The 126,492-nt window shown below is 44.8% G+C and overlaps 2 protein-coding genes across 2 annotated transcripts; both read left to right on the forward strand.

Annotated features, from left to right (window-relative positions):
* The first annotated feature begins 19,302 nt into the window (after positions 1-19,302).
* On the forward strand, positions 19,303-54,160 carry LOC130360465 (vomeronasal type-2 receptor 26-like). The gene is made up of 4 exons (XM_056562954.1): positions 19,303-19,595; positions 36,110-36,218; positions 51,249-51,372; positions 53,026-54,160. Exons 1-4 carry the CDS (start codon positions 19,303-19,305, stop codon positions 53,901-53,903), a joined length of 1,404 nt encoding a protein of 467 aa, XP_056418929.1. The 3' UTR covers positions 53,904-54,160.
* Positions 54,161-66,088: 11,928 nt separating this feature from the next.
* LOC130360466 (vomeronasal type-2 receptor 26-like) lies at positions 66,089-109,862 on the forward strand. The gene is made up of 5 exons (XM_056562955.1): positions 66,089-66,391; positions 68,999-69,787; positions 74,928-75,155; positions 106,512-106,635; positions 108,993-109,862. The coding sequence occupies exons 1-5, from the start codon at positions 66,089-66,091 to the stop codon at positions 109,856-109,858; spliced, it is 2,310 nt and encodes a 769-aa protein (XP_056418930.1). The 3' UTR covers positions 109,859-109,862.
* The last annotated feature ends 16,630 nt before the right edge of the window (positions 109,863-126,492 follow it).

Below are 126,492 nucleotides of genomic sequence, written 5' to 3' on the forward strand. Positions count from 1 at the left end.
ATTTTAATTTTTTACTCTTGCATGTTCTTGTAGACCCAATTTTTGAATTTTTACAAGGGGTAAAAGGAGAAAATGTATACTTATATTTGTAGCCCAATTTCTCTCGAGTAAGCACATACCTCATATGTCTATGTAAAGTGTTCAGCGGGCGCAGTAGAGGGCTCGGAAGGGAAAGAGCGACAAGGGGATTTTGGGGAGTACGTTTTTCTGAAATGGTTTTTGGGGAGCATGTTGCATTTAGGAAGCCCCTATGGTGCCAGAACAGCAAAAAAAAAAAAAACACGTGGCATACTATTTTGGAAACTAGACCCCTTGATGAACGTAACAAGGAATAAAGTGAGCCTTAATACCCCACAGGGGTTTCACGACTTTTGCATACGTAAAAAAAAACATTTTTTTTCACTAAAATGTGTGTTTTCCCCCAAATTTCACTTTTTTGCAAGGGTTAATAGCAGAAAATACCCCCCAAAATTTGTAACCCCATCTCTTCTGAGTATGGAGGTAACCCATAAGTTGACCTGAAGTGCACTATGGGAAAACTACAATGCTCAGAAGAGAAGGAGTCATATTTGGCTTTTTGAGAGCAAATTTTGCTCGGGGGGCATGTCGCATTTAGGAAGCCCCTATGGTGCAAGGACAGCAAAATAACCCCCACAGGGCATACCATTTTAGAAACTAGACCCTTTGAGGAATGTAACAAGGGGTACAGTGAGCATTTACCCCTCACTGGTGTCTTCCAGATCTTTGGAACAGTGGGCTGTACGAAATTTTTAATTTGCACAGCCCACTGTCCCAAAGATCTGTCAGACACCAGTGGGGTGTAAATTCTCACTGCACCCCTCATTACAGTCCGAAATGGGGTCACATGTGGGGTTTTGTTTTTATTGCGTTTGTCAAAAACGCTTTAACAATCAGCCACCCCTGTGCAAATCACCTCAAATGTACATGGTGCACTCTTCCTTCTGGGCCTTGTTGTGCGCCAACTTCCCCTTTTCATAAGGGGTGAAAGGAGAAAAAGCCCACCAAAATTTGTTAGACAATTTCTCCCGATTATGGCGATACCCCATATGTGGCCCTAAAAGGTTGCCTTGAAATACGACAGGGCTCAGAAGTGAGAGCGCCATGTGCATTTGAGGCCTGAATTAGAGATTTGCATAGGGGTGGACATAGGGGTATTCTACGCCAGTGATTCCCAAACAGCTGTGCCTCCAGCTGTTGCAAAACTCCCAGCATGCTTGGACAGCCAACGGCTGTCCGGCAATACTGGGAGTTGCTGTTTTGCAACAGCTGGAGGCTCCATTTTGGAAACAGTGGCGTACCAGACGTTTTTCATTTTTATTGGGGAGGGGAGGGGGGCTGTGTAGGGGTATGTGTATATGTAGTGTTTTTTTACTTTTTATTTTATTTTGTGTTAGTGTAGTGTAGTGTTTTTAGGGTACAGTCAGACGGGCGGGGGATTACAGCGAGTTTCCCGCTGCGAGTTTGAACTGCTGCACAAAATTTGCTGCATCGCAAACTTGCAGCCTGATACTCACTGTAAGCCCCCTGCCCATGTGAATGTACCCTGTACATTCACAGGGGGGGGGACCTCCTGCTGTTGCAAAACTACAACTCCCAGCATGCACGGTCCATCAGTGCATGCTGGTAGTTATAGTTTTGCCACAGCTGGAGGCACACGGGTTGGGAAACACTGAGTTAGGAAACAGACAATGTTTCCCAACCAGTGTGCCTCCAGTTGTTGCAAAACCACAACTCCCAAACATTCTCAGGCATGCTGGAAGTAGTAGTTCGGCAACATCTTTAGAGCCAGATGTTGCCGAACTACAACTCCCAGCATGCTTGGAGTTGTAGTTTTGCAACATCTGGAGGACTAAAGTTTGCAGGCCACTAATACAGTGGTTCCCAATCTGTGCCCTTCCAGATGTTGCAAAACTACAACTCCCAGTATGCCAAAACTGTCCAGGCATGCTGGGAGTTGTAGTTCTGTAACATCTGAAGGGCCAGATGTTACAGAACTACAACTCCCAGCATGCCTGGACAGTAAGGGCAAGCTGAGGATGTGTAGTTTTGCAACATCTGGAAGGGCACAGTGGTCTCCAAACTGTGGACCTCCAGATGTTGCAAAACTGCAACCCCCAGCATGCCCAGACGCCAAGGGCTGTCTGGGCATGCTGGGAGTTGTAGTGTAAGGGGACCAGATGGAGCAGTCCAGATCACTTTACGGCGGTCTGGACTGCTGCAAAGGTCCCGCAACGCCGCCGAAGATCCACTCACCTGTCGCCACCGCCGGCGTAATCCGGGTCTTCAGGGACGAGGTAAGTACCGGGGCCGGTCCCCAGCACTCCCCTGTCCCCCGCCGCTTCCTCCGGTCTTCCTCTCGTTCTCTCCGGATTGCACACCCCCCCCCCCCCGCGCGATTGGTCGGTTAGCTAACCAAGGAATTACAGGGGATAGCTCCTCGCTCCTATACTTCGCCATGGTCCTGGCTGTCTGTGACAACCGGGATCATGCATAATTAGGGTCCCAGAGACCCGATCAGCCCGGTAACGCCACAGATCGCAGGGGCGATTTCCCTCGCGATCTGTGACGATCGCCAACATGGCGTTTGCCATGGATGCCTGCTGAAGCATTTCAGCAGGCATCCTCTTCGGATCTCTGCCCGGCGAGCAGCAGGGACCGGAAAGCGCCAGGACGTCCGGGGACGTCCTGGGTCCTTAAAGCCCAGGGTGCCAGGACGTCCCTGGACATCCTGGGTCCTTAAGGGGTTAATGACAACTCCTCCTCAATTATTTATATATCCAGGATGCACCCCTTGTGGGAAAAATAGATGTTTATGTTGTGGTATGATGGATCCCTTTACGAATTAGTTTTCTTCCACATATACAAAAAAATTCTTCAATATTAATCAAGTTTTAAATTGTAACCCCCAGTATGCAATATATCTTCTTTCTTGTAGTTGCAAGCTTCAATATGTTGGACGCACCATTCAGACCATGTGGTGCCGTATGTCTAAACACTGTTCTAATATTAAGAACCAATTCACATTACACAGTTTATCGCGGCATTTTACTATAGTTCACAATAACGATATTTCATCTCTACGTTTAATAATCCATGAATCCATTCCAGTCGATAAACCCAATCGGTTCCAATATTTAATCAATCAATCGTACTGGATTTTTACACTTTCAACTTTAACACCGCATGGTCTGAATGAGACCATAGAGGATGCTTGTAAATTTTTCCGACCATTCTCTCTGGCCGCATTCCCTTCTCTCCCCTTCCTTCTCCTCGTTCCCCTCTCTTGATCCTTTCCCCTCTTTTTTTGCTACAGATTTTTGTGTTGCATTTTTTATATATATATATATATATATATATATATATATATAAATTTTTATTGCATATACATATATTTATATATCTATTATTATTTTATATATCCTTATTTGTTATCTTATAAGTTTTGTGGTTCGAATACATTTGAAAAAATTTTTAGAAACCATGTAACCAAATATATGGTCGACATTTGTAAATGCATTCTCTACAGCACTCATTGGTCCGCGGTGATTAACCCGTCCCTGCTGTGACTAATTGGTGCTAGGATAAAAGGCACCATTGTAATGTTCTTACCTATGCCTGATGAAGCTGCTTAGGCAGTGAAACGCGTTGCATTCTGGGAAATAAAATACCTTGGCTTTTACCTACCTGCTGCCTGTGTCCTGCACCACGTTGAGCCGGCTTCTCTCTTGAAGCTTTTCTCTCCCGAATACCTCTTGCAGGAACTGCTGACACACTCCAGCCACATGAGGTCTAGCATTGTCTTGCATCAGGAGGAACCCAGGGCCAACCGCACCAGCATATGGTCTCATAAGGGGTCTGAGGATCTCATCTCGGTACCTAATGGCAGTGAGGCTACCTCTGGCAAGCACATGGAGGGCAGTGCGGCCTCCAAAGAAATGCCACCACACACCATTACTGACCCGCTGCCAAACCAGTCATGCTGGGGAATGTTGCAGGCAGCAGAATGTTCTCAAACAACAACAAAAAACGTGGTCTCAAATGGCTGGAGGTGCTCAACCCCAAATGCGGTTGTGCATTTATACTGGGGGAGCAGATCCTGCCCTTGTAGTCTGTTGCTAGGGGCGATCCCCAGCATAAAAATGCATACAATGGAGGATGCCTGCAGCGGACTACTGTTACGCCTAGCGCTCCGGGTCCCCGCTCCTCCCCGGAGCGCGTACGGCGTCTCTCTCTCCGCAGCGCCCCGGTCGGTCCCGCTGACCGGGAGCGCTGCACTGTCATGGCCGTCGGGGATGCGATTCGCACAGCGGGACGCGCCCGCTCGCGAATCGCATCCCAGGTCACTTACCCGTTCCCGTCCCCTGCTGTCATGTGCTGACGCGCGCGGCTCCGCTCTCTAGGGCGCGCGCGCGCCAGCTCCCTGAGACTTAAAGGGCCAGTGCACCAATGATTGGTGCCTGGCCCAATTAGCGTAATTGGCTTCCACCTGCTCCCAGACTATATCTGATCTCTGCCCCTGCACTCCCCTGCCGGATCTTGTTGCCTTTGAGCCTAGTGAAAGCGTTACTGTGTTTGTCCATACTGTGTACTTGACCTCCTGCTATTACCTTTGACTACGATCCTTGCTGCCTGCCCCGACCTTCTGCTACGTCCGACCTTGCTTCTGTCTACTCCCTTGTACCGCGCCTATCTTCAGCAGTCAGAGAGGTTGAGCCGTTGCTAGTGGATACGACCTGGTCACTACCGCCGCAGCAAGACCATCCCGCTTTGCGGCGGGCTCTGGTGAAAACCAGTAGTGACTTAGAACCGGTCCACTAGCACGGTCCACGCCAATCCCTCTCTGGCACAGAGGATCCACCTCCTGCCAGCCGGCATCGTGACAGTAGATCCGGCCATGGATCCCGCTGAGGTTCCCCTGCCTTATATCTCTGATCTCACCACGGTGGTCGCCCAGCAATCCCGACAGATCGCCCATCTAACCCACCAGCTGTCGGAAGTGTCCACCATTGTGCAGCAACTTCAGTCGCAACTTCAGCAGCAACCATCTCCTCCGCCAGCTCCTGCACCCCTTCCGCAGCGAGTGGCCACTCCTAGCCTCCGCTTGTCCTTGCCGGACAAATTTAATGGGGACTCTAAGTTTTGCCGTGGCTTTCTTTCGCAATGCTCCCTGCACTTGGAGATGATGTCGGACCAGTTTCCTACTGAAAGGTCTAAGGTGGCTTTCGTAGTCAGCCTTCTGTCTGGAAAAGCTCTGTCATGGGCCACACCGCTCTGGGACCGCAATGACCCCGTCACTGCCTCTGTACACTCCTTCTTCTCGGAAATTCGAAGTGTCTTTGAGGAACCTGCCCGAGCCTCTTCTGCTGAGACTGCCCTGCTGAACCTGGTCCAGGGTAATTCTTCCGTTGGCGAGTACGCCATACAATTCCGTACTCTTGCTTCTGAACTTTCCTGGAATAATGAGGCCCTCTGCGCGACCTTTAAAAAAGGCCTATCCAGCAACATTAAAGATGTTCTGGCCGCACGAGAAACTCCTGCTAACCTGCATGAACTCATTCATCTAGCCACTCGCATTGACATGCGTTTTTCTGAGAGGCATCAAGAGCTCCGCCAGGAAAAAGACTTAGATCTCTGGACACCTCTCCCACAGTCTCCATTGCAATCTGCGCCTAGGCCTCCCGCCGAGGAGGCCATGCAAGTGGATCGGTCTCGCCTGACCCTGGAAGAGAGGAATCGCCGTAGGGAAGAGAATCTTTGTCTGTACTGTGCCAGTACCGAACATTTTTTGGTGGATTGCCCTATCCGTCCTCCACGTCTGGGAAACGCACGCTCGCACCCAGCTCTCGTGGGTGTGGCGTCTCTTGATGCTAAGTCGGCTTCTCCACGTCTCACGGTGCCTGTACGGATTTCTCCTTCAGCCAACTCTTCCCTCTCAGCCGTGGCCTGCCTGGACTCTGGTGCTTCTGGGAATTTTATTCGGGAGTCCTTGGTGAATAAATTCCGCATCCCGGTGACCCGTCTCGTCAAGCCACTCCACATTTCCGCGGTCAACGGAGTCAGGTTGGATTGCACCGTGCGTTACCGCACAGAGCCCCTCCTAATGTGCATCGGAACTCATCACGAAAAAATTGAGTTTTTGGTCCTCTCCAATTGCACTTCCGAAATTCTCCTTGGACTACCCTGGCTTCAACACCATTCCCCAACCCTGGATTGGTCCACAGGGGAGATCAAGAGCTGGGGTACCTCTTGCTTCAAGGACTGCCTTAAACCGGTTCCCAGTACTCCCTGCCGTGACCCTGTGGTTCCCCCTGTATCCGGTCTCCCTAAGGTCTTTATGGACTCTGCCTGCCATAAGAAGTGCCTCTCCCCCCCTCCCAGTCCAGTCAGGCAAGCCTCGGTGCCTCCTCATGGCCCTCGTCCTGGTGTCACACTGCCCCGTGCCAGGCCTCGCCCTCTGCCCTCCCTCCCCATTCCCACTCCTGCTGTACTGCCTGCCGTTGAGGAATCCCTCCATTCTTTCCCGGTGTCCTCATCCCAGGGGAGGCAGTTACCGGACAAAGAGAAGGGGAGACCTAAGGGGGGGGGTACTGTTACGCCTAGCGCTCCGGGTCCCCGCTCCTCCCCGGAGCGCGTACGGCGTCTCTCTCTCCGCAGCGCCCCGGTCGGTCCCGCTGACCGGGAGCGCTGCACTGTCATGGCCGTCGGGGATGCGATTCGCACAGCGGGACGCGCCCGCTCGCGAATCGCATCCCAGGTCACTTACCCGTTCCCGTCCCCTGCTGTCATGTGCTGGCGCGCGCGGCTCCGCTCTCTAGGGCGCGCGCGCGCCAGCTCCCTGAGACTTAAAGGGCCAGTGCACCAATGATTGGTGCCTGGCCCAATTAACGTAATTGGCTTCCACCTGCTCCCAGACTATATCTGATCTCTGCCCCTTCACTCCCCTGCCGGATCTTGTTGCCTTTGAGCCTAGTGAAAGCGTTACTGTGTTTGTCCATACTGTGTACTTGACCTCCTGCTATTACCTTTGACTACGATCCTTGCTGCCTGCCCCGACCTTCTGCTACGTCCGACCTTGCTTCTGTCTACTCCCTTGTACCGCGCCTATCTTCAGCAGTCAGAGAGGTTGAGCCGTTGCTAGTGGATACGACCTGGTCACTACCGCCGCAGCAAGACCATCCCGCTTTGCGGCGGGCTCTGGTGAAAACCAGTAGTGACTTAGAACCGGTCCACTAGCACGGTCCACGCCAATCCCTCTCTGGCACAGAGGATCCACCTCCTGCCAGCCGGCATCGTGACAACTACAAGTGCCACAATAGAATCCTACACCAGTTAAACGGTGTGGATGTGTAACAATTATGTAACAATAATACAATACAGAAATTTAGGTGCACTACTGTGGTAGATGTATACAATGACATTGGCTAATCCCTCAACACTGATGTTAAAATTAAGACATTCTCCAGTGTATCCTTATTTTAAGGACACACCAGAGCCCGCACACCAACGCCAAGGTTTCTCAGATGGCACGGGACCTAACGCTAACCTACCTGTGCGTTATAAGCAAAAACCAGGGGCCAGTGGGCAATTACAGCAGCACTAGGCCGACATGCAGCCCGCTCCCAGTTCCCTCCAGCGTGACTAAGCACACACACAATGGGAGGAGGGAGAGAGGCTACAAGCCCCACCCAAGTTGGCTGATATAGGTGCATGGCCTCACAGGTGCAACCCTAATGCTGCCTGGAAAATGTTCAAGGCGCGGGCTGCATGTCGGCCTAGTGCTGCTGTAATTGCCCACTGGTACCTGGTTTTTGCTTATAACGCACAGGTAGGTTAGCGTTAGGTCCCGTGCCATCTGAGAAACCTTGGCGTTGGTGTTCGGGCTCTGGTGTGTCCTTAATATAAGGATACACTGGCGAATGTCTCAATTTTAACATCAGTGTTGAGGGATTAGCCAATGTCATTGTATACATCTACCACAGTAGTGCACCTAAATTTCTGTATTGTATTAGCAGAATGTTCTCCACAGAGTCTCCAGACTCTATCACGTCGGTCTCATTGTGAACCTGCTTTCATCTGTGATGAGCACAGGTTGCCAGTGGCGAATTTGCCATTCTTGGTGTTCTCTGCTTAATGCCAAACATCCTGCATGGTTTTGGGCTGTAAGCACAACCCCCACTTGTGGACGTCGGGCTCATGAAGTCTGTTTCTGACCGTTTGAGTGGACACATGCACATTTGTGGCCTGCTGGAGGTTATTTTGCAGGGCTCTGGCAGTGCTCCTCCTGATCCTCCTTGCACAAAGGCGGAAGTAGCGGTCCTGCTGCTGGGTTATTGCCCTCCTACGGCCTCCTCCACGTCTCCTGATGTTCTGGCCTGTCTCCTGGTAGTGCCTCTATGCTCTGGACACTACGCTGACCGACACAGAAAACCTTCTTGCCACAGCTCGCATTGATGTGCCATCCTGGATGAGCTGCACTACTTGAGCCACTTGTGTGGGTTGTACACTCCGTCTCCTGCTACCACTAGAGTGAAAGCACTGCCAGCATTCAGAAGTGACCAAAACATCAGCCAGGAAGCATAGGAACTGAGATGTGGTCTGTGGTCACCACCTGCAGAACCACTCCTTTATTAGGGGTGTCTTGCTAATTCCCTATACTTTCCACCTGTTGTCGGTTCCATGTGAAAATGATTGTCAATCAGTGTTCTTCCTGAGTGGACAGTGGGATTTCACACAAGTGTTATTGACTTGGAGTTACATTGTGTTGTTTGTGTTCCCTTTATATTTTGAGCAGTGTAATATACTCCTATTATCATACACCTGGGCCCTAGGGGGTTGCCGAACTCTGGCGCTGCTCCTCAGTTCTTGCTGTGGAAGAGCGTCTTGAAACTGTGACTGTGAATCTTCGGCTCCTGCCTTGAAGTCAGAACACCAGTAACTTGATGTCCCAGCTCTGCTCTGGAACTAGAGTCTCTAAGTTGAATTAAAGGCACAAAACACAGGACTTTCTGGGTTCAAACATAAGCGACACAGGAGGTTCTAACGCTTTGAGAAACCACAGAAGTTACAGGAGGCAATTGCTGTATTTCCTCAGCAGGAGATCACTGATCCTCTATACTGGGTGTTTCTGGCATCTCTTCTGCTCTATTTTCAGAACTCTCTGTTGCACTTTTCTCCAATTGTTCACTGTTACTTCTTCTTCTTCATCAGTGTACGCGACTGGTAGCAGATGATTTTTATGCCTTGCCTTTATTCATCCCTCTGGGCTCTTCATACACTGGTACACTGGCAGTTCTTTCAGCTTAGACCCATATTGGATAGGATATATTTCCATATGTCAGCCAGTTTGTGTTTTCCAGGCACTCCTACATTCCAGGGAAGAACTTTATCTCCTGCTCGGATCTCCCAATGTCTCACTTTAGCAACATACCTTCTTTTGTTCTATTCCTCCAATTTTTACTGCAGATTGTGTGGCCAACTCATAGGCCCGATGAATGTTTTATTTGAGAGTCCTCACATACTGTATTGAAAGTGTGAGTTTGAATCTGTTCCATCAGGAGACCCAAACGAACATCTATGGGTAGTTGCGACTCTATTCCAAACATAAGGTGTTGTTCTGCACCTTCAACAGTTCCTTGATTAACTTGCTCTATAATTCTCTACCTTGGTCAGAGTGTATCTGATTGGGTAGTCATTGGTGTATGACATTCTTCTGTGAAAGGACCTTGGCTACAGTCACAGCTGTAAGATTCACGGCAGTAGGCTGTAGCACTCAGAGAAGTAGTCGATCCGCTGGACCTGTGTGGTAGATGAAGTGGGCCATGCCAGGGAGTGGAGTCTAAGGTGCCACTAGTTTTCACCAGAGCCCGTCGCTAAGCAGGATGGTCTTGCTGCGGCAGGCGGCATCCAGGTCGCTACCCCTGGCACGACTCGACCACACAGGCAGCTAGAGAGGCACGAGGCACAGGAGGGATATGGCAAGTCGTGGTCTGGAAAGCAGAAGGCCAGGGCTGACGGCACATGTGAGGAGTCAGAAATGTAGCAGAAGATCAAAAGGCAGGTAGCAAGGAGCAAGGTCAGGTCACGGAACAAAGGGGTCAGGAACACATCAAGGCAAGACACAGGATGGCTTTCTCTAGGGCACAATGGCAACAAAGATCCGGCAGAGGTTAGTGGGAGGTGCAGATACTTGTAGACAGGGTGAAGGTGATGGTGATAATTACTGGCGCACTAGCCCTTTAAATCTTAAAGCACCGACGTGCGCACACCCTAGGAGGCAGAGGCTTGCGCACCAGAGCTGCGAGAGGACCAGAGGGACAACAGAGAGCGAAGGTGAGTGATGGGTTGGGATTCACATGCGGGCGCGTCCCGTGATGCGAATCCTGGCCCGGCCGACTGAGGAGGAGAGGGAAGGAAAGCGCCGCAGCACTGGCCGCAGCACTGACGTAACAACAGCCTTGATCTTCAGTAAGGAAGTTTGAACATAAAGTGGTCGGTTATTACTAGCATATTCCCGATCCCGCTGTATCATCTTCAATGCAGAGATAATCCATGCACACAAGATACAGGGGTCCTGTACTTTTCAGATGACCCATAGATGACCCATAGGAGCAGCTCTCACTGACAGGGTCTTCCTCTACATACACCTTTTGCAAATGTTTACTGTTTTTTGTTGTTCGACATGTTTCCTTATGCAATGCCAAAATAACCTATTTTGTACTAGGTCATAATATTTCACAATTCTATAGAGGATTCCGCCTTCCAGATATAATCAACTCCCTTTTCTTCTGTTTAACTCTCTATGACTCACAGGGAGAAAAGTCAACAATTTTGGGTTCTTGGTCTTCATGGCCCTTAGAACTGTCCCAATTTACCAGTCCTGTGCCTGGGCCTCTTGGTTATACTGGACCACTGTTGAAGCATGACTGGAGTGTGGCATATCTCTGGCACTGCTTATAGGGAGTAACTACTGGAGTCTATACCTCTTAGTTCAGAAAATTCCTCTTGGTTTTGAGCAGTTACATTCATTTGACACTGGGCTCCCACCCCCCCCGGTCCAGGAATTTCTTCCCACTCCTCTTTCTTTTGGTGAGAAGGAAGTCCAGGTCTGTGGAACAGGGCATCCACACTGACATGCAGGAGCTTCTGTAAGTTTTCTTGTCTTCTTCAATGTCAGAAAAGCCTCTTCACAAGTCCATTTTTCGCCAAAGAGATATTTAGGACATGGCACTTTAACACCCTCTACGTCAGAGGTAGTCTTCAGCAGGTCATGTAATTCCCAAGCAATCTTCAAGAAGTCTTTCCACAAACCTTTGGAAGTAACCACAGTATACAATGAAGGACCGCAACTCATTTTCTCAGCCAGTTCAACACCACTTTAATCTTAGCGGGGTCAGAGGCTATTCCTTCTATAACAGAACTCTAAGCAAATAGACATTTGTCTATTCACACCTTCAGACCCTCTCCGACATCTCCACAATGAGATCGTCCAGATACACCAGGCTCTCTTTGGGATTTATATCCCCCACAGTTTTCTCCATCAGCCTCTGAATTGTAACAGGAGCCCCTCTGACTCCTTGTGGTATTCTGGTAAACTGGTAGAACCCCAAGGACAGATGAAGGCTGTCTTCTCTTGATCCTCCTTTTTCATGAGGACCTGATAATACCCAGACCTCAGGTCAAGAACACTGAACCACTGGCTGCCAGAAAGAGCATTTAGCAAATTCTCTGGGGAACATGTACTGATCTAGCACAGTCCTCCTGTTCATATAGCCAGACTGCACCATTCTTTTTTCTCACTACCATGATGGGTGAGGCATAGGGACTCCTGGACTCTGTGATGATGCCAGCTTCATCCATCTGTTGGAGTACATCTCGGACATCCTCCACCTCAAGGAGGTATTATTCTTAATCTTTCTCTGAAAGGAGTAGGATCAGAAAGTCTTACAGCATGATTGGCACTCTTAGAACACGCCATGTCCTTTTCTTCACTGAATAACATTCCCTTTCGGGTAGCTAGTTGAGAACAAATACTGTCTTTCTATTGCTATGGAAGAGGACAATCTTCCGAGTCAAAATCTAACGGTGTCTTAACATGATCCTTCTGTTCAGCACTCACCGACATGGTGGACGAAACTTGGCCAAACAAGCAAATCACACCAATCTTCACATGACGATCAATCTGGACTGCTATGGGTGTTAGATTCTGTACCATCACAATTATTTTGTCAATCTTTCACGCCTCTTCTGATCCTCTTCAGGTGGAGACTCACTAAGGTATTGTCCGGTTCCCCCTAGTGTTTCACTGTACAGGGAGCCTGTGGCTGGTAGGGTTTTGGTTTCGGAAAAACTGGTTCTTTCACTGAACAGTGGCATGACCCTGGCTTTTCTTCTAGGACTTGTCGATGGCACTCTTTCCTTAGAGCAGGGCTGAGCTCCATCAGTCGAGCTAAAGATACATCTCTCACTTCTTTCAGGTAGGCCCTAAATATATCCTCTACCATCCTTGCATTGATACTCAAGATTATTGGGGCACACACTTTCTTTGCTGCAGGTCATATGAGGGCTTCCAGTTCCATAGGACAAGTCATTTTGCTGGGGAATGGGTATTGTCACTCTCATGTATCCCTCCACAGGCTGAGGGATGATTCTTTCTGCATTGTTCCCCATTTCAAAGAGAAGGATTTGTCCTCTCTGCCGATGGTGTGCACAATAGCTCTTACTCTTCTTCTTAAGGGCTGATAGTCCCATATCTTCTTTCTCTTTCCTTGGAGGAGGTGGACACATCTGGTCTTCCAATTTCCTTGTTGTATCCATCAATGTAGAATAGGACAGAACTTTATCATCCCACTTGGCTGAGTAGCTTTCTCATGTTCCCTCTGCTTGGTGGCTAAGAACTTAACTACAAATCATCCAAATCTTCAGATTTTTCATAAGTATCCTGTCAAACTTGCAGGTACTCTTGTGCAGTATCTTGTCCATTCGCTCCCTTGCCCAGTCATATAATGTCTATAGCTGGAAAATGAAGACTCTTCACTAACCGTTGCTTCTTGATGGTATCCATACAGGACTATTCTTCCAACAATTGGATGGCATTATTCTTCCAGACCTCAAATGTCTCTTTTCCTGCAAGAAAAGACTGATTCACAGAAAACACCTTCAGCTTACAAAAACTAGGGATGGGATTTGCCATCACTATGGCTTCCGAGAGTTATTGTAACATGTAAGATATATCACTACTTCCTGCATTTACAGTACTCAACAGAAATGTCTTGTTTCAGTAATACTGGAGATGTGGGGGACTCGGTCTTAAGGGTAATCATCCCCTGTTCTCTAGTAGAGCGAGCAGCTCCTATAGGAATGGTTCCTGCCTCTCTGGATGTGGGAGTCAGAAACTGGGAATAATTTATTGGGCTATGGTCTCCTAGCCCCCTTTTCCTCTTTAGTAATGGCATACATTAAGAGGCATCCTTCAGGTGGGACAGCAATCAGGTGAAGGTTTGTATGCCTCCGATGGCCTCTCAAGTCTGTATGGCAATATATTAGCATATAAATTTGACCATCATAATCCTGAAGGATATCCCTGACTATCGCGATTTCTAGGCCCAGACTGGTTTCTAAATTTTTAGGGACATGATTGATTTCACAGTAGGGATACATGACATACCATCACAGCATGCTATAATGGTACCTTCTGTTGCTGGGCCCACTGTGATGCAGCAGAGCCTCTATCTGTAACAGTGTTTATAAGAGAAGAAATAGACAGAGCAGACATGGTGCTATAAAGTACCCTTAACCTTTGTACAGTAATATATTTTAGAGGGTAAAAGGAGATGAAAGGTGCTAATACTGTGCTGGCAGGCACAACACTGTAAAGCACTTAGAGTCTGGTATCGTCTGTTGCAGGAGTAGCTGACCGTTGGGACCGATTCCGTAGGGGAGGGGTATGCAACCTTGGATAGTGGAGAGATATAGGGATAATCCTGGCAGAGAATCCCACTAAAATCTGACTTAAAGAGGTACTTCACTGGCTAGATATATATACATTTTCATATTTGTTTTAATACAGATTTACAAAACCAAACATTTTACCTCTCCTCTGATCTCCCCTAAATCTCTGTTCCACTTTTCTTTACTTTTAAATGTAGTCTTTTCTGTTGTCTTTACTACCAGTTGTTTATATAAATTTACTCCTATTTTTTTCTTTCCTATTTAGTTATTAACAATTTTTTCCAGTAGACCCCTAAGAGTCTCTACACTAAAGATCTCTTTCTATTTGGTGGCCAAGAATGAATATCAAATTTTAGCATATTTGTACCATGCTTTTTCTTCCAAATCAAACTTTTCTTTTAGATCCTCCCATCTATTCTGCTTACCCTCTTTTATCAAGTCAGAAATGTTCCAAATTCCCAGAAATGCCATCAAGCAATCAATTCCATCAGATTTTACCTGAATACAAATAAATCTACCCTCCTTATCAATTCTAAATTCCCTCTCTTCCCATTTAACCCCCCTGTGTACAAGCAGTGAATACGACGAATATGTCGCATGATATTGATACCCCCACCTATTATTATACGCTAGCCATGGCATGCGTTTCTTAATATAGCTCATTACCACTACTCTTTTTGCCCTCTCCCCTAATCCACGTACATTCCATGTTATTATTCTTTTAACCATTCCCTTTTGTGTATTTTATTAGTGTCTTCTCACAACTTGTATTACATATTTATAGTGTGTCGGACCAATTATCTGTGTCTCTAAATACTATGTTAAGTGCCCCAAAAGTAACTAATGTGTAAAAAAAAGAGAAAAATAAATAAATAAACATTCAAAAGAAGGTAAGGGAGAGAAAAAAAACACACAAACCAAGAATAAAAAAAAAAAAAAAAAAAAAAAAAACAGCACATATACAGTATATATTTTCCCCATGATGCCCTCCCTACTGCAGCCCCCATTCCCATCCCCCATAGTGGTTTGAGTCTTTTTTTTATTAGGACCTGAACCTCTAACCTACCTCTACCCCCCCCCCCCCCCCCAACGCCTCCACCACTTTGTTATCTAAGTCCCTCGTTGTCCATCCAATCCAAAGCATCTTTTGGGGTATCGAAAAACCAGGCCTTCTCTTTGTGCATCACCCGAAGTTTAGCAGGGAACATTAATCCGTACTTAATTCCATTATTTTGAAGTGTCTTTTTAACCTCTTTTTTTTTTTGTCTCCACTGCATAATCCGGATAAATAGAAACCTTTGCATTATTAAATTGCAGACTCCCCATAGTCCTTGTTTTCCTAAGTATACTGTCCCTGTCTTTGTAGCTCAGTGTTTTAATAATGATGGGCCTTGGAGTAGCTCCAGTTACGGCCTGTGTTGTTGGTATTCTGTGGGCTCTTTCCACGTTACAGAAAGGGGACAGAAGTTCTTTCCCCACTGTCTCGGTTATCCAAGTTTGAATAAGACCCCTCAGGAATACCGAAGATCCTCAAATTACACCGTCTTGACCAGTCTGTTACTTTATTTATCAGCCACTGATTTTCTGTTTGCATTATTTTCATCTCTTTCTTAAGATTTGCTACCTCATCCTCCACTGCACTTATTCTCTCCTCTGTTTCTAGTGGGATTTCTTTTAGGGGCCATTATTTTTCTCTTCCTCCCAACTATAGATCTTTATCTGTAAAATAAATCTCAAATGTGTAGTTTCACAGACAGCTACACTGATAGAGTCTTTGTAGAAAGTACTTTCAGTCCTTATATGTTGCCTCGCTCTGTCTTCCAGTGCTTTTATATCCTTTTATAGGGTAGTCAGTGGGCTGGGGGTAGGCTTTTAAGTCAAGGTAGCTGGGTAGCAGGTAAGGATGGATGGCTTTTTTATATTGATAATTGTTGCTACTATAAATTCCATGCTCCACAGCTAGAAAGTCTTTCCCAGAAGATATTAATTCTCATTTAAGAAAGTGCGTTTTCCCTTGTTTTGGACCCTCTTTAGCCCATCAGTACTTCAATGGGATATAATGTAGTGGACCTGGACTGGGCTGGGAGTTTTGCTAGTTCATACATGGCTCTATATTGCTTTAACTGGTCAGCTGATGGAGGATTTGAAAATTTTCATTTAGTTATATACTGTAGAGATGTTAGTAACAACACTTTTCAATCTCCAATAAATATTACTACTATGAGCTCCCCAGACAGTAGTTATTTACAATCTCTCTAGAGAATTATATATCTCGAATACCGGCCAGTTCAAATATGGGACCCACAAGGGCCCTCATTTACTAAGAGTGTTGTGTAGGTTTCTTTGTGGGTTTTAATTCCCTACAATTTATTTTCCACGGTATTTACTAAGGTTTCCCTACATTTTCCACTTTCCCTCCATTTTGCTTCTTTTTTTTTTTTACACATGTTCTGATCTGTCGGGTTTTCCTCAGCTCAAATCCACCACATTTTATGTGGAAACCTTAGTAAATATGTTGGGCTTTTGTGAAAATGTCGGGAACATGCCCCTTTTGGATACCACACCCCATTTTCCCGGCAGCCACTCCCTTTTTTCAGGTTTTCTTAGCAAAATGGAGGTTTAGTCGAGGTTTTTTCAATTCTGGCGCAAATTCTGGCGCAAAATCTGTTGTAGACAGAATTTCTGTCGCAATGCGAGAGAATCTGGTGCATAACCCGACAAAACATGTTGGGTTTGCAATAGTAAATGAGGGCTAAGGTAATTAAATTTCTCGTAAATTTCTCGTACAGCTTCAAGTCAAGTATACAGACCAGTGGGTGGAGTTAATTTAACTTATTCGGGCAGGCTTTAGCTCCCAGCGTTTTTAGTGTCCACCCAACAACTTTGCTATAAAGCTCCACCATCCGCAGCAGGGATTTTTCCCAAATGTGTGCGTTTTTCTTTTCTTGATTTAACCTTCTGTGTCCCAGTAACTCCCAGCAAACAATTCCCAGATACAGGCTCACCACCAGTTAGTATATCACACGCCACAGGTGTGTCTCCTACTACTGGGCAACTTCTCAAGCTCTATCTTTTCAAATTTATATGCTATACAGGCGTTGAGTCAAAACACTCTTTAGCATAAGATGTTGCTAATCAGAAACTCCTCAAGTCACATTAAAAGATTCCCCCCCCCCAATTTTTTTGTTTTGTTTACAGACTGCCCAGTAGGTAGAATATCCCACACCACCAATATATCAGCTGCTGTTGGATAATTCATCAGACTCCGCTCATTCAAATTCCAGTGCAGCAAGTCTGGGCTACACAGTGTATTTCATATGCTCCTGTAGAGCTATATATCAAGTAAGCAGGTCAGCAAATGAGAAGACACTTTAACTTGTTTAGGGATATACTGTGCAGACATTCAATTCAGACACTTTTGAGCCACCATTGTATATCACTACTGCAAACAGTCCACATTTAGGAGTTTTTCCATAAGCTCCCATCAAACAACTACTGAGCTCTGCACATTCAGATTCCAATGAAGCAAATCTGGAAAGCACAAGATACCTTTAAAGAGGTACTCCGGCCCTGAGACATCTTATCCCCTATTCAAAGGATAGGGGATAAGATGTCTCACCGCGGGGATCCCGTCACTAGGGACCCCCGCAATCTTGTATTCGCCAACCACCAATCTTGTATTCACCACCCATGGCCTTCACTCCCCCTCCCATAGACTTGCATAGCAGGGGCGGGGGGTGACGTCACACGGGGGGCGGAGTTGTGACGTCACAATACTCCGGCCTCGTGGTCGCCACCCGGCTGTTTCTGAGCTGGCACCACAGCGTGCAGTTCAAACTGGTGGGTAGCGAATACAAGATTGCGGGGGTCCCCAGCGGCGGGACCCCTGCGGTGAGACATCTTATCCCCTATCCTTTGGATAGGGGATAAGATGTCTCGGGGCCAGAGTACCTCTTTAATTATTCATCCATAGCTGCTTAACAAGTGAGAAATATCAGAGGGCATATCAGTGCTATGGGATGTAATATCCCCATTCCCAACTTTACCTTCTTCCGTCAGCGCTTTCCCCCCAGAGCCTCTCACACTCCGGGACTTCCACTTCAGTACAAACCCCCTCTACATGACTCTTGCTCTACAGCTCCACCCCTCCACCTCTTCCAGCAGCTCCAGCTCCAATTCTGGTCTCAGTCACAGCACCTGCTCCCACTCTAGTCCTCTCTTGTGCACATCCGACACCGGGGCTCTGAAGTTATTCCACGCGGCGGTCGCAGCCTCCTTGGGCTTACTGGACCGGCCCCATCAGCTCCAGACAAGCCAGCAGGTTAGCATCGATGATGGCGTGGGGGAGAAGAGGAGGCTCCTCATGACATCACTTCCTCTCACCCAGCATTCAGAACATTTAGTTAGACTTGCATTGAGGAGGCCTGGCCTGACGTCACGATCAGGCGTGGACGAGTCGCAGTGTGCACATATCGTTCGGAACTAAATGTTACAAATACTGGCCAGGGGAGTACTCCTTTAAGGCTCATGCTTTCCCACGAAAACTTATTCAAATGTCCTCATGGTGGAAGCATCCCTAGGAATATACAACCCCTTTAAGGGAAAAGGTCTATCGGTGAGGTCAGAAGGAGGAGACTACATTGGGTAGACCTACTGGTGTGCGGCCATTAAATTTTATTGTTGCATTTTTTTATGGTTCTTTGCATTTTTTCTACAAAAGCTAAAATATCAACAGGTAACACAAAATAATAATTTCTGTGTTTTGTACAGAGTGATTTGAGCCATATCCAGCAGTGGATAATTATGATAATGCCTGGCTTCTATTCTGCACATGTCAGGGTTATTATTCTCACTCCTCCATCTTCTTAAATAACCATTTCTAGGCTTATAAAGGCTCCGCACCACTCACAGTCCTCACACAGAGGAACAGCTGCCTTGTGGTTGCCATCTGCTCTGTCCTTTGTCTCTGATGGTGCCGGCCCCCTGCCCAGACCCTCCAGACGCCTCATCCGAGCTCCGAGCCACAGTCCAAAGCTTACTAGTCACAATTCTTCTCTACAGACCTAAGATGCTTCTCTTACTCTTCATATTACTACAGAATCTCCCAGTGACTTCTTCTTCTGAAGCGTGCATGCTGGGAAGAAATATTTTAGCCACTTACTACAAGGACGGAGACTTGATGATCGGTGGGATTATACAAGTCAACACTTTATATATACCATGGCATTTTAACTTTACTTCGCAACCAAGACTCCCTAGATGTGCTCGGTAAGTGGATAAAATTGTGACTTATTATTTGACTGCTCTCCAAGATGTTCTGAAGCAGCAATCTCTATGAATTTCAGGCCTTCTCTGCAGTTCTATCGCCACCTTCTTGTTTTCTTCTTTACCCTTGAAGAGATTAATAAGAACCTGCAGTTTCTTCCCAATATCTCTCTGGGTTACCAGATATTTGACTCTTGCGCCAATGTCCATAAGTCGGTGTACAGCACGTTCCGGATAATGTCAGGGGGTCGGCAGATCATCCCAAACTACAGCTGCTGGAACCAGAGAAAGATGGTGGGATTCATAGGAGAGGTGACCGCCGCCTCATCGTATGTCATATCACAGCTGGCCGGGATATACAGGTACCCGCAGGTTTGTACGTACACTCTGCTGCTACAGGATATGTTTTATACACAATATAGATGATTGTAGAGAGAGCTAACTTATATATGATGTGGTCATTGTTACCGAGCTAAGTGATAATCTACAGGAAATAGAACCCTGTACATAAGTGCTCACTCTACAGGAGAGAGGAACCTGTATAAAAGAGATTACACTCTACAGGAGAGATGACCCTGTATAAAAGAGATTACACTCTACAGGAGAGAGGACCCTGTACATAAAAGATTACACTCTACAGGATAGAGGACCCTGTACATAAGAGCTTACACTCTACAGGAGAGAGGACCCTGTACATAAGAGCTTACACTCTACAGGAGAGAGGACCCTGTACATAAGAGCTTACACTCTACAGGAGAGAGGAACCTGTATAAAAGAGATTACACTCTACAGGAGAGATGACCCTGTACATAAAAGATTACACTCTACAGGATAGAGGATCCTGTACATAAGAGCTTACACTCTACAGGACAGAGGACCCTGTACATAAGAGCTTACACTCTACAGGAGAGAGGACCCTGTACATAAGAGCTTACACTCTGCAGGTGAGAGATCCCTATACATAAGAGATTACACTCTACAGGAGAGCGGACCCTGTCCATAGGAGCTTACACTCTACAGGAGAGAGGACCCTGTACATAAGAGCTTACACTCTACAGGAGAGAGGACCCTGTACATAAGGGATCACACTCTACAGGAGAGAGGACCCTGTACATAAGAGATTACACTATGCAGGAGAGAGGACCCTGTACATAAGAGATTACACTCTACAGGAGAGAGGACCCTGTACATAAGAGATTACATTCTACAGGAGAGAGGACCCTCTGCATAAGAGCTTACACTCTACAGGAGAGAGGACCCTGTACATAAGAGATTACATTCTACAGGAGAGAGGACCCTCTACATAAGAGCTTACACTCTACAGGAGAGAGGACCCTGTACATAAGAGCTTACACTCTACAGGAGAGAGGACCCTGTACATAAGAGATTACACTCTACAGGAGAGAGGACCCTGTACATAAGAGATTAAACTCTACAGGAGAGAGGACCCTGTATGTAAGAGCTTACACGCTACAGGAGAGAGTACCCTGTCCATAAGAATGTACACTCTACAGGAGAGAGGACCCTGTACATAAGAGCTTATACTCTACAGGAGAGAGGACCCTGTACATATTTTTTGAAAAATTCGATTCGGCAGATTCGCCAAAATTTCCCAAAAAATGTGTTGTGGTCCGAATTTATTCGCGGTGAATCACAACTAAAAACGGCTAATTCTGGCCTAGAAAGAGCTTCAATAGGGGGGTATAACACTTTGCCTTGCTTTAATAAGCATAGAGTTTGTGCTGTGTTAGTGAAATAATACTGTTATTCAGCATGACATGCAGATCAGAGGCGTCACTATTAGAATCATTGCCGCAGAGCTGCACAATGATAGAGCCTGGAGGTGGCATCAGTGTCAGGAGACCATATAGTGGCTGAATGACACAGTGTGGAGGTGGCGGCAGCATGAGGAGACATATAGTGGCTGAATGACATAGCGTGGAGGTGGCGGCAGCATGAGGAGACCATATAGTAGCTGAATGACACAGTGTGGAGGTGGCGGCAGCATGAGGAGACCATATAGTGGCTGAATGACACAGCTTGGATGAGGCTGAAGCATGAGGAGACCATATAGTGCCGACCAATGCCCGGGAGGTGGTGCTGGGGTATTAATCAACAAAAAAGTTTCAAAACCCCACACCTGGAAATAATCCCAGGTTTGGGTACAAAACCCCTTTTATAGTGTACCCTGCCTTTTAAAACTTCGCTTGTATTGATTTTTAAAAAAAAAATTATTATAAATCTTGTGAGGGAAAAAGAAAATAATGGTTTAAACACCCACACAAAGGTCTTCCCACACACTTTCCGTCATAAATGAACCTCCAGCCGGAGGTCTAAATTGAACCCTGTGCCTGCAGTGCTACAGGGTCACTAAATGAGGGTACTGCTGCTGTTTAAAACATATACAAACTGCCTCCCCTACATGTTTCGTTACATCAGTCACATCTTCAAGGGTGTTTGAGGCATATGCCGTGGGGCCCGCAGTTACTATTTACATGGGCCACGGGAGGACCCTCCCACCATGGATGCTCCAATCAGTCCATTACTTCTTTCCCTTTGTTCATATGTATCCAATAGACTATGGAAATCTACGATATACATGCTTACATCATCAATTCAGCGATGCTCCTCTGCCGCGTATTTCCTGTTTTCTGCGAGCCAGTATCTTGACGAGGCCGGTACTTCCTGAAGTGTCACATGACTCCAGTCACGTGATCCCCTCTGTGACGTTCTGCAAGATAATTGGGCAAATCTGTCATGTGACCGCCTCAGTCTATTCTTCCTCTGTCAGACAAGAACACGTCACAGTGTCTGAATCTTTAGTTGGCTCAAGCATGCGCGAGACATCAGGAGTCCTGAAAGTGACCCGGTGACAGAGTGGTGCAGTGGGTGGCAATACCAGTACCCGATGACGAAGGTGGGTGAAAAAAGGAGAACTTGGCATCAGATGTGTGGCATCAGGCAGGTGGCAAGATCAGAATAGGAGCGGAGGTAGGCAGGCAGTAGCAAAAAGTCTCTTTTGTAAAAGTGTTAGTGTGCACAAGTATTGAGGATATGCATTATGTAAAAGTTAACTTTTAATAATATGCTTAGGATAAAATACATGGACCCAATTTATTTTTATCAAACAAAAGGAAAGTTGTGCAAAGAATACCATGTGGCACCTACACGACCAAGTATTGATATGAAGAAAAGACCTCTAAAGGGTGGAAGGAAATGACGTATGGTCCATTGTAACCGGTGGGGATAAAAACTTCTCCTGTAAGGCCCTACCTACTCTCGCATTTTTAATTTCCTTCTTGGCAAGTGTTACTCACCCTAAATATGGCAGCCCCACACAGAAACCTCTCCCTATTTCCACCTACAAACACGGCCATTTCTCAGGGTTTTTAGATGGAAATAGGGATTGGTTATGAAAGGTGCAGAGTCCACTAGTGATGAGCGGCATAGGCCATATTCGAATTTGCGATATTTGGCGAATATATGGACAAATATTCTTCATATATTCGCGAAATTCGCATATTCGTTATATTGTTTTTTTTTTTCGCATATGCAAAAATATATTCGCATATTCCCGAGTATTGAGCCCTCCCTTCTTTAATGGTATAGGGAACTGTGACTAGTGCATTAACTCTGTGATTTTTCGCCCATTGTGGTCCATGGGGATCTCACGGCATTTAAAACAGTAAGCTAAGCAGGACCGTCTTGGCAGCACAGTGGATGGGAGACCACCACTGGTTCGAGTCCCGGGGTGGGACAGGGTTTTACAGTGTTGTGGTTTAACTTTACTTTCCTGGAAAAGTTGCCCATAGCAACCAATCAGATCGCTTCTTTCATTTTTCACAAGGCCTCTGCAAAATGAAGGAAGCGATCTGATTGGTTGCTTTGGGCAACTCAGAAACTTTTCCTCTGGACAGGTTTTGATTAATCTCCCTCTATGGGGGAGATTCATCAAAACTAGTGTAGAGGAAGAGTTGTGCTGTTACCCATAGCAACCAATCAGATTGCTTCCTTCATGTTTAAAAAGGCCTCTGAAAAATGAAGGAAGCAATCTGGTTGCTATGGGCAACTCAGCAGCTTTTCCAGGAAAGTAAAGTTAAACCACAACACTGTAAAAACTCTGTCCCACCCCGGGACTCGAACCAGTGGTGGTCTCCCATCCACTGTGCTGCCAAAACAGTCCTGCTTAGCTTTCTGTTTTACATGCCGTGAGATCCCCATAGAACACAATGGGCAAAAAAATCACAGAGTTAATCCACTAGTCACAGTTCCCTATACCATTAAATAAGGGAGGGCTCAATATTTGCGAATATGCGCATATATTTTCGCATATGCGAAAAAAAGAATATTCGTCATTACGAATATATAGTGCTTTATTCGCATTATTCGCGAATTCGCGAATATGCGATGTTCGCGAATAAAATTTGAATTGCGAATATTCGCGAGCAACACTAGAGTCCACCACTTGAAAAGGAAGGGACTGCAGCATCAGCAACTTCTGCGCTGTTGGATGAGTGGGCGCATACTGTTGTCTCTTGGACATGGCTTCGCCGATGGATTGTTGCCAGAATGACTGACTCAAAGTAGGAGAAGCAGGAGCATTTGGAGCAACAGAAGATTGGTATGACACACAGATCACTTTGGCTGAGGTGGTTTAACCTTGGCTGGCTGAAGGAGGGAGCGGCGTGCAGGCTGGACCACCACATCGTAGCCACGGTTTTCCCAGGTCGCTTTATGGTGACACTGCATATGTTGATGCAGGGCCATGGTGCCTACATTGGGACCCTGGCCACGCTTCACCTTCTGCCAACACATCTTGCATGTGGCTTTGTTAACCTCCTCCGGATGCTGATTTTCCCACCAACAGTCCGCACTGATTGACTGCTATTGCCGCCGACTCCATGAACCCATGTTCCACTACCTCCCGGGAAAGTAGCCTGATGCAAGGCAGGTGGTCTACACCGGGCATGTTTGGCTCCAGACTTTCCCTTCTGCCACCATGCTGACTGCCAACCATGCTGCCACCTTGCTGGCTCAGCTGCTGCCTCATGGGCAACCTGCAACTCTCTTCTCCTGATGATGATGAAGCCCCTCCCCTTCTTGGCTGGGCAGTAGCTGCTGACTGTCCTCTATTAGATCGTCCTCAGTAAATAGTGGAGCTGAACCCACAGCATAAGATACTTCTCTAATAGAGGGAACAGCATAGGACAAAGGCAATGGGAGGACGGGGACTGCTCCCGGGTCATGCCAACTGAGGGTTGTGTCTGAGGAACCCACTGACTGTTGACTGGGGGGTATAAGATGTCACTTGTGATGAAGTGGATGACCGTGTTAACCAATCGATGATGGCAGATGTGTTGCTGGTTGAGATGCGACCGCTAGCTGATACCGGGAGCTCAGGCCTCTCGCTGTGACTCCTGCTGCCACTCGCCCCTTGTCTGCTGCGACCTCTGCCTGAGGAATTTAGGCTTCTGCCACTCCTCTGTGCACGTCCTGGCACTTCTCTACTGACATACTTAGTGCGCAAATGAGGGGAGCATAATACGCTTCACTACCCTTAAAACAGCATTTGTGTACAACACCAGCCAATGTGTACTTTTGGCTGGCCTTTCACAGTATGTAGGCCCTTAAGACTTTAACAGGAACAAAAAAGTACATCACTTAGATGTATGTATGTGGTATGCACTTATGAGGAGAGTACGATGCGCTCCAGTACGCTTAAAACAGTATTTGTGCATAACACCAGCAGGTGTATACTTTTGGCTGGCCTTTCACAGTATATAGGCCCTTAAAGGGATACTCTGGTGGAAAACTTTTTATTTTTTTTAAAGAATTGATGCCAGAAAGTTAAACAGATTTGTAAATTACTTCTTTTAAAAAATCTTTCCCTTCCAGTATTTTTTAGCAGCTGTATGCTATAGAGGAAATTATATTCTTTTTTAATTTCTTTTTTCGTCTTGTCCACAGTGCTCTATGCTGACACCTCTCTCCATGTCAGGAACTGTCCAGAGCAGCATAGGTTTGCTATGGGGATTTTCTTCTGCTTTGGACAGTTCCTGATACGGGCAATAGGTGTAGGCAGAGAGCACTGTGGACAAGACAAAAAAGAAATTCAAAAAGAAAATAATTTCCTCTGTAGCATACCGCTGCTAAAAAGTACTGGAAGCATAAATATTTTTTAATACAATTAATTTACAAATCTGTTTGCCTTTCTGGCACCAGTTGCTTTAAAAAAATAATGTTTTCCACTCGAGTACCCCTTTAAGAGTTTAACAGGAACAAAAATAGTACATTACTGAGATATACGTATGTGGTTTGCACTTATGAGGGGAGGACAATGTGCTGCAGTACACTTAAAACAGTATTTGTGTACAACACCAGCAGTACACACCAGAGCTGCATCACACAGTTGCTGTGTACTACACCCAAAATTGCACTCTCTCTCTCTCTCTCAATCTCACTCCCTTCCCTATCAGTGCTTCTAGGCAGGATTTGTGCTTGAGGTGAATCACTGCTGTTCTGTTCAACACACTGTGCAACACACTGCTCTCTGTCCCTTTGTGCAACAGAACGCTGATGTGACCAGGAGGGGAATCGCTGCTGGAAAAATGCTTTTCTGTGCAATACACACTGCTTTCTGTCCCTCTCTATCTCTCTGCAATAAAAGGCTGAAGTGATTGGCCACAAGATGGCTGTGACATCACAGTGTTTACTGGCTATTGATAGGCTGCATGCTGCATGAGATTCATGGTCATCCCACCTACCCTTGTTACCGCCTTCCCAGGATTCCTCGCCCCATGTCCTCATAAGTGGATCTGCCATTTTAGATACCCTGGAGCCTGGATCGCACTAAATGGAGTTTAATGAAGCTTTTCATACAATCAAATCGTGATGATATTCGCATTCATTGCGAATCAAAATTTTCCTGAAATTCCTAAAGAATTCGGATTTGTCAGATTCAATTCGCTCATCCCTAGGCAGTATACATCTGTTATTATATTATTCTTATTTGTACAGTAATTGTATTATCATGAAGTGTATAGAAGCCTTTGTGTTAGAGGAGAGTGACTCTACATTATTGGTTCTCAACCTTTTTTGCGACTGTACCCCCAAAGGGTGAAAGTATGTCTGCTGGTACCCCCCGCGTGGAACTTATGTGCAAGGGTTACCCGCAGGCAAAATAAGTCATAAATGTAATTTCATAATGGTGTGTGCTTACCTTTATGGTAAAAATGACATGTTTTCTTTATTCTATGGGTCAATAAGATTAAAATGACACCCATGATAAAAAAAATTCTATTACTTTGCTGCTTTTAAAAAAAAAACTTTTTTTTTTTTTACATAAAAAGTATGTTTAAAATTGCTCTATTTTGACCACCTATAACATCCTTATTTTTTTGTATGCGTGATTAAAAAAAAAGCAGCAATTTGTACTTTTTTTTTTTGTTACGTTTATACCATTCACTGTACGGTATCATTTTTGGGGGTAAAATGGGAAAAAGGGACTGTTTACATTTTTATTAACCCCTTCCCGCAGAATGTCATATATAAACGCCGGGTTGTGCAGTGCGTTCGCGCATCCCGGCGTTTATAAATAACATGCAGTTAACCCGGCGATGCGCAGCATCGCACGGGTTAACTGGCAGAAGTCCCGCTGTTTCCAGCAGGGGACAACTTCTGCTTCACCCCCAGGACCATCAATTGATGGTCCTGGTCAGCGATCACTGTGATTGGTCCCTGTGGACCAATCACAGTGATCTGGGGTGAAAGTTCAGATCCCCCGCACTGCCCGCCCCTGGAAGTCGGGCAGAACGGGGGACAAAGGCTGCAGGGGCTCGCGGGGACCTGCGGCATTCGGGGGGAACACGTGGGGACCGGCGGACTTACCTGATCCAGCGGCGGGACCGAGGAGCAGCGCGGGACCGGCCACGTGGACGAGCAGCGACGGGTAAGTATGTAGTCCTCAGAGGCAGCAGTGAAGATCTTCACTGCTGCTTCTAGGAGTCTGAAAACTACAACTCCCAGCATGCCTAGACAGCCTTTGGCTGTCTGGGCATGCTGGGAGTTGTAGTTTTGCAACATCTGGAGGGCCTCAGTTTGGAGACCATTGTATAATGGTCTCCAATCTGTGCTCTTCCAGCTGTTGCAAAACTACAACTCCCAGCATGCACTGACTGTCCAGGCATGCTGGGAGTTTTAGTTAAGCAACATCTGGCCCTTCAGATGTTGCCGAACTACAACTCCCAGCATGCCCTTCAGCTGTCTGGGCATGCTGGGAGTTGTAGTTTTGCAACAGCTGGAGACACACTGGTTGGGAAACATTGTTTCTAACTCAGTGTTTCCTAACCTGTGTGCCTCCAGCTGTTGCAAAACTATAACTCCCAGCATGCACTAAAAGACCATGCATGCTGGGAGTTGTAGTTTTGCAACATCTGGAGGGCCCCAGTTTGGAGACCATTGTATAATGGTCTCCAATCTGTGCTCTTCCAGCTGTTGCAAAACTACAACTCCCAGTATGCACTGACTGTCCAGGCATGCTGGGAGTTTTAGTTCAGCAACATCTGGCCCTTCAGATGTTGCCGTACTACAACTCCCAGCATGCCCTTCAGCTGTCTGGGCATGCTGGGAGTTGTAGTTTTGCAACAACTGGAGACACACTGGTTGGGAAACATTGTCTGTTTCTAACTCAGTGTTTCCTAACCTGTGTGCCTCCAGCTGTTGCAAAACTATGACTCCCAGCATGCACTAACAGACCATGCATGCTGGGAGTTGTGGTTTTGCAACAGCTGATGCAAGCCCCCCCCCCCCCGCCCCGCCACCCCCGTGAATGTACAGGGTACATTCACATGGGCGAGGCTTTTACAGTGGGTTTCTCGCATCTTGAGATGCAGCAAATTTTGCGCTGGGAAACTCGCTGTAATCCCCCGCCCATGTGACTGTACCCTAAAAACACTACACTACACTAACACAAAATAAAATAAAAAGTTAAAAACACTACATATACACATACCCCTACACAGCCCCCCTCCCCCAATAAGAACGTCCGGTACACCACTGTTTCCAAAGCAGAGCCTCCAGCTGTTGAAAAACAACAACTCCCAGTATTGTCGGACAGCCGTTGACTGTCCAGGCATGCTGGGAGTTTTGCAACAGCTGGAGGCACCCTGTTTGGGAATCACTGGCGTAGAATACCCCTATGTCCACCCCTATGCAAATCCCTAATTTAGGCCTCAAATGCACATGGCGCTCTCACTTTGGAGCCCTGTCGTATTTCAGGGCAACAGTTTAGGGCGACATATGGGGTATCGCCGTACTCGGGAGAAATTGCGTTACAAGGTTTGGCGGGCTTTTTCTTCTTTAACCCTTCATAAAAAGGAAATGTTGGGGTCTACACCAGAATGTTAGTGTAAAATTTTTTTATTTTTTACACTAACATGCTGATGTTGCCCCATACTTTACATTTTCACAAGAGGTAAAAGGGAAAAAAGCCCCCCAAAATTTGTAACATAATTTCTCCCGACTACAGAGATACCCCATATGTGAGCGCAAAGTGCTCTGGGGGCGCACAACAAGGCCCAGAAGGGAGAGCGCACCATGTACATTTGAGGTGATTTGCACAGGGGTGGCTGATTGTTACAGCGGTTTTGACAAACGCAAAAAAAAAACAAAACCCCACATGTGACCCCATTTCGGAAACGACACCCCTCACGGAATGTAATGAGGGGTGCAGTGAGAATTTACCCCCCACAGGTGTCTGACGGATCTTTGGAACAGTGGTCCATGAAAATGAAAACTTGTACAGCCCACTGTTCCAAAGATCTGTCAGACACCAGTGGGGGGCAAATGCTCACTGTACCCCTTGTTACGTTCCTCAAGGGGTCTAGTTTCCAAAATGGTATGACATGTGTTTTTTTTTTTGCTGTTCTGGCACCATAGGGGCTTCCTAAATGCGACATGCTCCCCGAGCAAAATTTGCTCTCAAAAAGCCAAATATGACTCCTTCTCTTCTGAGCATTGTAGTTCGCCCATAGTGCACTTCAGGTCAACTTATGGGGTACCTCCATACTCAGAAGAGATGGGGTTACAAATTTTGGGGAGTATTTTGTGCTATTAACCCTTGCAAAAAGGTGAAATTAGGGGGGAAACACACATTTTAGTGGAATTTTTTTTTTTTTTTTTACATATGCAAAAGTCATGAAACACCTGTGGGGTAATAAGGCTCACTTTATTCCTTATTACATTCCTCAAGGGGTCTAGTTTCCAAAATGGTATGCCATGTGGGTATTTTTTGCTGTTCTGGCACCATAGGGGCTTCCTAAATGCGACATGCCCCCCGAGCAAAATTTGCTCTCAAAAAGCCAAATATGACTCCTTCTCTTCTGAGCATTGTAGTTCACCCATAGTGCACTTCAGGTCAACTTATGGGGTACCTCCATACTCAGAAGAGAAGGGGTTACAAATATTGGGGGGTATTTCCTGCTATTAACCCTTGGAAAAATGTGAAATTTGGGGGGAAACACACATTTTAGTGAAAAAAAAATATTTTTTTTTACATATGCAAAAGTCGTGAAACACCTGTGGGGTATTAAGGCTCACTTTATTCCTTGTTACGTACCTCAAGGGGTCTAGTTTCCAAAATGGTATGCCATGTGAGGGTTTTTTGCTGTTCTGGCACCATAAGGGCTTCCTAAATGCAACATGCCCCCAAAAACCATTTCAGAAAAACGTTCTCTCCAAAATCCCCTTATCGCTCTTTCCCTTCTGAGCCCTCTACTGCGCCCGCCGAACACTTTACATAGACATATGAGGTATGTGCTTACTCGAGAGAAATTGGGCTACAAATATAAGTATACATTTTCTCCTTTTACCCCTTGTAAAAATAAAAAAATTGGGTCTACAAGAACATGCGAGTGTAAAAAATGAAGATTGTGAATTTTCTCCTTCACTTTGCTTCTATTCCTGTGAAACACCTAAAGGGTTAAAATGATGACTGAATGTCATTTTGAATACTTTGGGGGGTGCAGTTTTTATAATGGGGTCTTTTGTGGGGTATTTCTAATAAGAAGACCCTTCAAATCCACTTCAAACCTGAACTGGTCCCTGAAAAATAGTGAGTTTGAAAATTTTGTGAAAAATTGGAAAATTGCTGCTGAACTATGAAGCCCTCTGGTGTCTTCCAAAAGTAAAAACTCGTCACTTTTATGATGCAAACATAAAGTAGACATATTGTATATGTGAATAATTTTTTTTTTATTTGTAATATACATTTTCCTTACAAGCAGAGAGCTTCAAAGTTAGAAAAATGCAAAATTTTCAAATTTTTCATCAAATTTTAGGATTTTTCACAAGGAAAGGATGCAAGTTACCACAAAAAATTACCACCATGTTAAAGTAGAATATGTCACGAAAAAACAATCTCGGAATCAGAATGATAACTAAAAGCATTCCAGAGTTATTAATGTTTAAAGTGACAGTGGTCAGATGTGCAAAAAACGCTCTGGTCCTTAAGGCCAAAATGGGCTTGGTCCTGAAGGGGTTAAGGGAGGGAGTTTTTGCAAATTTTTTAAACTTTTTTTTTCTTTTCTTTTTTTTTACACTTTTTATGTCCCCATAGGGAACTAAATATAGCAATCATTAGATTGCTAATACTGTTCAGTGCTATGCGTAGGGATCGATCTCAGACCAGAGCAGAAGACCCCTGGAGATGGACAGTGGCAGGTAAGAGAGCCTCCATCCACCATTATGAATGATCCAATCTGATCATCCATTTTAATGCCTGCACTGCCGTAGATGACGTGATCTGTATTGATCACGGCATCTGAGGGGTTAATGGCGGACATCAGCGCGATCGCTGATGTCCGTCATTACTGGCGGGTCCCTGGCTGCTAATAGCAGCCGGGACCTGACACACATGATGCGAGCACCGTTCCAGTGTTCGAGTCATTTATAGGACTTAATTGTACGTCCTGGTGCATTAAGAACCAGGACGTACATTTATGCTCTAATGTCGTTAAGGGGAAGGTAGGCTGCCGCAAAGCAGGTGGTCTCCGGGCACATTTGGCTCCAGAATTTCCACTTCTGCCACCATGCTGACTGCCAACCATCCTACCACCTTGCTGGCTCAGCTGCTGCCTCTTCTCCTGATGATGATGAAGCCCCTTCTGCAACCGGCTCCCAAGTGTGATTGGCTTCATCATAATCAACACATTTCTGCTTGTCACTGATGTCCTCCTCAGGTTCCTCAACAGTGTCTGCTTCAGGACCATGAATGCTGGCAACAACACCTCCCACGTCACTTTCCTCATCACTACTTCCCCACCTAGCGGAGGAAGCGGCGGATGTCTCCCCCACTTCTTGGCTGGGCAGTAGCTGCTGACTGTCCTCTATTAGATGGTCCTCACTGAATGGTGGAGCTGAACCCACAGCATAAGATACTTCTGTAGGAGAGGTAACAACATAGGAAAGAGACAATGGGAGGACAGGGACTGCTTCCAGGCCATGCCAACTGAGGGTTGTGTCTGAGGAACCCACCGACTGTTGACTGGGGATGTCAGATGTCACTTGTGATGAAGTGTATGAGCGTGTTATCCAATCCATGACAGCAGAAGGGTTGCTGGTCGAGACACGACCGCTAGCAGATACCTGGAGATCAGGCCTCTCGCTGCGACTCCTGTTGCCACTCACCCCTAGTCTGCTGCGACCTCTGCCTGATGAATTTAGGCCTCTGCCACTTCTCTGTGCACGTCCTGGCACTTCTCTGCCTGACATAGTTAGTGCGTATATGAGGGGAGTACAATACGCTTCCCTACGCTTAAAACAGTATTTGTCTAGAACACCAGCCGGTGAGTACTTTTGGCTGGCCTTTTACAGTATCTAGGCCCTTGAGACTTTATCGGGAACAAAATGGTACAACACTTAGATGCACGTATGTGGTATGCACTTATGAGGGGAGAAAAATGCAGTACAGTACGCTTAAAAAAGTATTTGTGCACAACACCAGCAGTACATATCAGTGCTGCAGCACACAGTCATTGTGTACTACACCCAAAATTGCACTTTCTTTCTCAATCCCACACTGCGCTCTGTAATAGAACGCTGTAGACGGTGATTGGGAGGTAAATCGTTGCAGTAAGAAAGCTTTTCTGTGAAACACACACTGCTCTCTGACCCTATCTATCTCTCTGCAATGAAAGGCTGAAGTGACTGGCCGCAACATGGCTGCCGATTATATAGGGCCGTGACATCACAGGGTGACTGGCTGCTGATAGGCTGCATGCTGCGTGTGATTCAGGGTCATCCCACCTACCCTTGTTCCCCCCCTTCCCAGTATTCCTTTCCCCATGTCCTCACATGTGGATCCACCATTTTAGATGCCCTGGAGCCTTGACCGCACTAAATATAGTTTAATGAAGCAATTTGCGTGATAGAATCGCGGCGAAATTCACATTAGTTACGAATCGAGTTTTTCCTGAAATTCGTGAAGAATTCAGATTTGTCAGATTCGATTTGCTCATCCCTACCTGACATCACTGATCCCAGTGATGCACGGCATTAACCCCTTAGACGTCGCAAACAAAGTTGATTGCAGCATTGAAAATAGAGAAAAATCTATCCAGACAGCTCAGCGGAGCTGATTGGGACAACCATGGTGAAACCGCGGTGTCTCAATCAGCTTAGAGGATGGCGGTAGGGCCCTTATGTGCCTCCTCGACGTCCGATCATTGATAGGTTGCTCCAGGCAATCTCAGCAGCCTGGAGCAATTGAGAATCGATAAAATTGATCAATGCTATGTTATGGCATAGCATTGAACAGTGTATGCAATCAGAAGATTACATGTTATAGTCCCCTATGTGTTTTACAATCTTTTTATTGGGTTTTTCAAAACATAAACATAACAGATATTTATAACATAGAGTTAAACAGTCATGACATCTCTTACATGGGGGGAACCATCACATGATATAATATACATGCATATTACAAGAATATTATTGCAAGATTATGCGTATGCGACAATCAACCCTTCAATAGTAAGTTATGTAGAACAACAAGGAACTATTGAGTCCAAGGTAGGACTAGAGTAACGATGGAGACATAGTAATCAAAACAAGTAAAGATAAAATAAAGGACTTGTGTGCAACTAGCACTGTTACTTCAGGTTTAATCACTCTGTAGATCTCATTCTCATGGGTGCGTCTGAGTAGTCGGACTTCATCTTCTCCTTATAGGGATGTGTGGCTTTCATCATCTATACTGTTTGTTGTTTAATTGTAGCTATCTGTTGAACAGCATTTCACTGTGTCATGGAGGTTTGTAGAGAGTTAACCATGTTTCCCAAGATGAGGCATATTCTTCCCTTTTGCCTCTCTGACCCGCTAAAACCAGTTCATGGGTGTAGAGGATTAATAAAGTGGATTAATAAAGTATTTATTAGACTATAAAATTGTGTAAAAAAAAAGTACAAAAAAAAGTTGATCAATGTGAATCAACTTCATAAATGTTTGAATTACCACCCTTTTCCTATAAAATAAAATATGTAAACAAAAATAAACATAAACACATGTGGTACAAGTAAAAAAAATACCAAAGTCCAAAATTGCATATTTTTTGTCACTTTGTATACCCTATAAAAATAAATAAAAAACAATATAAAAGTCCCATCAAAACAAAAATAACACCAATAAAAACTACAGACCACGGCTCAAAAACTGAGCTCTCAGACATTCCTGTATACGTAAAAATAAAAATGTATAGGGGTCAGAAGTTGACAATTTTAAACATGCTAATTTTGGTGCATGTAATTATAATTTTAGTTGGCAAGTAGTAAAATAAAATAAAACCTATATAAATTGGGTATTGTTGCAACCGTATGGACCTACGGATTAAAGATTTGTAATTTTTACCGAAAAGTGCACTGTGCAGAATCGGAAGCCCCCAAAATTTGCAAAGGAAAATTAGTGGTTCAAAACACAAGCCCTCATATGGGTCTGTAGGTGGAAAACCACAATTTTGCATCTTAAGGGTTTAATTTTTACGCTGTACACTTTACGGTTAGACTGACATGTTTTCTTTATTCTGTGGGTCAATACGATTAAAATGATCCTCATCCTCACGCTTTTCTATTATTTTTCTGCTATTTAAAAAACTCAACCTCTATAGTTTTACAATTGCCCTATTCAGACTTTATCTTTCAGTATACAGGGCTGTGTGACGGCTCATTTTTTGCACCATAGTTTTTCTATGTACCCTTTTTGTTTGGATGGAACTTTTTGGTCACTGTTTATTTTTTTTGCTGACATAAGATGTGACAAAAATCTGCAATTCTGAAGATTGGTATTCTTTTATGTTTACGCCATACATTGTGCGAGAGAATAAACCATATATTTTAATAGATTGGATATTCACTCACATGGCAACACCAGATATGTTCTGGAGATTTTTTTTTTATATTTTTTTTGTACATTTTTATACATTTTATTTTTAAGTTTATTTTTATTTTTTATTTTTACAAATGTTTACACTTTTTAAGTCCTAGGGGACTATTTATAGCAATCATTAGATTGTACTGTTCAGTGTAATGTTATAACATAGTACTGATCAGAACCATCGGCGATCTTCTTGTACAGTCTGGATCTCCAGGTGCACAAGAAGCTTGGTCATGCTGAAGCTGGAGGGAGGTAAGGAGACCCCCCCCCCCTGCAGCCACCTTCACTTACCAGACCCCCACAATTCACAGCGGGGGTCCATTAAGCCCACTGGAACCTCCGTTTATCCTAAAGATGCTGTGATCGGTATTGATCATGGCATCTATGTGTTTAATGGTGGACATCAGCGGGATTGCTGATGTTGGTGATTATCTGTGAGTCCCTGGCTGCTATGAGCTACTCCTGTGCTCGCTTTATAGCTGCACTGTAAATGTACAGCACTGTGTGCAAAAATACATGATGGAGTACCATACATTTCCAGCACTTAATGAGTTCAAACACTTTATCACAGTGATCAATTATCCATTTTTCTGGTTGAGAAGTGTTAACATTCCAAGGTATAAAAAAGTGCACTTTAATGGGAGGTGGTTTAATGTCTAGAGCAGGAATAGGGCTACACATGTGTCCAGTTCAGCCTTAAGTTATGTGTGTCCCTGTAATGGTTTGTCATTGTGATCCAGATATAATGAATTGTCCTCTTGTGCCGGCAGATAAGTTACGGCACCATGACCTCAGTATTTACAGCAACCAATCAGTTTCCATCATTCTACCAGGCAGCAGCCAATGAATTATCGGAAATCGATGCCATTGTGCAGTTGGTGAAACATTTGGGCTGGAAATGGGTTGGAATCCTTGTATCAGATGACGACAGTGGACAGATCGCCGGAGAAATGTTTAAGAAGGAGATTGTAAGCTCGGGGGGCTGTGTGGCCTTCTTCATTATATATAAGGAAAATTCCCCTATCTATTCCCATATAAAGATCCTTGACACGATTAATAAAAGCTCAGCGAACGTGACTGTGGCGTTCTTAAGTGTACGCCTTGCAGATGCTTTTGTTCAATTGTTTGCCAGAAAAAAACTAAAACTAAAATTTTGGATCACATCTTCTTTCTTCTCCCGGGTCTCAGAATTACAACGGCTACAGATAAGAAGAACGTTTAATGGAACGTTGTCCCTTTCTTCTCCTCAGGGAGAGATTCTGGGGTTCAGGGAATATTTCTATAGCATAAAACCCATAAAATATCCAGATGACAAATCGCTGTGGGAGATCTGGCAATACTTAGCATTTTGTACCCACTCAAAAACTGGAGATTATTATAATCCTAAATGCATCGGAAATGAGACTCTGAATGATAAATTGTTATCAATGTCTCATGTCTTTGTCTTCAGGATCTGTTATTCTGTCTACACTGCAGTCTATGCCATGGCACATTCTCTTCATGACATGTATGCCACCAGCAAATCCAACAATCTGCTGACATCTTTCGCACCTTGGCGGGTAAGCTGACTCCTGATTGCAATAGTATCCATTGTTAAAATTGTTGTCCAGAATTAGAAAAATATGTCTTATTTCTTCCAGAAACTCTTCTTTTAATAGGTTCATTGTATCTGCGTTACCATAAACTACCTGCAGACAAGTGTGGCACTGTTTGTAGTCTAAAGTTGCAATGTTACTATAACCCTATTTAAACTATTTAAGAATATTTTTTTTATTCTAAGCGGTCCACTAGGGGCAGACTGACTGGTCAGGCATTTGGGCACTGCCAGCCGCCATCACACTTTTTATTTTATTATCATTACTGGGGCCCGGACTGTCTATGGGGGGCTGGCACACACAGAAGGGGGTGGGGAGATGTTGTGTGTTATACAGTGAATAATACAGCACTGGCTGCTAGTATGAGATGTGCCCGCCTGTGGCATATTAGTTGGGGGCTGTGTATGTGTATATATGGGCTGTGAATATAGGGCAGTGCATGTGTGTATGGGGGTTGTGTATGTGTTTATGGGGGCTGTACATGTATGGGGGCTGTGTATGTATGTATGGGGGCTGTGTATGTGTATATGGGGGCTGTGTATGTGTGTATGGGGGCTGTGTGTGTGTATGGGGGCTGTGTATGTGTATATGGGGGCTGTGTATGTGTATATGGGGGCTGTGTATGGGGGCTGTGTGTGCGTATATGGGGGCTATGGGGGCACGTCAAAACCGTGTGGTTACCTACCCTTGGTAAATAGTATGAATTCAAATTTGGGGGTCAGAATATATTATAATATATGGCGCATGGGGCCCCATGATCCTCTATTGCCCAGTGACCCCAAGAGATGTCAGTCCACTCCTGCAATCAATTCTGGCTAGCTATATGAGATGATCTTGACAAGAGGCTTTTCGGCCGGCCCATTTTCTCTGTTTTTTTTACATTCAGTTTTTTCTTGCAATATACCTTAAACTTGAGCGAGTTGTCTTGGTGTACATTGGAGGAGACTTTAGAAAAGTTAACACATTAAAGTGTTGGATGTCTGAGAATGACTGATCTATCACTGCAAAATATATGATACTGATAACCAAAAGGGAATAGAACTGCCCTGACCTACAGTATTCTCCATCACCAACTGCAAGTTATCTGTCACCATTGTCATTGTTAGAGATAGTTTGGCCTTATGTTGGATAATACTCTGCCCAGAACCTTCAGTTGGTGGCTTCTCCCTCGTATAATGTGCTGCCATACAGGGTACAAATAACAATAACATTAAGCATAGTGCCAGAATAACTTCCAAAACAGTTTACTAAATTTCCCTTTAGCACACGTGACAGTGTACTGCGGTACCTGTCTTCACCGGATTGTGAGGCTGAGGAATCTCATTCTAAATGTCTAAATCTGTATCTGGGTGTCGTGAGTTAACATGTATAACTGTTACTTTGTACTGGTTATCACACTGCTACTTCAGCATAAACTGAGGCACTCTTTGCTGCCACCAATGGGGATTACATTTTGTACACAATGAGTGGATCATTGGTCACGTGGTTTCTCACAGAAGCCTGTGCTAGGCTTTAGGGGTGGAGTCTTTCCCAGGATCAGCCCTTTTTCCCAGGTTGAAACCAATCTCTGAAAACCTTAGTCCAACCCTCTCTTGGATTGGAATCTGAGAAACCAGTGTAGTCTTGCTCAGACCAGACAAGTGTGCACATCTAGTCAGAATATATTCTTCTAGACCAAGTCAGGAAAGTTAACACCTAGACAGCAACCTATGCAAGCTAAAGCCTTGTTTGCACCAGAGAATTCCAGTTACTAGAATATTCTATCATGAGGCAGATCTGGGTTGGGATTGGGGTGATCACAGCACTTTGTTGAGTTTTGGGAGTTTTCACACATGACTGTCTCCAGTCAATGCTGAGAGGGTAATATTCTTCAAGTATCCTATTTGCTGTTATGAGAAGGATAATCTACAAGTCAGAATTGGAGAGACAGCTGAGCAAGGACCCTTCTGCTATGGCTAACCTCTCTGTTGGTTTCCAGATGGAGTTTAAGGGATGTGAATACCATGTCATGAAATACCCTGCAATAACATTGTGCAAAAACAGTAAACGAGTCTTTGAGTATTTGTACCACGGTAAAAAAAAACCTGTGTAGGCCTCCACTGCAGAGTTTTAATTAATTGGTCTACACATGTTTCTGTAACTGCATCTGCTCATCAACATTCACAACAACCTCAATGCACTCTTAGTTGTTTGCAAGTTACCTGAGTGTCTTGAGTCTTATTACTGCATTCAACACCACAGGTACATCCCCAGACACTACGCCATGTGTGCCCCTTGATCAGGGGCTGTGTAAACCGTGTGAGACACCCAGCTACAATAGTTGCTCAGGACTCACCAGAATTGTAAGACCAACCTGCTACATGTGGCACAAATATATATTTTTCCAAACGGACCCCAAACCTCAGCAAGGCTGGGCTACTCCAACTATAATCCTCATGGGCACCACAGCTGAATCAGATACAACCACAATGGTTGCACACTTCTTATGTGTATTTTTCCAATACAAATTTGATCGGTTTGTAACATAAACGGGCTACTGATTAATAATAGGGGTTTGGCTATGCTTAGGCCCAGCTTAGTATTGGACAATGTCTACGATACTGGGTTCACTACTAAGCTAAAAATAAATATGAAAAAAAGACACAAAACTTTTAAATACTTTGTGGGGGGGGGGGGGATGCCCACCGTTTCCTCATTAACCCTTATATTGAGTTTAAAAAATATATAGATCTTTTCTCCCCTTTTTGTCCTGAAATGGTCCTGGTCTTTTTTCAGGTAAATAAATAAACAAGTTAGTAAAAAGAAAAAAAACACAGAAGAATTGTAATAAGCAACCGTAGTAACTTCTCCAGCATCTGCCAGCAGAAACAGAAAGTTTCTGGTGCACAGCTAGATAAGATTTCTGCTTCTGGGTGGGAAACCCGGTAGCAGTTGACAATTGGCAGCAATTAAATGCTGTGAACAGCAGTGTTGGCTTGCTGTATGAGAAATCCTGGCCAGGGTGGATTTATTAAAAGTAATATAAAGTAAAAATAATATCTGACTCTAAACCAAACTTTTTTTTAAGGTTCAGCCATAGCAGATAACCCTATTGTTTGAAGATTTTGCTCATCTGTACTACTATGTTTGCTCAATACTTCTAAAGAGTCCTGTGGGTGATCCTATCCTTGAGTGAAACTGTCACTGGACTCCTTAAAGGGGTTATCCACCATAAGGTGACTTTAGTTCATACCTGTCAGCCAGTAATGGACATGCTCACCAAGAATCTGTGCTAGTGTTGGTGGTAAATAGTCTTTTCCTGTATCCCCAATCATGCAGCTGGCTTGTTTGTGTGAACTGGCTATTTACTGTTGCTGTGCTGCTCTTCCTTCAACTACAATTCCCAGGATCCTTTTTTTCTAGGTGGGAGGTAACTTATCTCCCTCCCACACATCAACCATCACACCCATTGTAGCACAGCTAGGCTCCAATGTGTGCTCTGCTTGAAACTACTCCCTGCAGCCCTGTGGAGAATGATCTCCCCCCTACCCAGCGGACGCTCCAGACATTGAAGCACAGCCATGCTTCCTTTTAACACCTGACTAGTGGTGCATAGTCTTGGGTCGCACTGCAACCTGGGAAAGGAACGAGACTGTCAGGATTCGGCAAGCTGGAGGTGGATCCTCTGTGTCAGAGAGGGATTGGCGTGGACCGCGCCGGTGGACCAGTTCTAAGTTGCTACTGGTATTCACCAGAGCCCGCCGCAAAACAGGATGGTCTTGCAGCGGCGGTAGCAACCAGGTCGTATCCACCGGCAACGGCTCAACCTCTCTGACTGCTGAGATAGGCGCGGTACAAGGGATTAGGCAAGAGCAAGGTCGGATGTAGCAGAAGGTCAGGGCAGGCAGCAAGGATCGTAGTCAGGGGCAACGGCAAGAGGTCTGGAACACTGGCTTGGGACATACAAAGAACGCTTTCACTGGCACAATGGCAACAAGATCCGGCAAGGAAGGGAAGGGGAAGTGAGGTTATATAGGGAAGTGCACAGGTGAACATACTAATTAGAACCAGGCGCCAATCAGTGGCGCACCGGCCCTTTAAATCGCAGAGAGCCGGCGCGCACGCCCTAGGGAGCGGTGCCGCGCGCGCCGGGACAGAACAGACGGGGAACGAGTCTGGTAAGCGGGCCGGGATGCGAATCGCAAGCGGGCGCGTCCCGCATCGCGGATCGCATCCCGGCTAGGGACATTATCGCAGCGCTCCCGGTCAGTGGGTCTGACCGGGGCGCTGCGAACAGGAAAACGCTGCGAGCGCTCCGGGGAGGAGCGGGGACCCGGAGCGCTTGGCGTAACAGAGATTACATAAGAATTGTGAGACCAGCTATCAAAAACAGGTACAGACACTTTATAATGAACTACATTAACTTTACAGCTCTTGTAGCACAAGTCAAATAAAGAAAAAGATCCCGGAATAACTCCCATTAAAATAGAAGGATCAGAGATTTCAATCAATAAGTTACACATTATACCGATTTTATTTTCCACAAAGATATATCTCAGTCTGTTCAGTTCCTTTTGCTCTATTCCATTATGCAGATGAAGAGGATACATTTTCATGGGGACAGGTTTTCTTTAAAGTAGACACTGAGCTGTGGCTTTGTTCCCCTGGGGCAGATGTGTAGCTGGTGCAGCCCTATAAGAGACGACCTATGATTTGCAGGGATTCAAGTATTATAAAAAAAAAAAATAGCATTTCTGGATTTTCTTCTCTTTCTGTATCTTCACCAGCTGAACTACTTCCTGCAAAAAGTGAGTTTTATCACTTCTTCTGGAGACACATTTTACTTTAAACCCAACAAAAATGTTCCGACACGTTTGGATCTTCTAAAATACACATTTGCAACTACAGGTGAAGTGTTAAAGGTGAAGGCTGGAAATTATGATGAAACATCTAATGCAGGATTCCCATTCAACAGCCTCAAAAAGTCAGATGTGTGGGGCCCATATTTCCACCAGGTACAGATATAAGACGTAGGTCAGTATGGACTGTACTACAATGTATGTTACTATACAACATATTGGGACCTGACACAGATGAAGACAACTTTAGTTGAAAAGTTTTTTTGGCGAAGGGGCCCTCAAGTTGGTCATTGTGGGGGGGGAGGGTTGTGGAGAGGGTAAAAAGTCATGGCTAATTGGTGTATATATTTTTGATGCCATCAAAAGAGATGTAACATTTTTAGAAGGCCAAGTTTTCTAAATGAAATTTGATGACAGGGTCAACCTATTTCTAACGCTCATTGATTGAATGGTGCAGCAATTTAGGAAATATTAGTCTCATTGCTAATATTAGAGATGAGCGACCTTTTCAAAAATTCGATTCGGCCGATTCGCCAAATTTTCCGAAAAAGTTTGTTTCGATCCGAATTTGTTTGCGGCGAATCTATGTTAAAAAAGGCTATTTCTAGCCTACATACAGCCTCTATAGGGGTATAAATCACTTTGCTGTGTTCTAAAACGCATATGGAGTGTGCTGGAGTAGTGAAATAATACTGTTAGGTTCACACTGGGATGAACCAGGTTTTCAGTATATGGTTCGCGCATACGGCTGGGGAGAGGGGGCGGTGCTTAATCGCGGCGCCCGCACTGAGCCGTCTCTGGCTGACCGGAGTGAACCGCAGCCTCCAGTCGGCTGAGTTTTCGGCCGTATGCGGTTGGCCGACCTATGGACATGCATTGAATACGCTTCCCATATACGGCTGAGTGCGGTCGCCACGATTAAGCCCCGCCCCCTCCCCCCAGCCATATACGGGAACCATATACTGAAAAACGTGGTTCACCGCAGTGTGAACCTAGATCAGTTTTTCCCAACCAGTGTGCCTCCACCTGTGGCAAAACTACAACACCCAGCATGCCTGGACAGCCTAAGGCTGTCTAGGCATGCTGGGAGTTGTAGTTTTGCAACATCTGGAGGCACACTGGTTGGGAAACACTGACCTAGATATTGCCTGAATGACACAGCTTGGAGTTGGCTGATGCACGAGCACACAGTGTACTTACACCCACCGGGTGCTACCTATGAGAAATCTTAGGTACTTTGATTTTCCAAAATAGTTTTTTTTTTTTTGGGGGGGGGGCAGGTGGGGGATTGTGATGCCACCCGCTATCCACAAATTTGAAATTCCCGGACCCAGGCCCCACCTCTGCGGCATCAGTAACCCATATATTGCCTGAGGGACACAGCCTGGAGTTGGCTGATGCACCAGTACACACCAGGGCTTAACAATCCCCCCAAAAAACAACACAATATGAGAAATTTTTTAAAAACATTTTGGATAGCGGGTGCTACCTATGAGAAAATTCCAAATTCCCAGGCCCTACCACAGCGGCATCAGTAACCCATATATTGGCTGAAGGACACAGCCTGGAGTTGGCTGATGCACCAGTACACACAGGGCTTCACAATCCCCCCCAAAATCAACAAAATTGTATAATAAAAAAAAAAAAATGTATACCTTTGTGTAAGAACAAGCGCATATCCAACATTTCAGAAGACTCTATAATGCAGGACGGTGGACCACCCAAAGACTTTCTTCTCAAAAATAATGAACCACACAATTTTTTAATATTTTTTTTTTAATTGAAATTCCTAGACCCAGGCCCCACCTCAGCTATCAGTAACCCATATATTGCCTAAAGGACACAGACTGGAGTTGACTGATGCACGAGTACACACTACACACCCTTCCCCCGGGCTTCACAATCCACCCCCCCAAATCAACAAAATTGAATAATTAAAAAAAAAATGTATACCTTTGTGTAAGAACAAGCGCATATCCAACAGTTCACAAGACTCTATAATGCAGTACGGTGGACCACCCAAAGACTTTATTCTCAAAAATAATAAACCACACAATGTTTGAAATAAAAAAAAAAAAATTATTACATATGTGTGTAAGCGCATCTGTCTCCAAAAGATCAGATCACCAAAGGAGTTTTTTCGCCAAAAATGATTAAGCACAGTTAATCCCTGTCCGTATTTTTATTTTTTCATTAAAAAATCACACGCAACAAGCGTTCCGTTGAGTAACGGTTAGCATTCTGGAAAATTCTATTTTATTACTGATAAAATTATCAGTAAATTTAAAAATAACACTACCCAAGAGTGTTTAATTACCCCATACATTGCACCAGGAGCAGTCAGGAGTATGCCTCAGCAGTACCCAAGAGGCTTTAATAACCCCTTACATTGCACAATCAATTGTGAGATTGAGCAATAACAGGTGTGTGATGGCCTCAGATGTCATGGGCCGCACTAGCGCTTCACTGAACGGATTAGCGTGTCTCTATCTTTCACCGACAGGTGCGGGTAACCCACTACCTCTCAGAAAGGTAAGCTGCCGCGAAGTAGGTGGTCTCCCCCGGGCACGTTTGTCTCCTGAATTTCCACTACTGCCACACCACGCTGACTGCCAACCGTGCTACCGCCTTGCTGACTCAAGGGCAACCTGCAACTCTCTTCTCCTGATGATGATTAAGCCCCTTCTGCACCCGGCTCCCGTTGGCGATAGGGATCATTTTTGCCAGGAAAGAAGAATCACAACTAAGTGCGGGTCAAAAACTAGGGTTCATTAAGTCCCTGCCCCTTTTACACACCACATGTCTCTACTAACAATTGGATGGTTTAGTGAGGTCCTCGGATCGGCCCCGGCAGGGTAGGAGAAGGCCCTGGCAGAGCGCCGAGAATTTAATGATCATTGTTGAAATTTGCATTAAGCATGTATTTAGCTACTGCTAAACTTATAAAAATTATAGGCCCAAGGCCTGAGGCACCAGGGAGGCAAGTAGTTCCTGAAAGACACAGAACGATTCTGGAGCAGTCATTCGCAGTACCCAAGAGGGTTTCATAACCCCTCAAATTTAAAGATCTATGTTGACATTTGCATTAAGCATGTATTTAGCTACTGCTAAACTTCAAAAATGTATAGGCCCAAGGCCTGAGGCACCAGGGAGGCAAGTAGTTCCTAAAAGACAGAATGATTCTGGAGCAGTCATTCGCAGTACCCAAGAGGGTTTCATAACCCCTTACATTTAAAGATCAATTAAGCATGTATTTAAAGATACATTAAGCATGTATTTAGCTACTGCTAAACTTCAAAAAATGATAGGCCCAAGGCCAGAAGCATCAGTTTCCCCCATATTAGGAGCATAGTTGTCCCCCAGATTAGGAGCATAGCTGTCCCCCAGATTAGGAGCATAGTTGTCCCCCAAATTAGGCAGTATAGATGTCCCCCAGATTAGGCAGCATAGATGTCCCCCAGATTAGGAGCATACTTGTCCCCCAGATTAGGCAGCATAGATGTCCCCCAGATTAGGCAGCATAGATGTCCCCCAGATTAGGAGCATAGTTGTCCCCCAGATTAGGTAGCATAGATGTCCCCCAGATTAGGAGCATAGTTGTCCCCCAGATTAGGCAGCATAGATGTCCCCCAGATTAGGCAGCATAGATGTCCCCCAGATTAGGCAGCATAGATGTCCCCCAGATTAGGAGCATAGTTGTCCCCCAGATTAGGCAGCATAGATGTCCCACAGATTAGGCAGCATAGATGTCCCCCAGATTAGGAGCATAGTTGTCCCCCAGATTAGGAGCATAGTTGTCCCCCTGATTAGGCAGCATAGATGTCCCCCAGATTAGGCAGCATAGTTGTCCCCTAGTTAGCGCGGGCCGGTCAGAGCCAATCAAAGGGCCGTATATGGCAAGCGGGCCATACAATACCCAGGTCTGCCCCAGAGGGTTTCATAACCAACCATAATTGAGAAATGTTTGTTTTAGGAGCATGGTCAATCTACTCCGAGCCATCTGGCATTGGTGGCTGGAAATCCTGGCTGATCCATCCCTGATTCATCTTGACAAACGTCAGTCTCTCCACATTTTTAGTGGACAGACGAGTTTGCCTTGGGGTGACTATGGCCCCGGCCGCACTAAACACCCACTCTGATGGCACACTACTGGCCGGGCAGGACAGCTTTTCCAGGGCAAACTCTGACCATGTGGCCGATAGGCATCAGCCAACTGACTACGTAGAATCTCTCTGTAGTAGGTCAGTTTGTCCTCCCTCTCAGTGGGTGTAAAAAGGCCCCCATTTTGGGATGGTAGCGAGGGTCTAAGAAGGTGGAGATCCAGAAGTCATCCTACTGACGAATTTTGACAATTCGGGGGTCACTACGCAAGCAACTGAGCATGCATCGTGCCATTTGCGCCAGTGACTCTGAGGGACTACCTGCCTCCATCTGCACTGCATACTGCCACGGTGTGTCTGGGTCCTCTGTCTCAACTTCCTCATAACCCGCCAGCTCCTCTGGCTGCTCCTGCTCCTCCTCTTCTGTCCGAAGACTAGAAACACCGGCCATCTCATCCAACCTAAACTGTGCTCCGCTCTGTCCCTCATCATCCTCCTCCTCCAGTTCAGCCCCCACAGGGCTCATGTAGCCTTGAGATGTAGGCGCAACGTCTCCATTGCCGTGACCAGCCATGGTTTCATACAAATGATAGAACTTCGCACACCACTCTTCACGGTAAAGTAGATTTAGATTTTATTAACAATCCAATAGTTAAACAGTATGACATTTCGGTCCTACCTGGACCTTCATCAGATCTATAAGTTATACAAACAAAGAAATCAATAAAGGGGAAAAGAAGAAAACAAAAGAATCATAAGAATTCTAAGGTTATATCCGCTCTACATGACATGCTTTATACATTGTTATACCCGCTTGTATATATTATATCAGATCTTGCAGGTTATATACCTATGTCATACCCCGTCTACGGTATTTCACTCACCTTTTAATACATATATTTGATCCTGTCCACGGCTGTGTTATGTCCTATTTTGCATTCTAGATCCTAGGATACTTGCCGCTGTATGATTAGGCACCAGTTCTTGAAAATTGATGATCACATCAGTTACTGCAGAGATTGATTGGATTCTAATCGGCCATTACCTGGATATTATTGCTTAAATATGATTCTTTCTTTCCTTAACCATTATGTTACTAGACATTTTGTTTTCTTCTTTTTCCCTTTATTGATTTCTTTGTTTGTATAACTTATAGATCTGATGAAGGTCCAGGTAGGACCGAAAGGTCATACTGTTTAACTATTGGATTGCTAATAAAATCTAAATCTACTTTACCGTGAAGAGTGGTGTGCGAAGTTCTATCATTTGAATATATGTAAGGATTGGGATTCCTAACTCCAGCACCCACGACACTTTTGAAAGTGACGTATTTCTGCATAAACAGCCATGGTTTCAATCATTTGTTGTAGGAAATGTAAGAGTGGAATTACGTTGTTCATGGCGTAATCCAGGCGACTCACAAATAATGTGGCTTCCTCAAAGGGCCTCAGCAAACGGCAGGTGTCACGTATGAGCTGCCACTGGTTCACATTGAAGTTACACAGGGGAGTACTCCTATCTGCTTGGATCATCAAGAAATCGGTGATGGCTTTTCTTTGTTCGTATAGTCTGTCCAACATATGGAGGGTGGAATTCCAACGTGTGGCAACGTCACACATAAGACTATGTTGTGGGATACCGTTCTGACGCTGCAGCTCAAGGAAGGTGTGCTTGGCGGTGTACGAGTGGCTGAAGTGCATGCACAGTTTCCTTGCCATTTTCAGGATGTTTTGCAAATGGGGTGAAGACTTGAGGAAGTGCTTGACAACCAGATTCAACACGTGTGCCATGCAGGTCGCATGTTTCACACTTCTTTGTCGCAGCACGGACACGATGTTCTTCCCGTTGTCGGTCACCATGGTTCCCATTTCCGAATTTCGTGGAGTAAGCCATACAACGGATTTCTTTACGAATGAACTTTAGCAGTTCCTCCCCTGTATGACTCCGTTCGCCAAGGCAAACCATGTGAAGAACAGCTTGACACCGCCGTGCCCTACACACATGGTACGATGAAGGGCCACCGAGATGTGGACGTGCAGTGGAGGTCGAGGACATGGTGGAGGATGAGGAGGCGGCGTTGCACACTGTAACAGGACCAACTGCCTGTGAGCGAGAGCGTAGAGGAGGAAGCGGTGTGACCTGTCCAAGTTGCTGTTGTGGCTGTGCAGGAACCACATTTACCCAGTGAGCCGTAAAAGACAAGTATTGTCCCTGCCCGTAGTTATAGCTCCACACGTCGGCGCTGCCGTGCACTTTTGAACACACCAACAGGCTCAAGGACTGGCCCACCTTCTCTTGTACAAACTTATGCAGGGCTGGTACTGCCTTCTTCGCAAAGAAATGACGGCTTGGGACTCTCCTACTTGGCTCGGCACAAGCCATCAATTCTCTGAAAGGTGCAGAGTCCACCACTTGAAAAGGGAGGGACTGCAACACCAGCAACTTGGACAGGAGCACATTCAACTTCTGCGCCGTTGGATGAGTGGGCGCATACTGTTGTCTCTTGGACATGGCTTTGCCGATGGATTGTTGGCAGAATGGCTGACTAAAAGCGGGAGAAGCAGGAGCATCTGGAGCGACAGAAGGAGGGTTTGAAACACAGCTCCCTTCGGCTGAGGTGGTGGAGCCTTGGCTGGATGAAGGAGGGAGCGGATGGCCACAGGGTGATGCAGCAGGCTGGACCACTACATCGGAGCCACGGTTCTCCCAGGCCGCTTTATGGTGGCGAAGCATGTGTTGACACAGGGCCGTGGTGCCGACATTAGGACCCTGGCCACGCTTCACCTTCTGCCGACAAATCTTGCATGTGGCTACCTGAACCTCCTCCGGATGCCTTATGAAAAACTTCCACACCGCCGAGTAGCTGATTTTCACACCCACAGTCCGCACTAATGGACTGCTACTGGCGCCGTCTCCAGGAACCCCTGTTCCACTACCTCCCGGAAAGGTAGGCTGCCGCGAAGCAGGTGATCTCCCCCGGGCACGTTTGGCTCCTGAATTACCACTCCTGCCACCACGCTGACTGCCAACCGTGCTACCGCCTTGCTGCCTCAAGGGCAACCTGCAACTCTCTTCTCCTGATGATGATGAAGCCCCTTCTGCACCCGGCTCCCAATTGCGATCGGCTTCATCATCATCAACAGTCGTGTGCACGTCACTGATGTCCTCCTCAGGTTCCCCAACAGTATCTGCTTCAGGAACCTGAACACTTGCAACACCGCCTCCCACGTCACTCTCCGCATCACTACTTGGCCGCCTAGCAGAGCAAGCGGCGCATGTCTCCTCCCCTTCTTGGCTGTCCAGTAGCTGCTGACTGTCCTCTATTAGATCGTCCTCAGTAAATAGTGGCGCTGAACCCACAGCATAAGATACTTCTTTAGGAGAGGGAAAAGCATAGAACAAAGGCAATGGGAAGGCACGGACTGCTCCCGGGCCATGCCAACTGAGGGTTGTATCTGAGGAACCCACCGACTGTTGACTGGGGGTGTCAGGTGTCACTTGTGATGATGTAGATGAGCGTGTTAACCAATCCACGACGGCAGATGGGTTGCTGGTGGAGACACGACCGCTGGCTGATAACGGGAGCTCAGGCCTCTCGCTGCGACTCCTGCTGCCACTCTCCCCAAGTCTGCTGCCAACTCTGCCTGAAGTATTTAGGCTTCTGCCACTCCTCTGTACACGTCCTGGCACTTCTCTGCCTGACAAACTTAGTGCCTTTATGAGGGTATTACAATACGCTACTCTACTCTTTAAACAGTATTTGTCTAGAACAGCAGCAGGTGATTACTTACGGCTGTCCTTGAACAGTATGTAGGCCCTTGACAGATTAACAGGTACTAGATGGTACAATACTTGGATATACCTATGCGGTATGCACTGATGAGCTCACTAATATGCCTAACTATTAGCACAAAAAACTCTGTATTTTTGTAAAACACCAGCTGGTGGATACTATGGTTTGAACTTTGACGGTATGGAGCACCTTGACAGCTTAACAGGTACTAAATGGTAAAATACTTGGATGTACCTATGCGCTATGCACTGAGAAGGGCAGTGATATGCCTAATTATTAGCAGAAAAAACTCAGTATTTTTGTAAAACCCCAGCCGGTGGATACTATGGTTTGGACTTTGAAGGTATGGAGCACCTTGACAGATTAACAGGTACTAGATGGTACAATAGTTGGATGTACCTATGCGGTATGCACTGATGAGGGCAGTAATATGCCTAACTATTAGCAGAAAAAACTCTGTATTTTTGTAAAACACCAGCCGGTGGATACTATGGTTTGGACTTTGACGGTATGGAGCACCTTGACAGCTTAACAGGTACTAAACGGTACAATACTTGTATGTACCTATGCGGTATGCACTGATGAGGGCAGTTATATATGCGTAACTATACGCAGAAAAAAACGATTTAAAAAAAAAAACAGCCAGTGAATACTATTGTTTGGACTTGCACAGTATGTAGCCCCTTCACAGATTAATAGGTACAAAATGGTACAAATGCACTACAGTCCACTGAACAATCACGTAGTTCTGAACAGCAGCAGGACCCAACAGTGCAGCACCACAAAAAAAATTGCATCTGTCACACAATTCTGAGCAGCAGAAGATTTGTGGAGCAAATAAAAATAAACTCAATTGGGCTGAAAAATGAGGAGATAAGATGGTTGATAAAGTTCAGGCAGCTCGGAGATCTGTATGAGGCAGCTGACAGCTATCTGCCCCTCTCTGCTGCAATGCTCAATAACGTGAATAGGAGGTTTAGCAATCAATGATCCTTCTCAGAGTAACAGCACAGCACTCTGCACTCCTGCTTTTCCCTAATGCTGATGTGACTAGCAGTTGCAGTGTAACGCTGTGGTATGAGCTATTCACACAAACACAGTCCCGTCCTCTCCATCTGAGTGCATAGATGAAATGAAGAGAGACAAGATGGCCGCCTATTATATAGGGGCTGTGACATCACAGGGGTCAGTGAACACTGAGAGGCTGCATCTCACATGTGGTTATGGGTCAGCCCGCCTACCTTAATTCCCGCCGCTGTTACCCGCCCTCCCATAATCCCCTGCCCCATGTACTCACATGTGGATCCGCCATCTTAGCTCTCCAATAGCCTGGAACGCTGTAAAATGGAGTTTAATGAAGTGATTTGCGTGATCGAATGGCGGCGATATTCGCATTCGTTGCGAATCAAATTTTTCATGAAATTCGTAACGAATTTGGGTTCGTCAACTTCGATTCGCTCATCTCTAGCTAATATGTCATTTCCTTGTTCTGCTCAATAGAGGTGGTCTGCAGTATATGCAACACTTTCTCCTGCCTTCTCCAGCCCATGTCAAAGCTCCCATCATGCAGTGAGATTGATATGAGAAGATATGAATCACAGGGCCGGTGACATGGGCTGGAGCAGATGGGAGAAATTTCCATATTAGAAACAAGACCAATATTTCCAAACGGGCTGCACTGATTTGGGACCGGTAAGAAGCGTTATCAGCATGGTCACCTGCACCAAGTTCAGATGATCCTGCTGTCTTAATCCTTTAAAGGAATACTTAGATAAAACTTCTCAATCCATTTTGCCCAGGGTGCAAGAAGTAAAACAACAAACTTCAACTTTCCTTCTACCGCTTCCCGGATGCGCAGAAATTGCTCTTCTGTCTTCTGAGCTCCATCTTCTTCTGCATCCTGGGGCCCAATGTATCACACTGTGCTGAGTTTATAGCCAGTGATATACTGAGTATAGTGTCATGTAACAGGTCTGGGCAGCAGGGAGAAGGCAGAGCCCGGGCTCCTTACATGACACTGCGTTCAGTGTATTGAAGCATTTTAAAACATTGATAGCAAAATAACATAAAAAAAAATCAGTAATTTGCACCAACTAATATCACATAGGACGAGAAAGTTCAAGAAGTTTTATGACTTATTTTACCCTTATTCTTATTCCTGTAGTAGACATTCAAAGTGTGCAAAATGGCTACTAAACTTGTATTTTGTCTTTGTGGTACAATGTCATCTTTTCCTTTCTATTAACCTATGATCCTTTCCCAGGCGCCTCCATCACTGTGCAATGAAGCTTGTGAACCTGGGTACAGGATGGCAAAGAGAGAAGGGGAACCTCCATGTTGTTACGACTGTGTACAGTGCACCAAGGGAGAAATGTCCAATACAACAGGTGGGTGATACCGAACTGTATGGAAGCAACGACACAATCCCCTACAAGTCATAATGAATAGAGATTCACAAGTTAGGATTCACAAGTTTCACAAATGTTATCTCACATTTGTTTTGCCATATATTTTGGGGTGAAAAAATGAATGCACATAAATCAAGCCCTCATATAGGTCTGTTGGTGGAAAACTGAAAGCGTTATGATTTGTAGAAGGTGAGGAGGAAAAAACGAAAGTGCAAAAACGGAAAAAAGCTGAGTCCTTAGGGGGTTAAGGCTACGTTATGACAACATGCGGTAACCCATGGTAACTAACAGCTTGTTTAATGTGCTCGCTGATTTTTAGGCTTAGTAACAATAAAATTAAGCTGCATAAAGTATCCCTGCTTGTTGGTAGATGCCTGCTGGTGTTAAAATGCACACAGAGTTATCGGAAGACACAGCAGCTTGTTCTAAGTGTTCCTTTTTAGGAGTAGCAACAGGATTGGTGTCTAAAAATAGTGAAGAAGAATTAGCTTTTTAAAAAAAATAAAAAGCTGATACAAATTATAATTTTTGGGGGTTGTGTATGTGTAGGCCTGGGTGAAAGTAGCATCCGTAAAGGTGATGGTGAACTGGTGGGGTAAATAGTAACCAGCATACAGCAGGAGGTTTTAAATATTAGATTTTTATTTTTATTTTATACCGCAAGCACTGTGCTGCACACCAACCACTGATTGGAGTGGCCCACCCTTTGCACCACATGATTGTGCCCAGTTCTTCATTAACTTCTTCTCTATTAATAAATACTCATGAGCATCATGTGGAGTGGAAAAACAGGGAGGGTACAGACTATTGCTCTGCATTCAGCAAAACCTGCTGTATGCAGTCTCTGTCTGCACAATTCCTTCTTTCCTAAAAAAAAAAAATATATATATATATGTAGCTAGTCACAAGCCTCTCACCACTGCCAAGCCAGAGAACACCCTGCTCTGTACTGACAAGGACAAGCATCCCGAGACAGCTGTCTGCAGAGGGGTCTTCTTCCCTTCTGGGGAGAATTCTGGCTTGGCATAAATCCCAATCAGTTTCTGAGACTTCGTAACTGGAGCCAGAGCTGATATTAGGGCATGCTACCTGAGAAGGTGGTGTGATGAGCTGCTTTGCATATTCCTTACCTAGAAAGCCCGCGGAATGCTAATGGCCTTTTTGAATCTCCGTTCTACAATGGAAGCGGTGCTCCTCCCTAAGGTAAATACTTACCATATATATATATATATATATATATATATATATATATATATATATGTATGAAAGGGAGTTGGTCATGTAAGATGTAGGGGCTGGTCAAGGGTTAAGACATCACTCACTGGTTGGTGCTCAGAGCTAAGAACCAGACATGTCTCCTGAGAGCTAACATGATTAGTGATGAGGAACAGAGTGTAACAGATACCAGCTTTTTTAACTCTTCTTATAGGGGGAGATTTATCAAAACCTGTGCAAAGGAAAAGTTGTTCAGTTGCCCATAGCAACAAATCAGCTTGCTTCTTTCATTTTCAACAAGGCCTCTGCAAAATGAAGGAAGGGATCTGATTGGTTGCTATGGGCAACTTGGCAACTTTTCCTTTGCACAGGTTTTGATAAATCTCCCCCATAGTGATCACAATATTTCATCCACAGACTCCCGGAGCTGCTGGAAATGTTCCAGGTTTGAAAACTCAAATATTAACAGGACCGGCTGTGCCCCCAAAGATGTCGATTTCCTTTCCTATGGAGAAACTTTAGGAGGAACTTTGACAATTGTCTCTTTACTATTTTCAATTGTTACAAGTGTCATCCTTGGAATATTTTGGACGTATCGAGAGACTTCAATAGTAAAAGCCAACAATCGGAAGCTCAGCTACGTTCTCCTCATCTCCATCACCCTCTGCTTCATGTGCACGCTGCTGTTCATTGGTCGGCCATCACCAATACGATGTCTTCTCAGACAAGCTGCATTTGGAGTTGTCTTCACCGTCTCTGTTTCTTCTGTATTGGCTAAAACTCTGACAGTCATCATGGCCTTCAAGGCGACCCGACCAGGGAGCAGGATGAAGAGACTCTTAGGAATGAGGTTACCTGACACATTAGTTGTCCTGTGCTCTATGGGGGAAGTGCTGCTGTCAGTCATCTGGATCATGCTCTATCCACCATATCTAGATGCTGACACAGAGACGGACACTATTCTCTTGTTGTGTAATGAAGGGTCATCCACTTTCTTCTTTTTGGAAATTGGCTACATCGGGATGTTGGCTCTGATTTGTCTGGGGGCCGCATTTCTGGCCAAGGATTTCCCGGACCGCTTTAATGAAGCCAAGAACATCTCCTTCAGTATTCTCGTATTCAGCAGCGTATGGGTGACATTTGTCCCCACGTATCTCAGTGTAAAGGGGAAGAACATGGTGGCGGTGGAGGTTTTTGCCATCTTGACCTCCAGTGCAGGACTATTGAGTTTTATTTTTTTCCCTAAGTGTTATGTCATCTTTATTATGTCATCTTTATTCCAAAGCAGTTTGTAAGAATATAATCTATCTATCTGTCAATTTCACTTCCTTCTGCTAAGGTCATACCATGGAGTCAGATTATATGGCTGCTCTGGGCACCTTGAGAGAAAGAGCCTCAATTGATAAGAAATAATTTTGAACTTTAGGGGGACTTGGTTTTTACACTGTACACTGTAAAATTACATATTCTCATTATTTATTATATAGATTTATCACTGTAAAACTTTAAAAAAAAGTAAAACTTATTTTAACAAAATAAGTATGTCTATAACTGTCCTTTTCTGATCCATTTATATATATTCGATTTTTTATGTAAAAAAAATTTTGCTCCATGATTTGTAGTTTTTGTTGATTCCATTTTTGTCTTGATAGGAATTTTTTAAATGTATTATTCTTTTTTTGATATATATGACATGATCAGATATCAGCATTATTGTTGTTTGGTTATTTATTTTTTTTTACGTTTTATATATTTCACTGTGTGGGATCATGAACAGTATATTTTAATAGTTTGGACAATTATACATGCGGCAATACCACATGTATATTATTTTTATGTAATTTTTTGGGGGGTGGCTTAAAACAGGAAAAGAAGCGTCATTTAATGTTTATTAGAGTAGGGGCTTTCATTTAAAATATATATATATATATATATATATATATATATATATATATATATAATTCACCAAAAATCTTGCAGCACTACTTATCGCTATCCATGCATGGTGCTGTGAGAGGACAGAAACATTGCTGTGATGTGAGCCAATAAATAATTTTTTCTTCACCACATGGAGAGTGCTGCGCTATCGTGTTTGCTTTTATATATATATATATATATATATATATATATATATATATATATATACTGTACAGTATGTAAAAGTACATTGTTTATATTGTACAGGCTGGCACCATGTCCGATCGGAGGTAGCCCTATGGATAGGAAATAGGGATTGTTGGGTTGGGTTGAAGGTGAGAGTAGACCTTAGGTGTGTTGTGGAGGAGGGGGAGGGGGATGGAGAGTGAGAGAGGAGAGATAGGGTTGGGGGAAATATTCTCCTTGTTGATCCTGGAGACATGTTATAGACAGGTCTGTGGATGATCAGTGTTGAGCAGCATAGGCCATATTCGAATTCGAGATATTTCGCGAATATATGGACAAATATTCGTCATATATTCGCTAAATTCGTATATTTGTAATATTTGCATTTATTTTCCCATATGCGAAAATTCGCACGCCAGTCTCACACAGTAGTATTAGAGCCTTCTTTACACCACACAAGCTGGAAGCAGAGAGGGATGATGACTGTTATGTGTACTGTGAAAAAAAAAACGAATATTCGTAATTGCAAATATATAGTGCTATATTCGCGAATATTCGCGAATTCGCAAATATGCGATGTTCGCAAATAAAATTTGCATTGCGAATATTCGTGAGCAACACTTATGATCATGAGAAAGTCAGGGAGGATGGCGATAAGAGATGGTATCATTCCTTTTTGGCAAGGGGAGCACCACATCGGGAAGGGATAAAGTGCAACCCTGATCTAGCCCACTCCCTCTGTCCCTGCCTTTTGCATACCCACCCTAGACAACAGGTCCACAACCACTGTGATGGTCCCTTCCAAAATACGTGAGGTGAGGGAAAGAAAAAAATCTAAATAATAAACTACAAAAACTGACAAGGTAGGAAAACAGCTGGAGGCACACAACTAACTAAAAAGAAAACTAAACAAACACACAGAAGAGCAAGGTGAGACAGGCTGGGTTGGTAACAAAAAAATACGAAGTACAAAATCACTAAGCAAGAGTGGGGTTACAAAGGAGAGCTGGAACCAATAGCCAAAAATACAGAGAATAATAGTGCTGGTTACTGGAAGAAACTTCTTTCATGGCAAGGACTAAAGGCACACTGAGGATTAAATAACCAGCTACACAGGTGCAGACAAAACAACGTAAGATCAGCTGACCAGCCAAGCTAGCTAGGGGTGCGATATAATGGTTTTGGCTGGTCCTTGGGAACACATGGGTCAGACATGGTACTAAGCCTAAAATAGGGGATTACAGGTGAGGGGTTTCGGGGGGGGGGGGTATTGGTTAGAGGGATTTATATGTTTGAAGTGGACTATTTAAAATCAGAAAAAAAAAAACAGTCAGTGGTCAGGGAAGAAGGGAATATTGAAGGTGGTTTGAAACAGGAGAATGTCTCCGTATGTAACTTCAGGAGATTAGGATCTAATATAAACATAAAAGTCACCTTTATTCTACACCTAATGGAGATGTCCAGAATTAGAGACACATGGCTACATTGTCCAACTCATCCCCATTCCTGTCACTGAAGCTGGGCTACCATACCAGACACAACCTGTGGACATGAGTGGCGCTGTTTGTAGAAGAAAGCAGCCATGCTCTCCTATAGAACTTTAGTATAGGATTTCTATAATATAATAGGAATATGATAACAAGGCTACCTAATGCTGGAGGAAGCCTGATACATGCACAACCAATAGGCCAAGACCTGGACTAAATATAGCATGACAGAATGACTAGACAAAGAACTAGGAGAAAACCAAGACCTGGACTAAATACATCACAAGAGAAGGACTAAACCTAGCATAACACCTAAGGACAAGACTGGATACAAACCAAGCCACGGGAGCCACACCTCCAAGTTGTTTCTGTCGCTGCCCGTGTTAGGTGATATTTCCCTGCACTCGTGCTTATTATTGTATCTTATGCTGACCTGATCTATTGTACCTGACCTTTGCCTGTGACCTGACTATTCCTTCACCCGACGTTCTGTACTTTTGCTACCCTCTAGGTTTCTGAATCTTTGCCTGTTCCTGGTTAACCCTTTGTTTGCTGTATTGGTACCTTTTTATAGAAAGAAGAGTAGACATCAATCCAGTACAGCTAAAATGTCCACTTTATTATAATCCTTGTAGACTAACATGGACTATATTGGTAACTTTTTGCCCAACCATAGGCGACTAGGACTGTCAGTTTGAGGCTGCCTCTTAGGTTGTCTAAGTAGGATAATAGTTTGGGCTAGCATCCCGCCCCCAGACTTGCCATCTCTATTAATAATTCTGTTGAACACGTCACTAATAGATCACATGCTTTGTGAGATATTCAAAATATCAAGATAATAGATAGAATATATTATACTATGAAAAGATGAACAAGTCGATTTGGCACAGTCTGTATACTCCTGGCCAAAAGTGTTAAAACTGACCCTTTCTTAAAGGGGTATTCCGGTGGAAATATATATATTTTTTAATTCAACTGGCTTCAGAAAGTTAAACAGATTTGTAAATGACTTCTATTTAAAATCTTAATCCTTCCATTACTTATTAGCTGACATATGCTCCACAGGAAGTTGAGTTCTTTGTTGTTTTTTTTTAAGTCTGACCACAGTGCTCTCTGCTGACAACTCTGTCCATGTCAGGAACTGTCTGGAGCAGGAGAGGTTTGCTATGGGCATTTGCTTCTGCTCTGGACAGTTCCTGACATGGAAAGAGGTATCAGCAGGGAACACAGACAGAAAGAACATTTTAAAATAAAAGAACTTCCTGTGAAATCAACACGGTAAAGGAGGAGAGCATAGTTAAAAGAAGTATAACTACCACAAGAGGACATAGTTTTAAATTAGAGGGGCAAATGTTTCTGCAGTAATATCAGGAAGTATTACTTTACTTAGAGAGTAGTGGATGTATGGAATTGCCTTCTTGCAGAAGTAGGAGCTGGAAATACAGTTAAGGAGTTTAACCGGTTGCCGACCAAGGACAAACCGGCAACCATTGTATGAGTCGGGAGCCTGCGTCATACCGGCCGCCCCCCCCCAGCGGATTCCTGTAGCTGGGGGCCAGCGTTAATAGCCGACATGCGGCGATTGCCGTGGCCGGCTATTAACCCTTTAGATCGCAGGTGGGCGATCCACTGCTGATGTTGCCTGAGGGCTTACCTCTCCTCCTGCGGCGGCTCCGGCACTCAGAGTGACAAAGCCTGGCAGGACCAGGCTTTGTCATTCGAGCGCAGAGCACACAGATCAATATGGTTCATGGAACCACAATGATCTGTATGAGGAATCAAATGATTACTCCTAAAAGTCCCCTAAAGGGACTAAAAGTGTAAAAAAAAAAAAGTTTAAAAAAGTTTAAAAACACACACATTAACCCCTTCCTTATTTCCCGTTTCAATCACCCCCCTTTTCCCAAATTCCATATAAAAAATAAGTAACCATAATAAACATAAACATATGTGGTATCACCGTGTGCATAAATGTCCAAACTATAAAAATATATCCTTAATTAAACTGCACGATCAATGGCATACATGTAAAAAAATTCCAAAGTCCGAAATAGTGTATTTTTGGTCAGTTTTTATATCATGAAAAAATAAATAAAAAGCAATCAAAAAGTCCGATCAATACAAAAATGGTACCGGTGCAAAAAATGAGCCCTCATACCGCCCCGTAAACGTAAAAATAAAAAAGTTATAGGGGTCAGAAGATGACAATTTTAAATGTATTAATTTTCCTGCATGTAGTTATGATTTTTCCCAGAAGTACGACAAAATCAAACCTATATAAGTAGGGGATCATTTTTAATGTATGGACCTACAGAATAAAGAAAAGGTATCATTTTTACCGAAAAATTTACTGCGTAGAAACGGAAGCCCCCCAAACTTACAAAATTGTGTTTTTTTTCTTCAATTTTGTCTCACAATGATTTTTTGGTGGTTTTGCTCTAGATTTCTGGGTAAAATGACTGATGTCATTGCAAGGTAGAATTGGTGGCACAAAAATAAGCCATCATATGGATTTTTAGGTGCAAATTTGAAAGGGTTATGATTTTTTAAGGGTAAGGAGGAAAAAACGAATGTTCAAAAGCAGAAAAACCCTGCGCCCTTAAGGGGTTAAGCATGCATGGGATAAGCATAAGGCTATCCTTCATATAAGATAGTGCCAGGGACTAGTGATAGGATTCAGATTATTGGGCAGACTAGATGGGCCAAATGGTTCTTATCTGCTGACCCATTCTATGTTTCTATAATATCATCAGGAAATTACTTTTTATATCAGGTTTTATTTCACTTTTTATATTTTGGTGGCTTTTTTTTATTTCTTTTTTATGTTACTGGCCATACAAAATACATTGTCACTTTCCAGGTTTGACACTGGTCACTAGAGTAGACACATCCTGTTTCTCATTCAAAGTGTTATTGAACATTTTTGAAACTAAGGGAGTAGAGAGGGACAGGACAGGGAACCTGGTGTAAAAAGGAGGGAGTGGCCACAGTCCTCACTAGGGTACTAGATGGTTTCCATCGCCGACCTGGCAAGCAGTGGGTGACTTTTGAAAGCAGAGCCATGCAAGCTGACACCTAGTCTCCTGACCGCTAGGAATGTCCCCCCTGACATTCCCCCAATTGCAGCTTCCGTACTCAAGACATATAAGTCCTACCTGTCTCGCCTGCACTTTCTCCCTTCCCCTGGGCCACTCCCCTGGGCCGCTCTTTGGCAATCCGGCCTTCCCACCTGCTCAACACTCCCGTTCCTTCTTATCCCTCTATAGAGATGAGGCCCCCACATTCCGAAATTCTAAAGACCCTGACTGCCCTGAAAACCTTTTCTGACCTTTCCCACGACCCCCCTCACTCAATGGTGGAAGTTTTTCAATACGCCCAATGTACACACCTCTATACATCGCAGAGAGAACGATTGGCCCTACACGGGTCTCTCACACCCTTTGAACACCTATGTACCTCCACCTCCCCAGTACTTAAATCTGTCAGCACACTCGACACACATCTCCTTGAAGCCACTTCTGTAACACCCATTTCTTTTTGCTCAGCCTGGGAAAGGTAGATGGGTAGCACTGTTACCACCTTGGAATGGAGAAGTGCCTTTCCGTGGTGCCACCGGTCCCATGAAATCATGCAAAGCTCACAAAACCAACTACAAGATACTTACAAGATGGTATTGTGTTCCTTCCTCGCTGGCTCGAATTTATCCAATGGTCCCTGATGTATGTTGGCGGTGGGGAGAGCCAGGTGGCCCCATGTCGCACATATGGCTAACCTGTCCAGCGCTGAACTCTTTCTGGACTCAGGTCATGGACATCATGTCCAGGCTGACATCCTCTGTGATTCCTAAAGACCCCAAGTTGATCCTAATATCCATTCTCCCGGACCGAGTGCCTAAGTCGTCCTCGAGATTGTTCCATTTCCTCCTATTAGCTGCCAGAACTGTGATCCCTCGATTGTGGAAATCATTAGTGCCCCCCATGGTCTCGGCCTGGCTCAGAGAAGTTTCTCATCTACACAGGATGGAGGAACTCATGGCCGACTACCTTAATCAGCTAGATCGCTTTCACAGTTTATGGAGATCCTGGTCAGAGTTCATATCCTCGAATGACTTTGAAACCCTGTACATTACCACATAGCCTCATAACCTACTGTCTTCTGCCACTCCCTGATAATAAGTTTCATTACCATCAACGCCTTCGTACTGGCTGCCCAGGTTACCCTGAAGTTTGTGCCCTGCCTGGAATGCCTTCGGATTGTTGGTCTGACCTCTTGTTCTTCCTCTTACTTCTCTCCCTGCTCCCCTCCCTCCCCTTCTTTCTTCCATCTCTTGCATGTTCCTTCTAACCTATATTTTCTCTCATCCCTTTTTCTCCGCCTTCTACTACCATCTGTTATTCATTGACACATGTATCCCTGCCTGAGACCCGGTCCCTGTGTGCACCGGGTACCTTTCTTTGGCGCAGGCCATCGGTGGATCAATGTGATACTTTTTTATCTTTTCCCTGAGTCATAAGACTTCGCCCCATCGTGAATTTGGCCCGCATACCTCTAATCCTCTTGCTGAATTCGCCTCTTTATCAGGTAGAGGGACTGTTTCCTGATTTCCCTTTATATTGCATTGTTGTTCGATTGGAACTCTCGAGGGAAAAGTCATGACCGCGAAGTACGCTTGTGCCTTTGTTTTTGTTATTATGATTATTGATGACACTACTCTTACATGTGTTGTTTTCCACCGGCAAAGTATGCTATTGTTGTTTATTAATGAAAAAAATTTAATAAAACTTTATTGTGGGAAAAAAGGAGGGAGAAGGGAAAGGAAGGGGGAGGGAACGTACAATAAATAAAAAAAAAACAAATACGTGTTACAAAAAGAATCGTGCAATATAATGCAAAACAAATTCACGGTGTCAAAAGCATCGATGAATTACAAAAGGTCCAGTACAGCAGTTTCTAGCAAAGTTTACATACAAAGTAAGAAGGAATGTCACACTGGAGGCGGAAATAAACTCCATAGGAAGAGCGATTCATAAGAAGCCTGAGTGTGAACTAAAAGTTAATGTTGTGGTTCTGGGGTGATAATCCTGTCTGCAGCTCCACTTATTGTGGCAAATCCTGCTGACTACACCAATGGGGTTTTTTAGGATAAGCGTACAACAAAATATGCCCCTCCCCCGACCATGTGCTTTCTTTGAGTCCCCAAAATGGCCACCAACTGTATGAAACAGAAGCAGGAAGTATCGGCTAAATGTATAGGGCCTAAATATGTTTGTAAACACCCAGAAACACTGATTAAGTTTTGTACAACTATGAAATAATTGTACCAGGTATTTTGGCAGAAATGTCTTGTACCAGCAGTGTATCCCACCAAATTAACAATCACTCGGTAACCAGCAAAGTTGAAAGCATTTAATAAAACATTAATTAGCTAAACCAAATAAGACATATATACAAGCATTAATACAATAGTACATACTCTATGTTTAGCAAACTAGCCTGAATCTAACCAAGTGATGCATGGATATTTAGTGTGGAAATGATACAATCAATATACTTATCCATCCCAGGCTAAGGAGCAGGAGATGCTCCCCTGTTGAAGGAAGATCCAAAAAGAGACAGAGGGCCATATGTTTTCCAGTAAAATCCCCTAATGCCCCACCCCTTTGGCTTAGTGTCCGTCTATTCTCCTCAAATAAAGTGGAAAAACAGGTTCTTTAGCCACGCCTACTTTGGCTGTGTTTGAAACTAAGCTTTAGACCGTGGGGGCAGGGAAATGTATACTAAAAGGGATATAATGGATGTAAAAACACATAATTTCAGTGTCCATAAATTAAAGGGGTACTAAGGTGAAAAACTTTTTTTTTTTTAAATTAACTGGTGCCAGACAGTTAAACAGATTTGTAAATTACTTCTATTTCAAATCTAAATCCTTCCACTACTTATCAGCTTAGATGTACGTATGTGGTATGCACTTATGAGGGGAGGACAATGCGCTTCAATATGCTTAAAAACAATATTTGTCTACAACACCAGCAGGTGGGTACTTTTGCCTGGCCTTTCACAGTATCTAGGCCCTTAAAGGGGTACTCTGGTGCTTAGACATCTTATCCTCTATCCAAAGGATAGGGGATAAGATGCCTGATCGCGGGGGTCCCGCCGCTGGGGCGTGTTTGCTCCGGGTCTGATTACTGTTGATCACGGAGACGGAGCGTTGTGACGTCACGACTCCGCCCCTGTGTGACATCACAGCTCTGCCCCTCAATGCAAACCTATGGGAGGGGGCATGACAGCTGTCACGCCCCTTCCAATAGGCTTGCATTGAGGGGGCGGAGCCGTGACGTCAAAACGCTCGGTTCCCGTGATCGACAGTAATCAGACCCGGAGCGAACACGCTCCGGGGACTGATTTTAATGGGGTGCGGCGTGCAAGATCAGGGGGGTCCCCAGTGGTGGGACCCCCGCGACCAGGCATCTTATTCCCTATCCTTTGGATAGGGGATAAGATGTTTAAGCGCCGGAGCACCCCTTTAAGACTTTCACAGGAACAAAATAGTACACCATTTAGATGTACACACAGGTTACACTTAATAGAGGACAATACTCTTTTAATGCTCTGCTCACCCTAACAAGCTGGCTACTATTAGCTTTTCAGTTGTTGTACACACCAGTGCTGCAGCACACAGTCACTGTGTACTACACCCAAAATTGCACTCTCTCTCTCAATCTCACTCCCTTTCCTATCAGTGCTTTTAGGCTGATAGGCTGGATTTGGGCTAGAGGTGAATCGCTGCTGTAAAAAAGCTTTTCTGTGCAACACACACTGCTGTCTGTCCCTCTCTCTCTGTAATAGAACGCTGATGCGACTGGCCACAAGATGGTTGCCGATTATATAGGGCTGTGACATCACAGGGGTGGCTGGCTGCTGATAGGCTGAATGCTGCATGTGATTCAGGGTCATCCCGCCGGCCCTTGCTCCCGCCTTCCCAGGATTCCTTTCCGCATGTCCTCACATGTGGATCCACCATTTTATATGCCCCTGAAGCCTGGACCGCACTAAATGGAGTTTAATGCCGTGATTTGCGTGATCAAATTCACAGCGATATTCACATTCATTACTAATCAAATTTTTCCTGAAATTCGTAACGAATTCGGATTCGTCAGATTTGATTCGCTCATCTCTAATCGTAGTTGTTAACCATGTGTCAGATTGGGGTTTTCGGTGAATTCTGCAGATTACTGAAACTTTTTGTCCGAACCACATAGAGAAATAACTCTTTTAGGAATGTACATACATGCCATAGTCAGGGTGGGACCAATTGGGTATTGAATGTGCATAAAACATAATATGTAATAACGCTAATGAGTTTATCAAGGTAAGGAAATCAATAAGCGATAAATAAAGTGAATTGGTCTCAAGCGAAGGAAATATCTTATAGGTCAATATCTGTACTTTGGCGTAGTGTGATCACAGACTTGTTATTTATGATATTTTGCTGAATCCTTAGGGCTGATATCATGGGATTATTTGTTGAATATTCTTTGAATTTTAACACTGCAGTCTTATTGCTCAAATAGTTTGATATTATAAGATTACATTGTACGCTTATATAGATTGAGATGTTTAGTTGGTAGTTGGCATTATCTTTATATTGATTGTTCCTTTAATCAAATATTGACATTACTTTATGATTAGATTGTTTAGGCTGTTAGGTAGACTGCATTATCTCTATATTAATTGTTTATTTTAATGAACTGTATATTTGGATTGTTCTGTTTTATTTGTTGTATAGATATGAATTATGCTAGATCAAAAAGCTCGATCGTAGACCTGGGGTTTATTTTTATTTGTCAGCCCAGGTCATATGAATTGCATTGCTTGAATATTTTTCTGCAAATCATACAGGACACCTACACCTTTGGTATTTTTTATGTGGCCATAAACTCCATAGATCCTTACCGAACTATTGATTTTATCTATCTATCTATCTATCTATCTATCTATCTATCTATCTATCTATTTTCTTTAGAGAAGAGAAAGTTGTACAAGGACCTGTCTGAATTCACTTATCTCTACAGTCGGAGTTAGTAATGCTTGACTGTCACTTCAGAAATTCTTCCCTAAATACACTGTTGTGTAATTAAAGAAAAGTTTACAAATTTCTACATATTGGGAAGATCCTTATCAGTAATTTCAGTATCTTTGAGCTGAGAACTTGAGCACCAGAGAACATGCTCATCTGTATTAGAAATCACTCCTACACATGCTCAAAAGAACCCCAAGATTACTAAATTCAATAACACTAGATTTAAAAGGACAATGACCAAATATCCATTCATCTGACTAAAAGCTGTAACATTCCAAGCTGTGCGCAAGTAAATGCAGTTTATTAGAATTGCACCAGAAATTAAAAAAAAAGTTTACAAGTTGCTTCACAGAATCCTAGTGTCCAGAGGTCTCATCCCTGCACTTTTCAGACAGGAAAAGCTTCTATGACAAAAGGTTTGGGTTGGGTAACAAAGGAGCATCAGTCTAGCTACACCACCCCGTCATGTGACATATACTAAGTACTAATTGCTTCTACTGGGTCACCACATATGTATAACTACTTAAAGGGTGGAGGGGTTGGGGAGGTCAGGAGGAGCGTATGTTAGGTAGACTTACTGGTGTGCGACCATTTTATTTTATTGTTGTAAATCTTATAAGGGGAGATTTATCACAGCCTGTGCAGAGGAAAAGTTGACCAGTTGCCCATAGCAACCAAGCAGATCGCTTCTTTCATTATCAACAAAAACAAAACCGAATGACCAGGGAGTCAGGAGTTTGTCTGGCGCAGAGAGGAACCGTCAGGAAGCCAAATAAAATCAATGGATTTATTAGATGCAATGGATTTATCCATTGATTTTACTTGGCTGTCTGATGGTTCCTCTCTGCGCCGGACAAACTCCTGACTCCCTGGTCATTCGGTTTTGATTTTACTCTTACCCAGGAGGGCTGCAGTGGACCTTCTTCTATATCTCTTCTGCTCTTAACCTTGTTGTGTGTGGGCGCACAACCAACTTTGGTAAGCGGCTTGGGAAACACCGTCCCCTACCCCCACCTGCAAGATCCACTGATCCCGCACATGAGGCGCCTTCCTCCCTCTCTCTAGATTTCATTATCAACAAGGCCTCTTAAAAAAAAAGAAAAAAGAAGTGATCTGATTGGTTGCTATGGGCATCTGGTCAACTTTTACACAGATTTTGATACATCTGCCCCATAGCTCTTTGCATTTTTCAACAAAACCTAAAATATCTTCAGCTAAAATGAAATAAGTTCTGTGTTTTGTAGAGAGAGATTTGAGCCATTTCCAGCAGTGGATAATTATGATAATGCCTGGGTTCTATTCTGCACATGTCAGGGTTATTATTCTCACTCCTCCATCTTCTTAAATAATCATTTCTAGGCTTATAAAGGCTCCGCACCGCTCACAGTCCTCACACAGAGGAACAGCTGCCTTGTGGTTGCCATCTGCTCTGTCCTTTATCTCTAATGGTGCCGGCCCCCTGCCCAGACCCTCCAGACGCCTCATCCGAGCTCCGAGCCACAGTCCACAGCTTACTAGTCACAATTCTTCTCTACAGACCTAAGATGCTTCTCTTACTCTTCATATTACTACAGAATCTCCCAGTGACTTCTTCTTCTGAAGCGTGCATGCTGGGAAGAGAACATCTGGATGGTTACTACAAGGACGGAGACTTGATGATCGGTGGGATTATACAAGTCAACACTTTATATATACCATGGCCTCCTACATTTAATTACAAACCAAGACTCCCTAGATGTGGTCGGTAAGTGGATAAAAGTGTGACTTGTTATCTGACTGCTCTCCAAGATGTTCTGAAGCAGCAATCTCTATGAATTTCAGGCCTTCTCTGCAGTTCTATCGCCACCTCCTGGTTTTCTTCTTTACCCTTGAAGAGATTAATAAGAACCTGCAGTTTCTTCCCAATATCTCTCTGGGTTACCAGATATTTGACTCTTGCGCCAATGTCCATAAGTCGGTGTACAGCACGTTCCGGATAATGTCAGGGGGTCGGCAGATCATCCCAAACTACAGCTGCTGGAACCAGAGAAAGATGGTGGGATTCATAGGAGAGGTGACCGCCGCCTCATCGTACGTCATATCACAGCTGGCCGGGATATACAGGTACCCGCAGGTTTGTACGTACACTCTGCTGCTACAGGATATGTTTTATACACAATATAGAGGATTACAGAGAGGAACTAACTTATATATGATGTGGTCATTGTCACCGAGTTACTTTAAGTGTTAATCTACAGAAGAGAGGGTCCTGCCCATAATAGCTTACACTCTACAGGAGAGAGGGCCCTGCACATAAGAGTTTACCCTCTACAGGAGAGAGGACCCTGTACATAAGAGATTACACTCTACAGGAGAGAGGACCCTGTACATAAGAGCTTACACTCTACAGGAGAGAGGACCCTGTACATAAGAGCTTACACTCTACAGGAGAGAGGACCCTATACATAAGAGATTACACTCTACAGGAGAGAGGACCCTGTACATAAGAGCTTACACTCTACAGGAGAGAGGACCCTGTACATAAGATATTACACTCTACAGGAGAGAGGACCCTGTACATAAGAGATTACACTCTACAGGAGAGAAGACCCTGTACATAGGAGATTACGCTCTACAGGAGAGAGGACCCTGTCCATAAGAGCTGCCACTCTACAGGAGAGAGGACCTGTACATAAGAGATTACACTCTACAGGAGAGAGGACCCTGTACATAAGAGATTACACTCTACAGGAGAGAGGACCCTATACATAAGAGCTTACGCTCTACATCAGTGAGGACCCTGTTCATAAGAGCTTACACTCTACAGAAGAGAGGATCCTGTGCATAAGAGCTTACACTCTACAGGAGAGAGGACCCTATACATAAGAGCTTACACGCTACAGGAGAGAGGATCCTGTGTATAAGAACTTACACTATAGGAGAGAGGACCCTGTACATAAGAGATCACACTCTACAGGAGAGAGGATCCTGTGCATAAGAACTTACACTACAGGAGAGAGGATCCTGTACATAAGAGATTACACTCTACAGGATAGAGAACCCTGTACATAAGAGCTTACACTCTACAGGAGAGAGGACCCTGCACATAAGAGCTTACACTCTACAGGAGAGAGGATCCTGTGCATTAGAGATTACACTCTTCGAGAGAGAGGACCCTCTACATAAGAGCTTACACTCTACAGGAGAGAGGACCCTATACATAAGAGCTTACACGCTACAGGAGAGAGGATCCTGTGTATAAGAACTTACACTATAGGAGAGAGGACCCTGTACATAAGAGATCACACTCTACAGGAGAGAGGATCCTGTGCATAAGAACTTACACTACAGGAGAGAGGATCCTGTACATAAGAGATTACACTCTACAGGATAGAGAACCCTGTACATAAGAGCTTACACTCTACAGGAGAGAGGACCCTGCACATAAGAGCTTACACTCTACAGGAGAGAGGACCCTGTGTATAGGAGATTACACTCTACAGGAGAGAGGACCCTGTACATAAGAGATTACACTCTACAGGAGAGAGGTCCCTGTACATAAGAGATTACACTCTACAGGAGAGAGAATTCTGTACATAAGAGATTACACTCTACAGGAGAGAGGATCCTGTACATAAGAGCTTACACTCTACAGGAGAGAGGATCCTGTACATAAGAGCTTACACTCTACAGAAGAGAGGGCCCTGTGCATAAGAGCTTACACTCTACAGGAGAGAGGACCCTGTACATAAGAGCTAACACTCTACAGGAGAGAGGAACCTGTACATAAGAGCTTACACTCTACAGGAGAGAGGAACCTGTACATAAGAGCTTACACTCTACAGGAGAGAGGACCCTGTCCATAAGAGCTTACACTCTACAGGAGAGAGAGCCTATACAAAAAGCTTACACTATACAGGAGAGAGGACCCTGTACATAAGCATTTGAACTCTACAGGAGAGAGGACCCTGTCCATAAGAGCTTACACTCTACAGGAGAGAGGATCCTGCCCATAATAGGATTCAAAGCCTTGTCAAAAACCAAGGGCATTGCAAAGTACAAATAAACTAATCCATATGATGTCAAAAGCAATTCAGATGGTATATAAGGCACAAATCTTCAGGCAAAAGAATGGTCAATTAACAGTCAGGGGGTCAGAGAAACATAAGGCAACTTAGACAGAAAGTTCAAGACAAATATTTGAGCTGTTATCACAAGTAATGTCCACAAGCAACCTAAAATATACCAGCTAAGAGGATGCAGTCAGTAAGGCCGGGGCCCATTAGCTCTGCGCTTGCTGCTCCCAGTGGCCAGAGTGCAGCACTGGAAACCTGCCTGTTGCGATCATTAGAAGGAGAATGCTGAACAAGGGCCTTTCTGAATTACACTAATCTTTTGTGGACCAATCAATTGGTTCAGTGCTTTCTCTCTGCCAAGTCAAGAAGACTTCTCTGGATGCTACATTTCCAGTGTTGTATCACAGAAGCCACCACAAAGTGAGTACATTTGGCACATTGCACAACAGTAACAGACCTGTGAAGTTCCTGTACTGTAGTTTCAGTAAATTTAGACTGAGAACCAGAGAACATTCATATCTGTATCTACTTCAGCCCCAGACATTGAATCATCAGGGGAAGTGGTTGCACGTCTAGTGTGGTAATATGGCTGCTCATGTGTCCAGTCCCTGTAATGTTTTGTCATTGTGATTCAGATATAATGAATTGTCCTCTTGCGCCGGCAGATAAGTTACGGCACCATGACCTCAGTATTTACAGCAACCGATCAGTTTCCATCATTCTACCAGGCAGCCGCAAATGAATTATCAGAAATCGATGCCATTGTGCAATTGGTGAAACATTTAGGCTGGAAATGGGTTGGAATCCTTGTATCAGATGACGACACCGGACAGATCGCCGGTGAAATGTTTAAGAAGGAGATTGTAAACTTGAGGGGCTGTGTGGCCTTCTTTATTATATTAAGGGACGATTCCCCTGATTATTACCATAAAAAGATAATTGACACGATCAATAAAAGCTCAACGAACGTGACTGTGGCGTTCTTAAGTGTAAACCTTGCAGATGCTTTTGTTCGATATTTTGCCTTAGAAAAGCAGAAACCAAAAATTTGGATCACATCTTCCTCCTTCTCCCGGGTCTCAGAATTACAACGTCTACAAATAAGAAGAACATTTAATGGAACGTTGTCCCTTTCTTCTCCTGAGGGAGAGATTCCGGGGTTCAGGGAATATTTCTATAGCATAAAACCCATAAAATATCCAGGTGACAACTTGGTAAGAAACATCTGGGAATATCTTGCCTTGTGCACCTTCTCAACATCTAGAAGTGATTCTTATCCCATATGCATTGGGAATGAAACTTTAAATGATGATGTTTTATCAATATTTCATGTCTTTGTCTTCAGGAGCTGTTATTCCATCTACACTGCAGTTTATGCCATGGCACATTCTCTTCATGACATGTATGCCACCAGCAAGTCCAACAATCTGCTGACACCTTTCCAACCTTGGCGGGTAGGCTGACTCTAGAGTTCAATAGATTCATTGTTATAGTGCTTGTCTAGAAAAACCTGTCTGGTTTCTTCCCGAAATTCAGCCACATCTGTCAATAGGTTCTTTGAATCTGCGAAACCATAAACAACCTGCGACCAGTGTGTGGCACAATTTTAGAGCAAAGCCGACATGTTTTTCTAACTCCAGACGACACATTAAAGAATATTTTTTTCTTTTCAATAGAGTCCACACAATTGCTGTCCCAATCACACCTTGCAAGCTACATGAGATGATCTGTTTATTCAGATTTTTGATACTCAACAAAGTGTATCTAGGCCTGAGCCTCAGATCTCTGAATTCAAGGTATCAGGTCCACTCCAATCTAGAATCTTACATTTTGTCTTTCCTTGCAATGAACTTTAAACATGAGCGAGACGTCTTGGTGTACATTGGGGTGACTTTAGAAAAAGTTAACACACAAATCTTAACAAATTGTTAACAAATTGTTATTGATAGGTTTGGTCTTATGTTGGATGCATAGTACCCAAATAACTTCCAAAACAGTATACTAAATTTCCCTTTAGCACATGTGGCTAATGTGCAGTGTCCTGGTAACTGTCTCCACCAAGGCTAGATAAAGGCTGCTTGGAAGACATAGAACTTCAGACTAAAAATATGCCTTGGCATATTAAACTATGCAGCTTTTTTTTGTGGGGTTCACATCAATTAACCCCTTAAGGATGAAGGGTTTTTCCGTTTTTGCATTTTCATTTTTTCCTCGTCACCTTCAAAAATCATAACGCTTTCAATTTTGCACAAAAAATTCCATATGATGGCTTATTTTTTGCGCCACCAATTCTGCTTTGCAGTGACATTAGTCATTTTACCCCAAAATCCACGGCAAAATGGAAAAAAAAGATTCATTGTGCGACCAAATTTTAGGAAAAATTTTCATTTTGCAATTTTCGGGGGCTTCCGTTTCTACGCAGTGCATTTTTCGGTAAAAATAACACCTTAACTTTATTCTGTAGGTCCATACGGTTAAAATGATACCCAACTTATATACGTTGGATATTGTTGTACTGCGGAAAAAAATCATGACTACATGCAGGAAAATTTATATGTTAAAAATTCTCATCTTCTAACCCCTATAACTTTTTTATTTTACCGCATAGGGGCCAGTATGAGGACTCATTTATTGCGCCGTGTTCTGAAGTAACAGTCGACAATTGGCCGCAAACCAACACTGTTAAAAGCAGCATTGGCTTGTGGTGTCATCTTGAAGAAAGCCTGGCCTTGGGAATCTATTAAAATGAATATAAAGTAAAAATAGCAATCCAAGACAAACAAGGCTAAGACCTAGGCACAGCAGGTGTAGCACTTCTTTAATGAGCCACTCCAGTGCATATAAGGTGGTGCAGAGGTGTGTACACAGTTAAGTTAAAGGGGTATTCCAGGCAAAAATGTTTTATATATCAAATGGCTCCGGAAAGTTAAACAGATTTGTAAATTACTTCTATTAAAAAATCTTAATCCTTCCTAGTTATTAGCTTCTGAAGTTGAGTAGCTGTTTTCTGTCGAACTGCTTTCTGATGACTCATGTCCCGGGAGCTGTCCAGCTCCTATGGGGATATTCTTCCATCATGCAAGGGATATTCTCCCATCATGCACAGCTCCCGGGACGTGACATCATCATTGAGCAGTTAGACAGAAAACTTCAGAAGCTAATAACTATTGGAAGGATTAAGATTTTTAATAGAAGTAATTTACAAATCTGTTTAACTTTCCGGAGCCAGTTGATATAATGCATGAATCTCAGCAAAGAAGTAGAAACACACAAGTCACGACTCACCTCCTGATAAACTTTTCTTTATTTGGCAACTTCATAAGTCTTTAACCCATACATGGACTGGAAGCAAACAAGGAGGGAGGTGAGGAATGCAGGGGAGTTAACTGAGACAATAGCCTGTTTTACTTCCAGTGAAGCTTCTTCTGGCCTTAATAACAGGTAAATGTGACATGCATTTTTAGGTAGACATGGGGATGTGACACAAATGAAAAAAAAAAATCAAAATGCAATACACATTTTAAAACTATCTGACAAGTGATCTATAGAAAGGGGGACATGTCATTACACTGTTAAGCCCGATTGGCCCTAATGCATTTAACCTACTAATCCATACTGCTACTTTTTTCCAAGTAACGTATCACAGTCCACCTCTCTATTCCAATTCATTATACATTCCAACTCTACAAATCATATACCTGCTGGATCATTATCATGACTATCCTGCATATGGTTAATGAATTTGGAAGCTCCTATACCTGTTCTTAATGAGTAAAGAAGCTCACATATCCTTTTAGAAAGATGTATTTTAGTTTTTCCCACAAGGACATACCATGCAATATTCAAGTTAGTATTTCTGCAAGTCAGAAAATCTTTCTGCTTTTAGTGGAAAACCCTGTAGCAGTCGACGATTGGCAGCATTCCAACACTGTTAAAAGCAGCATTGGCTTGTGATATTATCTTGGGGAAAGCCTGGCCTGGGTAATCTATTAAAATCAATATAAAGTAAAAATAGCAATCCAAGACAAACAAGGCTAAGACCTAGGCCCAGCAGGTGTAGCACTTCTTAAATGAGCTGCACTAGACCAGTCCATTGTATACAGTTCCGAAAAGTTAATGAATGAATCTCAGCAAAGAAGTAGAAACACACAAGTTGCGACTCACCTCCTGATAAACTTTTCTTTATTTGGCAACTTCATAAATCTTTAACCCATAAACGGACTGGAAGCAAACAGGGAGGGAGGTGAGGAGTGCAGGGGAGTTAACTGAGACAACAGCCTATTTTTCATCTGGCAAAGATTCTTCTGGCCTCAGTAACAGGTAAATGTGACATGCATATTTAGGTAGACATAGGGGTGTGACACAAATGAAAAACAAAAACATTGAAATGCAATACACATTGTAAAACCTTCTGACAAGCGATCTATAGAAAGGGGGACATGTCATTACACTGTTGAGCCCGATTGGCCCTAATGCGTTTAACCTACTAATACATTCTGCTACTTTTTTTTATAAGTAACGTATCACAGTCCACCTCTCTATTGCAATTTATTACCCGTTTCAACCCCGCAAATCATATACCTGCTGGATTATTATCATGACTATCCTGCATATGTTTAATGAATTTGGAATCTCCTATACCTGTTCTTAATGAGTGAAGAAGCTCACATATCCTTTTAACCCCTTAAGGACCAAGGACGTACCGGTACGTCCTTGGTCCTGCTCTTCTGATATAACGCGGGGTTACACAGTAACCCTGCGTCATATCACGGCGGGCCAGGCGTCATAGTGAAGCCGGGACCCGCCTCTAATAGCGCGCAGCGCCGATCACGGCTAAAAGTGAAAGTTCCCGGCTAGCTCAGTGGGCTGTTCGGGATAGCCACGGCTAATCGCGGCATCCCGAACAGCTTACAGAACAGCGGGAGGGCCCCTTCCTGCCTCCTCGCTGTCCGATCGCCGAATGACTGCTCAGTGCCTGAGATCCAGGCATGAGCAGTCATGCGGCAGAATCGTTGATCACTGGTTTCTTATGAGAAACCAGTGATCAATAATGAAGATCAGTGTGTGCAGTGTTATAGGTCCCTATGGGACCTATAACACTGCAAAAAAAAGTGAAAAAAAAAGTGAATAAAGATCATTTAACTCCTCCCCTATTAAAAGTTTGAATCACCCCCCCTTTTCCAATAAAAAAAAAACACAGTGTAAATAAAAATAAAAATAAACATATATGGTATCACCATGTGCGGAAATGTCCGAATTTCCGAATGATAAAAATATATCATTAATTAAACCGCTCGGTCAATGGCGTGCGCGCAAAAAAATTCCAAAGTCCAAAATAGTGCATTTTTGGTCACTTTTTATATCATTTAAAAATGATCAATAAGTCCTATCAATGCAAAAATGGCACTGTTAAAAACTTCAGATCATGGCGCAAAAATTGAGCCCTCATACCGCCCCATACACGGAAAAATAAAAAAGTTATAGGGGTCAGAAGATGACAATTTTAAACATATTAATTTTCCTGCATGTAGTTATGATTTTTTCCAGAAGTCCGACAAAATCAAACCTATATAAGTAGGGTATCATTTTAATCGTATGGACCTACAGAATAAATATCAGGTGTAATTTTTACCGAAAAATGTACTACGTAGAAACGAAAGCCCCCAAAATTTACAAAACAGCGTTTTTTATTTTTATTTTGTCGCACAATGATTTTTTTTCCCGTTTCACTGTAGATTTTTGGGCAAAATGACTGATGTCATTACAAAGTAGAATTGGTGGCGCAAAAAATAAGCCATCATATGGATTTTTAGGTGCAAAATTGAAAGAGTTATGATTTTTTAAAGGCAAGGAGCAAAAAACGAAAATGCAAAAAAACGGTCCTTAAGGGGTTAAAGATATTTATTTTAGTTTTTCCCACAATGACATACCATGCAATATTCAAGTGGGTACTTCTGCAAGTCAGAAAATCTTTCTGCTTTTGGTGGGAAACCCTGTAGTAGTCGACAATTGGCAGCAATAAAACACTGGTAAAGGCAGCGTTGGCTTGTGGTATGAGCTTGGGGAAATGGCCTGGGGAATCTATTGAAATCAATAGAAAGTAAAAAAAAATAACTGAACCAAACCAAAAAATAATCTGACTCAAACTTTTGTTGAGGTCCAGTTGAAACAGGTGAAACTAATTTTTGAAGATGTTGCTCATCTTTCCTCAAAACTACTTAGAAATCTAGTATGTGTTCCTATCATTGAGTGACACTATCAATGGACTTCTTTAAATTAAAAGATTAGATATTTCTATCAATAAGTTATGTTATATTACATATTTCCCCACAAAGATATATATCAATCTGTTTAGTTACGGCTCTATAATATAATGCCGAATCACTTTCCTGGTGACAGGTCCCTATAGGATAGACAGGGAGCTGTTCCTCTGTTCACCTGTGTAGCTGGTGCAGCCCTATTAGAGACGACCAATGATTTGCAAGGCATCAAATATTATACAAAATTGTCTTAACTTTTTATTGTATAAATATTTTTTTTTAAACACAAACTCATAAATTTTTGGACTTTCTTTTCTTTTTTTATCTTCACCAGCTTAAGTACTTCCTGCAAAGTGTGAATTTTATCACTTCTTCTGGAGATGCATTTTACTTTAAACACAACAAACAGGTTCCAACACGTTTGGATCTCCTGAAATACAACTTCATATCTATAACAAAAGTGTCAAAGGTGAAGGTTGGAAATTATGATGAAACATCTACTGCAGGATTCCCATTCAACAGCCTCAAAGAATCTGAGGTGTGGGGTCCATATTTCCACCAGGTACAGGTATAATACATAGGCCAGTATGGACAATACTACAATATATATTACTATACAAAACATAGTGATCTGATACAGATAAAGGTGACTTGATTTCAAAAGTTTTCTTGGTGGAGGGGCACTCAAGAGGGTCACTATTCGGGGGCTTGGAAAAGCATGAAAAGTTATGGCTTATGGGTTGTTGAATTAGAAACGAGTCAATTGCCTGTCATCTATTGCCTGCAGTGCCTGCAACTGTTTTTACGTGGGCAAAACAAAAAGAAACCTTAAAGGGGTACTCCAGTGAAAACGTTTTTTTTTTTTTATCAAATGGTGCCAGAAAGTTTAACAGATTTGTAAATTACTTCTATTAAAAAATCTTAATCCTTCCTGTACTTATTAGCTGCTGAATACTACAGCAAAAATTATTTTCTTTTTGAAACACAGAGTTGTCTGCTGACATCATGAGCACAGTGCTCTCTGCTGACATCTCTGTCCATTTTAGGAACTGTCCAGAACAGCATATGTTTGCTATGGGGATTTCCTTTTACTCTGGACAGTTCCTAAAATGGACAGAGATGTCAGCAGAGAGCACTGTGCTCATGATGTCAGCAGACAGCTCTATGTGTCAAACGTAAAATAATTTCCACTGTAGTATTTAGCAGCTAATAAGAACAGGAAGGATTACGATTTTTTGATAGAAGTAATTTACAAATCTGTTTAACTTTCTGGCACCAGTTGATTTAAAAAAAAAGTTTTTCACCGGAGTACTCCTTAAATATAAGATTTTGTGAGCATCTCTATTCTTTACGTACGAAAGAAGGTGTCACCCGTTTTACTGCCCACATGGAAACACATCATAACAATAAAAACAATGAAATTCAATTTGCATGCATACAACACATTCCACAGCAACCGCAATGTGTAGACAGACATCAAAAATTACTTCAATGCGAGGCAAAATGGATTACAAAATTAAAAGCTTTAGGGCCACTTGGCCTGAATGAAAGAAACTATTTCAGCCCATTCCTGTAATATAGCAAGATATATGTTTTTTCTATTGATTTTAAATATTTTCTTTTTTCTGTCATGTACCTTTAAAACGGTGCTTGGGTAACTCCTCCTCTTCCCCCTTTCTCCATATATACCTGACTAACTAATCCAATGGATCAGGAAACGGATGATGCGTCTCTGACGCGAAACCGCGCTGTCGTTCTGACATGCTCCGGCTACCGGCTGGTAGCCACCTTCCCTCCCTGCACCCTGGGGGAAAATGTTCTATAGCGTTGTTCTATAAGACTTTGACGCAATAAAAGCCTGAACTGATTTTGCATATTATGGTGAGTGCAGACATATTCTTTTCTCTTTTTTTTATTTGTGGAATTGCCTATTCCTACTAGTGTCTTGCACCCCATAGCATTTGCTTCACCAGGATTCTTTACTAAGTGCTTGTTCTAACTGAGCTTTATACACGTGTAGTGCCCATCCCCCCACTCTACCTTTGTGAATAAGAAATGAGCCCTGGTTTCTGCATTTAGAGACATGGAGTGAAATATCGGGGGAGTGAACAACTGACACACGTGGAGTCAAAATATCAATTGAAGATGTATCTTAATTTATTTCAGGCCCTTGACCAGTATTTATTCAGATACATATTCATATGTGTCTTAAATAGAGATGAGCCAAATTTTCCGGAAAAGTTTGTTTTGATACAATTTTTTTTCGCAGCGAATCTATATTAACCCCTTAAGGACCAGGCCATTTTACACCTTAGGACCAGAGCGTTTTTTGAACATCTGACCACTGTCACTTAACATTAATAACTCTGGAATGCTTTTACTTATCATTCTGATTCCGAGATTGTTTTTTCGTGACATATTCTACTTTATGTTATTGGTAAAATTTTGCATTTTTCTAACTTTGAAGCTCTCTGCTTGTAAGGAAAATGGATATTCCAAATAAAAAAAAAAATTATTCACAAATACAATATGTCTACTTTATGTTTGCATCATAAAATTGACGTGTTTTTACTTTTGGAAGACTTCAGAGGGCTTCAAAGTTCAGCAGCAATTTTCCAATTTTTCACAAAATTTTCAAACTCACAATTTTTCAGGGACCAGTTCAGGTTTGAAGAGGATTTGAAGGGTCTTCATATTAGAAATACCCCACAAATGACCCCATTATAAAAACTGCACCCCCCAAAGTATTCAAAATGACATTTAGTCAGCGTTTTAACCCTTTAGGTGTTTCACAGGAATAGCAGCAAAGTGAAGGAGAAAATTCACCATCTTCGTTTTTTACACTCGCATGTTCTTGTAGACCCAATTTTTGAATTTTTACAAGGGGTAAAAGGAGAAAATTTATACTTATATTTGTAGCCCAATTTCTCTCGAGTAAGGACATACCTCATTTGTCCATGAAAAGTGTTCGGCGGGCGCAGTAGAGGGCTCAGAAGCGAAGGAGCGACAAGGGGATTTTGGAGAGTACGTTTTTCTGAAATGGTTTTTGGGGGACATGTTGCATTTAGGAAGCCCCTATGGTACCAGAACAGCAAAAAATCCCCACATGGCATACCATTTTGGAAACTAGACCCCTTGGGGAACGTAACAAGGGGTAAAGTGAACCTTAATACCCCACAGGTGTTTCACGACTTTTGCATATGTAAAAAAAAAAAAAGAAATTTTCACTCAAATATGTGTTTCCCCCCAAATTTCACATTTTTGCAAGGGTTAATAGCAGAAAATACTCCCCAAAATTTGTAACCCCATCTCTTCTGAATATGAAGGTACCCCATAAGTGGACCCGAAGTGCACTACGGGCGAACTACAATGCTCAGAAGAGAAAGAGTCATATTTGGCTTTTGGAGAGCAAATTTTGGTCGGGGGGCATGTTGCATTTAGGAAGCCCCTATGGTGCCACAACAGCAAAAAACCCTCACATGGCATACCATTTTGGAAACTAGACCCCTTGAGGAACGTAACAAGGAATAAAGTGAGCCTTAATACCCCACAGGGGTTTCACGACTTTTGCATATGTAAAAAAATATATATATTTTTTCACTAAAATGTGTGTTTCCCCACAAATTTCACATTTTTGCAAGGGTTAATAGCAGAAAATACCCCCCAAAATGTGTAACCCCATCTCTTCTGAGTATGAAGGTACGCCATAAGTGGACCTGAAGTGCACTACGGGCGAACTACAATGCTCAGAAGAGAAGGAGTCATATTTGGCTTTTGGAGAACAAATTTTTCTCGGGGGGGCATGTTGCATGTAGGAAGCCCCTATGCTGCCAGAACAGCAAAATAACCCCCACATGGCATACCATTTTGGAAACTAGACCCCTTGAGGAACGTAACAAGGGGTACAGTGAGCATTTACCCCCAACTGGTGTCTGTCAGAACTTTGGAACACTGGGCTGTACAAAATTTTTAATTTGCACAGCCCACTGTTCCAAAGATCTGTCAGACACCAGTGGGGTGTAAATTCTCACTGCACCGCTCATTACATTCCGTGAGGGGTGTAGTTTCCGAAATGGGGTCACATGTGTTTTTATTTTTTTATTTTTGCGTTTGTCAAAACCGCTGTAACAATCAGCCACCCCTGTGCAAATCACCTCAAATGTACATGGTGCACTCTCCCTTCTGGGCCTTGTTGTGCGCCCCCAGAGCACTTTGCACCCACTTATGGGGTATCTCCGTAGTCGGGAGAAATTGCATTACAAATTTTGGAGGGCGTTTTTCCCTTTTACCTCTTGTCAAAATGAACAGTATAGGGCAACACCAGCGTGTTAGTGTAAAAAATTTATTTTTTTACACTAACATGATGTTGTAGACCCCAACTTCACCTTTTCATAAGGAGATGAAGGAGAAAAAGACCCCCAAAATTTGTAACACAATTTCTCCCGAGTACGGCGATACCCCATATGTGACCCTAAACTGTTGCCTTGAAATACGACAGGGCTCCAAAGTGAGAGCGCCATGCACATTTGAGGCCTGAATTAGGGATTATCATAGGGGTGGACATAGGGGTATTCTACGCCAGTGATTCCCAAACAGGGTGCCTTCAGCTGTTGCAAAACTCCCAGCATGCTTGGACAGTCAACGGCTGTCCGGCAATACTGGGAGTTGTTGTTTTGCAACAGCTGGAGGCTCCTTTTTGGAAACAGTGGCGTATCGGACGTTTTTCATTTTTATTGGGAGGGGGGCTGTGTAGGGGTATGTGTATATGTAGTGTTTTTTACTTTTTATTTTATTTTCTACATGGCCCCCCTCGGCGTTTGCCCTGGATGCCTGCTGAAGGATTTCAGCAGGCATCCAGTTCCGATCTCTGCCCGGCGAGCGGCAGAGATCGGAAATACAACAGGACGTTCTCTAACGTCCTTGGGCATTAAAGCCCAGGTAGTGAGGACGTTAGAGAACGTCCTATGTCCTTAACAGGTTAAAAAAGGCTATATCTAGCCTACATGCAGCCTCTATATGGGTATAGAACACTTTGCTGTGTTCTAAAACGCATATGGAGTGTGCTGGGGTCGTGAAATAATACTGTTATTCAGAATAACATGCAGATTACCGGCATCGCTTTTAGAATCACTGCCGCACAACAGCACAATGACAGAGCCTGGTGGTGGCATCAGTGTCAGGAGACCATATAGTGACTGAATGACATAGCGTGGAGGTGTTGGCAGCATGAGGACCACATATAGTGGCTGAATGACACAGCGTGGAGGTGTTGGCAGCATGAGGAGACCATATAGTGGCTGAATGGCACAGCGTGGAGGTGTTGGCAGCATGAGGACCACATATAGTGGCTGAATGACACAGTGTGGAGGTGTTGGCAGCATGAGGAGACCATATAGTGGCTGAATGGCACAGCCCAGAGTTGCCAGCAGCAGGAGTAGGCACTAGGCCTTCACAATCCCTAAGATTAAAAGAGGAATTTAGAAATTTAAACCAAAGATTTTGGATAGTGGGTGCTACTTATGAGAAAATTTGAAATTCCCAGACCCAGGCCCAACAGCGGCATCAGTAAACCATATATTGCCTGAATGACACCGCCTGGAGTTGGCTGATGCATGAGTACACAGCAGGGCTTCACAATCCCCCCCAAAAAACACAATGATTTTAGGAATTTTTGAAAAAGATTTTGGATAGCAGGTGCTACCTATGAGAAAATTTGAAATTCCCAGACCCAGGACCAACAACGGCATCAGTAAACCATATATTGTCTGAATGACACAGCCTGGAGTTGGCGGATGCATGAGTACACACTAGGGCTTCACCCCCTCCCCCCCCCAACAAAAAAAAAACCACAACAATTGTAGAAATTTATGAAGAAGACCTTTGGATAGCGGGTGATACCTATGAGAAAATTTTAAATTCCCAGACCCAGGCCCCACAGCGGCATCAGTAAACCATATATTGCCTGAATAACACAGCCTGGAGTTGGCTGATGCATGAGGAGGCCATTGAAATGTCTGATTTTTTTAATTTGAAATTTAAAACAACCTTTGCGTGACCCAGACCCCAGCGTGTGGGCATGAAGGACCAAATCGAACAAACACCCACAGGGATCTTGTAGCCGTGAGATGTAGGCGCAACGTCTCCATTGCCCTGACCAGCCATTGTTTCCAAGACTTTTCGCCAAGGCAAACCATGTGAAGAACAGCGTGACACCGCCGTGCCCTGCACACATGGTTTGCTGAAGGGCCACTGAGACTTGTCCGGGCCGTGGAGGCTTAGGACACAGTGAAGGATGTGGAGGCGGAGTCGCACACTGTCACAGGACCAACGGGCTGAGAGAGTGTAGCAGGAAGCAGCATGAGTACACAGCAGGGCTTCACAATCCCTAAGAAAAAACAACCATTTTTTAAATATTTGTAGAAGATTTTGGATAGCGGGTGCTACCTATGAGAAAATGTGAAATTCCCAGAGCCAGGCCACACAGCAGCATATGTAAACCATATTGTTACGCTGAGCGCTCCGGGTCCCTGTTCCTCCCCGGAGCGCTCGTGGCGTTCCTCTCTCTGCAGTGCCCCGGTCAGACCCGCTGACCGGGAGCGCTGCACTGATATTGCCGGCGGGGATGCGATTCGCATAGCGGGACGCGCCCGCTCGCGAATCGCATCCCAATTCACTTACCTGTCCCGGCCCCCGGCTGTCATGTCCTGGCGCGCGCGGCTCCGCTCCTTAGGGCGCGCGCGCGCGCCAGCTCTCTAAGATTTAAAGGGCCAGTGCACCAATGATTGGTGCCTGGCCCAATCAGCCTAATTAGCTTCCACCTGCTCCCTGGCTATATCATATCACTTCCCCTGCACTTCCTTGCCGGATCTTGTTGCCTTGTGCCAGTGAAAGCGTTTAGTGTTGTCCAAAGCCTGTGTTTCCAGATCTTCTGCTATCCACATTGACTACGAACCTTGCCGCCTGCCCCGACCTTCTGCTACGTCTGACCTTGCCTCTGCCTAGTCCTTCTGTCCCACGCCTTCTCAGCAGTCAGCGAGGTTGAGCCGTTGCCGGTGGATACGACCTGGTTGCTACCGCAGCAGCAAGACCATCCCACTTTGCGGCGGGCTCTGGTGAATACCAGTAGCATCTTAGAATCGGTCCACCGACACGGTCCACGCCAATCCCTCGCTGACACAGAGGATCCACATCCAGCTAGCCGAATCGTGACAGTAGATCCGGCCATGGATCCCGCTGAGGTGCCGCTGCCAAATCTCGCTGCACTTCCCACGGTGGTCACTCAGCAATCGCAGCAAATTGCCCAACAAGGACAGCAGCTGTCGCAGTTGACCGCCACGTTACAGCAACTTCTGCCACTGCTACAGCAGCAACCATCTCCTCCGCCAGCTCCTGCACCTCCTCCGCAGCGAGTGGCCGCTCCTAGCCTCCGCTTGTCCCTGCCGGACAAATTTGATGGGGACTCTAGACTCTGCCGTGGATTTTTGTCTCAATGTTCCCTGCATATGGAGATGTTGTCGGACCAATTTCCTACAGAACGGTCTAAGGTGGCGTTCGTAGTGAGTCTTCTATCTGGAAAGGCTTTGTCTTGGGCCACACCGCTCTGGGACCGCAATGATCCTGCCACAGCTACAGTCCAGTCCTTCTTCGCTGAAGTCCGTGGTGTCTTCGAGGAACCAGCCCGAGCTTCTTCTGCCGAGACTTCCCTGCTGAACCTGGTCCAGGGTAATTCTTCAGTAGGCAAGTACGCCATCCAATTTCGTACTCTCGCTTCCGAATTATCTTGGAATAACGAGGCCCTCTGCGCGACCTTTAAAAAAGGCCTATCCAGTAACATCAAGGATGTGCTGGCCGCACGAGAGATTCCTGTCAACCTGCAAGAACTTATCCATTTGGCCACCCGCATTGACATGCGTTTTTCTGAGAGACACCAGGAGCTCAGCCAGGAAAAAGACCTTGATCTCTGGGCACCTCTCCCACAGTATCCTTTGCAATCTACGCCTGTGCCTCCCGCCGAGGAGGCTATGCAAGTGGATCAGTCTCGCCTGACCCATGAAGAGAGGACTCGCCGTAGGGAAAAAAATCTATGTCTGTACTGCGCTAGTACTGAACATTTCTTGGTGGATTGCCCTATTCGTCCTCCACGTCTAGGAAACGCACGCACCCAGCTCACGTGGGTGTGGCGTCCCTTTTTCCGAAGTCTGCTTCTCCACGTCTCACTGTGCCCGTGCGGATTTCTCTTTTTGCCAACTCCTCCCTCTCAGCCGTGGCCTGCTTGGACTCTGGTGCTTCTGGAAATTTTATACTGGACTCTTTAGTGAATAAGTTCTGCATCCCGGTGACCCGTCTCGTCAAGCCTCTCTACATTTCTTCGGTCAACGGAGTTAAGTTGGACTGTACTGTCCGTTACCGCACAGAACCCCTCTTAATGTGCATTGGACCCCATCACGAAAAGATCAAATTGTTCGTCCTTCCCAACTGTACCTCTGAAGTCCTCCTCGGTCTGCCATGGCTCCAGCATCATTCTCCCACCCTTGACTGGACCACCGGGGAGATCAAGAATTGGGGTTCTGCTTGCCGTAAGAAATGCCTCACCTCTGCTCCCAGTCCCGTCTGTCGGGCCTCAGTGTCTCCTCCTGTGCCTGGTCTCCCAAAGGCCTGTGCCGTGCCTCCTCATAGCCCCCGTCCTGGTGACACCCTGCCCCGTGCCAAGCTTCACCCTCTGCCCTCCCCCATTCCCACTCCTGCTGTACTGCCTGCCTTTGAGGAAACCCTACAATCGCTCCCGGTGTCCTCGTCCCATGTGAAGCAATTGCCGGACAAAAAAAGGGGGAGACCTAGGGGGGGGGGTACTGTTACGCCGAGCGCTCCGGGTCCCTGTTCCTCCCCGGAGCGCTCGCGGCGTTCCTCTCTCTGCAGCGCCCCGGTCAGACCCGCTGACCGGGAGCGCTGCACTGACATTGCCGGCGGGGATGCGATTCGCATAGCGGGACGCGCCCGCTCGCGAATCGCATCCCAAGTCACTTACCTGTCCCGGCCCCCGGCTGTCATGTCCTGACGCGCACGGCTCCGCTCCTTAGGGCGCGCGCGCGCCAGCTCTCTAAGATTTAAAGGGCCAGTGCACCAATGATTGGTGCCTGGCCCAATGAGCCTGATTAGCTTCCACCTGCTACCTGGCTATATTACCTCACTTCCCCTGCACTTCCTTGCCGGATCTTGTTGCCTTGTGCCAGTGAAAGCGTTTAGTGTTGTCCAAAGCCTGTGTTTCCAGATCTTCTGCTATCCACATTGACTACGAACCTTGCCGCCTGCCCCGACCTTCTGCTACGTCTGACCTTGCCTCTGCCTAGTCCTTCTGTCCCATGCCTTCTCAGCAGTCAGTGAGGTTGAGCCGTTGCCGGTGGATACGACCTGGTTGCTACCGCCGCAGCAAGACCATCCCGCTTTGCGGCGGGCTCTGGTGAATACCAGTAGCATCTTAGAACCGGTCCACCGACACGGTCCACGCCAATCCCTCGCTGACACAGAGGATCCACATCCAGCTAGCCGAATCGTGACACATATATTGCCTGAATGACACAGCCTGGAGTTGGCTGATGCACGAGTACACAGCAGGGCTTCACAATCCCCCCAAAAAAGACTACAATTTTAGAAATTTTTAAAAAATATTTTGGATAGCGAGTGCTACCTATGAGAAAATTTGAAGTTCCCAGACTCAGGCCCAGCAGCGGCATCAGTAATACATATATTGCCTGAATGACACAGCTTGGAGTTGACTGATGCACGAGTACACGCCAGAGCTTCACAATCCCCTCCAAAAAACACAAACATTTTAGAAAATATTGAAAAATATTTTAGATAGCGGGTGCTACCTATGAGAAATTTTAAATTCCCAGACCCAGGCCCAGCAGCGGCATCAGTAAACTGTATATTGCCTGAATGACACAGCCTGGAGTTGGCTGATACACGAGTACACAGCAGGGCTTCGCAATCCCCCACAAAAAACACAACAAGTTTAGAAAATTTTGAACCAAAGATTTTGGATAGCGGGTGCTACCTAGGAGAAAATGTTAAATTCCCAGACCCAAGCCCAGCAGCGGAATCAGTAAACCATTTATTGCCTGAATGACACAGCCTGGAGTTGGCTGATGCACAAGTACACAGCAGGGCTTCACAATCCCCCCCAAAAAACACAACACTTTTAGAAAATTTTGAAAAAGATTTTGGATAGCGGGTGCTACCTTTGAGAAAATTTGAAATTCCCAGGCCCAGGCCCCACAGCGGCATCAGTAAACCATATATTGCCTGAATGACACAGCCTAGAGTTGGCTGATGCATGAGGAGACCATTGAAATGTCTGATTTTTTAATTTGAAATTTAAATCAAACTTTGAGGGGCCCGGACCCCAGCATGTGGGTACGAAGGACCAAATCCAACAAGCCCCCACAGGGCTCATGTGGCCGTGACCACGCCCTGACCGGCCCTTTTTTTTTTTTTGAACCTTTGTTTAAGAACAAACGCATATCCAAGAGTCCTGAAGACTCTATAATGCAGGACAGTGGACCACAAAAAGACATTCTTCTCTAAAGTAATGTTTTCTGAAATAAAGAAGCAGAGTTCATCCCTCTACGTATTATTTTTGACAATTTTAATTAAAAAATCACACACAACAAGCGTTCAATGGTGTAATGGTTATTATTCTGGAAAATTCAAGTTTATTACTGTGAAAATTATCATAAAATTTGAAAAAAATAGTACCCAAGAGGGTTTAATAACCCAATACATTGCACCGTAAATGTTGAAATATTAATTAAGCATGTATTTATCTATTTCACAAATCGTAAAATGAAAGGCCCAAGCCCAGAAGCATTATGAAGGCAAGTAGTTCCTTAAAGACACAGGAGCAGTCAGGAGTAGGCATCAGCAGTACCCAAGAGGCTTTCACAACCCCTTACATTGCACGATCAATCACGAGATCGAGCAATAATGGCTGCACGCGCGCTACACTGAACGGACCAGTGTGGGTAACCTGCTCAACCCCGTTCATGATAGGGATTGGGGATTGCAATTATTTTCCATGAAAGAAGAATTCCAACTAAGTGCGGGTCATAAGCTCGGGTTCATTAAGTCCCTGGCCTTTGTACACACAGCCTGTCTCTACTACCGATTGGATGGTTTAGTGAGGTGCTCGGATCGGCCCCGGCGGGGTAGGAGAAGGCCCTGGCAGGGCGCCGAGAATTTAAAGATCATTGTTGAAATTTGCATTAAGCATGTATTAGCTACTGCTAAACTTCCAAAAATTAAAGGCCCAAGGCCAGAAGCATCAGTGAGGCAAGAAGTTCCTGAAAGACACAGGATTAGTCAGGAGCAAGCATTCGCAGTACCCAAGAAGGTTTCATAACCCCTCCACTAAAGATCAATGTTGAAATTTGTATTAAGCATGTATTTAGCTACTGCTAAACATCCAAAAATTAAAGGCCCAAGACCAGAAGCGTCAATGAGGCAAGTAGTTCCTGCAAGACACAGGATGAGCCAGGAGCAGGCATTCGCAGTGCCCAAGAGGGTTTCATAACCCCTTACATTTAAAGATCATTGTTGAAATTTGCATTAAGCATGTATTTAGCTACTGCTAAACATCCAAAAATTAAAGGCCCAAGGCCCGAAGCATCTGTGAGGCAAGTAGTTCTTGAAAGACACAGGATGAGCCAGGAGCAGGCATTTGCAGTACCCAAAAGGGTTTCATAACCCCTTACATGTAAAAATCAATGTTGAAATTTGCATTCAGCATGTATTTAGCTACTGCTAAACATCCAAAAATGTAATGCCCATGGCCAGAAGTGTCAGTGAGGCAAGTAGTTCCTGAAAGACACAGGATGAGCCAGGAGCAGGCATTCGCAGTACCCAAGAGGGTTTCATAACCAACCATAATTGGGAAATGTTGGTGTAGCAGCATAGTCAATCTACTCTGAGGCCTCTAGCATTGGTGGCTGGAAATCCTGGCTAATCCATCCCTGATTCATCTTGACAAACGTCAGTCTCTCCACATTTTTAGTGAACAGACGAGTTCGCCTTGGGGTGACTATGGCCCCGGCCGCACTAAACACCGGCTCTGATGGCACACTACTGGCCGGGCAGGACAGCTTTTCCAGGGTAAACTCTGCTAGTTGCGGCCATTAATCAAGTTTGGCTACCCAGAAGTCCAGCAGATCTTCAATATTTGTTGGCATGGTCATGTCAAGGTATGCCACCACCTGCTGGTTCAGGTCCTGCTCCATGTCTACCTGCTGCTGATGAGTTGCTTCACTATGTGGGTGAAGAAAGCTACTCATCAGCCACTGTAGACTCAGGCTGCTGCTGATTGAGCTGGTACTGTTTCTGCCACCCCTCACCTCCCCAGCAGCCATGGCAGTGGAAGGTGAGCGCAGAGGGCCCCCCGAGTCAGACCTGCGATAGGCATCAGCCAACTGACTACGTAGAATCTCTCTGTAGCTCCACTCTGCCCCTCATTCCAGGTGACTTACAAATAATGTGGCTTCCTCAAAGGGCCTCAGCAGGTGTCACGTATGAGCTGCCACTGGTTCACATTGAAGTTACACAGGGGAGTACTCCTGTCTGCTTGGATCATCAACAAATCGGTGATGGCTTTTCTTTGTTCGTATAGTCTGTCTAACATATGGCGGGTGAAATTCCAACGTGTGGCAGCGTCACAAATAAGACTATGTTGTGGGATACTGTTCTGACGCTGCAGCTCAAGGAAGGTGTGCTTGGTGGTGTACGAGTGGCTGAAGTGCATGCTCAGTTTCCTTGCCATTTTCAGGATGTTTTGCAAATGGGGTGAAGACTTGAAGAAGTGCTTGACAACCAGATTAAACACGTGTGCCATGCAGGGCGCATGTTTCACACTTCCTTGTCGCAGCGCGGACACGATGTTCTTCCCATTGTCGGTTACCATGGTTCCCATTTCCAGATTTCGTGGACTAAGCAATACTCGGATTTCTTTACGAATGAATTTTAGCAGTTCCTCCCCTGTGTGACTCTGTTCGCCAAGGCAAACCATGTGAAGAACAGCTTGACACCGCCGTGCCCTACACACGTGGTACGATGAAGGGCCACCGAGATTTGGACGTGCAGTGGAGGCCGAGGACATGGTGGAGGATGAGGAGGTGGCGTCGCATACTGTAACACGACCAACTGCCTGAGAGCTAGAGCATGGAGGAGGAAGCGGTGTGACCTGTCCAAGTTGCTGCTGTGGCTGTGCAGGAACCACATTTACCCACTGGGCCGTAAAAGACATGTATTGTCCCTGCCCGTAGTTACAGCTCCACACGTTGGCGCTGCCGTGCACTTTTGACCACACCGACAGGCTCAAGGACTGGCCCACCTTCTCTTGTACAAACTTATGCAGGGCTGGTACTGCCTTCTTCGCTAAGAAACGGCTTGGGACTCTCCACCTCGGCTCGGCACAAGCCATCAATTCTCTGAAAAGTGCAGAGTCCACCACTTGAAAAGGGAGGGACTGCAGCACCATTCAACTTCTGCACCATCGGATGAGTGGGTGCATACTGTTGTCTCTTGGACATGGCTTCGCCGATGGATTGTTGGCAGAATGGCTGACTAAAACCAGGAGAAGCAGGAGCCTCTGGAGCGACAGAAGGAGGGTTTAACATACAGCTCCCTTCGGCTGAGGTGGTGGAGCCTTGGCTGGATGAAGGAGGGAGCGGATGGCCACTGGGTGATGCAGCAGGCTGGACCACTACATCGGAGCCACGGTTCTCCCAGGCCGCTTTATGGTGTCGAAGCATGTGTTGACACAGGGACCCTGGCCACGCTTCACCTCCTGCCGACAGATCTTGCATGTGGCTACGTGAACCTCCTCCGGATGCCCGATGAAGAACTTCCACATCGCTGAGTAGCTGATTTTCCCACCTACAGTCCGCACTAATTGACTGCTACTGGCGCCGTCTCCAGGAACCCCTGTTCCACTCCTGCCACCACACTGACTGCCAACCGTGCTACCGCCTTGCTGCCTCAAGGGCAACCTGCAACTCTCTTCTCCTGATGATGATGAAGCTCCTTCTGCACCCGGCTCCCAATTGTGATCGGCTTCATCATCATCAACAGGTATGTGCACGTTACTAATGTCCTCCTGGTGTATGACTAAGGCCTTGTGGGCCGAAACGCGTCACGTTAACTGAGTGTCCGATGTTTCCTATGGCAACTATGCAATAAAGCAGCTCGGTTTTTATATGTGTGTGCGCTGGACATTCTTCCTTTCTTGCACATGTTTGGACCTAGTCCTGGTCCTGTCTGTTCGCAGAAGCCTGGGGTGGAGCTGATTCTACTTGCTTGTACTTTCTAATGTCCTCCTCAGGTTCCCCAACAATGTCTGCTTCAGGACCCTGAACCCTTGCATCACCGCCTCCCACGTCACTCTCCGCATCACTACTTGGCCACCTAGCGGAGCAAGCGGCACATGTCTCCTTCCCTTCTTGGCTGGGCAGAAGCTGCTGGCTGTCTTCTATTAGATCGTCCTCAGTGAATAGTGGAGCTGAACCCACAGCATAAGATACTTCTCTAGGAGAGGGAACAGCATAGGACAAAGGCAATGGCAGGACAGGGACTGCTCCCGGGCCATGTCAACTGAGGGTTGTGTCTGAGGAACCCACCGACTGTTGACTGACGGTGTCAGATGTCACTTGTGATGATGTGGATGAGCGTGTTAACCAATCGACGACGGCAGATGGGTTGTTGGCCGAGACACGACCGCTGGCTGATAACAGGAGCTCAGCCTCTCACTACGACTCCTGCTGCCACTCACCCCAAGTCTGCTGCCAACTCTGCCTGAAGTATTTAGGCCTCTGCCACTCCTCTGTGCACATCCTGGCACTTCTCTGCCTGACATACTTAGTGCGTATATGAGGGTATTATAATACGCTACACTGCTCTTTAAACAGTATTTGTCTAGAACAGCAGCAGGTGATTACTTATGGCTGTCCTTTCACAGTATGTAGGCCCTTTACAGATTAACAGGTACAAGATGGTACCCTACTTGGATGTACATATGCGGTATGCACTGATGAGGGTAGTAATATGCACAACTGTACGCAGAAAAAACTCTGTTTTATTTTTTAAAACACCAGCCGATGAATACTATTGTTTGGACTTAGATAGTATGGAGCAACTTGACAGATTAAAAGGTACTAAATGGTACAATTCTGGGATGTACCTATGGGGTATGCACTGATGAGGGCAGTAATATGCGCAACAATACGCAGAAAAAACTCAGTATTTTTGTAAAACACCAGCCGGTGAGTACTATTGTTTGGACTTTGACAGTATGTAGCCCCTTGACAGATTAACAGGTACAAAATTGTCACAACGAGCGCCCGAGTCCTCTCCTCCTCTTCCCGGGATCCCTGCGTCTCCCGCTCGGACATACCGACCGGGAGCACGGGATTCCTTGTGTCAGGGAAGCAGCTGCCGTGGCGGCTGGTCCCCGCTCACGTGCCGCGTCCTTGTCTAACTCACCACTGCACCTTGCTCCACACGCCGACTCACTCTGCTTTTCGGCGCGCGCGTGCACCGCCTTCAGTAAATTTAAAGGGCCAGCGCACCATTGATTGGTGCGCTGGCTAATTGTTTCCTGCTCCTTCCCCATAAAAGTTACCTGCCCCTTCCTGCCCTTGCCGGATCTTTGTGCCCTAGTGCCTCTGAGAAAGAGTTCCATATTGTGTGTATTGCCTTGCCTGTTGCCGAACCCGTTGCTACAGCCTACTGGCCTTTGAACCCTTGCCTCCTGCCCTGACCTCTGCTACGTCCGACTACGCTCCTGCCTGCTCCCTGTGTACCACGCCATATCAGCTGCCAGAGAGGTCGAGTTGCTACTGGAGGATACGACCTGGTGGTTACCGTGGTACAACCCGCGCCATCGCCACTCTGATCAAGAGGATCCACTACCAGTCCTGCCAGTACGTGACAGTAAGATCCAGCCATGGATCCCGCTGATGTTCCTCTGCCAAGCCCAGCGGACCTCACCTCCATTGTGGCCCAGCAAGGTCAGCAGCTAGCCCAGCTAACCGCCATGCTGCAGCAGCTCCTGCCGTCTCAGCAACAGCCAGCTCCTCCGCTTGCATCTGCTGTATCTCCTCCGCCTGCAGCTGCCACCGGTTCCAGAGTCCGCCTATCCCTGCCTTACAAGTATGACGGAGATCCCAAGCAGTGCCGAGGGTTCCTGTCTCAGTGCTCTCTCCACCTTGAGCTACTGTCTGACCAGTTTCCTTCCGAGCGAGCCAAGGTAGCCTTTATCCTCAGTCTGCTCTCCGGGAAGGCCCTGGCCTGGGCTACACCACTATGGGATTGCACTGATCCAGTCACCTCCTCCGTCCAGAGCTTCTGTCAAGAGTTCCGGAATGTTTTCAAGGAACCTGCCCGGGTTACCTCTGCAGAGACTGCCTTACTCAATTTGTCCCAGGGAGGCTCTACCGTGGTTGACTACGCCATTCAGTTTCGCACCCTCGCCTCAGAACTGAACTGGAACAATGATGCCCTTTGTGCCACATTTAAGAAGGGACTTAACAGTGAAGTAAAGGACGTCCTGGCTGCACGTGAACTACCTTCCACACTTAGTGACCTCAACTTGTTGGCCACTAGAATCGACAAGCGCTTCGCCGAGAGACGAGAGGAACTCCTTCTTGAAAAAGAAAACGCTTAACCTAGACGCTACCCTTGTCTGGCTCCCGTTTTTCAGCATCCACCTCAACCTCTCTCTGGGCCTCCCGCCGTGGAAGCCATGCAGGTGGATCGGTCACGCCTGACTCCGCAAGAACGAAGCCATCGCAGAGATGAGAACCTGTGTCTGTACTGCGCCAGTACTGAGCACTTACTGCGAGACTGTCCTCTCCGTCCACCGCGTTCGGGAAACGCTTGCACCTAGTAAACGTGGGAGAGACGTTGCTAGGTATGGATTCCTCCTCTCCACGTCTCATTATATCCGTGCAGTTGTTCCTCTCTTCCAAGTCCTTGGTCCGCTGCAGCCTTCTTGGATTCCGGTTCAGCCGGCAACTTCATTCACGCCTCCTTGGTCAACAAGTACCGCATTCCGGTAGTCCGCCTAACTTAGCCTCTTTTTATTTCTACGGTTAGCGGTGAGAGACTCTCTGCCACAGTGCAGCTCCGTACCCTGCCACTGCAGATGGATATAGGAATTTTTCATACAGAGACTCTAGAGTTCCTAGTCCTTCCCTTCTGCTCCTCCGAACTCCTCCTGGGTCTACCATGGCTACAACGTCACAGTCCTGTTCTGAACTGGTCCTCTGGTGAAATCCTGAGTTGGGGCCCCTGCTGTTCGGACCGGTATCTCAAGCCTGCTCCTGTCAAGCGTCCTTTGCAAGTTTCCCCAGCCTCCTGGACTGCCTAATCCATATCATTGCTTTGCGGATGTCTTCTGCAAAAAACAAGCCGAGGTTCTTCCTCCTCATAGACCCTAAGATTGTCCTATCGACCTTATGCCTGGTTCTATGCCACCCCGGGGTAGAATTTATCCTCTCTCACCTCCAGAGAGGATTGCCATGTCCGAATATATTCGTGAAAACCTACAGAGAGGATTCATAAGGAAGTCTTCTTCTCCTGCTGGGGCTGGTTTCTTCTTTGTGACTAAGAAGGACGGTTCGCTCCGCCCTTGCATAGACTACAGAGGACTCAATAAAATCACCATTAAGAACCGTTACCCTCTGCCCCTAATCTCAGAGTTATTTGATCGCCTACGTGGGGCCAAGATTTTCACCAAATTGGATCTTCGAGGGGCCTATAATTTGGTCCGTATCCGAGAGGGCGACGAGTGGAAGACCGCCTTTAACACAAGAGACGGTCACTTTGAGTACCTAGTGATGCCCTTTGGCCTCTGTAATGCACCAGCCGTCTTCCAGGAATTCGTCAACGATATCTTCAGGGACTTACTCTACTCCTGTGTGGTCGTATACTTGGATGTCCTTGTCTTCTCCTCCGACCTGGACCAACACCGGGTCCATGTGCGACAAGTGCTTACCCGCCTGAGGAGAAATCGTCTATATGCCAAGATCGAAAAAATGTATTTTTGAGCAGTCCTCCTTGCCTTTCTTGGGTTACATTATTTCTGTTCAAGGACTTCAAATGGACCCCGCCAAGCTCTCGGCGGATTTGGATTGGCCACGCCCCACTGGACTCCGAGCCATAAAGAGGTTTTTGGGCCTTTGAACCCTTACTGCCTGCCCTGACCTCTGCTACGTCCGACTATGCTCCTGCCTGCTCCCTGTGTACCACGCCATACCAGCTGCCAGAGAGGTCGAGTTCCTACTGGAGGATACGACCTGGTGGTTACCGCCGCAGCAAGTCCATCCCGCCTTGCGGCGGGCTCTGGTGAAAACCAGTAACCACTTAGAACCGCTCCTCTGGTACAACCCGCACCATCGCCTCTCTGGTCAAGAGGATCCACTACCAGTCCTGCCGGTACGTGACAAAAATGGTACAATACTTGGATGTACGTATGCGGTATGCACTGATAAGGGCAATAATATGCGCAACAATACGCAGAAAAAACTCTGTATTTTTGAAAAACACGAGCCGGTGAGTACTATTGTTTGGATTTTGACAGTATGTAGCCCCTTGACAGATTAACAGGTACTAAATGGTACAATACTTTGATTTACCTATGCGGAATGTACTGATGAGGGCAGTAATATGCGAACTATACGCAGAAAAAACTCAGTTTTTTGTTAAAACACCAGCCGGTGGTTACTATTGTTTGGACTTTGACAGTATGTAGCCACTTGACAGATTAACAGGTACAAAATGGTACAATAGTTGGATGTACCTATGCGGTATGCATTGATGAGGTGTTACGCCGAGCTCTCCGGGTCCCCGCTACTCCCCGGAGCGCTCGCAACATCCTCGCATTTGCAGCGCCCCAGTCAGACCTGCTGACCGGGTGCGCTGCAATACCTCTCTCAGCCGGGATGCGATTCGCGATGCGGGAGGCGCCCGCTCGCGATGCGCATCCCGGCTCCCGTACCTGACTCGCTCCCCGTCGGTCTTGTCCGGGCGCGCGCGCGCCGGGTCTCTGCAATTTAAAGGGCCACTGCGCCACTGATTGGCGCAGCAGGCTTAATTAGTGTGTTCACCTGTGCACTCCCTATTTATACCTCACTTCCCCTGCACTCCCTCGCTGGATCTTGTTGCCATTGTGCCAGTGAAAGCGTTCCTTGTGTGTTCCTAGCCTGTGTTCCAGACCTCCTGCCGTTGCCCCTGACTACGATCCTTGCTGCCTGCCCTAACCTTCTGCTACGTCCGACCTTGCTCTTGTCTACTCCCTTGTACCGTGCCTATCTTCAGCAGTCAGAGAGGTTGAGCCGTTGCTGGTGGATACGACCTGGTTGCTACCGCCGCTGCAAGACCATCCCGCTTTGCGGCGGGCTCTGGTGAATACCAGTAGCAACTTAGAACCGGTCCACCAACACGGTCCACGCCAATCCCTCTCTGGCACAGAGGATCCACCTCCAGCCAGCCGAATCGTGACATGAGGGCAATAATATGTGCAACAATACGCAGAATTTTTTTTTATTTTTTAAAAACACCAGCAGGTGATTACTTTTGCCAGGAGTCAGGACTTTTCCTGTATCTAGACTTGTTACAGATACAGAATAGTAGACTGCTTTGATGTAGGCATGTGTTATGCTCGTATGAGGGCAGACAAAAGCACTACAGTCCACTGAAAAATATTGTATTTGTGAACAGCAGCAGGACCCAACAGTGCAGCACCACAATAAAAAAAAAATATACAGGGATTAAACCCTAAATTGTACTCTGTCACACAATTCTGAGCAGCAGATGATTTGTGGAGCAAAAAAAATACTGAATTGCACTGAAAAATTAGGAGATAAGATGGTTGATAAAGTTCAGGCAGCTTGGAGATCTGTATGAGGCAGCTGACAGCTATCTGCCCCTCTCTGCTGCAATGCTCAATAACGTGAATAGGAGGTTTAGCAATCAATGATCCTTCTCAGAGTAACAGCACAGCACTCTGCACTCCTGCCTTTCCCTAATGCTGATGTGACTAGCAGTTGCAGTGTAACGCTGTGGTATGAGCTATTCACACACACACAGTCCTGTCCTCTCCATCTGAGTGCATAGATGAAATGAAGAGAGGCAAGATGGCTGCCGATTGTATAGGGGCTGTGACATCTCAGGGGTCAGTGAACACTGATAGGCTGCATCTCACATGTGATTCCGGGTCATCCCGCCTACTTTCATTCCCGACGCTGTTTCCCGCCCTCCCATAATCCCCTGCCCCATGTACTCACATGTGGATCCGCCATTTTAGGTCTCCAATAGCCTGGAACGCTGTAAAATGAAGTTTAATGAAGCGATTTGCGCGCTCGAATCCCGGCGATATTCGCATTCGTTCCGAATCAAATATTTCAGGAAATTCGTAACGAATTTGGTTTGGTCAGCTTCGATACGCTCATCTCTAGTCTTAAAGATGATCAGAGGTTATTCTGGTTACCTAAGAACTGGACAGTTGCAAATTCTTCATGATTCAACAATATTCAGCCCACCTGCAGAGCAGGAGGAAAGTTTTAATCTAGTCAATGTTTATTAATAGAGATGAGCGAACTTTTCAAAAATTCGATTTGCCAAATTTTTCAAAAAAGTTTGTTTCGATCGGAATTTTTTTGCGGCAAATCTATATTAACCCCTTAAGGACCAGGCCATTTTACACCTTAGGACCAGAGCGTTTTTTGCAATTCTGACCACTGTCACTTTAAACATTAATAACTCTGGGATGCTTTTAGTTATCAATCTGATTCCGAGATTGTTTTTTCGTGACATATTCTACTTTAACATAGTGGTAAAATTTTGTGGTAACTTGCATCCTTTCTTGGTGAAAAATCCCAAAATTTGATGAAAAATTTTAAAATTTAGTATTTTTCTAAATTTGAAGCTTTCTGCTTGTAAGGAAAATGGATATTCAAAATATTTTTTTCTTTTATTCACATTTCCAATATGTCTACTTTTTGTTTGCATCATAAAATTGACGTGTTTTTACTTTTGGAAGACACCAGAGGGCTTCAAAGTTCAGCAGCACTTTTCCAATTTTTCACAAAATTTTGAACCTCGCTTTTTTTCAGAGACCAGTTCAGGTTTGAAGTGGATTTGAAGGGTCTTCCCATTAGAAATACCCCACAAATGACCCCATTATAAAAACTACACCCCCCAAAGTATTCAAAATGACAATCAGTAAGTGTTTTAACCCTTTAGGTGTTTCACAGGAATAGCAGCAAAGTGAAGGAGAAAATTCACAATCTTAATTTTTTACACTCGCATGTTCTTGTAAACCCAATTTTTGAATTTTTACAAGGGGTAAAAGGAGAAAATGTATACTTATATTTGTAGCCCAATTTCTCTCGAGTAAGCACATACCTCATATGTCTATGTAAAGTGTTCGGCGGGCGCAGTAGAGGGCTCAGAAGCGAAGGAGCGACAAGTGGATTTTGGAGAGTACGTTTTTCAGAAATGCTTTTTGGGGGGCATGTTGCATTTAGGAAGCCCCTATGGTGCCAGAACAGCAAAAATAACCCACATGGCATACCATTTTGGAAACTAGACCCCTTGGGGAACGTAACAAGGAATAAAGTGAGCCTTAATACCCCACAGGTGTTTCACGACTTTTGCATATGTAAAAAAAATATATTTTTTTTTCACTAAAATGTGTGTTTCCCCCCAAATTTCGCATTTTTGCAAGGGTTAATAGCATAAAATACCCCCCAAAATTTGTAACCCCATCTCTTCTGAGTATGGAGGTACCCCATAAGTTGGCATGAAGTGCATTACGGGCGAACTACAATGCTCCGAAGAGAAGGAGTGATATTTGACTTTTTGAGAGCAAATTTTGCTCGGGGGGCATGTCGCATTTAGGAAGCCCCTATGATGCCAGAACAGCAAAAAAAAGACATGGCATACCATTTTGGAAACTAGACCCCTTGAGGAACGTAACAAGGAATAAAGTGAGCCTTAATACCACACACGGGTTTCACGACTTTTGCATATGTAAAAAAATATATATTTTTTTTTCACTAAAATGTGTGTTTCCCCCCAAATTTCAAATTTTTGCAAGGGTTAATAGCAGAAAATACCCCCAAAATTTGTAACCCCATCTCTTCTGAGTATGGAGGTACCCCATAAGTGGACCTGAAGTGCACTACGGGCGAACTACAATGCTCAGAAGAGGAGGAGCACCATTGAGCGTTTGGAAAGAGAATTCGTTTGGAATGGTAGTCAGGGGCCATGTGCATTTACAAAGCCCCCCGTGGTGCCAGAACAGTGGACCCCCCCACATGTGACCCCATTTTGGAAACTACACCCCTCACAGAATTTAATAAGTGGTGCAGTGAGCATTTACACCCCACTGGCGTTTGACAGATCTTTGGGACAGTGGGCTGTGGAAATGGAAAATTACATTTTTAATTTTCACGGATCACTGTTCCAAAAATCTGTCAGACACCTGTGGGGCGTAAATGCTCACTGCGCCCCTTATTACATTACATGAGGGGTGTAGTTTCCAAAATGGGGTCACATATGTTGGGGGTCCATTGTTCTGGTACCATGGGGGCTTTGTAAACACAAGTGGCCTTCAATTCCGGACAAATTTTCTTTTCAAAATCCCAATGGCGCTCCTTCTCTTCTGAGCATTGTAGTGCACCCATAGAGCACTTTACATCCACTTATGGGGTATGTTCTTACTCAGAAGAAATTGGGTTACAAATTTTGGGGAGCTTTTTTTATTTTCCCTTGTGAAAATGAAAAATTTAGGGTGACACCAGCATTTTAGTGAAAACATTTTTTATTTTTTCATTTTCCCATCCAACTTTAATGAAAATTTGTCAAACACCTGTGGGGTGTTAAGGCTTGTTATACCCCTTGTTACGTTCCGTGAGGGGTGTCGTTTCCAAAATTGGGTCACATTTCTGTATTTATTGTTTTGTGTTTATGTCAGAACCACTGTAAAATCAGCCACCCCTGTGCAAATCACCAATTTAGGCCTCAAATGTACATGGTGCGCTCTCACTCCTGAGCCTTGTTGTGCGTCCGCAGAGCATTTTACGCCCACATATGGGGTATCTCCGTACTCAGGAGAAATTGCGTTACAAATTTTGGGGGTCTTTTTTTCCTTTTACCTCCCGTGAAAATAAAAAGTAAAGGACAACACCAGCATGTTAGTGTAGACCCCAACCTTTCTTTTTTATAAGGGGTAAAAGGAAAAAAAGCCCCCAAAATTAGTAACGCAATTTCTCCTGAGTACGGAGATACCCCATATGTGGCACTAAACTGTTTCCTTGAAATACGACAGGGCTCCGAAGCGAGAGAGCGCCATGCGCATTTGAGGACTAAATTAGGGATTGCACAGGGGTGGACATAGGGGTATTCTACGCCAGTGATTCCCAAACAGGGTGCCTCCAGCTGTTGCTAAACTCCCAGCATGCCTGGACAGTCAGTGGCTGTCCGGAAATGCTGGGAGTTGTTGTTTTGCAACAGCTGGAGGCTCTGTTTTGGAAACACTGCTGTACAATACGTTTTTTATTTTTTATTAGGGGGACAGTGTAAGGGGGTGTATATGTTGTGTTTTACTCTTTATTATGTGTAAGTGTAGTGTGGTGTTTTTAGGGTACATTCACACTGGCGGGTTTACAGTGAATTTACCGCTAGGAGTTTGCGCTGCGGTGAAAAATTTGCCACAGCCCAAACTTGAAGCAGAAAACTTACTGTAAACCCGCCAGTGTGAATGTACCCTGTACGTTTACATGGGGGGGCAAACCTCCAGCTGTTTCAAAACTACAACTCCCAGCATGTACTGACAGACCGTGCATGCTGGGAGTTGTACTTTTGCAACAGCTGGAGGCACACTGGTTGGAAAACCTTCAGTTAGGTTCTGTTACCTAACTCAGTATTTTCCAACCAGTGTGCCTCCAGCTGTTGCAAAACTTCAACTCCCAGCATGTACTGATCGCCGAAAGGCATGCTGGGAGATGTAGTTATGCAACAGCTGGAGGGATCGCAACTACAACTCCCAGCATGCAGAGACAGCTGTTTGCTGTTTAGGCTTGCTGGGAGTTGCAGTTTTGCAACATCTGTAGAGCTATAGTTTAGAGACCACTGCATAGTGGTCTCCAAACTGTGGACCTCCAGATGTTGCAAAACTACAACTCCCAGCATGCCCAGACAGCAAACTGCTGTCTGGGCATGCTGGGAGTTGTAGTTTTGCAAGATCTGGAGGTGCACAGTATAGAGATCACTTTGCAGTGGTCTCAAACTGTAGACCTCCAGCTGTTGCAAAACTGCAACTCCCAGCAAGCCTAAACAGCTCTCTGGGCATGCTGGGAGTTGTAGTTTTGCAACATCTGGAGGGTTACAGTTTAGAGACCACTATAGTGGTCTCAGACTGTAGCCCTCCAGATGTTGCTAAGTAACTCACCGGCTTCCGTTGGATCCAGGGAGCTGCGTCGCGGTCCTCTTCTTCCGCCGATCGTCGCCCGCTGCCGCCGCTGATCGTCGCCGCTGCCGTGGATCTTCGGCGCCGGTCCCTGTCGGTTTCCCCGTCCTGCCCCGCCTATTGTGGGTGGGCAGGACGGGGAAACCGAAAGTAAACCCCTCCGCCCCCGATCTGCTATTGGTGGTCGCGTCTAGACCACCAATAGCAGAGATAGGAGGGGTGGCAACCCTGCCACCTCACTCCTATCGCTACAGGGGGATTGTGGGTGTCTAGGACACCCGCGATCCCCCTTCTATTCCGGGTCACCGGGTCACCATAGACCCGTATGACCCGGAATCGGCGCAAATCGCAAGTGTGAATTCACTTGCGATTTGCGCCGATCGCCGACATGGGGGGTCTAATGACCCCCCTGGGAATTTGCGCGGGGTGCCTGCTGATAGATATCAGCAGTCACCCCGGCGCGATCCCCGCCCGGCACGCCCTTGGTCCATAAGTACCAGGGAGCAAAGGCGTACCTGTACGCCCTTGGTCCTTAAGGGGTTAAAAAAGGCTATTCCTAGCCTACATACAGCCTCTCTACGGGTATAGAACACTTTGCTGTGTCCTAAAACGCATATGGAGTGTGCTGGGGTAGTGAAATATTACTGTTATTCAGAATAGCATGCAGAAAAATCTTACTGGCATCGCTCTTAGAATCACTGCCGCACAGCAGCACAATGACAGAGCCTGGTGGTGGCATCAGTGTCAGGAGACCATATAGTGACTGAATGACACAGCGTGGAGGTGTTGACAGCATGAGGACACCATATAGTGGCTGAATGACACAGCATGGACATGTTCTCAGCATGAGGACACCATATAGTGGCTGAATGGCACAGCGTGGAGGTGTTGGCAGCATGAGTAGGCACTAGGCCTTCACAATCCCTAAGATTAAAAGATGAATTAAGAAATTTAAACAAAAGATTTTAGATAGCGGGTGCTACCTATGAGAAAATTTGAAATTACCAGACCCAGGCCCAGCAGCGCCATCAGTAAACCATATATTGCCTGAATGACAAAGGCTGGAGTTGGCTGATGCATGAGTACACACTAGGGCTTCACAATCCCTCCAATAAACACAACAATTGTAGAAATTTATGAAGAAGACTTATGGATAGCGGGTGCTGCCTATGAGAAAATTTGAAATTCCCAGACCCAGGCCCAGCAGCGCCATCAATAAACCATATATTGCCTGAATGACACAGGCTGGAGTTGGCTGATGCATGAGTACGCACCAAAGCTTCACAATCCCAAATAAAAAAGACAAAAAATGTTGATGAAAAATTTTAACGGAAATTTAGGATAGCGAGTGCTCTCTATATATTACCAGAATGACGCAGCCTGGAGTTGGCTGCAGCATGAGGAGACCATTGAAATGTGTTATTTTTTTATTTGAAATTTAAATCAAAATTTGTGTCCCGGACCCCACCGTGTGGGTACAAAGGACCTAATCTCACAAGCACCCACAGGGCTCATGTGGCCGTAAGATGTAGGCGCAACGTCTCCATAGCCCTGACCGGCCATTTTTGTTTTTTGTACCTTTGTTTAAGAACAAGCGCATATCCAAGAGTCCAGAAGACTCTATAATGCAGGACAGTGGACCACCAAAAGACATTCTTCTATAAAATAATAAACAACAAAATTTGTAAAAATGTTTTTAATATTTGAAATTCCAAGACCCGGGCTCCATCTCTGTTGCATTAGTAACCCACATATTGCCTAAAGGACACAGACTGGAGCTGACTGATGCACGAGTACACACCCGTCACCCTGGCTTCACAATCCAGCCCCCCCCCCAAAATCAACAAAATTGTATAATTTTTTTTTTTAAATGTAAACCTTTGTGTAAAAACAAGCGCATAAACAGCAGTTCAGAAGACTCTATAATGCAGGACAGTGGACCACCCAAAGACTTTCTTCTCAAAAATAATAAACCACACAATGTTTGAAATAAAAAAAAAAATTATTACATATGTGTGTAAGCGCATCTGTCTCCAAAGGATCAGATCACCATAGGAGATTTTTTGCCAAAAATGATTAAGCCGAGTTAATCCCTCTCCGTATTTTATTTTATTTTCATAAAAAAAATCACACGCAACAAGCGTTCCGTTTTGTAACGGTTAGCATTCTGCAAAATTCAATTTTATTACTGATAAAATTATCAGTAAATTTAAAAATAACACTACCCAAGAGTGTTTAATTACCCCATACATTGCACCAGGAACAGTCAGGAGTAGACCTCAGCAGTACCCAAGAGGCTTTAATAACCCCTTACATTGCACAATCAATTGCGAAATCAAGCAATAACAATTGTGTTATGGCCTCAGATGTCTGGGCCGCACTAGCGCTCCACTGAACGGATTAGCGTGTCCCTGTCTTTCACCGACAGGTGCGGGTAACCCACTACCTCTCAGAAAGGTAAGCTGCCTCGAAGCAGGTGGTCTCCCTCGGGCACGTTTGTCTCCTGAATTTCCACTACTGCCACACCACGCTGACTGCCAACCGTGCTACCGCCTTGCTGACTCAAGGGCAACCTGCAACTCTCTTCACCTGATGATGATTAAGCCCCTTCTGCACCCGGCTCCCATTGGCGATAGGGATCATTTTGCCAGGAAAGAAGAATCACTATGTGCGGGTCATAAGCTAGGGTTCATTAAGTCCCTGCCCCTTGTACACACCGCATGTCTCTACTAACAATTGGATGGTTTAGTGAGGTCCTCGAATCGGCCCCGGCGGGGTAGGAGAAGGCCCTGGCAGAGCACCGAGAATTTAATGATCATTGTTGAAATTTGCATTAAGCATGTATTTAGCTACTGCTAAACTTCAAAAAATTATAGGCCTAAAGGCCTGAGGCACCAGGGAGGCAAGTAGTTCCTGAAAGACACAGAATGATTCTGGAGCAGTCATTCGCAGTACCCAAGAGGGTTTCATAACCCCTTACATTTAAACATCAATGTTGACATTTGCATGTATTTAGCTACTGCTAAACTTCAAAAAATTATAGGCCCAAGGCCAGAAGCGTCAGTTTCCCCCATATTTGGAGCATAGTTGTCCCCCAGATTAGGAGCATAGCTGTCCCCCAGATTAGGAGCATAGTTGTCCCCCAGATTAGGCAGCATAGATGTCCCCCAGATTAGGTAGCATAGATGTCCCCCAGATTAGGAGCATACTTGTCCCCCAGATTAGGCAGCATAGATGTCCCACAGATTAGGCAGCATAGATGTCCCACAGATTAGGCAGCATAGATGTCCCCCAGATTAGGAAGCATAGATGTCCCCCAGATTAGGAGCATACTTGTCCCCCAGATTAGGTATCATAGATGTCCCCCAGATTAGGAGCATACTTGTCCCCCAGATTAGGTAGCATAGTTGTCCCCCAGATTAGGAGCATAGCTGTACCCCAGATTAGGAGCATAGTTGTCCCCCAGATTAGGAAGCATAGATGTCCCCCAGATTAGGAGCATACTTGTCCCCCAGATTAGGTAGCATAGATGTCCCACAGATTAGGAGCATACTTGTCCCCCAGATTAGGTAGCATAGTTGTCCCCCAGATTAGGAGCATAGCTGTACCCCAGATTAGGAGCATAGTTGTCCCCCAGATTAGGCAGCATAGATGTCCCCCAGATTAGGAGCATAGTTGTCCCCCAGATTAGGCAGCATAGATGTCCCCCAGAATTGGAGCATAGTTGTCCCCCAGATTGACACCGCGTGCCCTACACATATGGTACGATGAAGGGCCACCGAGATTTGGACGTGCAGTGGAGGCCAAGGACACGGTGGAGGATGAGGAGGCGGCGTCGCACACTGTAACAGGACCAACTGCCTGAGAGCGAGAGTGTGGAGGAGGAAGCTGTGTGACCTGTCCAAGTTGCTGTTGTGGCTGTGCAGGAACCACATTTACCAAGTGAGCCGTAAAAGACAAGTATTGTCCCTGCCCGTAGTTACAGCTCCACACGTCGGTGCTGCCGTGCACTTTTGAACACACCGACAGGCTCAAGGACTGGCCCACCTTCTCTTGTACAAACTTATGCAGGGCTGGTACTGCCTTCTTCGCAAAGAAATGACGGCTTGGGACTCTCCACCTCGGCTCGGCACAAGCCATCAATTCTCTGAAAGGTGCAGAGTTCACCACTTGAAAAGGGAGGGACTGCAACACCAGCCACTTGGACAGGAGCAAATTCAACTTCTGCGCTGTTGGATGAGTGGGCACATACTGTTGTCTCTTGGACATGGCTTCGCCGATGGATTGTTGGCGGAATGGCTGACTAAAAGCGGGAGAAGCAGGAGCGACAGAAGGAGGGTTTGACACACAGCTCCCTTCGGCTGAGGTGGTGGAGCCTTGGCTGGATGAAGGAGGGAGCGGATGGCCACTGGGTGATGCAGCAGGCTGGACCACTACATCGGAGCCACGGTTCTCCCAGGCCGCTTTATGGTGGTGAAGCATGTGTTGACGCAGGGCCGTGGTGCCGACATTGGGACCCTGGCCACGCTTCACCTTCTGCTGACAGATCTTGCATGTGGCTACGTGAACCTCCTCCGGATGCCTTATGAAAAACTTCCACACCGCCGAGTAGCTGAATTTCCCACCCGCAGTTCACACTGATGGACTGTTACTGGCGCCGTCTCCAGGAACCCCTGTTCCACTACCTCCCGGAAAGGTAGGCTGCCGCGAAGCAGGTGGTCTCCCCCGGGCACGCTTGGCTCCTGAATTTCCACTACTGCCATCAGGCTGACTGCGAACCATGCTACCGCCTTGCTGCCTCAAGGGCAACCTGCAACTCTCTTCTCCTGATGATGATAAAGCCCCTTCTGCACCCTGCTCCCAATTGCGATCAGCTTCATCATCATCAACAGTTGTGTGCACGTCACTGATGTCCTCCTCAGGTTCCCCAACAGTGTCTGCTTCAGGACCCTGAACACTTACAACAATATCTCCCACGTCACTCTCCGCATCACTACTTGGCCGCCTAGCGGAGCAAGCGGCGCATGTCTCCTCCCCTTCTTGGCTGTCCAGTAGCTGCTGACTGTCCTCTATTAGATCGTCCTCAGTAAATAGTGGCGCTGAACCCACAGCATAAGATACTTCTCTAGGAGAGGGAACAGCATAGGACAAAGGCAATGGGAGGACACGGACTGCTCCTGGGCCATGCCAACTGAGGGTTGTGTCTGAGGAACCCACCGACTGTTGACTGGGGGTGTCAGATGTCACTTGTGATGATGTGGATAAGCGTGTTAACCAATCCACGACGGCAGATGGGTTACTGGTGGAGACATGACCGCTGGCTGATAACGGGAGCTCAGGCCTCTCGCTGTGACTCCTGCTGCCACTCGCCCCAAGTCTGCTGCCAACTCTACCTGAAGTATTTAGGCCTCTGCCACTCCTCTGTGCACGTCCTGGCACTTCTCTGCCTGACATACGTTTATGAGGGTATTACAATACACTACACTACTCTTTAAACAGTATTTGTCTAGAACAGCAGCAGGTGATTACTTATGGCTGTCCTTGAACAGTATGTAGGCCCTTGACAGATTAACAGGTACTAAATGGTACAATACTTGGATGTACCTATGCGCTATGCGCTGATGAGGGCAGTAATATGCCTAACTATTAGCAGAAAAAAACTATAAAAAAAAAAAAAAAACAGCCAGTGAATACTATTGTTTGGACTTGCACAGTATGTAGCCCCTTGACAGATTAACAGGTACAAAATGGTACAAATGCACTACAGTCCACTGAACAATCACGTATTTCTGAACAGCAGCAGGACCCAACAGTGCAGAACCACAAAAAAAATAAAAAAGTCCAGGGATTAAACCCTAAATTGCACTCTGTCACACAATTCTGAGCAGCAGAAGATTTGTGGAGAAAATAAAAATAAACTCAATTGGGCTGAAAAATTAGGAGATAAGATGCTTCAGAAAGTTCCGGCAGCTTGGAGATCTTTATGAGGCAGCTGACAGCTATCTGCCCCTCTCTGCTGCAATGCTCAATAACGTGAATAGGAGGTTTAGCAATCAATGATCCTTCTCAGTGTAACAGCACAGCACTCTGCACTCCTGCCTTTCCCTAATGCTGATGTGACTAGCAGTTGCAGTGTAACGCTGTGGTATGAGCTATTCACACACACAGTCCCGTCCTCTCCATCTGACTGCATAGATGAAATGAAGAGAGGCAAGATGGCCGCCGATTATATAGGGGCTGTGACATCACAGGGGTCAGTGAACACTGATAGGCTGCATCTCACATGTGGTTCTGGGTTAGCCCGCCTACCTTCATTCCCGCCGTTATTTCCCGCCCATCCATAATCCCCTGCCCCATGTACTCACATGTGGATCCGACCATTTTAAGTCTCCAATAGCCTGGAATGCTGTAAAATGGAGTTTAATGAAGCGATCCGCGCGATCGAATTGCGGCGATATTCACATTTGTTGCGAAACGAATTTTTCATGAAATTCGTAACGAATTCGGGTTCATCAACTTCGATTCGCTCATCTCTAGTCATGACACCCCCTGTAGGCTATTTTTGTTTCTCCACGTAGGTAGTAGCAGTCCCCTGTAAATAGCAGCAAACACCCCTGTAGGTAGTGGCAGCTTAATGTAGGTAGTAGCCCCTCTTTGGGTAGCACCCTCAACATTTTCTCACTACGGCCCCATTCTCTATAAGATCCGCCATATGACACCATGTTGTGGACAAAAGAACTGGTAAGCGGAGCGGCAAGATTTTACAGAGAAAGGGGCCATAGTGAGAAAATGTTGTGGAATACAGAACATACGTCCGGTATCAATGTTTTCATATCCCTGTTATGGTACAATACTTTTATGACTACTGTAAATATCTCTTTATGTAATTGAATGTTGCCTTTTACAAAAAAAAAACAGCCGAATCTTAGTTTAAATATGGAAAATGGGAAACATTTAAATTCAAATACTAAGCATATTAAAACATTAAAATCTCCTTCTGTTCATAAAACATTCACACAAAACACGAAACACATCAGTCATTTGTACCAAATAATAGTCAAAAGTGTTAAAATGGCTATTAAACTTCTATTCTGTCCTTGTGGACAGGTCAATTTGCTAAGGAAATCCTCACCTTTAGGCCATGATCACACAGCAGAATTTCCATGTGGAATTCTGCCAAGGAATTCTGCCAGAAATTCTGCCAAATGTACTGCACATAAGGTTCAATGAGATTTCTCTGTCCCATTCAAAATCACATTTAACTCAATGAGGCTTGAATTTTGGCAGAATTCTGTGTTTAGAGAATGCAGAATTCAACTGCACTTTTGCTGAACGTAATATCTGTGGAATTGCCGTGTGACTATAGCCTCACATTTCTATGAACCTATTATCCGTTCCCAGGCGCCTCCATCACTCTGCAATGAAGCTTGTGAACCTGGGTACAGGATGGCAAAGAGAGAAGGGGAACCTCCATGTTGTTACGACTGTGTACAGTGCACCAAGGGAGAAATGTCCAATTCAACAGGTGGGTGATACCGAACTGTATGGAAGCAACCCCCCGATCCCCTGGAAGTCATTGGGAACCCCTATAGGGTGGATAACAAGATGATGTGTAAAGATAAAAAAAGAGGAAAATATTTCTACTCACCTAGATGATACTAAGTTAAACTCCCCCCTTCGCCCTTTGTTTTCTGACTGATTCAGCACAGCAGCCTCAGCACTGATTCTAAAAGGCAGTCTCTTCCTCTCTCTTATATGTATGTGCAGGGAGTAATATATATACATAATAAAGTCCTGTGATCACAGCAGCCTCAGCACTGATTCTAGAAGGCAGCCTCTTACTCTCTCTTATATGTCTGTGCAGGGAACTATATATATAATAAAGTCCTGTGATCAAAGCAGCCTCAGCACTGATTCTAGAAGGCAGCCTCTTACTCTCTCTTATATGTCTGTGCAGGGAACTATATATATAATAAAGTCCTGTGATCAAAGCAGCCTCAGCACTGATTCTAGAAGGCAGCCTCTTACTCTCTCTTATATGTCTGTGCAGGGAACTATATATATAATAAAGTCCTGTGATCACAGCAGCCTCAGCACTGATTCTAGAAGGCAGTCTATGACTCTTGCTCTCTACAGTAAGAAAAGGAATAGAGAAGGAATGAGAAGAGAGAAGTTTAATGTAAGCTAGCAGACCTGTAGAGACAGTAACGTCCCCATAAGACATGGAGAAATTGAAAAATAGAGTGTTGGGGAGATAAGATTTACACACCTCTCTTTAAGTGTCTAAAGAACGAGGTAAATGACGAGGGACATTATGTAAGGCAGACGGAGAATGTCAGGGAGGAGGGGTCGGGGGAGTAACGTTAAAGGAGTAGTCTAGTGCAGACTATTCCAACTCGGTTGTGCCCGGGCTGAAAAAAAAAAGAAAACAAACTTTCATTCACCTTCCTGCATTCCCCTGGAGTGCCGCTACAGCTTATTGGTCCTCCAGTCCCATCTTCTTCCTATGCACAGATCATCACACGGCGCTCAGCCTATCACCGGCTGAGGCGGGGCATCGCTGTGGCCCGTGATAGGCTGAGCGCCGTGTGACAATCCACGCACAGGAAGAAGGCAGAAGAATGGACGGTGGGACCGAACAGCTGTAGCGGCGCTCCGGGGGAATGCGGAAAGTATAGATAAGTGTCTGATAATCTTATTTCCCCTTTTAGTTTGCATCTGATTGGGACATGTTTAGCTAACTGAGGATGTTTATGGGCCTATTAGAAGACCGAATTGAAAACTTTTTATGTGTTGTACATCTCGACATGTAAAGAATTGTTATGACCTAGTGAGGAATATGTTTAAGCATTATTCTTTTTTTCTGTGATACAACAGCCACACTGTTTATATATATATATATATATATATATATATATATGTTAAAATATTTGAAATGGAGATGGTAATGTAAGATGTGGGGGCTGGTTGGGACTAAAGCTCTTAGCCAGTTATATATTTTGGGGTGATAGCTAAATTGAAATACATTTTTATAATACCAGAATAATGCAATAAGGAGTGAAAAGTGATGGGAACAGGGTGTAACAGACAGCCGCATATCATCGGCAATAAAAATAAAATATGAACTAAAACTTTTTTTTAATATTATTTAAATTGCACAGTGAAAAGTGTAAAATATCGGCAGAATGTTTTTATTTTCCCATTGATCGCCCAAAAAATAAATTAAAGGTAATTTATTATGTGTAACTAAAATTATAGCAATGGAAAATACAGCTCAACGAGCCCTCATACACTTACAGAAGAATAGAAAAAGCTCTTACAACGTTCTGAAACTGAATTTTTTATGAAAAATGTTTTTATGGCACAATAAAATGTGAAAAAATACTAACTATACTATTATACATACTGTATGATAAATATGGTGAAAAAATGAAAATGAAACCAATGCAATTGAACATATTTAGTTTTTTTTCTTCTTTGCCTCTTACTGTGCAGTATAAATATTATGTGACCTTTTCTCTATCAGTCACTCTAATGGCTTTGTTAATTGTTATGCCCCTTGGATGCCATGACACCACATCCTCACCCTGTGGTATCTAATAGGTTGAACAAGATCTTTGCCTTGACCTCATGATTCTTTGTATTTACAGATGTGTCCGGTTTTTGACTCTTCTTATAGGGGGAGATTTATCAAAATCTGTGCAAAGGAGAGGTTGCCCAGTTGCCCATAGCAACCGATCCGATCGTTTCTTTCATTTTGCAGAGGCCTTGTTAAACATGAAAGAAGCGATCTGATTGGTTGCTATAGGCAACCGGGCAACTTTTCCTTTGCACAGGTTTTGATAAATCTCCCCCATAGTGATCACAATATTTCATCCACAGACTCCCGGAGCTGCTGGAAATGTTCCAGGTATGAAAACTCAAATATTGACAGGACCGGCTGTGTCCCCAAAGATGTCGATTTCCTTTCCTATGGAGAAACTTTAGGAGGAACTTTGACAATTGTCTCTTTACTATTTTCAATTGTTACAAGTGTCATCCTTGGAATATTTTGGACGTATCGAGAGACTCCAATAGTAAAAGCCAACAATCGGAAGCTCAGCTACGTTCTCCTCATCTCCATCACCCTCTGCTTCATGTGCACGCTGCTGTTCATTGGTCGGCCATCACCAATACGATGTCTTCTCAGACAAGCTGCATTTGGAGTTGTCTTCACCGTCTCTGTTTCTTCTGTATTGGCTAAAACTCTGACAGTCATCATGGCCTTCAAGGCGACCCGACCAGGGAGCAGGATGAAGAGACTCTTAGGAATGAGGTTACCTGACACATTAGTTGTCCTGTGCTCTATGGGGGAAGTGCTGCTGTCAGTCATCTGGATCATGTTCTATCCGCCATATCTAGATGCTGACACAGAGACGGACACTATTCTCTTGTTGTGTAATGAAGGGTCATCCACTTTCTTCTTTTTGGAAATTGGCTACATCGGGATGTTGGCTCTGATTTCTCTGGGGGCCGCATTTCTGGCCAAGGATTTCCCGGACCGCTTTAATGAAGCCAAGAACATCTCCTTCAGTATCCTGGTATTCAGCAGCGTGTGGGTGACATTTGTCCCCACGTATCTCAGTGTAAAGGGGAAGAACATGGTGGCGGTGGAGGTCTTTGCCATCTTGACCTCCAGTGCAGGACTATTGAGTTTTATTTTTCTCCCCAAATGTTATGTCATCCTCATAAGCCAAAACTGTTTATAAGAACTCTATCTATCTATCTATCTCATATTTATCTATCTATCTCATATCTATCTATATATCTATCTATCTATCTCATATCTATCTATCTATCTATCTATCTCATATCTATCTATATATCTATCTATCCATAAATCTTTGTACTGTACTCAAGTGAAACTTTCAAAAATGTATCCCAATACACAACCCCTCTGCTGTATCTGAACATTATGTCAACTTTTTTGTACTTATCCACTCGCTTTTCCCAAAAATATTCAAGGTACTATTCCTAGATGGTATTGATGATATTGAGCTGACATTCATTCTAAGACAAATATGCTCAGCTCATTCTTGTGTGGGATGAATCTCCTCAAAAACCCTGCTCACTCTTTATTTTTAGGTTCACATTAGAACATCATCATACATCCTATTACCCAATGGTACAATGACCCTATGCCTTTTAGGGTTTTGTCTCCAATCAGAACATAGCAGCTCTACACAAAGACAAATCTGGGACTGGTCAGGGTTTGAGTGAAATGGACAAGAACATTTTTATAATAGATAAGATCTCCACCATGGCCTATAGATAACATATAGTAAACTTATATCCTAACTATACATATACCACATCTTATATATATATATATATATATATATATATATATATATATATACATATATATATATTATATAGTATATATTCAATTACTATATCAAGGTGCAACAATGCAAAACTCTCTTCAGTTGTAAAAAAAATTGTATAAAAAATACCTCATAAATTACCCCATTATAAAAACTGCACCCCTCAAACTATTCAAAATGACATTCAGTAAGTGTGTTAACCCTTTAGGTGTTTCACAGGAATAGCAGCAAAGTGAAGGAGAAAATTCAAAATCTTAATTTTTCACACTCGCATGTTCTTGTAGACCCAATTTTTGAATTTTTACAAGTGATAAAAGGAGAAAAATCCTCTCAATATTTGTAACCCAATTTCTCTCGAGTATGGAAATACCTCATATGTGTATGTCAAGTGTTCGACGGGCGCAGTAGAGGGCTCAGAAGGGAAGGAGCGACAATGGGATTTTGGAGAGTGAGTTTTTCTGAAATGGTTTTTGGGGGGCATGTCACATTTAGGAAGCCCCTATGGTGCCAGAACAGCAGAAAACCCCACATGGCATACTATTTTGGAAACTACACCCCTCAAGGCACGTAACTCGGGGTCCAGTGAGCCCTACTATCCCACAGGTGTTTGATGACTTTTCGTTAATGTCGAATGTGTAAATAAAAAAAAAAAAGGTTTTTCACTAAAGTGCACTATTTTTCCCAAATTTACCATTTTTATAAAGGGTAATGGGAGAAAATGCCCCCCAATATTTGTAACTCCATCTCTTCTGAATATATAAAAACCCCATGTTAGGACGTAAAATGCTCTGCTAGTGAACTGCAATGCTCAGAAGAGAAGGAGTAACGTTTGGCTTTTGGAAAGCAAATTTTGCTGAAATAGTTTTTTGGGGGCATGTCGCATTTAGGAAGCCCCTATGGTGCCAGAACAGCAAAAAAAAAAAAAAAACACATGGCATACTATTTTGGAAACTACACCCCTCAAGGAACGTAACAAGGGGTATAGTGAGCTTTAACACCTCACAGGTATTTCACAGCTTTTTGTTAAAGTTGGATGTGTAAATGAAAAAAAAAATTATCTTTCACTAAAATGCATTTTTTTTCTCAAATTTTATATTTTTACAAGGGGTAATAGGAGAAAATTACCCCCAAAATTTGTAATTGTAACCCCATTTTTTCTGAGTATGGAAATACCCCATGTGTGGACATCAAGTGCTCTGCGGGCACACTACAATGCTCAGAAGAGGAGGAGCGCCATTGAGCTTTTGGAAAGAGAATTTGTTTGGAATGGAAGTCAGGGGCCATGTGCGTTTACAAAGCCTCCATGGTGACAGAACAGTGGACCCCCCCCCCCACATGTGACCCCATTTTGGAAACTACACCACTCACAGAATTTAATAAGGGGTGCAGTGAGCATTTACACCCCACTGGCGTTTGACAGATCTTTGGAACAGTGGGCTGAGCAAATGAAAAATAAAATTTTTCATTTTCACGAACCACTGTTCCAAACATTTGTCAGACACCTGTGGGGCGTAAATGCTCACTGTACCCCTTATTACATAACATGAGGGGTGTGGTTTCCAACATGGGGTCACATGTGGGGGGGGGGGGGGGGGGTCCATTGTTCTGGCACTATGGGGGCTTTGTAAACACACATGGCCTTCAATTCCGGACAAATTTTCTCTTCAAAATCCCAATGGTGCTCCTTCTCTTCTGAGCATTGTAGGACGCCCGCAGAGCACTTTACATCCACATATGGGGTATGTTCTTACTCAGAAGAAATGGGGTTACAAATTTTGGGTGCTTTTTTCCTATTTTCCCTTGTGAAAATGAAAAATTTAGGGTAACACTAGCATTTTTTTTTCATTTTCCCATCCAACTTTAATGAAAATCCGTCAAACACATGTGGGGTGTTAAGGCTCACTATACACCTTCTTCCATTCTGTGAGGGGTGTAGTTTCCAAAATGGGGTCATACGTGGGTATTTATTTTTTGCGGCTATATCAAAACCGCTGTAAAATCAGCCACCCCTGTGCAAATCACCAATTTAGGCCTCAAATGTACATGGTGCGCTCTCACTCCTGAGCCTTGTTGTGCACCCGCAGAGCATTTTACGCCCACATATGGGGTATTTCCGTAAATCCCCCCAAAATTTGTAGTGCAATTTCTCCCGAGTACGGAAATACCCCATATGTGTCCCTAAACTGTTTCCTTGAAATACGACAGGGCTCAGAAGTGAGAGAGCGCCATGCACTTTGAGTACTAAATTAGGGATTGCATAGGGGTGGACATAGGGGTATTCTATGCCAGTGATTCCCAAACAGGGTGCCTCCAGCTGTTGCTAAACTCCCAGAATGCCTGAATACTCAGTGGCTGTCCAGAAGTGCTGGGAGTTGTTGTTATGCAACAGCTGGAGGCTGCCGTACAATTTGTTTTTTATTTGTATTGGGGGGGACAGTGTAAGGCGGTGTATATGTAGTGTTTTACCATTTATTATGTGTTAGTGTAGTGTAGTGTTTTTAGGGTACATTCACACGAGCGGAGGTTTACAGTGAGTTTCCCCCTAGGAGTTTGCGCTGTGGCGAAAAATTTGCCGCAGCTCATACTTGAAGCAAGAAACTTACTGTAAACCTGCCCGTGTGAATGTACCCTGTACCTTGTACATTCACATGGGGGGGGGGGCAAACCTCCAGCTTTTTCAAAACTACAACTCCCAGCATGTACTGACAGACATGCTTGGAGTTGTACTTTTGCAACAGCTGGAGGAACACTGGTTGGAAAACCTTCAGGTTCTGTAACCTAACTCCGTATTTTCCAACCAGGGTGCCCCCAACTGGAGATGTAGTTATGCAACAGATGGAGGTAAGCAACTACAACTCTCAGCATGCTGAAACAGCTGTTTGTTGTCTGGGCATGCTGGGAGTTGTAGTTTTGCAACATCTGGAGGGCTCAGACTGTAGCCCTCCAGATGTTGCTAGGCAACTCACCGGCTTCCGTAGGATGCAGGGAGCCAGCCGCACGATATCGCCGCCTGCCGATCACCGCCCGCCGATCATCCCCCGCTGCCGCTGGATGGGTAAGTGGACTTCGGCACCGGTCCTCTGTCGGTTTCCCCGTACTACCCAGCCTATTGTGGTTGGGCAGAATGGGGAAACCGAAAGTTAACCTCCCCACCCCCGATCTGCTTTTGGTCATCACTTCTAGATGACCAATAGCAGGGATAGGAGGGGTGGCACCCCTGCCACCTCCCTCCTATCCCTTCAGGGGGATCATGGGTGTCTTGGACAACCCCGATCCCCCTTATTTTCCGAGTCACCATAGACCTGTATGACCCGGAATCAGCGTAAATCGCCAGTGTGAATTAATTGCCGACATGGGGGGGTCTGATGAGTCCCCTGGGCATTTGCGGGGGGTACCTACTGATCGATATTAGCAGTCACCCTGGTTCGGTCCCCGCCCGGCGCGCGGCAGGGACTGAAATTCCCACAGACATACGTGTACGCCCTTGATCCTTAACTACCAGGGAGCTTAGACGTACGCGTATGTCCTGCCCATGGATTAATGCTGTGCTCAGATTGCAATGTGATAGTTTTTCATGCCGGGATCACTGATTGCTGAGCTTTGTAGTGGACCAACAGAGTTCTGCTCTGCAGTTACAGAACAGGAAGTCCCTATGTGAGATCAGCCCCCAGATTAACCCCTTAAGGACTCAGCGTTTTTATGTTTTTGCCTTTTCATTTTTTTCTCCTTACATTTTAAAAATCATAACCCTTTCAATTTTCCACCTAAAAATCCATATTATGGCTTATTTTCTGTGCCACCAATTCTAATTTGTAATCAGTCATTTTACCCAAACATCCACAGCAAAACGGAAAAAGAAATCATTGTGCGACAAACTTGAAGAAAAAACACCATTTTATAATTTTTTGGGGCTTCCGTTTCTACCTAGTAAATTTTTGGGTAAAAATGACACCTTCTCTTTATTCTTTATGTCCATACAGTTAAAATGATCCCCTACTTATATAGGTTTGATTTTGTCGCACTTCTGGAAAAAAACATAAATACATGCAGGAAAATTTATAAGTTTAAAAATGTCATATTCTGACCCCTATAACTTTTTTATTTATCTGTATACGGGGCGGTATAAGGGCTAAATTTTTGTGCCGTGATCTGAAGTTTTTATTTGTCTCATTTTTTTTTTTGATTGGACTTTTTGATCGCTTTTTATTCATTTTTTTATGGTATAAAAAATTACCAAAAATACGCAATTTTGGACTTTGGAATTTTTTTACGTGTACATCATTTACCGTGCAGTTCATTTACCGATATATTTTTATAGTTTGGACATTTATACATGCGGCAATACCACATATGTTTATTTTTATTTACATTTTTTTTTATGGGAAAAGGGGGGTGATTCTGACTTTTATTAGGGAAGGGGTAATATCACATTTATTAACACTTTTTTTGCAATGTTATAGCCCCCATAAGGTGCATACACTGATCTCTTACACTGTTCATTGCCATGCAATAGCATGGCATTGATCAGTGTTCTCTGCGCTTGACTGCTCCTGCCTGGATCTCAGGTACGGAGCAGTCATTCAGCGATCGGACAGCAAGGAGGCAGGTAGGGATCCTCCTGGTTTTCTGCAAGCTGTTCGGGTTGCCGCGGCGGTCCCGAACAGCCCGACTGAGATGCCAGGATGATTTCAGTTTCACTTCAGATGCCTCGGTCAACTTTGATCGCCACATCTGAAGGGTTAATACCAGGTATCACCGCGATCGGTGATGTCAGGTATTAGCCGCGGGTCCTGGCCGTTGATGGACGCCAGGACCGACCCGATATGACATGGGGTCACCGTGTGACCCTACGAGCCGGCACAGGACGTAAATATACATGTGAATTCAGGTAGAAAAAACAGACACGGTCGCACATCTACATATTGTGTTTTGATCTAATTGCTTCTCAGCATAAATTCAAAAACTAACAGGTTGTTAGTATACATTTTGATCAAAAGGTACAAGCCCACTCCCCACGTCAAGGCCACCTAATTTGAGTGGGTCCCTAATGTCTCCAGCATAAAATGGCATAGCACTGTTCGCCGCGACACCAGTGCCCACCGTTGCTGCCGTGGCACCGTGTCTGTGGGGAGGTGCGAGCCATGGACTGGTTTGAGTGGCATTGGGGCCGCTCTGCCAGTGGGTCGTTCCCCCTGTGGGCACTGGTGTTGCGGCGGTGGTGGCCCAGTGCTACGCCATTTTATGATAGGGACGTTAGGGTCCCACTCTAATTAGGTGGTCTTGACGTGGCGAGTGGGCTTGTACCTTTCGATCAAAATGTATACTAACAACCTGTTAGTTTTTGAATTTATGCTGAGAAGCAATTAGATCAAATTACAATATGTAGATGTGTGACCATGTCTGTTTCTTCTACCTTAATTCACATTGTGTTTTCTATCCCCTACTTTTTTTTGTTTTACCATGTGTCTGCACTCTGCCCCACCCTCTCAGCTCAACCCTATATAAGTAGTAGTTAGCTGCACAAGGGCCTTTTCTTTCCTAGCAGCCTCCCAGTCTGACTGGAAGTGCATGGTAAGTGAGCTTTTACACCCTGTTCACACTGGTGATGTGCTGTGCGGCGTCCGTTGCTGCCGTGGCGCCATGTCTGTGGGAGGTGCGACCCATAGACTGGTTTGAGTGGCATTGGGGCCGCTCTGCCAGTGGGTCGTTCCCCCTGTGGGCACTGGTGTCGCGGCGGTGGTGGTCGCCACTCAGTGCTATGCCATTTTATGCTAGGGACGTTAGGGACCCACTCTCATTAAGTGGCCTTGACGTGGCGAGTGGGCTTGTACCTTTTGATCAAAATGTATACTAACTATCTGTTAGTTTTTGAATTTATGCTGGGAAGATCAAATTACAATATGTAGATGTGCGACCATGTCTGTTTCTTCTACCTGAATTCACGTAAATATACATCCTGTGTCGTGAAGGAGTTAATATTGTGCTCAGCTTGCTGGAAATTGTATAGATTAAAGTGTGTGAAGATTTTATGGCTTCATCAGTGCTTGCTCCCTCTCAGCCCTCTCTCTCTACCAAATGTTGGCTGCCCACTGCACGTCGGGCTTTATCTGTGTCTAAAACCCACCCATGTGCTGTGTCCTGTTGACCTGGGAGCTGATTGACACATAAACCAGCAAATCATTCTATTACCTAGGGTCATGTGATAGCTGCTAGCTATTCTGGGTGTACCCTGTTGTCAACTGCCCTAGTATTTTCTCCTTTTCTTTGGGCACTAAAACACCAAATAGTATTCATTCCTTCTGTTATTATTGCAGACATTGCCATGTTCACACCAGCCGAACTTGGCAATGTTTGAAAGGCTGGCTACAAAAAGCATTTACAAGCTGTGATACTTGCCAAAGGGGGCAGTACATGCTATAAACTCTGCAGGGTGCCCAAACTTTTGCAGACATCATTTTTTGTTTTCTGTTATTTTGAAAATGTAAATGATGGAAATAAAATCTTACTTTTGTTGACATATTATAAGAATGTCTAATCCGGATTTTTTTGGTAAGAATTATAAGAATGTCTAATCCAGATTTTTTGGGTAATGAGGAGACAGGGGGTCTAATGAAGAGACAGGGAGGTGTAATGAAGAGACAGGGAGGTGTAATGAGGAGACAGGAATGTGTACTGAGGAGACAGGGAGGTGTAATGAGGAGACAGGGAGGTGTAATAAGGAGACAGGGAGGTGAAATGAAGAGACACGGAGGTGTAATGAGGAGACCGGGAGGTGTAATGAAGAGGCAGGGGGTGTAATGAGGAGACAGGGAGGTGTAATGAAGAGACAGGGAGGTGTAATGAAGAGACAGGGAGGTGTAATGAGGAGACAGGAATGTGTACTGAGGAGACAGGGAGGTGTAATGAGGAGACAGGGGGTGTAATGAGGAGACAGGGAGGTGAAATGAAGAGACAGGGAGGTGTAATGAGGAGACCGGGAGGTGTAATGAAGAGACAGGGAGGTGTAATGAAGAGGCAGGGGGTGTAATGAGGAGACAGGGAGGTGTAATGAGGAGACAGGAAGATGTACTGAGGAGACAGGGAGGTGTAATGAGGAGACAGGGGGTGTAATGAGGAGACAGGGAGGTGAAATGAAGAGACCGGGAGGTGTAATGAAGAGGCAGGGGGTGTAATGAGGACACAGGGAGGTGTAATGAGGAGACAGGGAGGTGTAATGAGGAGACAGGAGGGTGTAATGAGGAGACAGGGAGGTGTAATAAGGAGACAGGGAGGTGTAATAAGGAGACAGGGGGTGTCATGAGGAGACAGGGAGGTGTAATGAGGAGACAGGAGGGTGTAATGAAGAGACAGGGAGGTGTAATGAGGAGACAGGAGGGTGTAATGAGGAGACAGGGAGGTGTAATAAGGAGACAGGGAGGTGTAATAAGGAGACAGGGGGTGTCATGAGGAGACAGGGAGGTGTAATGAGGAGACAGGAGGGTGTAATGAAGAGACAGGGAGGTGTAATGAGGAGACAGAAAGGTGTAATGAAGAGACAGGGGGTGTAATGAGGAGACAGGGAGGTGTAATGAGGAGACAGGGGGGTGTAATGAGGTGACAGGAGGGTGTAATGAGGAGACAGGGAGGTGTAATGAGGAGACAGGGGGTGTAATGAGGAGACAGGGAGGTGAAATGAAGAGACCGGGAGGTGTAATGAAGAGGCAGGGGGTGTAATGAAGAGGCAGGGGGTGTAATGAGGACACAGGGAGGTGTAATGAGGAGACAGGGAGGTGTAATGAGGAGACAGGAGGGTGTAATGAGGAGACAGGGAGGTGTAATAAGGAGACAGGGAGGTGTAATAAGGAGACAGGGGGTGTCATGAGGAGACAGGGAGGTGTAATGAGGAGACAGGAGGGTGTAATGAAGAGACAGGGAGGTGTAATGAGGAGACAGGAGGGTGTAATGAGGAGACAGGGAGGTGTAATAAGGAGACAGGGAGGTGTAATAAGGAGACAGGGGGTGTCATGAGGAGACAGGGAGGTGTAATGAGGAGACAGGAGGGTGTAATGAAGAGACAGGGAGGTGTAATGAGGAGACAGAAAGGTGTAATGAAGAGACAGGGGGTGTAATGAGGAGACAGGGAGGTGTAATGAGGAGACAGGGGGTGTAATGAGGAGACAGGGAGGTGTAATGAGGAGACAGGGAGGTGTAATGAGGAGACAGGGGAGTGTAATGAGGAGACAGGGAGGTGTAATGAGGAGACAGGGAGTTGTAATGAGGAGACAGGGGGTGTAATGAGGAGACAGGGAGGTGTAATGAGGAGACAGGGAGGTGTAATGAGGAGACAGGGGGATGTAATGAGGAGACAGGGGGGTGTAATGAGGAGACAGGGAGGTGTAATGAGGAGACAGGGGGTGTAATGAGGAGACAGGGAGGTGTAATGAAGAGACAGGGAGGTGTAATGAGGAGACAGGGGGGTGTAATGAAAAGACAGGGAGGTGTAATGAGTAGACAGGGAGGTGTAATGAAGAGACAGGGGGTGTAATGAAAAGACAGGGAGGTGTAATGAGGAGACAGGAAGGTGTAATGAAGAGACAGGGAGGTGTAATGAGGAGACAGGGAGGTGTAATGAAGAGACAGGGAGGTGTAATGAAGAGACAGGGAGGTGTAATGAGGAGACAGGGAGGTGTAATGAAGAGACAGGGAGGTGTAATGAAGAGACAGGGAGGTGTAATGAGGAGACAGGGAGGTGTAATGAAGAGACAGGGAGGTGTAATGAAGAGACAGGGGAGTGTAATGAGGAGACAGGGAGGTGTAATGAGGAGACAGGGAGGTGTAATGAAGAGACAGGGAGGTGTAATGAAGAGACAGGGAGGTGTAATGAGGAGACAGGGAGGTGTAATGAAGAGACAGGGAGGTGTAATGAAGAGACAGGGGAGTGTAATGAGGAGACAGGGAGGTGTAATGAGGAGACAGGGAGGTGTAATGAAGAGACAGGGAGGTGTAATGAAGAGACAGGGAGGTGTAATGAGGAGACAGGGAGGTGTAATGAGTAGACAGGGAGGTGTAATGAAGAGACAGGGAGGTGTAATGAGGAGACAGGGAGGTGTAATGAAGAGACAGGGAGGTGTAATGAGGAGACAGGGAGGTGTAATGAAGAAACAGGGAGGTGTAATGAGGAGACAGGGAGGTGTAATGAGGAGACAGGGAGGTGTAATGAAGAGACAGGGAGGTGTTGTGGTAGATTATCTCAGCGTTTTTGTAACTATCTCACTCCCGGCCAAATCTGTATGCAGAATGTATATACCGAGGCATAGAGAAATAACTCAGACAGAGCCATTGTGCTTTAGCGTTCCCTGTGTGCTGTCCACTGGGCTTTATTTCAAACCGTTCAAGCTTATATCACCTTTGTCATTAACATAAGTTCCCACCCCCTGCTAGGGGATGTTCAAGCATTTAGGGAGTGGGCAAATATCATGAGGGATGTGCCTTGTCCTCATGGCACTACGCTTCCTGTAACTGTTCCACAAGTCTCTTTTGTTCAGTCTTCACTCGATGGTGGGGGCCAGATGTTGTGAGGAGGGAGGGGAGGGGTAGATGGGGAAGGGGCCTCCTAAATGAATCATTTTTTACATGGAAGGAAATCATAGAAACATATATTACAAGCCCCCCTAAAAATGGTCATTCTACCTTTCCCTAATTTCCATCATCCTAACTCATCTGCCCCAATGTGTTTTCTTGAACGTTTCACTGTACTTTAGACGACCCATGGCTTATCCATGGACCCCCTAAGCCTCAGACTTTACACATATGGAGTCAGATGCTGTCCCTATTGGTCACTGGTGTTATAGATGGACGCTCTGTAGTGGGGTATAGGCTTCATCTGTAATCCCACAGTCCACATTCGTCATCACTGGCGTGGCATTCTTGTCGGTCGTCTCACACTTCTTCTTCTTCTTTAGGCAAAACACAACAAAGCAAGATTATTAGAATTATGAGTATGATTATTTTACTGGTCCTATACTGGCTGAGATATACGTGCAACAAATCTCCCAAACATCTTGTATACCCCCTTTTTCCTTTTACACCATACATCATATCTAATGCCGTGCCATTTTGGAATGTTATAGTGGATGTGACTCTTAGTTGTTCGGCCTGACCTCTAAGAGCATCTACAAAGAAATGTATTAATCTTTGTTGGTTATAATAGATGTAATTAATTTTACTCGTTGAAATCTGGGATATTATTGACTCAACTCTGGCTTTTTATTTGACCTCTAGCTATAAAACTCACCTGGGGCCCCCCCTTGGGACTCCTATAACATCAATATACACAAAGGGATCAAAACTCCCAGCAGGGGCCGCACGTTTACCTCTAAAGTGTGGTTAGGATTTCTTTGTAGGTTCGGTAATGGAAGTGTGTATGGGCAGACTTGTCTTGACTAATGTGTATTCCCCAGTTTAACTCCTTTCTAATTTAACTCTAAGCTTCATATCCCCAAGTATCCCATACTTTACGATAGTTACCACTTACTCATCCGGCTAGCTAGGTCTATCCTTTCTATAATCTTACTACAAGTATTCCTTTCCTTTATAACATTATTACTCACTGAAATACTTGTTGCACCCCGCTATTTGTACATGTTCACCTACTGATTCTCCTCATACAACGTCACATCCTAACAATCCGTTGTGATTATCTTTCCCTTTGGAACAACCATGGTTATGTACAGACATAGATTTAACAGTTATCAGAGATAAACCTATACGGGATCATCATATGCAATCTTCTCTTTCCTCACTTATTTCCTGCATAGGTTTTGAAGAAATGGGTGACAATTACAGAATCCGAACTAGGTACAGTTTTACAAAAGGTTCTTAATTGTATACTTTACTGTATCTATGGTTAGGGATCAGAACAATTAGACAAGGAGATACTGATATTGACCTACCCCAGGCAGTTAGATGAAGTCTACTCATATTCTCTCAAACAGGTAAGATGTTTATGGAGCGTGTTGGTCAGGTACCTTTATTGTTTTTACCTACGTCATATATCAGATGTAAATGATGACGTCTGTATAAACCTTCTTTCTGCATTGTTGAATCCTGAGGCGACCCAATGTACTGACATTACTACTCACATAGCTCCCCTCTGCTTAGTGTATGGGGTCATATATGTTACCATGGGGTACAAGACTGCTGGCACATACATTTTCTTACCAACTCTCTCCGGATGCCATCTTTGCCCTGTACCACCTCTTTCTTCTTCCATTGGTCTCTCTCAGCATGCATAGCTGGTTCCTGCAAGAGACCTAACCAGAAAATTCCACATTGCCCATCCACCTGTACACTTTGTACCATAATTGTGAGGGAACAGGAGCGCTGCAGCCTTGGCAGCCTCCTTCACCATTCAGTCCCCTTGGCTTCTGGGGCTGTTTCCTTCATGTGGCTCTGATCTTTATGATGGCCACTTTCTCTGGCCGCTCTCGGACTTTGAAAACTTGAATTACAAACTACAGATTGGTTCGCTCAAGGATTCATAACACTCTTACTTTAATAGGCCCATACTTGTGGGCGATAATTAAAGTGTACCCGTACTCAATGTGTCATACCTTCAGATATCTTACACATCTCAGTGAATACCTTCAACTCTACTTCTCTGAACCACTAGCTCAGATCGAGTGGTTTATTGCAGTAGAACTTCATTCTGCGTGTGGTCACCATATATCCTGTCTTATGTATTACATCTTTACATTACTTAGAACAAGCTTACATTTATAACTCAGCATTAACCATGGATTCTCTGATATCCTATCATGGCTCTTTAATTTTTTTTATTTTTTTTAATCTTATAAATTCAAGACAATCAGCATTTTCGTATTACACTAAATATTATTTAAAGTTATCCACTTAAAATTGATGTTATTCAAATAAATACAATGTAGAATTTATAGGTATATAACATTGTATATGCAGGTACTATAACAAATTCAAGTTAAAACAGTAGATTCGTAGTTCCTTCAATTTAATGTGACTGTGTTTCATTAGAACAAGGCTGTTCTGTCAATCTTCTTATAAGCCCCACTTTTCTCCTCCCATTCCTCTATGTCACTGGTCACCACCCCTTTGAGTCTGGCTTTTTTCCTCATTTTGGTTTGGTGATTTCTCAAAAAATTCTTGAACAATCAGTGCCTACATGGAGACATACCATACACATGTAACATGTAACAATATCAACATTTACAAATATTCAACATACAACACACACAGACAGGGCCCACATTCTCACCAAAAACTAAAATGTAAAAGAATAAAAATATATACAGAGCTCTTTCAAAAATTGGGAAAAAATAATCTTCAATGCGCATTATTTATAATCAATAAAACATTAGCTGATTTTAAATGCTTAAAGTAATATCTATTAATTAAACAGTGATCACTCTTTCATTTATTTTACGTTTTATTTTATTCTCCTTGGCCAAACTTCTCTCGTTACTCCTATAATATAATCAGACAGTTAATTTCATTCCCTTATAAATTTCCTCTTTTTTTCTCCATCGTTCACTCCTACGAAAACAAACTTATTAAGAGATTAATAAAATATCATCAAATAGGTTCATTATGACATAAACATGTACATACACAGTTTCACCTAAATCCATTCACTGGTCATACTCCGTGTATTCCTAATCTTTCATATATGTTTCACTTGACTAGGTGTGTTAAAATGGTTACAGGGGAGTGGAGTTGAGAACTAATTGTATGAACTAAAATGGTTGCTGGGGGAGGAACTTCACTTCTGGGAGTGGTAACATGGCTGCCCCCCCCATAGGAGTAAGCATGTGGCAGAGACTATTAGCCTAGAAGGAGAGAGAGAGAGGGAGAGAAAGGGAGAAAGAGAAAGAAACATGGAATAAAGAAAGGTAAAATCTGGGTTATGATCTTAAGGTGTCACTCCATAAGAGATTCTTAGCTTCATAATAATAGTATTATACAGACCAATTTTCACAGTCTCTCCCCCCTGCTTACTACAAAGGCTCTCTTAATTGAAAATATGATAATTGTCACCATCCTATCACCAGTTTATAAACAAATGTATGTCTGTACATCGGTGTTAACTTCAATACCTAAATATTTGCATCATACTTTCAGCCCACACCTACCAGACAGAGGGGTGTAATGAGGAGACAGGGAGGCGTAATGAGGAGACAGAAAGGTGTAATGAGGAGACAGGGAGGTGTAATGAAGAGACAGGGAGGTGTAATGAGGAGACAGGGGATGTAATGAGGAGACAGGAAGGTGTAATGAATAGACAGGGAGGTGTAATGAGGAGACAGGGGGTGTAATGAGGAGACAGGGAGGTGTAATGAGGAGACGGGGTGTAATGAGGAGACAGGGAGGTGTAATGAGGAGACATGGAGGAGTAATGAAGAGACAGGGAGGTGTAATGAGGAGACAGGGGGTGTAATGAAGAGACATGGGGTGTAATGAGGAGACAGGGGGGTGTAATGAGGAGACAGGGATGTGTAATGAGGAGACAGGAGAGTGTAATGAGGAGACAGGGGGTGTAATGAGGAGACAGGAGGGTGTAATGAAGAGACAGGGGGGGGTGTAATGAGGAGACAGGGAGGTGTAATGAGGAGACAGGGAGGTGTAATGAGGAGACAGGGAGGGTGTAATGAGGAGACAGGGAGGGTGTAATGAGGAGACAGGGGGGTGTAATGAGGAGACAGGGGGGTGTAATGAGAAGACAGGGAGGTGTAATGAGAAGACAGGGAGGTGTAATAAGGAGACAGGGAGGTGTAATGAGGATACAGGGAGGTGTAATGATGAGACAGGGAGGTGTAATGATGAGACATGAGACTGAATTGTGTACAAGGAAACGGAGGGAGCTGCTTGTGTTTTTATGTGGAAAAAACAATCCTCTGTAGTGATGATCACACATTCCTCTGGGCTGTCCGATCCTGTACTCCACGTGAGCCCTCAGGGAACCACTGCTGTCTACGCCTCCTAACAATTTGGTCAGAACAGTCAAGATGGCAACAATTCATTAAAACGACCACCTTATTCTCTTATACAAAGATGTGGCCCCTTCTCAAAGTCTGTCATCTGGGCAAAATGTGCAGAGTAGTTGAGGAAAAGAAACCTTTTCAGCGGGCCCAGCTCAATACGGAAGCCAAAGTACGGTTAAAGTGCTATAGAGCCCTATGTTTACTAAAGTACATAACCAATTGTACATAACCAATTGTACCAATTGGTCATGTACTTTTATAAACATAGTGCTCTATAGCACTTTAACCATACTTTGGCTTCCATCTTGATGCTTCTGGAGTCTTGAGCAGCACCCGCTGAAGAGGTTTCTTTTTCTCCACTATTCTGCACGCTTTATATGGGAGAAGTTCACTTCTGTCCCATTCCTACCTTGGGCCCAGCAGTTCATCTCCAGAGGACTGTCTATACATTATATATGGGCATTTTCTCTCTAATCAGGTGAGCGGCCATCCTACAGCCATCCTTGTCCTGTCCCCCTGGTAGGGACTATGGTACCTTGGGTAATACACGAGGCGTTGTCCTCTCTGTGTTTTTTGTTTTTCTAATAACTGGGCAAAATGTCTTCTAGTGCATGGTAGAGGTCTTTCTAGCAATCATCGACCTCTCGCCAAGAGGTACAAAACCAAAAGGCAGCCCCTGAGAGCCTTTTTATGGGACGTAGGTGGTTCAGGGTGTTAGGACAGGCCGGATCTACTGTTAGGAATCACTGCAGGTGAACAGCAGGTGGTGGATCCTCTGGGCCTGTGTGGAAGCAAAGCGGGATGGTCTTGCTGCGGCGGGTGACACCCAGGTCGCTACCCCTGGCACGACTAGTCCACACAGGTAGCTGGGGAGGGGTGACGTAGCACAGACAGAGACTGGCATGACGTGGCAGGCAGGAGGTGGCCGTCAGGACGTGACTGGCAAGGCAGAAGGACAAGACAGGAACACAGGAACAGGACAGGCCGGAACTTTGGACAGGTACACAGACTCTGGAACAGGACTTGATTCTGGAACAGGACTTGACTCAAGAAAACTACTTGACTCTGGCTAGGACAAACAAAGACTAAGACAGACAACCAAGATCCGGCCCAGGGAGCAGGGAGGAGCAGATACTTATAGACCAGGGGACAGGTGCAAACCCTTAGACTAATTGGGTACTGGTCCTTTAAGAAACAGAGCTCTGGCGTGGGCGTGCCCAAGGGGCCAGTGGCACACACTCGGGAACGGCGGGGTCATCAGGGAGCAAGGACACAGGAAGGTGAGCGACAGGCTGAGATTCACATGCAGGCGCATCCCGCACTGCTAATCTCAGCCCCGCCGACAGCGGGGGACAGAAAGCACTCAAGGACGGGGAGTCCGGCCCGAGTCCAACTGTAACACAGGGTTTGACATTTTTACACCCTCTTGGGGCGATTGGGTCAAGACCCAGTGTTTAATCCGACACACCTGTAATTATTATCTTTTTTTTTTTGTTGTTAATAAGTGTATTTGTGCTAGTCCCTTGACAATAAATGACAGTGCTCCACATTGTAGATTGGAGTTAAAGGACATCTGTGGCAAAATACAACTTATCCCCTATGCACAGGATAGGGGATAAGTGTCTGATCGCGGGGGTGGTCCAACGATCTCCTGCACGGGGTCAAGGCTCTGCCACATCTCTTCCGTGCAGGAGGTGTGACGTCTGCAGCGTGACATCATGGCCGACACGCCTCCTCCATGTTGTGTCATGGGAGAAGCGGGGAGGCAGCATTCGTGCCTCCCCGCCTCTCCCATAGAACTGTATGGGGAGGGGGCATGGAAGGGGCGTACCGTTGACCTGGATTAGCTGCTCACATAGTGGGGCAATACAGGGCCCTGTTTGGGAGATCGCGGGGGGTCCCAGCGGTTGGACCCCACCCCGTGATCAGACACTCATCCCCTATCCTTTGCATAGGGGATAAGTTGTATTTTGATGCAGATGTCATTTAAAGGGGTTATGAGGCGGGAGTTTTTTTTTTTTTTTA

This window comes from Hyla sarda, chromosome 3 (assembly GCF_029499605.1).
Source record: "Hyla sarda isolate aHylSar1 chromosome 3, aHylSar1.hap1, whole genome shotgun sequence".
In the NCBI taxonomy this organism is placed as follows: Eukaryota; Metazoa; Chordata; class Amphibia; order Anura; family Hylidae; genus Hyla; species Hyla sarda.

Coding starts and splice junctions, on each gene's coding strand:
- LOC130360465 (XM_056562954.1), top strand. CDS start 19,303: ATGAATTTCAGGCCTTCTCTGCAGTTCTATCGCCACCTTCTTGTTTTC. Junction 36,219..51,248: donor CATCTTTCGCACCTTGGCGG/GTAAGCTGACTC, acceptor ATCCTTTCCCAG/GCGCCTCCATCACTGTGCAA. Junction 51,373..53,025: donor AGAAATGTCCAATACAACAG/GTGGGTGATACC, acceptor TTTCATCCACAG/ACTCCCGGAGCTGCTGGAAA.
- LOC130360466 (XM_056562955.1), top strand. CDS start 66,089: ATGAATTTCAGGCCTTCTCTGCAGTTCTATCGCCACCTCCTGGTTTTC. Junction 69,788..74,927: donor CACCTTTCCAACCTTGGCGG/GTAGGCTGACTC, acceptor TATCTTCACCAG/CTTAAGTACTTCCTGCAAAG. Junction 106,636..108,992: donor AGAAATGTCCAATTCAACAG/GTGGGTGATACC, acceptor TTTCATCCACAG/ACTCCCGGAGCTGCTGGAAA.